Source organism: Henckelia pumila, chromosome 2 (assembly GCF_033568475.1).
Source record: "Henckelia pumila isolate YLH828 chromosome 2, ASM3356847v2, whole genome shotgun sequence".
NCBI lineage: Eukaryota > Viridiplantae > Streptophyta > Magnoliopsida > Lamiales > Gesneriaceae > Henckelia > Henckelia pumila.
Genome location: NC_133121.1, coordinates 97223204 through 97367382, shown reverse-complemented (window position 1 = coordinate 97367382; position 144179 = coordinate 97223204). Strand labels below are relative to the sequence as shown.

General features: G+C 36.1%; 11 protein-coding genes and 1 long non-coding RNA gene across 17 annotated transcripts; 2 read left to right on the top strand and 10 right to left on the bottom strand.

The window, feature by feature from the left end:
- The first annotated feature begins 72816 nt into the window (after positions 1 to 72816).
- Positions 72817 to 75788, top strand: LOC140882823 (3',5'-bisphosphate nucleotidase AHL-like). Its single transcript, XM_073289034.1, has 3 exons — positions 72817 to 73259; positions 74231 to 74918; positions 75254 to 75788. The coding sequence occupies exons 1-3, from the start codon at positions 72884 to 72886 to the stop codon at positions 75555 to 75557; spliced, it is 1368 nt and encodes a 455-aa protein (XP_073145135.1). The 5' UTR covers positions 72817 to 72883; the 3' UTR covers positions 75558 to 75788.
- A 646-nt stretch (positions 75789 to 76434) lies between these two features.
- On the bottom strand, positions 76435 to 81107 carry LOC140885496 (secretory carrier-associated membrane protein 1-like). The gene is made up of 13 exons (XM_073292481.1): positions 80839 to 81107; positions 79966 to 80031; positions 79613 to 79726; positions 79451 to 79513; positions 79095 to 79128; positions 78698 to 78820; positions 77898 to 77960; positions 77719 to 77812; positions 77371 to 77416; positions 77221 to 77288; positions 77075 to 77123; positions 76884 to 76949; positions 76435 to 76757 (listed from the first exon to the last, which is right to left on the bottom strand). Exons 1-13 carry the CDS (start codon positions 80893 to 80895, stop codon positions 76671 to 76673), a joined length of 930 nt encoding a protein of 309 aa, XP_073148582.1. The 5' UTR covers positions 80896 to 81107; the 3' UTR covers positions 76435 to 76670.
- A 1472-nt stretch (positions 81108 to 82579) lies between these two features.
- Positions 82580 to 88257, bottom strand: LOC140880359 (uncharacterized). Of its 2 annotated transcripts, none has more exons than XM_073284723.1 (16): positions 87933 to 88257; positions 87039 to 87127; positions 86740 to 86847; positions 86563 to 86598; positions 86363 to 86473; positions 86074 to 86157; positions 85854 to 85972; positions 85431 to 85532; positions 84844 to 84960; positions 84701 to 84766; positions 84398 to 84464; positions 84084 to 84137; positions 83496 to 83585; positions 83319 to 83345; positions 83159 to 83185; positions 82580 to 83008 (listed from the first exon to the last, which is right to left on the bottom strand). In XM_073284723.1, the coding sequence occupies exons 2-16, from the start codon at positions 87096 to 87098 to the stop codon at positions 82832 to 82834; spliced, it is 1245 nt and encodes a 414-aa protein (XP_073140824.1). In that variant the 5' UTR covers positions 87099 to 87127; positions 87933 to 88257; the 3' UTR covers positions 82580 to 82831. The 2 variants fall into 2 exon arrangements, with proteins under 2 accessions (XP_073140824.1, XP_073140825.1); XM_073284724.1 differs by having other exon boundaries at positions 84701 to 84763.
- Positions 86880 to 87713, top strand: LOC140880360 (uncharacterized). The gene is made up of 2 exons (XR_012149632.1): positions 86880 to 86968; positions 87004 to 87713. It is a non-coding gene; the product is annotated as an uncharacterized lncRNA (long non-coding RNA).
- A 2333-nt stretch (positions 88258 to 90590) lies between the features above and the next one.
- On the bottom strand, positions 90591 to 93365 carry LOC140883926 (uncharacterized). Its single transcript, XM_073290549.1, has 5 exons — positions 92890 to 93365; positions 92517 to 92566; positions 92300 to 92377; positions 91436 to 91988; positions 90591 to 91354 (listed from the first exon to the last, which is right to left on the bottom strand). The coding sequence occupies exons 1-5, from the start codon at positions 93049 to 93051 to the stop codon at positions 90818 to 90820; spliced, it is 1380 nt and encodes a 459-aa protein (XP_073146650.1). The 5' UTR covers positions 93052 to 93365; the 3' UTR covers positions 90591 to 90817.
- A 223-nt stretch (positions 93366 to 93588) lies between these two features.
- LOC140884642 (protein GID8 homolog) lies at positions 93589 to 95970 on the bottom strand. Of its 4 annotated transcripts, none has more exons than XM_073291460.1 (6): positions 95838 to 95970; positions 95114 to 95273; positions 94906 to 95015; positions 94575 to 94706; positions 94260 to 94413; positions 93589 to 93928 (listed from the first exon to the last, which is right to left on the bottom strand). In XM_073291460.1, the coding sequence occupies exons 1-6, from the start codon at positions 95838 to 95840 to the stop codon at positions 93759 to 93761; spliced, it is 729 nt and encodes a 242-aa protein (XP_073147561.1). In that variant the 5' UTR covers positions 95841 to 95970; the 3' UTR covers positions 93589 to 93758. The 4 variants fall into 4 exon arrangements, with proteins under 4 accessions (XP_073147561.1, XP_073147562.1, XP_073147563.1 ...); XM_073291461.1 differs by having other exon boundaries at positions 94906 to 95012; XM_073291462.1 differs by having other exon boundaries at positions 95114 to 95269; positions 95838 to 95911.
- A 1910-nt stretch (positions 95971 to 97880) lies between these two features.
- LOC140884133 (caffeoylshikimate esterase) lies at positions 97881 to 99139 on the bottom strand. Its single transcript, XM_073290806.1, has one exon. The coding sequence runs from the start codon at positions 99011 to 99013 to the stop codon at positions 98081 to 98083; it is 933 nt and encodes a 310-aa protein (XP_073146907.1). The 5' UTR covers positions 99014 to 99139; the 3' UTR covers positions 97881 to 98080.
- A 2408-nt stretch (positions 99140 to 101547) lies between these two features.
- LOC140884974 (uncharacterized) lies at positions 101548 to 102735 on the bottom strand. The gene has a single exon (XM_073291883.1). It carries the CDS (start codon positions 102564 to 102566, stop codon positions 101769 to 101771), a length of 798 nt encoding a protein of 265 aa, XP_073147984.1. The 5' UTR covers positions 102567 to 102735; the 3' UTR covers positions 101548 to 101768.
- A 3231-nt stretch (positions 102736 to 105966) lies between these two features.
- Positions 105967 to 113825, bottom strand: LOC140880983 (uncharacterized). The gene is made up of 18 exons (XM_073285911.1): positions 113505 to 113825; positions 113036 to 113155; positions 112793 to 112915; positions 112592 to 112654; positions 111429 to 111536; positions 110821 to 110898; positions 109696 to 109788; positions 109445 to 109531; positions 108407 to 108508; positions 108138 to 108257; positions 107981 to 108043; positions 107700 to 107845; positions 107461 to 107542; positions 107318 to 107376; positions 107187 to 107232; positions 106519 to 106610; positions 106353 to 106422; positions 105967 to 106273 (listed from the first exon to the last, which is right to left on the bottom strand). The coding sequence occupies exons 1-18, from the start codon at positions 113751 to 113753 to the stop codon at positions 106202 to 106204; spliced, it is 1773 nt and encodes a 590-aa protein (XP_073142012.1). The 5' UTR covers positions 113754 to 113825; the 3' UTR covers positions 105967 to 106201.
- A 1056-nt stretch (positions 113826 to 114881) lies between these two features.
- Positions 114882 to 116153, bottom strand: LOC140877981 (uncharacterized). The gene has a single exon (XM_073281584.1). It carries the CDS (start codon positions 116151 to 116153, stop codon positions 114882 to 114884), a length of 1272 nt encoding a protein of 423 aa, XP_073137685.1.
- A 1457-nt stretch (positions 116154 to 117610) lies between these two features.
- On the bottom strand, positions 117611 to 124844 carry LOC140881679 (wings apart-like protein 2). 2 transcript variants are annotated; one of them, XM_073287176.1, is made up of 13 exons: positions 124626 to 124844; positions 123597 to 124542; positions 123023 to 123122; positions 122542 to 122881; positions 121686 to 121798; positions 121293 to 121415; positions 121078 to 121171; positions 120270 to 120904; positions 119744 to 120021; positions 119111 to 119258; positions 118547 to 118644; positions 118356 to 118437; positions 117611 to 118025 (listed from the first exon to the last, which is right to left on the bottom strand). In XM_073287176.1, the coding sequence occupies exons 2-13, from the start codon at positions 124538 to 124540 to the stop codon at positions 117942 to 117944; spliced, it is 3039 nt and encodes a 1012-aa protein (XP_073143277.1). In that variant the 5' UTR covers positions 124541 to 124542; positions 124626 to 124844; the 3' UTR covers positions 117611 to 117941. The 2 variants fall into 2 exon arrangements, with proteins under 2 accessions (XP_073143277.1, XP_073143276.1); XM_073287175.1 differs by having other exon boundaries at positions 123597 to 124844.
- Positions 124845 to 141675: 16831 nt separating this feature from the next.
- LOC140877980 (uncharacterized) lies at positions 141676 to 142419 on the bottom strand. The gene has a single exon (XM_073281583.1). It carries the CDS (start codon positions 142417 to 142419, stop codon positions 141676 to 141678), a length of 744 nt encoding a protein of 247 aa, XP_073137684.1.
- Between the last annotated feature and the right edge of the window lie 1760 nt (positions 142420 to 144179).

The window sequence follows — 144179 nt, the reverse complement described above, 5'->3', positions numbered from 1 at the left end:
CAGCCCTCGCCGGCCAGCAGCTCTCCATATGCTCCATCATTGTGCCGACCTCTCCTCCACAAGCACAATCCCACGATGATGAATAGCTCACCATAACCCAGCATCAACCATCGCGTACCCACCCTACCGCAGCAGCTCCACACACAGCTACCATCAGCACCAAATTAAATTCCGCCTAAAACATATCGGGCCACCACAGCTCACCCGTTGCATGAATCTCCTCCTTAAATCTCACTCCAAGCTATACATGCAAAGTGAATGACAAAGGGCAAAAAAGAAAATAAAAAAATAAAACATTATCGGCCATTTAATCTCTTGGAACTTGATCCCCAGTGGGAGTGTTGCACGTTGAATGAAAGGAGGGAGCAAAGGAAAGAAGTTTACAATTAGCATTAAATAATTGGACAACATTGGACAATTGGAAGCAATTGGATGTAGACACAATCTTTGAGTGGAGCCAATAATCTTTGGTTAGTAGACTTTTAAGATGGAAACTTTAATTATAAGGACAAAAATAAAATAATATATATATATATATAGAATAATTTTCAGCTGCCCAACCATTCCTGCCCAACTCGTCCCCGACCACTAAAACCCACTACCGGGATTAATGTTGTTTTTTTTAAAAAAATTCGTATCACTAAAACCCACTACCGGGTTTTAGTTGTCGAGGAAGAGTTGGGCATCATTGGTTGGGCAGCTGAAAATTTCTATATATATATATATATATATATATATATATATATAATAAGTATAAAGCAAAATATCATTATTATGAAAAAAAATCTTCCGTATTTGAATATCGTATTCTCGATCATCTCCAATGAAATTGCAGATAATCGAGAGTAGGGGACCTATTATGGGTATAAGTATATTTTTAATATATTTAAAATATATAAATAAATTAAGTGGTTGAGATACAAAGCTTCATCTCCTCTGGGCTGTCATCTGCTTCACGAACAAACGTTAGAGGCGCCGGGTGGTCACCCGACGATAACTCTCTGACGCTCAAGTCAGTGACCTGCTCCACGATAACAAAAGTCGAGTTTGAGAATGAGAAATCAATTACCTCAAAATGGAGAGTTTCCCTTGTATTTATCAGTAAACATACGCTTATTTGCACATTAACCCCTTCAGGGTCTAAAAATGCCATTTAAACCCTTGTAGGGTTTAAAAATTAGAAATTGGTCCTTTTAAAATGCAAATCTTATGTGTGTTGTGTAACTGTTCTTTGCTTGTTTTGTTTCATACGATGGATGTATCCTTTTGGCAGGTGACCAGGTGGATTTGAAAAAACTACGCTCTCGAGAGAAAACCTTTGGTCGCCTTCTTCCCACTGGTCCGAAAAATAGAGGATATAGAGGTGATGATGCGGCCATAACATTTCTGGCATGTACAGGGGGTTCATTGTCTCATTCCGTGGAGAACCAAGATGCTGGACCGCAAGGCCGCCAAGTCATAATACCTCCTATTTGTGGGAAAGACAAGTAGAAGGTAGTGGAGATGTAGAGTACAGACAAAACGTTGGCAAGAGACCAGCTGATGATGGTCAAAAAGGAAACGAATTTCTTCATTTTGATTCATTGAAGAAATCTCGTGAGGGTTTCTCATTTTTGGTGAGGAAATCAAGTGATCACCCCTTACTGCTGGATGGAGTGAATCGAGATGATGCAGAGTCTTTTTGGGAATCGAGTGATTTTGAAATTGGCCTGAGGCGTGGGGCCAGGATTGTTAGTAATCATGATCTGGGTCACCTGGTCCCTCGTCCCTCCGCAATCTTGCATAAGTACATTGCCTTAAGCTCTTGCCAGGTATATATTTTTAGAATTTATTTGTTTTCCTTAATGCTGTAATGTTGTTCTTACGCACTCATCTTATTGGTTTTAGGTTTTGTCTGGTGTAAGGGCTCTTGAAGCTCGAGAGGAGAAAGCCCGATCTTACGAGGTCAAATTGCATAAAGAGTTGGATAGGTTGAAAGAGGGCATAACTCGGTTAGAGGCGTCTGATGCTAAGGCAAAGGAGGAGGTTCGTCGCCTGGAAGGGGATAACACTAAGCTAGAAGAAAAACTTGGCATTAAAACGAAAGAGTGTGAAGATCTGTGTTCTGAGCTTAGAAATTTAAATGAAAAGCATTATGCCGAGGTTCACACCGGTGTTGGGTATTTGGCTTCTTCTGCAGGTTTAGAGCTACAGAAGAGCTTAGCAGAAAGGGCGGTATACTCCTACCGCATGTCTTCAGCTTTTGAGGATGAAATTTATCAGCGTGCTTGTGGGATTCATGATGAGTTGGTATTGGAATGTTGGGACATCCTCCGAAAGAATCTTGTTCCTAAGGATGTAGTAAAGTTGATTGGCCTTGGGGTTTAGGACAGTGATGAATATGTGCTCGGTGTGCCAACTATTGATGGTCCCCTAAAATCCTAATGTTGCACTAGTGTCTGTTTTGATTTTGCAAGGGCGACCTAATTACAATTTGTACTTGATTTTCGGAAATCAGAGTCGATACATATATATATATATATATATATATATATATATATATATTTGTGTTTGATTCTATAGTCTTCAGAGTGTTGTTGGTACTTTGGAAGTGACCAAGTTCCCAAGGTTTCGTGTATTTGAGGAAGTCATGCACCTACCTCATGGGTGGTGGGTTTTGCTGGACCAATGGTCCTTCTGTCCCGACCCCTTATGGTGTCAAAGTACTTTAGCTATGCTGGCCAGGCCTCTTATGCTTTGGGTGACTTTTACTTTTGATGACCAGGTTCTAATTACGGATACATTCTTTCCTCTTCCAACCAATGATTTGCAACACACACATATTTATACGCTTAAAATATAGTGTCAAGCGTAATTAGACCTTGATCGTCAAAAGAAAAAGTCACCCAAAGCATAAAAGGCCTGACCAGCCCATCTAAGGTACGTTGACACCATAAGAGGTCGCGGCAAAAGAACCATTGAGTCCGGGAAAACCCACCACCCATGAGGTAGGTGCGTGACTTCCTCAAATACATGAAACCTTGTGAACTTGATCACTTCCCAAGTACCAACAACACTCTGAAGACTATAGAAGCAAACACAAATATATATAACTTGACTCTGATTTTCGAAAAGTAAGTACAAATTACAAAATTAGATCGCCCTTTCAAAATAAAAAAAACACTAGTTAGGGGACCATCAATAGCTGGCACACCAGGCACATCTTCATCATTGTCTAGAACCCCAGAGCCAATCAACTTTACTACATCATTAGGAACAATATTCTTTAGGAGGATGTCCCGACATTCCAACACCAACTCATCATGAATCCCATAAGCACGCTGAAAAATTTCATTCTCGAAAGCTGAAGACGTGTGGTAGGAGTTTACCACCTTTTCTGCTAAGCTCTTCTGTAGCTCTAAACCCGCAGAAGAATCAAAATACCCAACATCGGTGTGAACCCCGACATAATGCTTTTCATTTAAAGTTATAAGCTCATAACGCAGATCTTCACACTCTTTCGTTTTAACTCCAAGTTTTTCTGCCAGCTTATTGTTATCTCCTTCTAGGCGACAAACCTCCTCCTTTGCCTTAACATCAGACGTCTCTAATCGAGTTACGCCCTCTTTCAACCTAGCCAACTATTTATGCATGTCCTCGTCAGATCGAGCTTTCTCCTCTCGAGCTTCAAGAGCCCTTACGACAGACAAAATCCAAAACCAATAAGATGAGTGCGTAAGAATATTATTACAGCATCACGGAAAACAAATAAATTCTCAAAATATATACATGGCAAGATCTTAAGATAATGGACTGATGCAAGATTGCGGAGGTCCGAGGGACTAGGTGACCCAGATCATGATCAGCAACAATCCTGGCCCCACGCCTCAGGCCAATTTCAAAATCACCCGAGTCCCAAAAAAACTCTGCACCATATCGATTCACTCTATCCAGCAGTAAGGGGTGTGCACTTGATTTCCTCACCAAAAATGAGAAACCCTCACGAGATTTCTTCAATGAATCAGAATGAAGAAATTCATTTCCTTTTTGACAATCATCAACTGGTCTCTTGTCAACGTTTCGTCTGTACTCTACACCTCCACTACCCTCTACTTGTATTTCCCGCAAAGATGAGGTATTATGACTTTGACGTCCTCGCGGTCCAGCATCTCGGTTCTCCACAAAACGTGATAATGAACCCCCTGTACATGCCAGAAATGATATGGCCGCATCATCACCCCCATATCCTTTATTTTTTTACCAGTAGGAAAAGGGCGGCCAAAAGTTTTCTCTCGAGAGCATAGTTTTTCAAATCCAACCAGTCACCTGCCAAAAGGATACATCCATCGTATAAAACAAAACAAGCAAAGAACAGTTACACAACACGCATAATATTTGCATTTTAAAAGAACCAATTTCTAATTTTTAAACCCTAAAAGGGTTTAAATGGTATTTTTAGACCCCAAAGGGGTTAATGTACAAATAAGAATATGCTTGCCTATAAATACAAGGTAAACTCTCCATTTTGAGGTAATTGATTTCTAATTCTCAAACTCTCAACTTTTGTTATCACGGAGCAGGTCAATGACTTGAGCGTCGGAGGGTTATCGTCGGGTGATCACCCGGCGCTTCTAACGTTTGTTACTGAAGCAGATTACAACCCAGAGGAGATCAAGCATTGGATCTCAACCACTTAACTTATTTATGTATTGTAAGTATATTAAAAATATACTTATACTCATCATAAGATTTATTTATTTATTATACCTATCATAGGCCCCCCACTCTCGATTATCTGCAATTTCATTGAAGATGATCGAGAGTACAATATTCAAATACAGAAGATTTTTTTTCATTAATAATAAATTTTTTGCTTTATACATATTATATATATTTAGATTTTTTTATTTTATTTTTGTCCTTATAATTAAAGATTTCATCTTAAAAGTCTACCAACCAAAGACTATTGGCTCCACTCAAAGATTGTTTTTACGACCAATTGCTTCCAATTGTCCAATATTTCCAATTATTTAATGCTAATTGTAAACTTCTTTCCCTTGCTCCCTCCTTTCATTCAACGTGCAACACTCCCACTGGGGATCAAGTTCCAAGAAATTCAATGGCAGGTAATGTTTTATTTTTTTTATTTTATTTTTTTCCCTTTGTCATTCACTTTGCATGTATTGCTTGGAGTGAGATTTAAGGAGGAGATTCATGCGATGGGTGAGCTGTGGTGGCCCTATATGTTTTAGGTGGAGTTGAAATTCGGTGCCGGTGGAAGCTTTGTGTGGAGCTGATGCGGCAGGGTGGCTGCGCGATGGTTGATGCTGGGTGATGGTGAGCTATTGATCGCCGTGGGGCTGTGCTTGTGGATAGGGGTGGGCGTTTGGGGTCCGGTATCGGGTACCCGACCCGACCCGATCGGGTAAAAACCGATCGGGTCGGTTACTTTTAAAAAAAATCGGGTTCGGGTTATTGTGCTTTTCGGGTTGGTGTCGGGTAGTATAATTACTACCCGATCGGGTTCGGGTACCCGACAAAACCCGACAAATTTTTTTTTTTTTTTGAAAATTCAATATATATTAGTATGTATTATTCAAAAATATATCCTCTATGTTTTCATTATATTGCTCTCAACTAAAATGGTTGTTCATTTTTTTTGGATTGGGTATACATACATCTATTGAGAAATGATGATTTTTTAATTTGATTTTTCATAGATTTCGATTATTTAATTGTTTGATAGAGTTGAATTTTTTTTTTTCAAAACTTATGAAAAATAAGTAAATATATGAGGGTAGAAGTAGCTCACAATCATAAATATATGTATTGTTTTTAATTTTCACATTCATCAAATTTGCAAAAAAAAAAATAATAAAAAAAAATCCCGGGTACCCATTGCGGGTACCCGACCTTACCCAAAAAAATCGGGTACTCGATTGTCGGGTACCCGGTTTATTCGGATCGGGTTCGGGTAGTCAAAATGACTACCCGAAATGTCCGGTACCCGACATATCGGGTACCCGATCCGATGAAACCCGACCCGCGCCCACCCCTACTTGTGGAAGAGAGGTCAGCGCGATGATGGAGCATATGGAAAGCTGCTGGATGACGGGGGCTGTGCTCATGGAGGCCGAGGTAGCTGTAACGGGTGATGCAGCATCGGGAAAGCTGCGGATCGGAGCTTGGCGAGGCTGCCGCGATGGCTGGCTGTGCAAGGGGCGGCGACGGTGGTGCTGCAGCGGATATGGAAACTGTTAGAGTAGATGCCCTGGAAGCCAACTGTTGGCTAAGGATTTATTGACTCAAGTATAATAACAATCTTTATTTAAATATAATTAATCTTTTATTTGGCATATTTTTTATCTGTATACCCATGCAAGCTGCATAAAAAAATACCTTGAATATATTATAGTAAATAAATATGAGGTTGTACATGTGATGGCAATCATGAAACACATATCTTAATTACTGTATATTCTAAATCAAGTTCCTAGTCGATTGAGCCGTCCAAAGTAAGGATAAGGATCGCTCGAGCTCGAGACTAGAATCTGTGATGATGTGTACCACGTTTCATTGGTATGGACATAGAGATGTTCAATCATATAGATTGGTGATCATACAATGAGTTAACTGAACTACCCTCCCTCGGACTTCCCTAGTGGTTATCATTCATCGAGTGGAGAAGTCTGTGGTTACGGTTGTAAAATATTATTCCTTACGACCCGGGACAACATTGAGGCTCTACATGCTAGGACTGTGCTTTGATTCGTTTACCGACTCCATGAGTTATCAGGTGGCGAGGTTGGTTACAATTGCAACACATGTAGGAGCCAGAGCATTGTAGTCGAGGATTCACCGCTCACCTACGGGTGTGGATATCCTATGTGATCAAATGAGATAATAGTGCATGGAATCTCTGGCCAGAGTGTAAGATGTGTAGTAGAGTAAAGTGTTTACCAAGTTATACATGCGATGCCACTATGTATTCTCAAAGACATCACATAGTTATCGAAATTTAAATGTAACCCTAGATGAACCAATGGTTGCAGTTTTGATCAGGATATATAAGATGAAGGGACTGTACTGTACGTTAACCATAATCAACTGGTTCTTGCAGGCACTATCAGTGATACTTAGTGAATCATGGGGCGGTGCTACTTAACGCTCTTACCATGATTCGATGCGTTAAATCAAAAATAAGTTCTAACATTTTATGATCAAGGAGTTTATATATAAAATGGGGTTAATAAAGGTAAGCCCATATAAAGGAATATGTCTTGAATCACAAAGATTTGTGAACCCACAGTTAGCTGTATCCCTGAACCATTGAGGGTCACACAAGTACAGTTTTCTCTGTTCCGTAAAAGGAAAAGAAAGAGATCAGAGGACTTGAGAAAATTTTGTGTGGAAATTATTCTCTCGGTCGATTTGTTCTTATCTCTCTTATAATTCGTCCAACTAGAGGATTAATTGAAGAATTGACGCGATCAATTTTCATTTAATCTCAACGCAAAATCTCTTTTATTTCTTAAGTGCGTTTTAGAAGAGAAACGGAAAATCCAGTCGTGGACTTGATTTGAAGAAAGGAGAAAATCCAGTAGATCGTTCGTATGGATATACAACAAGAGTTATTTTTGAATTTTTAGAAATAGTTGGAGTCAAGTGAATTTATTAGCCCTATTTTATGTATCAACTTTTTGATCATAAAATGTCATAACTTATTTTTGATTAACTCATATAAAGGAATATGTCATGAGTCACAAAGAATTGTGAACCCACGTCTAGCTGTATCCCTGAGAATTGTGAATCACACAAGTACTGGTTTCTCTGTTTTCATTGAGATGATAAATTCAAATAGTTGAATTTATGATAAACAAGTTTTATTGGATCAAATGAATAAGCTTATAAATGGGTTTATAAAGCTTATAGACAATTTGAGAGAAAAGTAATGGGTGCATGATTAATATACTTATAAGGGTATAAGTATATCATGCAAAATTAATTAAAATGTTTAATTAATTTTTTCGAGTTGGACTTGGATTTAAAAGACCAATGAAATATACATATAAATATAATATATACATATAAATATAATATATATATATATAGATATATAAATATATTGATATATATTTAATAAAATATGGTAGGACCATATTTTTATTATATTATATATATTAAAATTTATTTAAAAAGGGTGTCGGCCATAATTTTCGACACCACCCATGACTACATTTTACTAAATTTCATACTTGGTTCGAATACATAGAGTCCATTTTGAACTGCATAGCTTCAAGCCATTTAGATGATTCAGTATCAGATATTGCTTTTTTGAAGTTTCGTGGATCGCATCCATCATTAGGCTCATCATGGCCTTGCTCATGAAGAAGTGTATATCTTGCAGGTGGTCTGATTATTCTTTCAGACCTTCTAGGTGTGTGTGATTCAACTACTGGTTGTTGGGGATTAGGTTCAACTTCTACATTCATGGGTGCATCTCGAATTTCCTCGTGCTCTACATTTCGCATTTTCTATCTAATAGAAACTCTTTCTCCAAGAAGGTTACATTTTTTTTTTGAAACAAACACCTTTGTTTCTTTTGGATGATAGAAATAATATCCAACAGAGTTCTTTGGATATCCCACAAAGTAGCACAAAATGGATCTACTATCAAATTTGTCTCTCATTGTCTGCTTCATGTAAGCCGAACATCCCCATATTCTCAGATCAGAATATTTGGGAACCTTTCCCATCCATATCTCATATGGTGTTTTATCCACTACCTTTGTATGCACATTGTTCAACAACATTGCCACAGTTTCAAGCGCAAAACCCCAAAATGACCTAGGCAATTCAGTGAATACCATCATAGATCGAACCATGTACATCAAAGTTCGATTTCGACGTTCAGAAACACCGTTTAATTGTTGCGTTCCTGGTGGAGTCCACTGTGAGAGAATCTCATTCTCTTTTAGATAGTCCAAAAATCATTACTTAAGTATTCTTCACCTCGATCAGATCGGAGTATTTTAATACTTTTTTCCAATTATTTTTCTACTTCAGATCTGAATTCTTTGAACTTTTTCAATGCTTCAGCCTTGTGTTTCATCAAATACTGTTAGAACCTAATTGGAGGATTTAGGTTCTATTGGCAACTTTAGAAATTTAAAGCGATTATGCAAATACGCAAGCGAAAGACTTAAATCAATCAAAAATAAATGTGGCAAATAAATGCGTAAAATAAATAAAGCGATAAATGAGATAAGATATGTTTATGGAAGTTCGACGATAAATCGTCTCCGTCTCCCATTTTTGGATAAGATCGATTAACCAAGGATCCACTAGGATTTCAAAGTCTTGGCCTTGATGGCTCCAAGGATAGCCGTACAACAACAACACTATCACTGCGCCGCTACAACTCGAAACACTTGGCCTTAAGGGCCCCAAGGATAGCCTCAACAATAGACAATATACTTGACTTCATACTCAAGTGTTTACAACGATAGCACAACCAACTCACATACTATTTTTACAAACAACTTTCGATTTTTGAATCTATCACACAAATATTGATTGAACACTTTGATAGAGAGAAGATTGATTGCAAAGGAGAGAAGAAATGAGTTGAGATTTTATCAAATAGCCTTGGAAAGGCTCTATTTATAGTTTGCAAACTCTATAGGGATCTGAATCTCCTTTTGGCGCATGAAGCGTCTGCTGGAAGACAATTTTCAGACAAAAAAGTGTTTGGCGCCTCTTGAGCTGCTTTCGGTCTGCTTCCAAACTACACTACGCGGAATATTTGAAAAAATCATATCTCACAGTCTAACCGTCAGATTGAGCTAAAATTTTTATCAAAGCTTTTAAACATCATAAAATGCATTTTGAACGGTGAAGATTGGATTTAGAGTATTTAACACGTCCATTAAGTTTCGAATGTTTCTTAATCATATTTTCGCTTCTTGTTCTGCGAGACACTTTTGAAAAAATCATATCTCACAATCTATCTATTGGATTGAGCTGAAATTTGGACAGAAGCTTTATAACATCCCAATATTAATTCAAATTGGTGGAGATTGGATTTCAATGTTTCAAACATTTCCAATTATTTTCTGAAGTTGATTCTTCATATTTTTGGTCCTTGCAAAAATAGGTACTGCGCGGCATACTTGAAAAAAAATCATAAATCACAATCTGATTTAGATGTATAAAAATGCCCAGCAATTTTCGGACGTTGCTGCTCAATACTTTTGCTTCTTCTTGTCCATATATCCATCGTCAAAGTGTTTCGTACCATCCACAAAACATTGCATCAATTATATGAGCAATACGAGACTTCATAAATACATATAAAACTTCAAAATAGCTTCCAAGAATTTAATTATCAATAAATATCTAATCTGCAAAATCTCACTTTAATCAGTTAGTAACAATTAACCGAGTTTTGTAATCATCAAAACATAATACTATGAGACTTGTTAATGCATTAGAAACATTAATCTCATAACTCGAGATTTGTATGTGTTTAAGGCGTAACAAATACACATACTCATACCTCGAGAAATCATCAGTAAAGATAATGAAGTAGGATTGCCCATATTTAGTGCTAACATTTAGCGGGCCACATACGTCTGTGTGGATCAAATCCAAAAGACCATGTGCACGTTTTACATTCCCTTTAAATGGAGTTTTGGTCATTTTTCCTCTCAAACAAGATTTGAAAGTAGTTAGAGAGTTTATATCTGACATGTCGAACATGCCCTCTCCCATTAGCTTGTGCATCCTTCTTTGGGAAATATGACCTAGTCTAGCGTGCCAAATATGTGCAGGGTTTTGACTATCTTGCTTTCTTTTGTTTTTTGTTGTTATTGTTTGAACATTGTTTAATGGAATATCTTTTAATTTTAAGTTTTAGAGATCGTTTTGTAATTCACCAGTTCCAATCAAACATTCATTCTTATATATATTGCAAACACCTTTTGCAAAAATACAAGAATAACCATCTATATCAAGCAAAGAAATAGAAATAATGTTTTTAACCAAATCAGGAACATACAAAATATCTCTTAAAAGTAACTTAAAATCATTTTTAATATTAAAATAATATCTCCTTTGGCCTTGACAGCAACCCTTGCTCAATTTTCAAGTCTTAGAAAAGTTTCACCTTATCTAAGTCTCTTGCTTCTTGTCATCAACTGCAAATCATTGCATATATGAGAACCACATCCAGTATCTAATACCCAAAAAGAAGAATTAACTAAGATATTAATTTCAATATAAAACATACCATGGCCAGAACGCTTATGGGCTAGATATTCAGTGCAATTACGCCTCCAATGTCCAGGCTTGTTGCAGTGGAAACAGACTTGTTCTGGTTTATTTGGCCTTTTGGGTCCTTGAGCATGTTTCTTGTATTGATTTTTATTTACCTTGTTCTTAATTGTAGGGGAAGAACATTTCTTTCCCTTGTTTTGCGTTCCCTTTTTCGTCCCAAACGAAGAGCCCACAAATAGAACTTGTTTTTTTTTTCTTGATTGTGGCCTCATAGTTAACAATCATATTGACCAACTCTTCAAGGATGACCTCTACCTTGTTAATAATAAAATTAACCACAAATCCATCAAATGAGGAAGGTAAAGATAGCAAGAGAATACCAGTCGAGAGATCATGAGGCATAACCACATCAAGTCCCGCTAATTTCTCAACCAGCCCAATCATCCTAACACCATGCTCATGGATCGAGGCCCCTTCTCGCAAGCGTGTATTCATGAGTTCTTTAACAGATGCATGTCTTTCTAATCAAGTTTGAACACCGTATAACTCTTTCAGCTAATAGTGAATCGCAGCAGCATTCACAGCATCCTCAAACCGCCTTCGCAGTTCATTTACATAGAAGCCAGGATGTAGCTCTTAGCTTGGAGATCATGGTCCCACCATTTCTCAAGCTTGGCTAACTCAATCGCACTGATGCTAGGAGCTGCTTCCTTCGGTGGCTTCTTTTCAAGCACATACACAATCCTCTCAGAGTTCAAAACAATCTTTAGATTTCTTAGTCATTCTTGATAATTAGGACCGATTATCTGTTTTCATTTTTCAGTATATTTAAGATGTTGACACGCAATCCACTTTCTGTTATTCTCAGTACTGTTCATGGAATAGTACCGACTGCCCGAATGTTTTGGGCTTCGGGTAATCCTCAGACTATGATCGGGCTGTCCAAAAGTGTTTCGGGCAGTCTCGATCGCTCGATGTGTTTTTCTTTAATTTTTAAATAAATTTGGGTAAAATTAAAATTTTGTGAAAAGTATATATATTTGCCCTTGAAATTAATTTTTTCGTAAAATTATAAAATTTTCTTATGAAATAAATAATTGGAATTTGATTCTAATTATTTATAGTATAAGGGTTTTACAAGAAATCAATTATTATTGAATTAATTAGAAAGTAAATAAAGGATTTTATTTAATTTATTAATTTATTTAATAATTGTGGCGGTTAGTGATAAAATTACAAGATACATGAAATTGATGAATTATATAATATGTGATATTATATGCATGAAGGATGATCGAGAGCCATGACCAATGTGCTAGGTGTATGTTATGATATTTTCATGTTTCAACTTGTATAATTTTATTTGATAAAATTAAAGAGGGCCTGGTTTATGGCTCGTTTCCACCCCGTGATATATATCCCTTATGTGCAATGGCTATTCAAATGTATTTATTTGAAATACTGGGAGATCAAGATTGGAAGATGGTGAGCCAGACGTAAAATATTGAAAGCTAATGTAATAAGTTGCATTTGAATCCCAGCTTTTACCTAGGATTTGGACCTTGATTCATGCTTGGCTCGCATGAATCAAATAGTATTGGCAATCGATCATCTTTATTTAATTGTCATATTATGATATATATGATATATAGTAATATGCATGTATGTATATTATTCGATAATATATTTGCATAAATCCGGCAAACGTACAAAATCATGACACGCGATTTTAAATAAAATGATGAGACAATTTCAAAATTAAAATCCCTCATTTTGAATATGATTCAAAATTTATATCAAGCCACAAAATTAAAAATTAAAAGAGTTTAATTTATTCTTGCCTTCCATCAACGGTGGTTGCATGACGAACGCTACCCGCGAACAGTGTCTGACTCATATTATTGGGAATACCTGGACGCCGGAAAGCTGTGACTTCCACTGACATAGGTTATGTGAATTGGGTGGAACTCCCATGACTTCGGCTCATATAATTGAGGGAACTCATGACGACCGTCTATTACGATTCAACATTGATGGGTCGGCTTGACACTCGAAGATAAACATCATCATATTATTGGGTCCTTATCAAGAGTGAGGCGAAACACGTAGAGGTTGCATGGTGATGCAATCGGGCTCTACATTTTAGAAGTTATGATTGGCTGATATTATTCAGAATCATAATTGTCTAGATTGGGATCTACGTTTTTCCTAAGGAAATACGATTTCTCATTTTCATCAAAGGGTGGTGAAAATGTCAAAATAGTGGGAGGAATATTTAAAAATTTAAAGTATATATTTTATATCTTATAATTATTTTAAAATAATCAGTAACGATTATTTGTTTTAATTTTTCAGTATATTTAAGATGTCGACACTCAATCCACTTTCTGTTATTCTCGATCAAAACAAGCTAACCAGACCTAATTATCAAGACTGGCTAAGAAATCTAAAGATTGTTCTGAACTCTGAGAGGATTGTGTATGTGCTTGAAAAGAAGCCATCGAAGAAAGCAGCTCCTAAAATCAATGCGATTGAGTTAGCCAATCTTGAGTAATGGTGGGACCATGATTTCCAAGCTAAGAGCTACATCCTGGCTTCTATGTCGAATGAACTGCAAAGGCGTTCGAGGATGCTGTGAATGCTGCTGAGATTCACTATCATTTTAAAGAGTAATACGGTGTTCAAACTCGATCAGAAAGACATGAAACTGTTAAAGAACTCATGACTACATGCTTGCGAGAAGAGGCCTCGGTCCATGAGCATGATGTTAAGATGATTGGGCTGGTTGAAAAATTAGTGGGACTTGATATGGTTATGCCTCATGAGCTCTTGAATAATATTCTCTTGCTGTCTTTATCTTCTTCATTCGACGAAATTGTGGTTAATTTTAATATTAACAAGATAGAGGCCACCCTTGAAGAGTTGGTCAATATACTTATTAACAATGAGGCCACAATCAAGAAAAAAAAACATGTTCTATTTGCGGGCTCTTCGTCTGGACTAAAAAGGGAACCCAAAACAAGGGAAAAAAATGTTTTGCCCCTACAATTAAGAACAAAGCAAATAAAAATCAATACAAGAAACCTGCTCAAGGGTCCAAAAGGCCAAATAAAATAGAACAAGTTTGTTTCCACTACAACAAGCCTGGACATTGGAGGCGTAATTGCACTGAATATCTAGCCCAGAAGCGTTTTGGCCATGGTATGTTTTATATTTAAATTAATATCTCAGTCAATTCTTCTTTTTGAGTATTAAATACTGTTACGCCTTAAACACATACAAATCTCTTAAATGAGATTAATGTTTTTAATGCAATAACTTATCTTGTTTTGATAATTACAAAACTAGGTTATTATTTCTAATCATTTAAAGTGAGACTTTGCAGATTAGATTTCTATCAAATTCATGTGCGGTATATTCTATCGATGGAATTGAACAAACCATGGAGTAGAAACATTGAGAAAAATACTGAGCATTTTCGATCATCCAATTCAATCTCCACCTGTCACATTAAATTTTAGGATGCTCAAAAGATACGGTTCAAATCTCAGATCAATCCAATGGCTAGATCATGAGAAATGAATTTTTCAAAAGTGCCGCTCAGAACAAGAAGCAAAAATACGACGAAGTAACTTCAGAAAAATACTGGAATCTTTTGAGGCATCCCAATCCGATCTCCACCGTTCACAATGAAATTCAAGATGTTTTAAAGCTACTGTCCAAATTTCAAGTCAATCCGACGGACGGATTGTTAGTTATGAATTTTTGAAGTTTGCCGCGCAGTCTGCATTGTGCTTAACGGACGCAACGAACCTAGGAACGGACGCAACGTTCCTTGTCAAAAACATGATCCAATTTTTAAGGAAGAAATTCGCCCGAACAAAGCCACAATGCGCCGAACGGACGCAACAAACCTAGGAACAAACGCAACGTTCGTCACCAACGTCGGAAGAATTAAATGTGACACAACGAAGGCCATAACGGACGCAACGAACCTGCCCGAATTTTCAGCTATAAATAGATGTATTCCAAGGCCATTTCAAACACAACTCAAGCAATCCTCACCTCTACTTCTCAAGTGTTCATTCAAGAGTTTCATACATATTTCTTTCAATTAGAGAGTTGATTGTAAAAATTGTTTGTGAGTTGTTGAGCTTTCGTTGTACTTTCGAGTGTGAAGCCCGAGTGTGTAATTGTTGTTGAGGCTATCCTTGGAGCCCTTAAGGCCAAGTGTTCGAGTTGAATCGGCGCGGTGATAGTTGTAAGAACCTAATTGGGGGGATTTAGGTTCTATTGGAAACTTTAAAAATTTAAAGAAATTATGCAAATACGCAAGCGAAAGACTTAATGCAATTAATGATAAGTGCGATAAATAAATGCGTAATATAAATAAAGCAGTAAAAGGGATAAGAGATGTTTATGAAAGTTCGATGATAAATCGTCTACGTCTCCCCTTCTTGGTTAAGATCGATTAACCAAGGATCCACTAGCACTTCGAACGTCTTCGCCTCGATGGCTTCAAGGATAGCCGTACAACTCAACACGATCACCGCGCCGATACAACTCGAACACTTGGTCTTAAGGGCTCCAAGGATAGCCACAACACTCGCTAAATACACTTGGCTTCACACACAAGTGTTTACAATAACCGAGCAACCAACTCACAAATGATTTAATACAAACAACCCTCGATTTTGAATAAATCGCACAACTATCACTTGAATACTTTGAAGGAGAGGATATTGCTTGAAATGAGAGATGAGAGTGAATTGGTGAGTTGAAATGGCTTCAAATGGTATGTATTTATAGCTGAAAATTCGGGCAGGTTCATTGCGTCCGTTCTGGCCTTCGTTGCATCCGTTCGGCGCACATTTAATTCTTCCGGCGTTGGTGAGGAACGTTGCGTCCGTTCCTAGTTTCGTTGCGTCCGTTCGGCGTATTGCGGCTTTGGTCGGGCGACTTTCTTCCTTAAAAATTGGATCGTGTTCTTGACAAGGAACGTTGCTTCCATTCGGGTTCGTTGCAGGCTGAGCGACAAACTTCAAAAATTCATATCTCACAATCCGTCCGTCGAATCGACTTGAAATTTGGACATAAGCTTTAAAAATCCTGAATTTCATTGTGAACGGTGGATATCGGATTTGGATGCCTAAAACGATTCCAGTATTTTTCTGAAGTTACTTCATCGTATTTTTGCTTCTTGTTTTGCGCGGCACTTTTGAAAAATTCATTTCTCATGATCTAGCCATTGGATTGAGCTGAGATTTGAACCGTAGCTTTTGAGCATCCTAAATTTAATATGATATGTGGAGATCGGAATTAGATGATTTGAAAAAGCTTAGTAAATTTTGCAATGTTCTTCACCATAATAATGTTTGTAATAATCTAATCTGCAAAGTCTCACTTTAAATGATTAGAAATAATAACCTAGTTTTGTAATTATCAAAACAAGATAAGTTATCGCATTAAAAACATTAATCTCGTTTAAGAGATTTGTATGCGTTTAAGGCGTAACAATCTCCCCCTTTTTGATAATCACAAAACTTGGTTAAACGGGAGATATAAAATGCAATTGAAATACATATAAAAAGTTCCCGCTTAATGTAACAATATATTAAACAAGTTGTTTATCACATAATCAATTTTTATGTAACCAATTTGAATATTTAATCAAATTTATTCTCCCCCTTTTTGTGATAATTAAAAAGGCAACAAATATGATAAATGAAAAACACAATAAAACATATTTTATTGATAGAGAAATTTACAAAATACAACAAAATATAAAACTAAGAGTCATCATCCGAAGCTTCTTTAAGAAGGTTTTCTTCCATCAAATTGAGTCGGTCGTGAACAATTTGAAAAGATCCTCGCATCTCCTCAGTCAAGTTCGTGATCGAGGTCTGAATAGACTGAATAGCGGAGTAGTTGCGATCCATATTGATCTCAAGACGCTGAAGATACTCAAAGAGTCGATCGAAAGATGGAGCCGGGGTAGGTGGAGGCTGAGGCATCATAGGAGGATAAAAAGGTAGATCGCCATAATCAAAAGTATGTGAAGAAGATGGAGGAACCGTAGAAGAGGAAGGAATATCGGTGTTAATGAAACCAACAGAAAATCCTTGCTCGATCATCACCAGCGTGAGGTGGTCGACCGAGAATGGCAGAAAGGGCCTCAAAACGGTTGAACTCGGGACTATCCTCAGGCCATTTAAATGCAAAGAACTCGCTAGGTCCATTTCTAGGAAGAGAGAACCATGCAGCGAGATCACCTGAAGAGAAACAAATGTACCGATTTTGAACAATTGTAACAGCATATATGTCATTGTTGTACAATTCGAGTTCAAAATTGGCATAGAACTCATGGATAAGGGAGGAATAAATAAAATATGGATCAGAAGGTTGGAAAAATGCGCCCCATTGTTGGAAATCAATAAGTTCCAACAAATGAAGATGAGAGGCAGCCAAATAAGAGCGATCAAGAATACGACCCGGAAGAATCTGCCTATCACTATAGTCGGCAGAAATAGGCCGTGAGATAGCGGGTTGGTTAAGGTTGTGGACAAAAGGTTGAGCACGAGCACGAGTGCGTCGCCTCGGATTGGCGGGATCAACTTGGCATCTAGAAGCTATTTTTGGAGAGATATTTCGTGCAAAAGGAAGAAATAAGTCTTGATTTTGGTGTGAAAAACTGAATGGGTTCGGCCATTATATATAGGCAATGAACAGAACGAAAGCAATGTTGGCGAATGTTGCGTCCGTTCGTTCTGGCGGGTAAATTTTGCGGGAAAATGAACCGGGTGTTTTAAAAGTGAGCGGGAATGAGGACTAACGGAAGCAACGTTGGTCCATCGGACGCAACGTTGGTGCTTTTGGCGGTAAAAGTTCGCGGTAAATATTTTAAACTGAGGCGGGAAAAGAAATGGAACGGAAGGAACGGTAGACGAACATACGCAACGTTCAGTCACCAAACGTACGCAACGTTGTACGGAACGGAAGCAACGTTCGGACACTTGAAGAATTTTCGGATTTTTCCTCTTAGAATTATATTTTAGAAAAAATTTATACCAAATAATACACATAAAATGTGAGCTTATAATTATGAATAAATACAATTAATTTGTATTATCCAACATTAATTTGCTCGAATTTTAATATTAGACTCCCCCTTAATATGACATTAATTTTAAACTTATGTCTACAAGCGATTACAACTCAATCATGTCAAGTTCATCACGCAAACGAATAAAAGTATTTTCATCTAGTGGTTTTGTAAAAATATCAGCAATTTGATTTGTCGTGTTAACATATTGAAGTTCAACTTCATTTCGTTCGATGTGGTCACAAATAAAATGATGACGAATGTCAATATGTTTGGTGCGCGAATGTTGAATCGGATTCTTTGTTAGACATATGGCGCTTGTGTTTTCACAAAAAATAGGGATTTTTGAAAAAGAGACGCCATAGTCGAGCAATTGATGCTTCATCCAAATAATTTGCGCACAACAACTACCGGCAGCCATATATTCAGCTTCGGTTGTTGACAACGCAACACAATTTTGTTTCTTTGAAAACCAAGAAACTAAACAATTTCCTAGAAAAAAACAAGTTACACTAGTGCTTTTTCTGTCCACCTTATATCCACCAAAGTCGGCATCACAGTAACCTTTTAAATTAAAGAAAGAATTTTTTGAATACCACAAGCCGAGATTTAGAGTATTTGTAAGATATTTGAAAATGCATTTTAAGACGAACAAATGTGATTCCTTTGGTCATGATTGAAATCGTGCACACAAGCAAACACTAAATATAATGTCCGGCCTACTAGCAGTAGCATATAATAAGGAGTCAATCATACTACGAAAGGAAGATTGATCTACAGATTTACCATTTTCATCCTTGTCGAGTCTGATTGCTGTGCTCATCGGTGTGGATGATGATTTTGTGTTCTCCATCCCAAACTTCTTCAGAATCTCCTTGATGTATTTGCTTTGGTTCACAAAAAACCCATCTTTACATTGTTTGATTTGCAATCCGAGGAAATAGTTAAGTTCCCCCATCATGCTCATCTCAAAGTGTTCCTGCATAAGGTTGGAGAAATCTTGACAGAGAGTTACGTTAGTAGATCCAAAAATTATGTCATCAACATAAATTTGCACAATCAATAAATCATCTTTGACATATTTGGTAAATAAAGTAATGTCAATCTTTCCTCTCGAAAAACCATTTGAGAGAAGGAAAGTTGATAGTTTTTTCATACCAAGCTCGAGGAGCTTGTTTTAAACCATACAAAGCTTTGTTAAGTCTAAACACATGATCAGGCAAAGAAAGATCAACAAAGCCATCAGGCTGTTTAATGTAAACTTCCTCTTTTAGTTCACCATTTAGGAATGCACTCTTAACATCCATTTGAAATAACTTGAAATTTCTAGAGCAGGCAAAAGCAAGCAACATGCGAATAGATTCAAGTCGGGCAACATGAGCATAAGTCTCATCATAATCAATGCCTTCTTCTTGACTATATCCTTTCGCTATAAGTCTAGCTTTATTTCTTGTGATAATACCATGCTCGTTAAGTTTATTCCTAAAAACCCATTTAGTACCAATAATAGATCTATCATGCGGCCTAGGAACAAGACACCAAACATCATTGCGCTTGAATTCATTTAATTCATCTTGCATAGCAATAATCCATGAATCATCTAATAAAGCATCATCAATGCACTTAGGTTCAACATGCGAAACAAAAGCAAAATGATTGCAAATATTATTAAGAGAAGATCGAGTGGTTACTCCCTTCGAAGGAATTCCAATGATAAGATCCATAGGATGATCTTTGTGAAGCGTCCAATCTTTCGGAAGTGGTGTTTCTTCAACAGAAAAAATCATTTAACCTTGAGGAGGTTATCTCTTTTTCAAGTAATTCTACATCATTGTTATTAGTAGTACGAGAAACTATAGACATAGATTCATCAAATATAACATGCATAGATTCTTCAACTAATAAAGTACGTTTATTAAATACTCTAAAAGCCTTACTTGAGGTAGAATATCCGAGAAAGATACCTTTGTCAGACTTGGCATCAAACTTACCGAGATTATCCTTACCATTATTATGAATGTAGAATTTTGATCCAAAAGCCCAAAAGTATGAAATGTTAGGCTTTCTCCCTCTACATAATTCATATGGAGGCTTCACAAAAAATTGTAAAACTCTCATTTTGAAATTCAGTTCCGTGGTCACTACAAATCTGTTTTATTGAAAGATTTTTCTCATTTTCAACACGTTTGACAAAAGTTTTGAAATAATAAAAGGCATCATTTTTGTGGGCTAAAAACAGTGTTCACGTGAAACGTGAAAAATCATCCACAATGACAAATGCATAAAGCTTCCCTCCTAGGCTAGCGTTCCTCGAGGGACCACATAGATCTAGGTGAAGAAGTTTAAGGGGAATAGAAGTTGATACAAAATTTTTGCTTTTAAAAGATTCCTTTGTGTGTTTGCCAAGTTGACACGCATCACAAACAAAATCTAATTTTAAATTGAGTTTTGGCATACCAACAACTAAATCAAGTTTAAAAAGTTTTTCTATGGTACTAGGACCAACATGACCTATTCGTCTATGCCAAAGAATGTTGTCATAAACATTCAAGGATACAAGGTTTTTAATATTTGATAAAGATAAATTATTTAAAGAAACCTTGTATACATTTTCACTTCTATATTCTTTGAAATTTATGGATTTGTCAGATGTGAGTGATATAGTGCAGTGTTGGGGAGTGAACGTGACTTCATAACCTCTATCGCACAATTGACTTATGCTTAGTAGGTTATGCTTAAGTCCTTTCACTAGGAGTATATCATCAATCAAGCAGGATTTAGAAATACCTATTGAGCCGATTCCTTCGATAACTCCTTTGTTGTTGACTCCAAAGGTGACAGTTCCTTTCTCCTTTGGTTTGACCGATTGGAGTAGTTCTTTGTTCCCCGTCATATGTCTAAAACATCCACTGTCTAGATATCATATGCTAGGGAGAACAGTTTTCCTATTTCCCTACAAGAGTTGATTTTGGTATCCTTTAGTTCTTTTGGGTCCACAGTGTTAGAAAAGAGAGATACAAAATGGACTTCTAAAAGTTCAGTCTCTCATAGCAACATCATTGCCACTTTCCAAGAGTGCTCCCAGTAGTAGGTAGAGTTATGGCCTCCTTAAAAACCTATTTCCTTGGACAAAACAGCGTTCATCAGGAAGATCAGTCGCAAGTCAAGGCAGTTTAAACCGGTCTATGATGAACTCCCTTAGATCATGATCTCATAATGTCGACTGATGATTTGTTAAGTACTCTTAGGCCTCCATTTCATATAGCTCTTTTGATCATATTGATATTTCAAAGATCTACATTTATGTCTAGCATGACCTATTTTACAACAGTAAGAGCATGTAGGGGTGATCTCATTTTAGCTTTAGCAATGAGGCGTAAAGTCTATAGATTTCTTACCATACCTATTCCACCCTTATCAAAACTACATTTCTGCATGCTTAGTAAATTATTCAATTTATTACTACTAACATTGAATTTATCAAATGATTTTTCTAAGTGAGCTATGACATCTTTAATCTTAGGTTTTCATGCTCCTTAGTTTCTAATTCATTTTTGAGGTTTCTACTTTCCTTTCTAAGTGATTTAGCCATATCAAACATATGTTTATATGCATGTAGTAATTCATCATAGGAAGGTACCTCGTCATCGTCGTCAGAGACGATGTCATCACTCCTAGCCATGAGGCAGATGTTATATTCCTCCTCGTCATTATCGTTGTCGCTCCAAGTCGCTATTAGGGCTTTCTTCTTACCTTTGTCAACCTTATTCTTGAGGGGGCACTCATTTGCATAGTGGCCTTATTGTTGACAGTTGTAGCATGTTACTTCCTTGTCCGTCTTCTTTTTGAAGTTGTTTCCTCGCATAAATCTTTTGAACTTTCTTGCGAAGAGTGTTATATCATCATCATCTTCTTCTTCTTCTTCGACTTGGGTGGATAAGGCAATCCCCTTTGCCTTGGTCTTTTCATCTTCCCTCTTTAATTCTTTCCTTGTAGATACTTCTAACTCATGGGTTTTAAGGGTCCCATGAAGTTGATCAAGATCATAAGATGCGGTGTCGCCTTTGTTGGATTCGATGATGGCCATCCTCTTTGCATCCCACTTCTTGGGTAGGGCGCGTAAAGCTCTCCTCCATACTTGCTTGGTTGGATATTGTTCTCCAAGTTGGGCTAACTCATTGATGATTTGAGAGAGCCTTCGAAACATTGTGTCTATATCTTCATTCGATTCCATCTCAAATGTCTCGTATTTGAGTTGTAGAAGATCTATCTTTGTCTCTTTGACTTGGTTGGTTCCTCGTGGCATATCTCCAATTTTTCCCAAATCTCTTTTGCGGAGGAGCACATAGAGATCTGATTGTACTCGTTCATATCTAGGGAACAATGCAAAATATTCATAGCTTTAGCATTTTGAGATATCAATTTCATATCCTCCTTTGAAAAGTCGTCCATTCCCTTAGGAATTTTGACTCCCTCAACCTCTTTCGTAGGTATGTAGGGACATTTCACAGTTACTTTCCAAAGTTCATAGTCTACGGATTGGATATATAGGGACATTCGATTTTTCCAATATCCGTAGTTTTTGTCGTTGAAAAGAGGAGGATGATTGGTTGATTGCCCTTGAGCATAATCGCTAGCTAGATTTGCCATAGAGCCTTTTTGAAAATATTTTGTAAAAAGGTGGCTCTGATACCACTTGTTAGAACCTAATGGGGGGGATTTAGGTTCTATTGAAAACTTTAGCAATTTAAAGCGATTATGCAAATACGCAAGCGGAAGAATTAAATCAATTAATGATAAGTGCAGTAAATAAATGCGTAATGTAAATAAAGCAGTAAAAGGGATAAGAAATGTTTATGGACGTTCGACGATAAATCGTCTACGTCTCCCCTTCTTAGTTAAGATCGATTAACCAAGGATCCACTAGCACTTCGAACGTCTTGGCCTCGATGGCTCCAAGGATAGCTGTACAACTCAACACGATCACCGCGCCGATACAACTCAAACACCTGGCCTTAAGGGCTCCAAGGATAGCCACAACACTCGCAAAATACACTTGGCTTTACACACAAGTGTTTACAATAACCGAGCAACCAACTCACAAATGATTTAATACAAACAATCCTTGATTTTGAATAAATCGCACAACTATCACTTGAATACTTTGAAGGAGAGGATATTGCTTGAAATGAGAGATAAGAGTGAATTGGTGAGTTGAAATGGCTTCAAATGGCATGTATTTATAGCTGAAAATTCGGGCAGGTTCGTTGCTTCCGTTCTGGCCTTTGTTGCGTCCGTTCGGCGCACATTTAATTCTTCCGGCATTGGTGAGGAACGTTGCGTCCATTCCTAGGTTTGTTGTGTCCGTTCGGCGTATTGCGGCTTTGGTCGGGCGACTTTCTTTCTTAAAAATTGGATCGTGTTCTTGACAAGGAACGTTGCTTCCGTTCGGGTTCGTTGCAGGCTGAGCGACAAACTTCAAAAATTCATATCTCACAATCCGTCCTTTGAATTGACTTGAAATTTGGACAGTAGCTTTAAAACATCCTTAATTTTATTGTGAACGGTGGAGGTCGGATTTGGATGCATCAAACGATTCCAGTATTTTTCTGAAGTTACTTTGTCTTATTTTTTCTTCTTGTTCTGCGCGGCACTTTTGAAAAATTCATTTCTCATGATCTAGCCATTGGATTGAGCTGAGATTTAAACCGTAGATTTTAGCATCGTAAACTTTAATATAACCGGTGGAGATCGGAATTGGATGACTCGAAAAAGCTCAGTAAATTTCGCAATGTTCTTCACCATAATAATGTTTGTAATAATCTAATCTGCAAAGTCTCACTTTAAACGATTAGAAATAATAACCTAGTTTTGTAATTATCAAAACAAGATAATTTATCGCATTAAAAACATTAATCTTGTTTAAGATATTTGTATGCGTTTAAGGCGTAACAATAGTGTTGAGTTGTACGGCTATCCTTGGAGCCCTTAAGGCCAAGTGTTCGAGTTGTATCGGCGCGGTGATCGTGTTGAGTTGTACGGCTATCCTTGGAGCCATCAAGGCCAAGACGTTGAAGTGCTAGTGGATCCTTAGTTAATCGATCTTAACCAAGAAGGAGACGTAGACGATTTATCGTCGAACTTCCATAAACATCTTTTATCTCTTTTACTGCTTTATTTACATTACGCATTTATTTACTGCATTTATTATTGATTGCTTTAAGTCTTTCTCTTGCGTATTTGCATAATCGCTTTAAATTGCTAAAGTTGTCAATAGAACCTAAATTCCCTCCCCCCCCCCCCCCCCCCCCCCATTAGGTTCTAACAAGTGGTATCAGAGCCACTTTTTTACAAAATATTTTCAAAAAAACTCTATGGCAAATCTAGCTAGCGATTATGCTCAAGGGCAATCAACCAATCGTCCTCCTCTTTTCAACGGCATAAACTACAGATATTGGATAAATCTAATGTCCCTATATATCCAATTCGTAGACTATGACCTTTGGAAAATAACTGTGAAAGGTCCCTACATACCTACGAAAGAGGTTGAGGGAGTCAAAATTCCTAAGGGAATGGACGACTTTTCAAAGGAGGATATGAAATTGATATCTCAAAATGCTAAAGCTATGAATATTTTGCATTGTTCCCTAGATATGAACGAGTAGAACTGGATCTCTATGTGCTCCTCCGCAAAAGAGATTTGGGACAATTTGATATATGTCACGAGGTAACCAACCAAGTCAAAGAGACAAAGATAGATCTTCTACAACTCAAATACGAGACATTTAAGATGGAATCCAATGAAGATATAGACACAATGTTCCGAAGACTCTCTCAAATAATCAATCAACTAGCCCAACTTGAAAAACAATATCTAACCAAGAAAGTGTGGAGGAGAGCTCTACGCGCCCTACCCAAGGAGTGGGATGCCAAGATAACGGCCATTATTGAATCCAACAAAGGCGACACCGCGTCGTATGATCTTGATCAACTTCATGGGACTCTTAAAACCCATGAGTTAGAAGTATCTACAAGGAATTAATCAAAGAGGGAGGATGAAAAGACCAAGGCAAAGGGGATTGCCTTATCCACCCAATTCGAAGATGATGATGATGATGATGATATGGCACTCTTCGCAAGAAAGTTCAAAAGATTTATGCGAGGAAACAACTTCAAGAAGAAGACGGACAAGGAAGTAACATGCTACAACTGTCAACAACAAGACCACTATGCAAATGAGTGCCCCCTCAAGAATAAGGTTGACAAAGGTAAGAAGAAAGCCCTAATAGCTACTTGGAGCGACAACGATAATAACGAGGAGGAAGCTAACATCTGCCTCATGGCTAGGAGTGATGACATCGTCTCTAACAACGATGATGAGGTACCTTCCTGTGATGAATTACTACATGCATATAAACATATGTTTGATATGGCTAAATCACTTAGAAAGGAAAATAAAAACCTCAAAAATGAATTAGAAACTGAGCATGAAAACCTAAGATTAAATGATGGCATAGCTCACTTAGAAAAATCATTTGATAAATTCAATGTTAGTAGTAATAAATTGAATAATTTACTAAGCATGCAAAAATGTAGTTTTGATAAGGGTGGAATAGGGTATGGTAAGAAATCTATAGACTTTACTAGCCTCATTGCTAAAGCTAAAATGAGATCACCCCCTACATGCTCTTACTGTTGTAAAATAGGTCATGCTAGACATAAATGTAGATCTTTGAAATATCAATATGATCAAAAGAGCTATATGAAATGGAGGCCTAAGAGTACTTAACAACTCATCAGTCGACATTATGAGATCATGATCTAAGGAGTTTATCATAGACCGGTTTAAACTGCCTTGACTTGCGACTGATCTTCCTGATGAACGCTGCTCTTTCCAAGGAAATAGGTTTTTAAAGAGGCCATAGCCCTACCTACTACTGGGAGCACTCTTGGAAAGTGGCGATGATGTTTCTATGAGAAACTGAACTCTTAGAAGTTCATTTTGTATCTCTCTTTTCTAATACTGTGGACCCAAAAGAACTAAAGGGTACCAAAATCAATTCTTGTAGGGAAATAGGAAAACTATTCTTCCTAGCATATGGTATCTAGACAGTGGATGTTCTAGACATATGACGGGGAACAAATAATTACTCCAATCGGTCAAACCAAAGGAGAAAGGAACTGTCACCTTTGGAGACAACAGCAAAGGAGTTATCGAAGGAATCGGCTCAATAGATATTTCTAAATCTTGCTTGATTGATGATGTACTCCTAGTGAAAGGACTTAAGCATAACTTACTAAGTATAAGTCAATTGTGCGATAGAGATTATGAAGTCACGTTCACTCCCCAACACTGCACTATATCACTCACATCTGACAAATCCATAAATTTCAAAGGATATAGAAGTGAAAATTTATACAAGATTTCTTTAAATAATTTATCTTTATCAAATATTAAAAGCTTTTTATCCTTGAATGTTGATGACAACATTCTTTGTCATAGACGACTAGGTCATGCTGGTCCTAGTACCATTGAAAAACTTTTTAAACTTGATTTAGTTGTTGGTATGTCAAAACTCAATTTAAAATTAGATTCTGTTTGTGATGCGTGTCAACTTGGCAAACACACAAAGGAATCTTTTAAAAGCAAAAATTTTGTATCAACTTCTATGCCCCTTGAACTTCTTCACCTAGATTTATGTGGTCCCTCGAGGAACGCTAGCCTAGGAGGGAAGCTTTATTCATTTGTCATTGTGGATGAATTTTCACGTTTCACGTGGGCACTATTTTTAGCCCACAAAAATGATGCCTTTGATTATTTCAAAACTTTTGTCAAACGTGTTGAGAATGAGAAAAATCTTTCAATAAAACAGATCCGTAGTGACCACGAAACTGAATTTCAAAATGAGAGTTTTACAAATTTTTGTGAAGAGAAAGGCATCGGTCACAACTTTTCTTGTTCTAGGACTCCTCAACAAAACGGGGTCATTGAGAGGAAAAATAGGACACTTGTAGAGATTGCAAGGACCATGATATGTGAGCATTCTCTACCAAAATATTTTTGGGCTGAAGCAATGAACACTTCCTGTTACATTATCAATCGTGTATCAATAAATTCAATTCTCAAGAAAACACCATATGAATTATAGAGAGGGAGAAAGCCTAATATTTCATAATTTTAGGTTTTTGGATCAAAATGCTACATTCTTAATAATGGTAAGGATAATGTCGGTAAGTTTGATGCCAAGTCTGACAAATGTATCTTTCTCGGATATTCTACTACGAGTAAGGCTTTTAGAGTATTTAATAAACGTACTTTATTAGTTGAAGAATCTATGCATGTTATATTTGATGAATCTATGTCTATAGTTTCTCGTACTACTAATAACAATGATGTAGAATTACTTGAAGAAGAGATGACCTCCTCAAGGTTAAATGATATTAGATGTTTCTGTTGAAGAAACACCACTTCCGAAGGATTGGACGCTTCACAAAGATCATCCTATGGATCTTATCATTGGAAGTCCTTCGAAGGGAGTAACCACTCGATCTTCTCTTAATAATATTTGCAATCATCTTGCTTTTGTTTCGCATGTTGAACTTTGTTGGAAAACTGGCGAGTTCCCAGACCAATTACGATTGATACCCGGTGCAGCGGAAGTTTAAAAATTTTTCATGGAACGTTTCCATGGTATGGGTATCAACCATTCATCGATTGAATTACGTGTGTGTAAAATTTAAATAACAATTTAAATAAATTTTACCTCAAATCTCGCAACGAGATTAATGGACACCAACAGAACAATTCTGCTCTTGTTGTCTCTCCCTGGAACCGATGAACGCCTTCAATCAGGTCCACGAACAGAGGTTTAATCCCTCTGATAGATTGCACTAGAAAATCTATCAGAAGTTTTCTGCGAAGAGAATACACGAATTTGATTCGTTATTCCTTACTGCGATTCAAAATCACAGACCGGAATTTTCTCGGGCAGAGCAAGGGGGCGGCCGAAAACGTTTTTGAGAGGGGCTAGGGTTTCGAAAATCCTGTCTCAAAAATTATGACCTTTTGTGTGTAATTTCTGTACTGAAATAACTTATTTATAATGCAGGCCACTAACACCTTAGGGCCCATTAGTCATAAGCTGGGGCCCGACAAGCAAAGCCCGCTCGTTCAGAAATTAATATAAAATTCATCGTGACTCCGATTGATGAAACGATTTCACCAATGTGCACAGAAACCATTTCTGCACGTTTTAAAGTCAAAATAAATTTTCCTGAATCCGAATTCAGTGGTTTCCAAAAATGTCCATCCCTATGTCATTTTAGGAAATCCTACTCCCTTACTCTTATTTAAGAAGTCCAACTCCTTAGTTCATTAAATTTAACTCTTTAAATTTAACTATCTCAACGGGGATTAAAACTCCATTACACTGTGTGACCCTCAATGGTTCAGGGATACAGCTAGCCGTGGGCTCACAACTCCTTGTGACTCGGAACAACACTTTCCGACTTGCCCAACGAATCATGGTAAAGCGCCTAGCAACATCGCCCCATGATTCCCTAGGTATCACTGATAGTGCCTACAAGAACCAGTAGATTTTGGTTAACGTACAGTACGGTCCCTTCATCCATATATCCCGATCGAATCAACAACCATTGGTATATCGAGAGTCGCTCAAGATTCGATAACTATGCAATGCATCTTGAAGATCAAATTAGTGACATCGCATGTGCTACTAAGAAACCATTTCTTAAATCACATCAAGTACTCTGGCCAGAGATTTGTCACACTAATATCTCCTCAGATCGCATAGGATATCCACACTCGCAAGTATGTGGTGAATCCTTGACAACAATGCATTGACTCCTATATGTGTCGTAACTGTACCCAATCTCGACACCTGATGACCCCCTCAGAGTCGGTAAACGAGTCAAAGCACAGTACTAGCATATAGAGTCTCCATGATGTTTCAAGTCGTAAGGACTAATGGTGTACAACCAAAACCGCGGACTTTATCCACTCGATAAGTGATAACCACTTGGAAAGTCCGGATAGGGTAGTTCGACTATTCATCCTATGAATATCCATTTGCATGCTTCGAACATCTCCATGTTCCCTACCAATGAAACGTGGTACTCCGCATCGCAAATGCTAGTCTCAAACTCGAGCGATCCTTATCCTTATTATCGGACGGCTCAATCGACTAGGAACGGTTTTAGAATATACAGTGACTATAAGATGTATTTCATGATAGACATCTCCATGTTCTACCACATCTTACATACACTATAGTATATTCAAGGTCTTTATCAAAACAACAATAGTATATCACAATATAACAATATGAAGTAATATAAAGTCATTGCCATAAAAGTGTAAATAATATTAAACAAAAGATTGTTTATACAAAGAGTCAACAAAGCCCATAGCCACACAGTTGGCTCACTGGGCACCCACTCTTACAATCTCCCACTTGCCCTATAGCCAACTAGTCATACTACGTAGACCCATTGCTTCGCGATGTTTGTCAAACAATGGTCCTGGCAAAGGCTTAGTAAGTGGATCAGCGATATTGTCTGCAGAGGCCACTCGTTCGACACTGATGTCTCCTCTTTCCACAATCTCCCGGATTATGTGGTATTTCCTCAGTACGTGTTTGGATCTTTGATGAGACCTTGGTTCCTTTGCTTGAGCAACGGCACCCGTGTTGTCGCAGTACACCGGGACTGGACCAACAAATTCAGGAATGACGCCCAACTCTTGGACGAAATTCCTCATCCAAACGGCCTCTTTAGCAGCAGCTGATGCTGCAATGTATTCAGCCTCAGTGGTGGAATCCGCTGTGGTGTCCTGCTTGGAACTCTTCCAAGAGACAGCACCGCCATTGAGCATGAACACAAATCCAGAGGTTGACTTCGAGTCATCCACATCACTTTGGAAGCTAGAGTCGGTATAGCCTTCCAGTTTGAGTTCTCGTCCTCCATAAACCATGAACATATTCTTAGTCCTTCGCAAGTACTTAAGAATGTCCTTCACGGCTTTCCAATGCATCTGACCAGGATTAGACTGATATCTGCTCGTGACACTCAGAGCAAATGCTACATCCGGTCTGGTAGATATCATCCCATACATGATACTACCTATAGCTGACGCATATGGTACATGTGTCATATTCTCTATCTCTGCATCAGTCTTGGGACACATAGACTTGGATAGAGAAACTCCATGACACATGGGTAGATGTCCTCTCTTGGACCCATCCATTGAAAACCGTTTCAATATGGTATCGATGTAGGTTGATTGAGTGAGTCCTATCATTCTCTTAGATCTATCCCTATAGATCTGTATCCCAAGAATGTAGGATGCCTCACCCAAATCCTTCATCGAAAATCTACCTGATAACCATATCTTTGTTGACTGCAACATCCCTACATCATTCCCAATGAGTAGGATGTCATCAACATAAAGTACTAAGAATGTTACCGCATCCTTAACTACTTTCTTGTACACGCAAGGTTCCTCCGGGTTCTTGATGAAACCAAAATCTTTTATTGTTTCATCAAATTTCTGGTTCCAACTTCTTGATGCTTGTTTTAGACCATAAATTGATCTCTGAAGCTTGCATACCTTATGCTCGCTTCCCATGGATGTGAACCCCTCAGGCTGCTTCATATAGATTTCTTCCTTAATGTCTCCATTAAGAAAAGCAGTCTTCACATCCATCTGCCATATCTCATAGTCATACCATGCAGCTATGGCAATTAGGATTCTTATGGACTTGAACATTGCGACTGGTGAAAAGGTTTCATCATAGTCAACTCCTTGCCTTTGAGTATAACCTTTCGCCACCAATCGCGCCTTGTAAGTCAATATCTTACCATCAGGCCCAAGCTTTCTTTTGTAGATCCATTTACACCCTATTGGAACAATTCCATCGGGAGGATCCACTAAAGACCAGACTTGGTTAGTATGCATCGAATCCAATTCAGACTGCATAGCTTCAAGCCATAAATTCGAATCCGCATCAGAAATTGCTTCCTTGAAGCTTCTTGGATCACATCCAATGTCGGGTTCATCTTGACCCTCTTCAAGAAGAAGACCATATCGAACTGGAGGTCTAGAAGTCCTCTCGGATCTTCTAGGTGCAGGCGTGTTCAGCAATGGTTCCTGAGGTGTGGGATCGTTATTTTGTATTTCGGGTTCTTCTCGAACTTCTTCGAGTTCCATCATCTCGCCTTTCTTATCCAATAAGAACTCCTTCTCCAAGAAGGTGGCATTCCGTGAAACAAACACCTTTGTTTCAGCAGGATAATAGAAATAATATCCGATTGAATTCTTCGGATACCCCACAAAATAACACAAGCTGGATCGACTATCCAACTTATCTCCCACTGTCCGCTTCACGTAAGCAGGACATCCCCAAATCCTCAAGTACGAATACTTAGGAGCTTTGCCATTCCATAACTCGTATGGTGTTTTGTCCACTGCTTTAGTGTGGACGTTATTCAACAACAATACCGCCGTTTCAAGCGCATAGCCCCAAAATGAAGGTGGAAGCTCAGTGAAGCTCATCATGGATCGAACCATGTCCAACAAAGTTCGATTACGACGCTCCGATACACCATTAAGCTGTGGTGTCATAGGAGGAGTCCACTGAGAGAGAATCCCATTCTCTTTTAGATAGTCCAAAAACTCGGTACTCAAGTATTCTCCACCTCGATCCGATCGAAGTGCTTTAATACTTTTACCTAGCTTGTTTTCTACTTCAGCCTTGAATTCTTTGAACTTTTCAAATGCTTCAGACTTATATTTCATTAAATATAAATACACATACCTAGAATAATCATCAGTAAAGGTAATGAAGTAGGTGTGGCCATGTTGAGTCCCTACTCTAAATGGACCACAAACATCTGTATGGATCAAATCCAACAGATTTTGACTACGCTCAGGCTTCCCCTTAAAAGGAGATTTAGTCATTTTCCCTTTTAGGCAGGATTCACAAGTAGGTAGAGAGTTAATATCAGACATATCAAACATGCCCTCTCCCACTAGCTTGTTCATCCTCCTTGAGAAAATATGACCTAGTCTAGCGTGCCAAAGGTTTGCCGGGTTTTGACTATCGATTTTCCTTTTGTTTGTTGTCGCCGGTTTGTCAATACAATTTACTGGAACGTCTTTTAGTTTTAAATTGTATAGATCGTTTTCAAGTTGTCCATTTCCAATTAAACATTCATTCTTGTAAATATTGCAAATCCCATTCACAAAATTACAAGAATAACCATCTCTATCAAGCATAGAAATAGAAATAATGTTTTTAATTAAATCTGGCACAAATAAAACATCTCTCAACAATAATTTAAAACCATTCTGCAAAATCAAACAAACATCTCCAATGGCCGTAGCTTCAACTCTGGAACCATTCCCGAGCCTCAGCTGGGTCTCACCCATTCTAAGCCTGCGACTTCTTGTCATCACCTGCAAATCATTGCAAATGTGAGATCCACATCCGGTATCCAATACCCAAGAAGTTGTATTAAATGACATGTTTATTTCGATATAGAACATACCCTTTGCAGTTCCTAACTGCTCAAGATACTCCTTGCAGTTGCGCTTCCAATGACCCGGCTTCTTGCAGTAATGGCAAACATCCTTGGATTTTCCATTGTTTGAAGCCTTTGTCTTTTGCTTCTTCTCGGGTTCCACTTTCTTGGGTGGGGCAGAACGTTTCTTGCCCTTCATACTTGGCCCCTTCTTAGCAGAAGATGAGGAGCCCACCAAGAAAGCTGGCTTATCCTTCTTAAGTGTGGATTCATATGTAACGAGCATATTGACCATCTCTTCAAGGGTGGCCTCTATCTTGTTCATATTAAAATTTATCACGAATCCATCAAATGAAGAAGGAAGAGATAGAAGCAGCAAGTCCACATTGAGTTCATGCTCCAACACCAAATCAAGGGTCGCTAACTTCTGTATGAGCCAAATCACTCGTACCCCATGATCACGGACCGAAGTCCCTTCACGCATGCGGCACGTCATCAACTCCTTAACAGTAGAGAACCTTTCAGCCCTCGACTGAGCCCCAAAAAGTTCCTTGAGTTGCGCGTGAATGTCAGCAGCATTCACCGTGTCCTCAAATCGCCTCTGGAGTTCATCAGACATCGAGGCTTGCATATAGCATTTGGTCTTGATGTCATGGTCACACCATGCATCAAGTTTGGCCAATTCCTCCGGACTTATGTCAGCTGGTGCTTCCTTCGGAGGTGCTTTCTCTAACACGTAGAGCATTTTCTCCGAAGTTAAGACAATCTTCAACTTCCGGAACCATTCCGTATAGTTGGCGCCAGTCAGCTTGTTTTGTTCGAGGATCGAGAATAAAGGATTTCGCGAATTCATTGTATGAAATACTGAAAAAGAAAACAGACATATATCAATGATTGTTTAACATTTTACTAAGACATAAAATAGGCGAATTTAATTTTATGAATCTCACTCCCACTATTTTAACGATTTCACCACCCTCTAGTGAAAACGGGAAACTTTTTCCTTAGTGAGAACATGGAGTCCAATTGACAAACTTATGGTCCCGAATAATATCAGCCAACCATAATTCTCAAAAGGTAGAGCCCAATTGCTTCCAAAGCAACCCCCATGTGTTTACCTCATGTCCAATAAGGGCCCAATAATATGACGCCGTTTAAAGTGACATGTCAAGATGACCCATCAATATTAAGTTGTGATGGACGGTCGCCATGTGGATCCCCCAATAATATGAGCCGATCCCATGGGAGTTCCACCCAACTTACAACATTTGTCGATCCAATGTACAGCTTTCCGACGGACGGGCCCCCCCAATAATATGAGCCGGACCGTATCCGCGGGTAGCATCACATACATTGACCGTTGATGGAAGGTAGGAACATTTAAACAATATTTAAATTTCCTTTATTTATCTTGATATAAATTTTAAATCATATTTAAAATGAGGGATTTTATTTATAAAAATATTTGTCTCATCATATTTAATTTATTGCATGCATTGCCGGATTCACGCAATTTATGTCTAAACATGCATACAATCATAATATCACATATTATATAGGATGATCGATTCCATTTCTAATTGACCCGTGGTTGCCAATCACGGGTCTTAGTCCAATCCTAGGTAATATGCAGTATGCAAATGCAATCCTATTACATATGCTTCCAATTTACATTTCTTCAGTCTTCATTGTCTGCTGGGCCCACCATCTTCAAATCTTGATCTCCCACTAAATCTAATGTATTTACAATAAATAACAATGACAAGTAGGGGATACATTTTTAGGGGGTGGGAACGGGCTATAAACCAAGCCCACTTTTATTACATATGACATTCATATCGGGCCATAAACCAGGCCCATTAATAAAACCAACAACAATAAAGACAAAATGTAAATTCCTAACATACACCTACAAAATTGGTCATGGCAATCGATCATCCTTATCCAATAACATTTAATTCAAAATTAATTTATTGGATAACATGCTGTGGCAATTCAAATTTAAACAAGATAAAATCATATTTTATATATAAAATCACATTTCATATATAAAATCATATTTTATCTCCATATCAAATAAAATCATATTTTATCTATAAAATCCAATTTTACAAATAAAATCATATTTTACTTAATATATCATAAGATCATATCTTATCATCAATTGTACCAAAATAATTGATTTCAAAATTCAATTTACGGATAAAATATTAAAATTTTCCAAAAATTCAAATTTATCCAAAATCAATTTTAAAATTTACGGACTCGAACAATTCGATCCGAAATCTCGTGAACCAATCAAAAACAATTTTTGACCGGACAAAAAAATAAAAATTTTAAATATTAAAATTAATAAAAATATAATTTTTCCCGCGGGCCACCCGGGACACTCCCGGGTTGGCCCGCACCCGGGGCGCGGGCCGGGGGCAGCCCGGCTGCCCCCTTAGGGCAGCGTCTGGCGCCGCCCCTGGGCGGCGCCGAGCGCCGCCCTGCGCAGTGCCCAGCGCTGCGCCGCTGCCCGGGTTTTGCCCCGAAAAAAAATTTTTTTTTTTTATTTAAAAATATTTATTTTGTTTCATAAACCGAGACTCAAAAATTTTTGTACAATTGATTAATTCAATCGATTGATCTGAGCAACCTGGCTCTGATACCACTGTTGGAAAACTGGCGAGTTCCCAGACCAATTACGATTGATACCCGGTGCAGCGGAAGTTTAAAAATTTTTCATGGAACGTTTCCATGGTATGGGTATCAACCATTCATCGATTGAATTACGTGTGTGTAAAATTTAAATAACAATTTAAATAAATTTTACCTCAAATCTCGCAACGAATGGACACCAACAGAACAATTCTGCTCTTGTTGTCTCTCCCTGGAACCGATGAACGCCTTCAATCAGGTCCACGAACAGAGGTTTAATCCCTCTGATAGATTGCACTAGAAAATCTATCAGAAGTTTTCTGCGAAGAGAATACACGAATTTGATTCGTTATTCCTTACTGCGATTCAAAATCACAGACCGGAATTTTCTCGGGCAGAGCAAGGGGGCGGCCGAAAACGTTTTTGAGAGGGGCTAGGGTTTCGAAAATCCTGTCTCAAAAATTATGACCTTTTGTGTGTAATTTCTGTACTGAAATAACTTATTTATAATGCAGGCCACTAACACCTTAGGGCCCATTAGTCATAAGCTGGGGCCCGACAAGCAAAGCCCGCTCGTTCAGAAATTAATATAAAATTCATCGTGACTCCGATTGATGAAACGATTTCACCAATGTGCACAGAAACCATTTCTGCACGTTTTAAAGTCAAAATAAATTTTCCTGAATCCGAATTCAGTGGTTTCCAAAAATGTCCATCCCTATGTCATTTTAGGAAATCCTACTCCCTTACTCTTATTTAAGAAGTCCAACTCCTTAGTTCATTAAATTTAACTCTTTAAATTTAACTATCTCAACGGGGATTAAAACTCCATTACACTGTGTGACCCTCAATGGTTCAGGGATACAGCTAGCCGTGGGCTCACAACTCCTTGTGACTCGGAACAACACTTTCCGACTTGCCCAACGAATCATGGTAAAGCGCCTAGCAACATCGCCCCATGATTCCCTAGGTATCACTGATAGTGCCTACAAGAACCAGTAGATTTTGGTTAACGTACAGTACGGTCCCTTCATCCATATATCCCGATCGAATCAACAACCATTGGTATATCGAGAGTCGCTCAAGATTCGATAACTATGCAATGCATCTTGAAGATCAAATTAGTGACATCGCATGTGCTACTAAGAAACCATTTCTTAAATCACATCAAGTACTCTGGCCAGAGATTTGTCACACTAATATCTCCTCAGATCGCATAGGATATCCACACTCGCAAGTATGTGGTGAATCCTTGACAACAATGCATTGACTCCTATATGTGTCGTAACTGTACCCAATCTCGACACCTGATGACCCCCTCAGAGTCGGTAAACGAGTCAAAGCACAGTACTAGCATATAGAGTCTCCATGATGTTTCAAGTCGTAAGGACTAATGGTGTACAACCAAAACCGCGGACTTTATCCACTCGATAAGTGATAACCACTTGGAAAGTCCGGATAGGGTAGTTCGACTATTCATCCTATGAATATCCATTTGCATGCTTCGAACATCTCCATGTTCCCTACCAATGAAACGTGGTACTCCGCATCGCAAATGCTAGTCTCAAACTCGAGCGATCCTTATCCTTATTATCGGACGGCTCAATCGACTAGGAACGGTTTTAGAATATACAGTGACTATAAGATGTATTTCATGATAGACATCTCCATGTTCTACCACATCTTACATACACTATAGTATATTCAAGGTCTTTATCAAAACAACAATAGTATATCACAATATAACAATATGAAGTAATATAAAGTCATTGCCATAAAAGTGTAAATAATATTAAACAAAAGATTGTTTATACAAAGAGTCAACAAAGCCCATAGCCACACAGTTGGCTCACTGGGCACCCACTCTTACAAACTTAAGTGCATTGATGATGCTTTAATTAGATGATTCATGGATTATTGTTATGCAAGATGAATTAAATGAATTCAAGCGCAATGATGTTTGGTGTCTTGTTCCTAGGCCGCATGATAGATCTATTATTGGTACTAAATGGGTTTTTAGGAATAAACTTGACGAGCATGGTACTATCACAAGAAATAAAGCTAGACTTGTAGCGAAAGGATATATAGTCAAGAAGTAGGCATTGATTATGATGAGACTTATGCTCCTGTTGCCCGACTTGAATCTATCAGCATGTTGCTTGTTTTTGCATGCTCTAGAAATTTCAAGTTATTTCAAATGGATGTTAAGAGTGCAATCCTAAATGGTGAACTAAAAGAGGAAGTTTACATTGAACAACCTGATGGCTTTGTTGATGCATTATTGTCTGTTCATGTGTTTAGACTTAACAAAGCTTTGTATGGTTTAAAACAAGCTCCTCGAGCTTGGTATGAAAAAACTATCAACTTTCCTTCTCTCAAATGGTTTTTCGAGAGGAAAGATTGACATTACTTTATTTACCAAATATGTCAAAGATGATTTATTGATTGTGCAAATTTATGTTGATAACATAATTTTTGGATCTACTAACGTAACTCTCTGTCAAGATTTCTCCAACCTTATGCAGGAACACTTTGAGATGAGCATGATGGGGGAACTTAACTATTTCCTCGGATTGCAAATCAAACAATGCAAAGATGGGTTTTTTGTGAACCAAAGCAAATACATCAAGGAGATTTTGAAGAAGTTTGTGATGGAGAACACAAAATCATCTTCCACACCGATGAGCACAGCAATCAGACTCGACAAGGATGAAAATGGTAAATCTGTAGATCAATCTTCCTTTCGTAGTATGATAGGCTCCTTACTTTATGCTACTGCTAGTAGATCTGACATTATGTTTAGCGTTTGCTTGTGTGCACGATTTCAATCATGTCCAAAGGAATCACATTTGTTCGCCTTAAAACGCATTTTCAAATATCTTTCAAATACTCCAAACCTCGGCTTGTGGTATTCAAAAAATTCTTTCTTTGATTTAAAAGATTACTGTGATGCCGACTTTTGTGGATATAAGGTGAACAGAAAAAAGCACTAGTTGAACTTGTTTCTTTCTAGAAAATTGTTTAGTTTCTTGGTTTTCAAAGAAACAAAATTGTGTTGCGTTGTCAAAGACCGAAGCCGAATATATGGCTGCCGGTAGTTGTTGCGCGCAAATTCTTTGGATGAAGCATCAATTGCTCGACTATGACGTTTATTTTTCAAAAATCCCTATTTTCTGTGACAACACAAGCGCCATATGTCTAACAAAGAATCCGATTCAATATTCACGCACCAAACATATTGACATTCGCCATCATTTTATTCGTAACCATATCGAACGAAATGAAGTTGAACTTCAATATGTTGACACGACAAATCAAATTGCTGATATTTTTACAAAACCACTAGATGAAAATACTTTTATTCGTTTTCGTGGTGAACTTGGCATGATTGAGTTGTAATCACTTGTAGACATAAATTAAAATTTAATTTCATATTAAGTGGGAGCTTAATATTAAATTCGAGCAATTTAATGTTGGATAATACAAATTAATTGTATTTATTCATAATTATAAGCTCACATTTTATGTGTATTATTTGGTATAAATTTTTCAAAAAATATATTTCTAAGAGGAAAAATCCAAAATTTGCTTGTCCTGCCCGAATGTTGCATCCGTTACATGGAACGTTGCATCCGTTCGATGCACCATCGTTGCAAACTGTCGTCTAACGTTGCTTCCGTCCCTTCATTTTTCCCTCCTTTTGTTTAAAATTTTAACCGCGAACATTTACCGCCAATAGCACCAACGTTGCGTCCGTTGGCAGCTTTCCCGCCTCAGTTTCAAAATTTATCGCGAACTTTTAACGCCAAAAGACCAAACGTTGCTTCCGATGGTAGAACGTTGCATCTGTTCGTACCTTTCACCGCCTCTTTTAAAAATTTCATTTCAAAAATTCCCGCACATTTTACCCGCCAGGACGAACGTTGCGTTCGTTGAGCAACGTTGCGTCCGTTCCGTCCGAGGCCTATATATAGAGGCCGAAAGTTTCAGAATTTTGCACACCAAAATCCATCTTCTTTCTTCCTTTTGCTCGAAATTCTCCAAAAATGGCTTCTAGACGCCAAGTTGATCCCACCAATCCGAGGCGACGCACTCGTGCTCGTACTCAACCTTTTGTCTACAACCTTAACCAACCCGCTATCTCACGACCTATTCCTGCCGACTATAGTGATAGGCAGATTCTTTTGGGTCGTATTCTTGATCGCTCTTATTTGGAGACTTCTCATCTTCGTTTGTTGGAACTTATTGATTTCCAACAATGGGGAGCATTTTTCCAACCTTCTGATCCAGATTTTATTTATTCCTCCCTTATCCATGAGTTCTATGCCAATTTTGAACTCGAATTGTACAGCAATGACATATATGCTGTTACAATTGTTCAAAATCGGTACATTCGTTTCTCTTCAGGTGATCTTGCTGCATGGTTCTCTCTTCCTAAAAATGGACCCAGTGAGTTATTTTCATTTAAATGGCCTAAGGATAGTCCCGAGTTTAACCATTTCGAGGCCCTTTCTGCCATTCTCGGTCGACCACCTCACGCTGGAGATGATCGACCATCTCTTAAGATGCTATGTCCTTATTTCCAAATTATCCAAAAGCTTATCACTTCTTCGATCATTCCGCGCGCTGGAGACCACTCCAAGTGCAAATATTTGGATCTTTATGTCCTTTTTCACATTGTTGCTCAGAAACCTTTTAACCTACCTAGGTTTCTCATTCAGGTCATGCATCACACTGCCAAAAATTCAAAGAAAGTCATTCTCCCTTTTTCTCGGTTTATTAACCGAATTCTGACTCACTTTGATATTGTCTTCAATGATTTGGAGAAGATACCTATCACTGAGACTTATACTCTTGACCATGCCTCCATCACTAAAATGGAGTTGTCATGGAATCCTGTATTATCTCGATGGGTGCATGATCCAGCTCATATTTTCACCCGCTATCATCCAGTAACCAACTTTCACATTCCTTTTTCTCTTATTTCTCCTTCCATTCAAGAGCAAGGATTTCCTGTTGGTGTCACTGACACCGATATTCCTTCCTCTTCTACGGTTACTCAATCTTCTTCACATACGTTTGATTATGGCGATCTACCTTTTTTCTCCTCCTATGATGCCTCAGCCTCCACCTACTCCGGCTCCATCTTCCGATCGACTCTTTGAGTATATTCAGAGGCTTGAGATCAATATGGATCGCAACTACTCCGCTATTCAGTCTATTCAGACCTCGATCACGAACTTGACTGAGGAGATGCGAGGATCTTTTCAAATTGTCCATGACCGACTAAATTTGATGGAAGAAAACCTTTTTAAAGAAGCTTCGGATGATGACTCTTAGTTTTATATTTTGTTGTATTTTTGTAAATTTCTCTATCAATAAAATATATTTTTATTTTATTGTGTTATTCATTTATCATATTTGTTGCCTTTTAATTATCACAAAAATGGGGAGAATAAATTTGGTTAAATATTCAAATGGGTTAAATAAAAATTGATTATGTGATAAACAACTTGTTTAATATATTGTTACATTAAGGGGGAGCTTTTTATATGTATTTCAATTGCACTTTATATCTCCTGTTTAACCAAATTTTGTGATTATTAAAAAGGGGGAAATTGTTACGCCTTAAACGAATACAAATCTCTTAAACAAGATTAATGTTTTTAATGCGATAACTTATCTTGTTTTGATAATTAAAAAACTAGGTTATTATTTCTAATCGTTTAAAGTGAGACTTTGCAGATTAGATTTCTATCAAATTCATGTGCTGTATATTCTATCGATGGAATTGAACAAACCATGGAGTAGAAACATTGCGAAAAATACTGAGCATTTTCGAGTCATCCAATTCATATCTCCACCAGTCATATTAAATTTTAGGATGCTCAAAAGCTACGGTTCAAATCTCAGCTCAATCCAATGGCTAGATCATGAGAAATGAATTTTTCAAAAGTGCCGCTCAGAACAAGAAGCAAAAATACGATGAAGTAATTTCAGAAAAATACTGGAATCGTTTGATGCATCCAAATCCGATCTCTACCATTCACAATGAAATTCAGGATGTTTTAAAGCTACTGTCCAAATTTCAAGTCAATCAGACGGACGGATTGTGAATTATGAATTTTTGAAGTTTTCCGCGCAGTCTGCATTGTGCCTAACGGACGCAACGAACCTAGGAACGGATGCAACGTTCCTTGTCAAAAACATGATCCAATTTTTAAGGAAGAAATTCGCCTGACCAAAGCCGTAATGCGCCGAACGGACGCAACGAACCTAGGAACTGATGCAACGTTCATCACCAACACCGGAAGAATTAAATGTGCGCCGAACGGAAGCAACGAAGGCCAGAACGAACGCAATGAACCTGCCCGAATTTTCAGCTATAAATAGATGCATTCCAAGGTCATTTCAAACACAACTCAAGCAATCCTCTCCTCTACTTCTCAAGTGTTCATTCAAGAGTTTCATACATATTTCTTTCAATTAGAGAGTTGATTGTAAAAATTATTTGTGAGTTGTGGAGCTTTCGTTGTACTCTCGAGTGTGAAGCCCGAGTGTGTAATTGTTGTTGAGGCTATTCTTGGAGCCCTTAAGGCCAAGTGTTCGAGTTGTATCCGCGCGGTGATAGTGTTGAGTTGTACGGCTATCCTTGGAGCCCTTAAGGCCAAGTGTTCGAGTTGTATCGGCGCGGTGATCGTGTTGAGTTGTACGGCTATCCTTGGAGCCATCAAGGCCAAGACGTTGAAGTGCTAGTGGATCCTTGGTTAATCGATCTTAACCAAGAAGGGGAGACGTAGACGATTTATCGTCGAACTTCCATAAACATCTCTTATCCCTTTTACTGCTTTATTTAAATTACGCATTTATTTACTGCATTTATTATTGATTGTTTTAAGTCTCCCGCTTGCGTATTTGCATAATCGCTTTAAATTGCTAAAGTTGTCAATAGAACCTAAATCCCCCCCCCCCCCCCATTAGGTTCTAACCAAATACCGGATGTGGTTCTCATCTATGCAATGATTTGCAGTTGATGACAAGAAGCAAGAGACTTAGAGAAGGTGAAACTTTTCTAAGACTTGTAAATGGAAGGGTTGCTGCCAAGGCCAAAGGAGATATTATTTTAATAATAAACAATGATTTTAAGTTACTTTTAAGAGATGTTTTGTATGTTTCTGATTTGGTTAAATAAATTATTTATATTTCTATGCTTGATAGAGATGGTTATTCTTGTATTTTTGCAAAAGGTGTTTGCAATATATATAAAATGAATGTTTGATTGAAACTGGTGAATTACAAAACGATCTCTGCAACTTAAAATTAAAAGATATTCCATTAAACAATATTCAAACAATAATAACAAACAAAAGAAAACAAGATAGTCAAAACCCTGCACATATTTGGCACGCTAGACTAGGTCATATTTCCTTAAGAATGATGCAAAAGCTAGTGGGATAGGGCATGTTTGATACATCAGATATAAACTCTCTAGCTGCTTGTGAATCTTTTCTGAAAGAAAAAATTATCAAAAACCCCTTTAAAGGAAATGTAGAACGTGCACATGGTCTTTTGGATTTGATCCACACAGACGTATGTGGCCCGCTAAATGTTAGCACTAAATATGGGAAATCCAACTTCATTATTTTTACTGATGATTTCTCGAGGTATGGTGTTAGAACCTAATGGGGGGATTTAGGTTCTATTGGAAACTTTAGCAATTTAAAATGATTATGCAAATACGCAAGCGGAAGACTTAAAGCAATCAAAAATAAATGAGGTAAATAAATGCGTTAAATAAATAAATGCGTAAAATAAATAAAGCGATAAATGATATAGAATATGTTTATGAAAGTTCGACGATAAATCGTCTACGTCTCCCCTTTTTGATTAAGATCGATTAACCAAGGATCCACTAGCACCTCGAAATCATCGAACAACAACACGATCTCCGCGTCCTTTGGCTTTGATGGCTCCAAGGATAGCCGATACAACTCAACAAACTTGGCCTTAAGGGCTCCAAGGATAGCCTCAAAAATCGCACAACACACTCGGTTTCACACTCGAGTATTTACAACGATAGCACAACAAACTCACAAACTATTTTTACGAACAACTCTCAAATATTGATTGAACACTTTGATAGAGAGAAGATTTCTTGCAAAGGAGAGAAGAAATGAGTTGGATTTCTTCAAATGGCCTTGGAAAGGCTCTATTTATAGTTGGAAAGGATTTGAAGCTCCTTTTGGTGTGTGGAGCGTATGTTGGAAATAATTTTTTTTAGACAAAAAGGTGTTTGGCGCCGCGGTCTGCTTCCAACCGGCACTGTGCAGAATTTGTGGAAAAATCATATCTCACAATCTAACCGTTGAATTGAGCTGAAATTTTTACAGGAGCTTTAAAACATCATAATATTTATTGTGAACGGTGGAGAATGGATTTGGATATATCAAACACGTCCACGAAATTTTGGAATTCGTTTCATCATATTTTTGCTTCTTGTTCTGCACGACACTTTTAAAAAAATCATATCTCACAATCTATCCATTGGATTGAGCTGAAATTTAGACATAAGCTTTATAGCATCCTAATATTAATTCTGATTGGTGAAGATTGGATTTGGATATCTGAAACATTCCCAGTTATTTTCTGAATTTGATTCTTTATGGTTTCGTTCCTTGCAAAAGTAGGTAGTGTGCGGCATATTTGAAAAAATCGTATCTCCCATTATAGCCGTTGGATTGATCTGAAATTTGGACAACATCCTCATCTTGATTATGATTGGTGGAGATCTGATTTGGATATATCAAAATTGACAGTTATTTTCGGACGTTGCTGCTCCATACTTTTGCTTCTTCTTGTTCTCATATCCATCGTCAAAGTGTTCCGTACCATCTACAGAACATTGCATCCATTATATGAGCAATACGAGACTTCATGAATACATTTACAACTTCAAAATATCTTTCAAGAATTTAATAGTCAATAAATATCTAATCTGCAAAATCTCACTTTAAATGGTTAGTAACAATTAATCGAGTTTTGTAATAATCAAAACATAATAGTATGAGACTTGTTAATGCATTAGAAACATTTATCTCATAACTTGAGATTTGTATGCGTTTAAGGCGTAACATATGGGTATGTGTATTTGATGAAACACAAGTCTGAAGCATTTGAAAAGTTCAAAGAATTCAGATCTAAAATAGAAAAACAATTGAGAAAAAGTATTAAAACACTCCGATTTGATCGAGGTGGAGAATAATTAAGTACTGATTTTTTGGACTATCTAAAAGAGAATAGAATTCTCTCACATTGGACTCCACCAGTATCCCCACAATTAAATGGTGTTTCTGAATGTCAAAATCGAACTTTGATGGACATGGTTCGATCTATGATGGGATTAACTGAATTGCCTAGATTGTTTTGGGGATTTGCGCTTGAAACTGCGGCAATGTTGTTGAACAATGTTCATACAAAGACAGTGGATAAAACACCATATGAGATATGGATGGGAAAGGTTCCCAAATATTCTTGTCTGAGAATATGGGGATGTCCTGCTTACGTGAAGCAGACAGTGGGAGACAAATTGGATAGTAGATCTATTTTGTGCTACTTCGTGGGATATGTAAAGAACTCTGTTGGATATTATTTTGTTACGTTTTAAACGCATACAAATCTCGAGTTATGATATTAATGTTTCTAATGCATTAACAAGTCTCATACAATTATGTTTTGATGATTATAAAACTCGGTTATTTGCTACTAACTGTTTAAAGTGAGATTTTGCAGATTAGATATTTATTGACTATTAAATTCTTGGAAGCTATTTTTAAGTCGCAAATGTATTCATGAAATCTCGTTTTGCTCATATAATGGATGCAATGTTCTGTGGATGGTACGGAACACCTTGACGATGGATATGAGAACAAGAAGAAGCAAAAGTATGTATCAGCAACGTCCGAAAATTACTGGGCATTTTTTATACATCCAAATCGGATCTTCACAAATCAAATCAAAATGAGGATGTTATAAACCTGCTGTCCAAATTTCAGATCAATCCAACGGCTATATTGGGAGATACATTTTTTTTCAAATATGCCGCACAGTACCTACTTCTGCAAGGAACAAAACCATGAAAAATCAACTTCAGAAAATAACTGGGAATGTTTCAGATATCCAAATCCAATCTCCACCATTCAGAATCAATATTAGGATGTTATAAAACTTCTGTCCAAATTTCGTCTCAATCCAATTGATAGATTGTGAGATATGATTTTTCAAATGTGTCGCGCAGAACAAGAAGCGAAAATATGATGAAGCGACTTCCAAAAATTACTGGATTTGTTTGAGTCCTCGATATCCAATCTCCACCATTTACAATAAAGATTATGATGTTTTAAAGATTTTTTTCAAAATATCAGCTCAATCCAACGGTTAGATTGTGAGATATGATTTTTCCACAAATTCCGCACAGTGTTGGTTGGAAGCAGATCGCGGCGCCAAACACTTTTTTGTCTAAAAAAAGTCTTCCCAACATACACTCCATGCACCAAAATGAGCTTCAAATCCTTGATAACTATAAATAGAGTCTTTCCAAGGCCATTTGGGTCCCAACTCATTTCTTCTCTCCTTTGCAAGAAATTTTCTCTCTATCAAAGTGTTCAATCAATATTTGAGTGCTATTTGTAAAAATAGTTTGTGAGTTGGCTGTGCTATCGTTGTAAACATTCGAGTGTGAAGTCGAGTATGTTGTGCGATTGTTGAGGCTATCCTTGGAGCCCTTAAGGCCAAGTGTGTTCAGTTGTATCGGCTATCCTTGGAGCCATCAAGGCCAAGAGACGCGCTGATCGTGTTGTTGTTCGAAGCTTTCGAAGTGCTAGTGGATCCTTGGTTAATCGATCTTAATCAAGAAGGGGAGTCGTAGACGATTTATCGTCGAACTTCCATAAACATATCCTATATCATTTATCGCTTTATTTACTTTACGCATTTATTTATCGCATTTATTTTTTATTATTTTAAGTCTTCCTTTTGCGTATTTGCATAATCGTTTTCAATTGCTAAAGTTGCCAATAGAACCTAAACCCCCCTCCCCCCCCCCCCCTAAGGTTCTAACATATTTCTATCATCCAAAACATAGGTGTTTGTTTCAAGAAATGCCACATTCTTGGAGAAAGAGTTTCTATTAGATAGAAAAGGAAAAATGATAGAACTCGAGGAAATTCGAGATGCGCCCATGAATGTAAAAGTTGAACCTAATCCCCAACAGCCAGTATTTGAATCACAGACACCTATAAGGTTTGAAAGAATAATCAGATCGTCTGCAAGATATACGCTTCTTCGTGAACAAGTTCATGATGAAACTAGTGATGGATGCGATCAACAAAACTTCAAAGAAATAATATCTGATGCTGAATCATCTAAATGGCTTGAAGCTATGCAGTCAGAAATGGAATCCATGTATTCGAATCAAGTATGGACTTTAGTAAATCCACTTGAGTGAATTGTTCCCATAGGATGCAAATGAATTTTCAAGAGAAAACTTGGGGCGGATGGGAATGTATTGACCTTCAAAGCAAGACTAGTGGCTAAAGGCTATAATAAAAGACAAGGAGTTGACTATGAGGAAACATTTTCACCAGTCGCTATGTTTAAGTCAATTAGAATATTGCTAGTCATAGCTGCATGGTATGACTATGAAATATGACAGATGGATGTGAAAACATCATTTCTCAATAGAGACATTAAAGAAGAGATCTATATGTCTCAACCTAAGGGTTTCACATCAGTAGGAAGTGAGCATAAGGTATGCAAACTTCAGAGATCTATTTACGGTCTCAAGCAGGCATCTAGGAATTGAAACCTCGGATTTGACAGCACTATCAAAGAGTTTGGTTTTGTTAAAAATCCTGAGAAACCATGTGTTTACAAGAAAGTTAGTGAGAGTGCAGTGACATTCCTAGTACTTTATGTTGATGATATCATCCTCATTGGGAATGATGTAGGATTATTGCAAACAACTAAAGTATGGTTAGCAAGTAAATTCTCCATGAAAGACATGGGTGAAGCATCCTATATATGTATTGGGAATACAAATCAATAGAGATAGATCTAAAAGGATGTTGGGGCTCACCCAAGCCACATATATTGATATCATACTAAATAGATTCTCTATGAAAGAGTCCAAGAGAGGATACTTACCAATGTGTCATGATGTTACTCTATCTAAATCAATGTGCCCCAAGAATGATGAAGAGATAGAGATGAAGGCACGTATTCCCTATGCGTCAGCTATTGGAAGTATCATGTATGGTATGATATCAATACGATCTGATATAACATATGCTCTGAGTGTTGCAAGAAGATATCAGGCTAACCTTGGTCCATTGCATTGGAAAGCCGTAAAAGATATTCTTAAGTACTTGAGAATGACTAAGAATTTGTTCATGGTTTATTAGGATGGAGAATTAAAATTGGAAGGCTATACTGATTCTAGCTTCCAATGTGACGTGGATGATTCGAAATCGACTTCTGGTTTTGTATTCATGCTTAATGGTGTTGTTGTCTCTTGGAAGAGCTCCAAGCAAGATACACTTGCGGATTCCACCACCGAAGCTGAATACATTTCAGCATGCATTTCATGATTAAAAATCATATTTTCATATTGAACATAATTTCATGAATACATAATATCATAAAATGCAACACATAAATGAAATTGATCCACGTAAATCGTTTTCTTCGTTCTTGACATTAAAATTTTAATCTTAATATTTAGGAAATTCCTAAAATATTAAAAAGACCGAAATATTATAACATTTCTAGATCGCTCATCTACTATACATCACCATCCTTGCATCCTACTATTTATCATCTTCCTCGTCGGGCAAAATATATATTATTTTTCTCAAAATCTTAACTTTAAAAATCATCAATAATGCTCAAATATTTGATATAAACATAATTATATATTAAATCAAAACATTACAATCTTGACATTTTTACTCTAAAAATTTAAGCTCAAAATAAAAACCCGGATCAAACCGTCGTCTAGAAAATTTCATTTAAAACTTTCATTAGCATCATAAATATTCAAATGCTTATCCTTTCAACTCATCTATCAAGAAATTGTCAAGAACGATTACGTTTCAAAAAATTCATAACTCATACGATCTATATATTCAACCACAATCCATGCTTCTTCAACATCGTAAAATCATCAAAACATAGTCATCATCATGCATTTTCATATTCAAAACCTTAAAAAGTTTATTTGAAAAACTTGCCTTGAACGCCAGGTTGAAGATCTAAGACACGGACTAATATTTTGCACACGAACGGAGACTGAAACTTAATTTCTGCTTGATTTGAGCAGAAAATGATGGTATAAAGAGGATCGGATTGTAGTAGCCAAGGGAAAGAGGAAGAAAGAACCGAAGGAAATAGAGGAGAAGAGGAATTAAAAAATGAAGAAGAAGGAATCAGGGCCGCATGTGAGGAAGATGACAAACATGAGTGGTGTAGGTGTATGGAACGTGGGATGGGAATCAAATGTAGTGGGGAGCAAAAATAATAATATGGTGGGGCATGCCGTAATGCATTTTATTTGTAAAGCTATCTACAGGCTGTTATACATATACCGGTCTAAGTTTAATAAAATTTCTACTTTTCGAAAACTAAAATAAAATCATAGCAATATTATACTTAAATAATTATAAAAATATTCTTTATGATATCGTATGTAGATTAGTCTCGTTTTTTGGGTCCAGAATCAATCTCGTCCAAAAATCATTAACTTGCTCGAAGTATTAAAAATATAATAATCATAAATATGAAAATTATATTAATAAATTATGACTATAAATAACTAATAAATATAACATCTGGAAATTATTTTAAAAATTATCGTGAATTAATTTAATGAATTAAATAAACATATGTTTTAACACATAAAATTTTATAATTATTTAATTGAGAATAAGCTTTAATCGTAATTAATAAAATATAATAACTAAAAATCTATTTAAATTATTTCAAAAATATCGCGAGTGAATTTAAATAAATAAACGTATATTTTAACACATGAAGTATTCAATTAAATCGTTTAAATAACGTTTAAATCATAAAAATAAAAAAAAATAATTTGAAATCATTTAAAATTCATTTTAATAAATCATGAGTGGATTTATGAATTTTCGGATATTACAAATGTACTGTACGTTAACCATAATTGATTGGTTCTTGCAGGCAATATCAGTGATACCTAGCTAAAAAATCATGGGGCGGTGCTACTTAACGCTCTTAACATGATTCGATGGGTTAAATCAGAAATAAGTTCTGACATTTTATGATCAAGAAGTTGATACATAAAATAAGGCTAATAAGGGTAAGCCCATATAAAGAAATATGTCCTGAATCACAAAGAGTTGTGAACTCACGACTAGCTGTATTCCTGAACCATTGAGGGTCACACAGGTACTGGTTTCCTTGTTCCCGTTGAGATAATAAATTCAAATAGTTGAATTTATGATAAACAAGTTTTATTGGATCAAATGGATAAGATTATAAATGGGTTTATAAAGCTTATAGAAAATTTGAGAGAAAAGTAATGGATGCATGATTAATATACTTATAAGGGTATAAGTATATCATGCAAAATTAATTAAAATATTTAATTAATTTTTTCGAGTTGGACTTGGATTTAAAATATCCATGAAATATACATATAAATATATATATATATATATATATATACATTATGGTATATAAGATCATATATACATATATATATATATATATATATATATATATCATATTGATATATATATATTTAATAAATTATGGTATATAAGATCATATTTTTATTTTATTATATATATTTATATTTATTTAAAAAAAACAGAAAATGGGGTGTCGGCTATAATTGCCGACACCACCCATGACTACACTTAATTATTGTATCATGAACAATAATTAAGTAAAAATTCATGATTAAACAATATTATATGTATTGATTAGTTAGTGCTCTCAAATTTAATATACAAGTGTTGGCCATTTCATGAAGAGAGTTTTAAAAAAAGAAATTTTCTAGCTTCTCCCTCGGAATAGGAATTCGAAAGGGCAGAAGTTCTCATCTTCCTTGGCCAACTTCCAAAAGAAATAGTTTAAGATTGATATGATCAATTTTCATTTTATTCTCAACGCAAAATCTATTCTATTTCTTAAGTGCGTTTTAGAAGAGGAATAGGAAATTCAGTCGTGGACTTGAATTGAAGAAAGGAGGAGAAATTCAGTTGATTGTTCGTAGTGATACACAACAAGAGCTATTTCTGAATTTTTCAAAATAATTGGAGCGAAGTAAATTTATTCACCGAAGGTATATTTCTAATACCCTACGAATTTTATTTAAATCATACGAGTGTCCAATCATATTTTGATTGTCAAAATAACTTTTTAAAAAAAACTTTCGCTGCGTCTTGAGCACGATAGAGATCCGAGATCCGACAGAAACAGCTTTGGCGACTGGGAGCGGTGTTGCTGCGGGGTAAAGGCTAGGAACTTGGATGCAAAATAAGTTCGAGCCGCTCGTCATGGAAGATGATGGCGCTTCGACATATAGATGGTGCAGGGTGTGGTCTCCTGCTTCTCGGGTCACCTGATGAAGTTAAAAGATCTCCTGATCTCCTGCTTTTTGGGTCACCAGATGAATTTGAGATCCAAATCTTGATCTTCTCTGGGCTGTCACTTGCTTCACGAACAAACGTTAGAGGCCAGTGTCGAGTGACCCTCCGACACTCAAGTCAGTGACATGCTCCGCGCTAACAAAAGCTGAAAGTGTAAGGTCCTGAAATATTAAATTATTAATTACGGAATTTGATATTTAAATTTCGAATTTTGGGAAATATCAATTGGATAATTTATTAAAATTGGAGATTTAATTTCCGAGCTGGAAATATTTAATTTGAGAATTGACGGATTTTGAGATTTAAATTTCGGGATTCTTAAATTAAAATATGGAAATATTTGAATTGAATATTTATGAAATTTAAGAATTAAATTCCGAGTTCCGAGAATGAAAGAGGATTTAATTCGACGATGGAACTCGAGTAGGGACTGATTTGCAAATATCAAGGTTTTAAGGGCAAAAATGCAATTTTCATTTTTAATTTAATCCAAGAGTATTGAATTTGAGAATTTTTAAGTTTAGAATTAAATTCTAATATTCTTAAATTATTTTGGATTGAAATTGCATTAAAAGAAGGTCGGGGATGAAATTGAAATTATCGAAACTTTCAGGGACCAAAGTGCAATTTTCCCTTGAAAGTGGGAAATCACACGTGTGATATGATATGAATATTTGGGAATTGAATATCAGAATTTTACAGAAGGAAACGAGATAAGCAAGAAAGAAGAATAAAAAGCCATGGTCGTTTCGTCCAAACTCCGATATCTTTTGATCCGGTTATTCGATTCAATTCCGAAAATAGCGATGAGATCCTTGCGACGAGAGCTTCGATTAGATGTAAGTATTTTTATATTTCCAGCATGTTTTGAAGGTTGGAAGTTGGGAGAATTCAGAAACGATTGTGGATATGTGTTCTTGCGATTATATGAATTGTTATATCGCAACCGGATCGAAGAATGGATGTTGTATGCATGTCTTATGATTTTTCAGCCATGAGTTCGAACCCTTGCACTTTTATATGCTGAGATTTTGATGATATCTTGTTGATATATGTTGGTTATGAGCTATATATGATGTTGGTTATGAGTTCGATATAGTTTTGATTACCGATTTTATATCGTTATACTGTTGGTTCAAGACTTTGATCAAGTTTTAATTTATAGTGTTTGAGCTGAAGTAGATAGGAGTTGATTTCTGATTTATGCAGCATGTTTACACTTCATTTCAGATTTTATTTGAATATTTCGAGCTCGAGAATCTAAATTTCGAATCGGCCAAGAATTGAGAAAAGTTTGCAACTAGTTTTGCCTTGAAGTTTGATATGTGATTGAGCAGATTTTTTATGTGAGTTCTTAGCTTATATAAATAGCTTGATATTTCAGATTTGTAAAGAAGCGATTCGGACTCGAGACTTTAGTGTTGGAAACGAGATCGAATAGCTCAAGATTGAAGTTATTCTACCTTGAAGATTAGATGATGAACTTGAGAATAAGTTGTGATATGTACAGATTTGGAACACTTTCAGAATTCAGAATGAAAATTATAAGATGACATCGAGATTCAGGGATTTGAAACTCGAGAATGATGCTTCTTGAGTTATTCCAAACAAATCACATACTTGTTTATTTGATTGTTCTTGATTAGAACTTGTGATATTGTTGATCCATATCAGGTAGTGGATCTTTGATTTTGATTTTGATATGATTTGATATATTGAATTGATTCTAGTGCCAAGGTCAGATGTACCTTATTTTCGAGTCAGATATGACTACGATAGATGGATATCCATGTCAAGATCGGATACGAATCTTGATGGCAGTGATTTGATATGAATCAATTCTTGATAGCGCGCTATATAAATCTTTTGATTTGAAGTATGATTTGAAGTATTGATGTGAAGTCTTGATTGAGTTAAAATGGTTAGAGTTTATATGTTTATATTTTAACACATGTTTATGTCTTTTATACTGGGAATTATATTCTCACCGGAGTTTATCCAGTTGTTGTCTTGTTTTGTATGTGTGCATGACAACAGGTGGTGCAGGAGCTAGTCGAAGACGACATTGATAGCTCGGGAGAGTGTTTTAGCACGTGGTGTCTCGGGTTTGTAGCAGAAACGTTGAGTTTAGATCTTGTCAAATATACTAGAAGGCTTATGACTTGATTTAGTGAAGAACACTTGTTACTTATTGCTTTTTGTAGTATTTTTTATGTACTTTAAGTTACATATTAGTTGTAACAGATGTTTGTAAACATGATTAGACTTTGATATATAGATAAAAGTATGTTTGAGAATTGATAGAACTTGGATTGGAATGAATTGGAAGGATCAAATTTGATGCTGAAAAACAGAGCAAAAGACTGCCCAGAGCTGATCCCGATCTGCTCTTTTTGGTAGACCGAGCGCAGCCCCGAATCTGGCCTACTGTTTTGAGAAAAAAACAGGGGCGCTCGGTCGACGGTTTTTTACCGACCGACCGAGCGCACCCCTTGTTGAAAAAAAATTGTTGTTCTTTTTATATTTGATCCTTTGTTAATTAATCATGTTTAGTGATTAATTGCTCAAGATTTGATTAGCAACCCGAGGCCCCACAGAAAGTTTGAGAATTAGAAATCAATTACCTCAAAATGGAGGGTTTCCTTTGTATTTATAGGCAAACATATGCTTATTTGCACATTAACCCCTTTAAGATCTAAAAATGTCATTTAAACCCTTTTAAGGTTTAAAAATTAGAAATTAGTCATTTTAAAATGAAAATCTTATAAATTGACACACTTAATTTATTTATATATTTTAAGTATATTAAAAATATATGTATACCCATCATAAGATTTATTTATTCTTATACCTATCATATCGTAATGTCATGCACATACAGGTAAAAAATATAAGACATGCAACCACATAATACATGCATACTCAGTTTGGATATCTCGAACAGTACTTTCGTACCTTAAACCGAATTCGCTACTGATTTCACTGACCGAGCCGAGTTACCCGTATAGACTCTCGGATCGCTCTAGGCTTTCAAAACGTGATTTAAATTTGAAAATATACTTTTCACCCTAGTTAAACCTTCTGGTCAGCCCCCTTAATGGTGATGAACAACATGCAAAATTACAATTAACCACACTTAGCCATGCATGACATCATATCAAGGACTCAAACTTGAGCAAAAATAAAACATATTTAACTTTTGTCTTAAATCATCTTATTCCACTTAATCATGCAAAACGATGCCCATTCTTCAAGACCTCATCTTATGTGTTTTTAAACACAGCAATCCATGAGATTTGATGTTAACAAGTTCTAGGGTTCACAAGTATCCAATACAAGTTGAAAACACACCATGGTTGACCCCTTAACCCCATGGCCGAACCTATGGCTCCTCTAAGGGAGGGGGGCCGACCCCATAGTGGGTTAAATCAAGTGTGTTTCAATTTTTTTAATCATATTACATGATGATGTGAGCTTGATCCCAAGTTTGATAGTTTTAAGTTAAGCAAACACCTTCAAATCATGAGTTTACCAAGTTAACTATGATAATTATTTAACCTCATTTCTTTATGTATACTCATACATGTTTAGAGGTAAAATTTGTCCTTCCCAAGGCAACACACTGCCCTAGAATATATGTTGATAGTCGTGTACTCCTAGGATCCAAATAAGGCCAAATCCAAATTCAACTCCACTTGTAAACTAACCTGCATCAAAACCAACTTTAGTGAGTTAGCTTGTATATATCTTCAAGCATATATTAATCAAGTAATAAAACATCAGCTAGCTCATTTCCTTACCTTGTTCAAGTACCAAATAACTTGATTTATAAAGATCTACAGTGGTTGAAGATAGTGGAGGCCGATTCACTCTAGCTCCAACAATAGTATGTTTATTTCAAACACAAGTTGGATAGCTACAAACCTTTGTTTCCCTTTGATCAAGGCTACAAAATCATCATGACCATGTCTCTGGTCATTCATGATAAGCTCAAGAAACAACAAGACAACGAAGAAGATACAATTTACTCAAAGCTAGCCAAGCTATCCTTGCTTTAGAGCTCTCTTTAGTGGCTTGTTTGAATTACTTACTTCAAGAACCAAACTTAGCCCTTCCTAAATATTAAATTAATCTAAAATATGAGTGGAATGAAGTGATCAAACCAATATTTGGGATAGGGAAAGCTCAAGGCCGAAAGGTTCTATAAAAGTTGCTCCAAGTGATGCCTTGTGATGTGTTTGTTTCTTTGGTTGATGTTTTGATCATCAACCCCTATGGCCGACCTTTCCAGCTAACAAGAACGCTTAGAATAGATGGAAATGAAGTGAAAAATGTTGGTTTGGTCATTGTAATCAGTAGTGCCAAATGTGTTCTCTTAAGAGCTCAAGAACATGGTATGTGAAGTTGGGAATATGAATGAGTGTATGGAATATGCAAATGGCCGATCCACGTGTTTCTCTTTCCTTCAAATTATTTGATTCATATACAATATAATACTAATGGTAGGAGACCCTTAAGTGATCAGAGTAGGTAATGCAAGACAAGAGCACATGCAAATGTTTTGGAACTTAATAAGTAATCATTGAATCAAAACTCCCAAAGCCATCGGTTTTGTGCAAGAATTATCACTCAATCATGCATTCCCTTGTATGTGCATGTCAAATTTGCATTTGAGTTTATATGACATTTGCATGGCATTTTGCATTTGTATTTATATGCCACTTAAATGCATATCACCATGTATATTTAAATACTTCAAGCCCCACACCAATGTTTAATTAAGAATCTTGTCTTCCATTATTGATGGTTCACGTGTAGGCTTGATATATTATTGTACAAATGTCAACTCCACTTGCATGCATTGAGATTATTTAAATGTATGCCTTTAATCAATCCATCTCTTTCATGACTCATATTCCACTTCAAAGCATCTTAATTTCATGTCCCTTTCTTTGCACTTCATTTGCATGGCATTTGTAAGTCATTTGCATGATACATTGTAACATTTGCATGCATGGTATTCAAGTTGAAATATTATCAACTTGCATGATTTTATACTTTGCATGACACACTTCATGCATTAATGTTAATGATTTGTAATTACGGCATCTTGTTCTTTAAATACCCTTTAATCATTATAAATAAATGATTAAAATCTAGGGTCATTACATTCTCCCCCTATTTATGATATTTCCTTCTTGAAATACTTCTTAAATATGAAAACGTAAATTTGAAATAACATATTTTATTCCAACTGAAAGTTTACAAGATACAACAAAGATACAAGTACATTCAGAATAATTTTGGATAATCAGTACGCATGCGACTCTCGAGTTCAAAAGTGGCCTTCTCAGTGCCTCGACGTTGCCATTGAACTAGAACAAGAGGAAACACCTTAGTGCGCAACATTTTCTCTTTCCTATCCAGAATCTACAAAGGTCTCTCCACATATGTAAAATATGTATCCAACTGTATTTCAGACAGTTGTAAAATATGAGACTCATGAGCCACATGTCGTTGCAGCATCGATACATGGAACACATCGTGGATGTCAGACAATTTCGTCGATAAAGCCAACCTATAAGCTAAATTTCCAGCAGTCTCCAAAATCTTGAATGGACCAATAAATTGAAGGGATAACTTACCCTTGAGACCAAATCTCAAGATCCTGCGGAATGGTGAAACCTTCAGAAATACCTTTTCACCAACCTCAAACTGCAAAGGTCTGCGATGAGTGTTCGCATAACTAGTCTGTCTATCCTGTGCAGTTTTAATTCATTTCTTGATATCTTCAACAACATCAGAAGCCTTCTGGACTAACTCTGGCCCCTCTGGTTGTCGCTCCCCCACTTCTTCCCAAAACAGTGGAGTGCGACAACATCGTCCGTAAAACGCCTCAAAAGGTTCCATGCCAATACTGCTATGATAGTTGTTGTTGTACGCTAACTCGATCAAAGGCAGCTTATCTTTCCAAGCTGAACCAAAATCCATAGAACAAGACCGAAGCATTTCTTTAAGTGTACGGATAGTTCGCTCTGTCTGTTCATCAGTCTCTGGATTATATGTTGTGCTCAAACTGAGAGAAGTGCCCATAGAACTCTGCAAACTCCCCCAGAATTGAGAAGTAACCCTGGGGTCTCGATCATTGACAATACTCACAAGTACTCCATGTAACCGAACAATCTCCTGAATGTACAAACGGTACATCCGATCGAAATTGTAGTCTCGGCTATAGGAAATAAAGTGCGCTGACTTGGTGAGGCGGTCCACCACAACCCAGATAGCATCACGCTTCCTAAAAGTCAAGGGCAAATGAGTCACGAAGTCCATCGTGATATGCTCTCATTTCCACTCGAGAACAGGCAAGCTATGAAGCAATCCACCCGGTCGTCGGTGTTCTGCCTTAACCTGTTGACAAACCAGAAATCTGGAAACATAATGGTAAACACTGCGCTTCATTCTCTTCCACTAAAATCGATAATGGAGATCCATGTGCATCTTATTCACCGTCTTGGAGCACATACTTGTTTCATATAGTTACAACGGTCTAAACTAATCACAATTTTTCTGGTCCAATGAGACATGAACAACTGAGTTCTTAACCTTCACTATCCAAGTGAATTCTCATACTGATGAATCCAAGTTGTAACCTAGTAAGCTCATGTCATCTTTCAAGCCACTAACTAGATCTATCCATCTAGTAATTCCCAAAACCTCTCGGTACAGAATGCTCATAGTTAGGAAACACTTATTCCAACATAGTTATGTCCACTGAGAATAAAATCAAGCATATTTTACAAGAGAATCAAAGTGGCACCAAGTTATTTATTAACGTAACGGATGCAATGATCTCCAGACTAGGATAACCTTACCATAACCCTTTGAAGTACAAAATACTTCTAGAGAAACACTGAGAACACACACCCCACGTCTAATCCTGATCACAGTCCACGTATCTCAGTATAATTCATCTCTGTGTCCTGATGAAAATTGTCATTACTTGAAAACCATAAAATCATATCTCAATTCTCATAGGGAAATTTACCTAAATAAGTCTTACATTCACTTAGTAAGAATTCCAAATCTTCATTCTGATCAAGCCCCTGATCACTAGTTGTGGGGACCTCGGGTTGCTAATCTAATCTTATAGGGCGATTAATAACAAAAAAATATTCAATCAGAATATTAGTCTGCTTATAAATCAAATAAATCATACAGGATATTTGGCGACGCAAAACCATACATTTGGGGACGCGAAAACACGTCGTGAAAAAAATAAATTTTTTTCTTTTTTTTTATCACCCACACGGACCTAGGTCCGGACCAAGGCACGGGGTCCGTGCCTCTTCTGGACCTGGGTCCGTGCCCAAGGTAGAATTCGAAAATGAAGAAGTTGCAAAACAGTGGGCTACACGGACCTTGGCACATGGCATGCACAGGGTCCGTGCCTTCTTTATTCTAAACATGTTCAGAAACAGTAGGGTACACGGACCCTTATCCACAATCTGCACGGGGTCCGTGGCTATAAAAATTCAGAATATTAAACATTTCAAGGTTTATAGCAAAGCATAAAACTCTTGTTCACATCTCAAACCTCATAAACATGCATTTAAACTGTTCTAGTCATCTGAAATACATGCAATCATAAACATAAACGAGTATTCTACAAGTTTCACATATACAAAGGTTCTTGTTTGAATTCTAACATGTTTAACAACTCAAAAGACATGTTCTCTTGCTTAAAACCCGAGTCCTCACAGGCTAAAACTCTCTCTCGAGCTATCCACGTCGAGTCTGACCAGCTCCTGCCCCACCTATTTCCATGCACACATACAAAACACAGCAATAGCCGGATAACTCCGGTGAGAATAAAATCCCAGTATAAACAACAAAACATGCAATATAATAAAAATGAATGCAATGCATGTTTCAAATGAAGGCTATCAAATCTGATATCAATCGAATATTGGTTCTTGGGATCCCGAGAAAATAAAATCTTCAACAAACACCAACTCACCCAATCGAGGTGAAGTCAAATACTTTATTTCCTCTGACTTTGGTGCAACTATAGTGAGTCTTCTGGCTCTGGAAGTAAGTCTACATTCCGTGCCACTCAACTACAGTCCTTCAAACGTCATATTGCACTCTAGGTCTTTCAACCCTCTGTGCTTTTCAGGCTGGAGTTCAAGATGAATGCAACATAATCTGTATGCATTAAAGACTGTAAAACATCTTGAACATATAAGCACATAAGCAAGGAAATCATCAAATCATCTAATCACATAAAAACACAAAATCAAACACGTATGTGATTAACAAGGGAATACTCGAGAATAATAGCTATTTCGAGCGTTCTATCCCCTCTGGATTAGCTGTCATTTATACCTTTCGATGTCGAGTCTGAAAGAACGTCAAATCTGAAAATACAACATCAAAAGCATCTATCAAAATGTGCTCCATTCATAGCAACTTGCTCAATCTAAACAAACTTCAAACCTTCTTCAATTCTTTCTTGGTTCGAAGGCTAATTTCTCGAGTCGGCAAACTTCGATATACAACTGAAATGAAGTGTTTGGAACTATTAAAAGAAGCTTCGACTCAATACAATATATCATTCATTCAACAAGTTCAAACTTGTACAAATTCTGAAACCGGCGGCGTAACGGCTAAAAACCGGCAATCCAAACGATATCAAATCAATCCAACAATCAATATAACTCATAATCTCCAACATATCAGCTCACATAACTCAAAAATCAGCATAGACAAAAATGATAGGGTTCCAATTTTGCTTCAATAAATCATATCAAATTCAAACGACAGTCTTTTTCCGAACCGTCTGCGACTACATAATCGGTACAGCTCATATATGCATATATCTTAAAATCATGAATTTCCATCTTCAACATAAAAATAAAATCTGAGAAAATTGAATGAAACTTGTACCAAAACGTAGCTATGGGAGCGGTGATCGCAGATATTTATTTCTTTCGAATTTCTGAAGGCCGGATTGCAAGTTAACGGAGCTTGAACCGGATGAAAATGGTGTTGAAAACAAAGCTGAACGTTTTCTCCCTTTTCTTCTGCTGAAGACGTTGGTAAGTGTAAAGAAACAAGTGGGTTATTTGATATATATAAGCCAAATTGCATTTTAGTCCCTGAACTTTTGGCTATTTGAAATTCAGTCCCCGAAAAAGCGATTTAATTCAATTTCAATCCTTATTCATTTAAGAATATTAGAATTTAATTCTAAACTCTAAATATTCCCAAATTAAATATTTTCGGATTAAAATTAAATAATCTCGGGTCTTACACTAGTTGTATCTCTGATTGGGCCAGACGATACTGATCAAATCTACTGGTTTTCCCCCAGTATCACTATCCGTCCAAAATGTTCTCTCGTCAAGGAATCCTTTCCATGACTATTATGTCAACGAAAATCAAAATATGTATCTCTAACGAAGTCAGACGATAACTCATCACACTCATTGATACTAACCCAGATCAAGAATAAACTTTAGAGGACTCAACTATTGTTGAACTTCCTCCTGGTTGCTATACCCTTATGCTATTATTGTACACATCGAGATTGAGGCAAGCCTACCCTGTAATGCCAAACTGGAACATAACAATCCTCCCAGAGTACATCGGCATAAGATCGCTCTTACTATATCATCTCAAAACCCGATAGTTTACATCACTTGGTATAACTCACCCCTGAGTCACCGATGAATTCCATCATTATTGGTAACAACCACACAAGGTCAAGAGCTGATTTAAGAAAGACCAATCCCAACGGATCCTATGATTCTGACTAACTCGTGTCCCTGCTGAAAGCACATCGGCCTTGACAACCAGTCTTTACACTAGGATAACAAGTTCATGGATAAGAATACATTATCCCTTACACTAGCCTCACGTTTCTAACCAACCACTACACGTACGTAAGTTGAGTGCCCTACTATAGGATATCTCAACAGATACGGGATCAATATGCTCGTGAATGCGACATACCGTAATGTCATGCATATACAGGTAAAACATATAGGACATGCAACCACATAATACATGCATACTCAATCCAGATATCTTGAACAATACTTTCGTACCTTAAACCGAATTCGCTATCAACTTCACCGACCGAGCCGATTTACTCGTTTAGACTCCTGGATCGCTCTAGGATTTAAAAACGTGATTTAAATTTGAAAAGATACTTTTCACCCTAGTTACACCTTATGGTAATCCCCCTTAATGGTGAGGAACAACATGCAAAATTAAAATTAACCACACTTTCGGATCGCTCTAAGCCATATTTTAACTTTTACCTTAAATCATCTTATTCCACATAATCATGCAAAACCAGTAGGATGCCCATTCATAAAGACCTCATCATATGTGTTTTTAAACACAAAAATCCATGATATTTGATGTTAATAAGTTCTAGGAGTCACAACTATCCAATAAAAGTTGAAAACACACCATGGTTCACCTATTAACCCCATGGCCGAACACATGGCTCCTCTAGGGGAGGGTGGCCGACCCCTTAGTGGGTTAAATCAAGTGTGTTTTACTTTTTTTTAATCATATTACATGATGGTGTGAGCTTGATCCCAAACTTGATAGTGTTAAGTTAAGCAAACACCTTCAAATCATGAGTTTACCGAGTTAAATTTTATAAATACTTAACCTCGTTTACCTATGTATATTTATACATAATTAGATGTGTTTTAATATCTTTACCAAAAAAAATATTCCTCTTGGTGTAGTGGTGCTGGCCGTGCACTTTAATGTCCAAGGAAGACCAAATCCAAGCTCAACTCAACTTGTATTCTAGCTTGCATCAAAACCAACTTTAGTGAGTTAGCTTGTCTAGATCTTCAAGCATATTTAAGTCAAGATCATAAGAATAACTTAGCTTGGTTTTTTTTACCTTGAATAAGCTCCAACTTTCTGGTTTTGAAGGTGGTGATGAAGTTGATGGTAAAAGAAATGATGAAGATCTATTCTAGCTTGCTCTTAGCTAGTCTTGTTGCATCAACTTGTCCAAAATCTTGTTACTTCAAGTTATGCTTCAAGATAATCTTGTTCAAGCCATTGATCCCTTAAACAAGGCTAAATAATCAGCATGACCAAGTCTCTGGTCATCCATTATAAGCTCAAGAAACCACAAGAAAAGGAAGAAGATACAACTTACCCAAAGCTAGCCAAGCTCTAGAGCTCTGTTTAGTGGATTCTTTGAATTGCTTCATTCAAGAAACAGACTTAGCCCTTACTCACTCTTAAATTAATCTAAAATATGATTGGAATGAAGTGATCAAACCAATTTTTGGGGTAGGGGAAGCTCAAGGCCAAAAGGTTCTATAAAGGTTTCTCCAAGTGATGCCTTGTGATGTGTTTGTTTCTTTGCTTGATGTTTTGATCATCAACCCCTATGGACGACCTTTCCAGCTAACAAGAACACTTAGAATAGATGTAAATGAAGTGAAAAAATTTTGGTTTGGTCGTTGTAATCAGTAGGGCCAAATGTATTCTCTTAAGAGCTCAAGAACATGGTATGTGAAGTTGGGAATATGATTGACTGTATGGAATATGCAAATGGCCGATCCATGTGTTTCTCTTGCCTTCAAATTATTTGATTCATATAAAATATAATACTCATGGTAGTAGACCCTTAATTCATCAGATTAGGTAATGCAAGATAAGAGCACATACAAATGTTTTGGAACTTAATAAGTCAATCATTGAATCAAAACTCCCAAAGCCATCGGTTTTGTGCTAGAATTATCACTCAATAATGCATTCTCTTGCATGTGCATGTACATTTCCTATGAATTTAATTAGCTTTGCATTTGCATCAAATTTTCATTTGAGTTTATATGACATTTGCATGTCATTTTGCATGGCCTCTTGCATTTGTATTTACATGCCACTTAAATGCATATCTCCATGTATATTTAAATACTTCAACCCCACACCAATGTTTATTTAAGAATTTTGTCTACCATTATTGATGGTTCATGTGTAGGCTAGATATATTATTGTTCAAATGCCAACTCCACTTGCATGCATTTGTATTATTTAAATTTATGCCTCTAATAAATCCATCCCTTTCATGACTTATATTCCATTACAAAGCATCTTAAATGCATGTCCCTTTCTTTGAATTTCATTTGCATGGCATTTATAAGTCATTTTGCATGCATTTGCATGATACATTGTCACCTTTGCATGCATGGTATTCAAGTTAAAATATTATCAACTTGCATGACTTTTACTTTGCATGACACACTTCATGAATTAATGTTAATGATTTGTAATTAGTGTATTTTGTTCTTTAAATACCCTTTAATCATTATTATAAATAAATGATTAAAATCTATGATCACTCATTCTCCCCCTACTTAAGATATTTTCTTCTTGAAATACTTCTTAAGTATGAAAACGTAAATTTGAAATAAAATCTTTTATTTCAACTGAAAGTTTACAAGATACAACAAAGATACAAGTACATTCAGAATAATTCTAGATAATCAGTACGCATGCGACTCTTGAGTTCCTAAGTGGCCTCCTCAGTGCCTCGGCGCTGCCACTGAACTAGAACAAGAGGAATCACCTTAGTGCACAACATTTTCTCTTTCCTATCCAGAATATGCAAAGGTCTCTCCACATATGTAAAATATGTATCCAACTGTACTTCAGACAGTTGTAAAATATGAGACTCAGCAGCCACATGCCATCGCAGCATCGATACATGGAACACATCATGGATGTCAGACAACTCCGATGGTAAAGCCAACCTATAAGCTAAATTTCCAACAGTCTCCAAAATCTCAAATGGACCAATAAATTGAGGAAATAGGTTACCCTTGAGACCAAATCTCAAGATCATGCGGAATGGTGAAACCTTCATAAATACCTTTTTTACCAACCCCAAACTGCAAAGGTCTCTGATGAGTGTTTGCATAACTAGCATGTCGATCTTGTGCAGTCTTAATTCGTTTTTTGATTTGTTCAACAACATCAGCAGCCTGCTGGACTAACTCTGACCCATCTGTCTGTCTTTCCCCCACTTCTTCCCAAAACAGTGGAGTGCGACAACGTCATCCGTACAACGCCTCAAATGTGTCATGACAATACTGCTATGGTAGCTATTGTTGTACGCGAACTCGATCAAAGGCAGATGATCTTGCCAAGCTGAACCAAAATCCATAGAATAATCCCAAAGAAAGTGTTCAAGTTTACGGATAGTGCGCTCTGTATGTCCATCAGTCTCTGGATTATACGTTGTGCTCAAACTGAGAGTAGTGGCCATAGCACTCTGCAAACTCCCCCAGAATCAAGAAGTAAACCTGGGGTCCTCGATCACTGATAATACTCACAGGTACTTCGTGAAGTCGAACAATCTCCTGGATGTACAGACGAGCCATCATATCGAAACTGCAGTCTCGTCTATACGGAATGAAGTGAGCTGAGTTGGTGAGGCGATCCACCACAACCAGATATAATCACACATCCTGGAGGTCAAGGGCAATTGGGTCACGAAGTTCATCGTGATATTCTCTCATTTCCACTTGGGAATAGGCAAGCTATGAAGCAATATGCCCAGTCGTCGGTGCTCTACCTTAACCTGCTGACATATCAGACATTTGGAAACATACTGGTAAACATTGCGCTTCATCCCCTTCCACCAGAATCGAGTGCGGAGATCTCTGTGCATTTTATTACTCCTTGGATGAACACTCATCTGTGTGCGAGTGCCTGAGATGGAATCTTCTGTCTGAGAGCATCATACTCCGATATCACAATACGGCCTGATAAGCACAGAAAACCATCCGGCTGATAGTGGAATCCAGACGTACTACCCTCCTTGGCTAGACGAGCCAAACGCTTAGTCTTCGGATCAAATATCTGAGCATCACAAATACGAAAATACAAATTTGGCTCAGATAGAATAGCAAACATCTGAATGCTTTTAATACCATCATCATGCTGGAAAGTATAGCCTGAAGAAGAGAAATCCTGCACTGTACTGGAGAAATGACATGTCTGAATTGCAGATATTCGCACCTTGCGGCTCAAGGCATCAGCAGTAAGATTAGCAGCCCCCGGATGATACTTGATCTCGCAATCATAGTCCTTCAGCAAATCCATCCAACGATCATGCACTGGATAATTATCTTCGTGCTTCTTCAATTGTCTAGAGGCGTACACAATAACATGCCCATGTTGAGTCAGAACGCAACCTAACCCATGTAGAGAAGCATAAGTATACACGACATAACCTCCAGATCCAGATGGTAATGTCAACATTGACGCTGAAGTCAAATGCCGGTGAAGCTCACAGAAGTTCTCCTCACACTCTGAGGACCACTCAAATGTTACACCCTTCCGAGTAAGCTGTGTAAGAGGTCGAGCCAACTGTGAGAAGTTTGCAATAAAGCGACGATAATGTCCTGCCAAACCTAAAAATCTACGGATCTCGGCAACTAACATCGGGCGTGACCAATTCAGAATGGCTTCAACTTTGCCCTGATCTCCTGCTTCTTGGGTCACCGGATGAAGTTGAGATCCAAAGCTTGATCTCCTTTGGACTGTCACCTGCTTTACGAACAAACATTAAAGGCCACCCGGCGATAACCCTCCGACGCTCAAGTCAATGACCTGCTCCGCGATAACAAAAGCTGAGAGTTTGAGAATGAGAAATCAATTACCTCAAAATGAAGAGTTTTCCTTGTATTTATAGGCAAACATATGCTTATTTGCACATTAACCCCTTTAGGGTCTAAAAATGTCATTGAAACCCTTTTAGAGTTTAAAAATTAGAAATTGGTCCTTTTAAAATGCAAATTTTATAAATTGACCCACTTAATTAATTTATTTATTTTAAGTATATTAAAAATATACTTATTTACACCCATCAAAAGATGCTCAAGTCAGTGACATGCTCTGCGATAACAAAAGTTGAGAGTTTGAGAATGAGAAATCAAGCACCTCAAAATGAAGAGTTTCTCTTGTATTTATAGGCAAACATATGCTTATTTGCACATTAACCCCTTTCAGGTCTAAAAATGTCATTTAAATCCTTTTAGGATTTAAAAATTAAAAATTGATCTTTTTAAAATATAAATCTTATAAATTGACCCACTTAATTTAATTATATATTTTAAGTATATTAAAAATAGACTTATATTTTGAAAAATATATTATTATTATTATTATTATTATTATTATTATTATTATTATTATTATGTTGAATATTGAATATTGAGTTGTAAAATGTTGAAATTTAGTGTGTGATGATGTAGATGATGATGTTTTAATTTTTGAACTAATCTCAAATGTGGATCTATAAATAGGTCTCCATTTGTGATGAAAAATACAATTGAGTTGAGAGAAAAATATTATAAAGTGTAGAGTTTGATATATTTTGAGTTTTGGAGTTTTTACTTTTTACCATAATTTTTTATTTTTTCACAACACGTTATCATCACGATCGCTCGAAAGTTCTCTATAATTTCTGACGCTCCAAAATACAAGAAGAAGGCAAAAATATTCAACAAGTAAGAATTTTTATTTTACTGTTTAGATATTTTTATTGTGTATATATTAATATATAATTTCATGTTATTATATAAAAGGCTATCTATGACACCGACCTTATAATAACGTGATATGATATATATTTATTATATATATACTAACTATATTAATATATAATTTCATGTTATTATATAAAAGGTTGTATATGATACCGACCTTATAATAACGTGATATGATATATATTTATTGTATATATACTAACTATATTTGTATAATTTCACAATATTATATAAAAGGCTGTCTATGACACCGATCTTATAATAATGTGATATGATATATTATACCTGACTGTATACTAAACATATTCGTATAATCTCATATTATTATATAAAAGGATGTCTATGAAACCGGCCTTATAATAATGTGATATTATATACATAATTATTTAATTATGATTATCATTATATGCATTGCATCATTATCACAAATTTTTATTCAACACATACTTGATTTTTTCTTACCCCCAACGGTCACAAACGGTAACAAAATGGCTAGTTTTTTGCCTATAAATATGTTCACTCAAACTCATTTTCAATCACACCAAAATTCAATCTTTCTCTCAAAATAATTTCTCCTCGATTTTTTGAAGATGAAGATGATGATATTTATAAGCCTATTTTTCATAACGACTATGATCATCATGCTCACGAGTCTTGTACTCATCGGCGATTATCCACCGCGCACTTTTTACCTATTTTTAAACATACTTGTACTCGTCGTTTATCCATTATTTTGTATTGTCATATTAATGGAAATTAACTAATAAAATGCATTGTTATTTTTCTAGTACCACCATGTCAAATTTGGCAAAGATTGAATTCGTTGCACTCGATATCACTGGAAAGAATTATATGTCATGGACTCTCGATGTAGAGATGCATCTTGAGTCATTGGGTCTAAGTGATACCATCAAAGAAAATAATATATCATCCTCACAAGAAAAGGCAAAGTTTATGATTTTCTTACGTAGACATCTTGATGAAGGATTGAAATGTGAGTATCTCACAGAAAAAGATCCAATGATTTTATGGAAAGGGTTGAAAGAAAGATTTGAGCGTATAAGAAAAGTTATACTCCCGACCGTCCGTGATGAATGGAATACGTTGAGATTCCAAGATTTTAAAAAATTCAGTGATTACAATTCTGCGATGTATCGAATATTCTCGCAATTGAAATTTTGTGGGCATGTTGTTTCTGAAATGGAAATACTTGAAAAAATATTTTTCAATTTCCACGCATCGAATATAACTCTACAACAACAGTATAGAGTGCGTGGATTTTCGAGATATTCTGAACTCATCGCATGTCTTCTTGTGGCGGAAAAGAACAAAGAATTGTTAATGAGAAATCATCAATCCCGACCCAATGTATCTACGGCATTTTCAGAAGCAAATGTCGTAAGTAAAAATTAAAACCAAAATCAAAGGCATAAACTAGATTTTGGTCGAGGTCGAGGGTGTGGTCATGAACGTGGACGTAGAAATGATCGCGGTCGTGGTCACGGCCGTGGATATGAAAATAATCGAGATAGTTACTTTAATAACTAATCTCAAAAGAACGTCACGAACCACCCAAAAAGGCAGCATGAAAATATGAGTGAAAATAAAAATCACTCAAAAATATATGAGAGTGCTTGTTATAAATGTGGTACTCCAAGACATTGGTCACGTACCCCTGAGCACTTATGTAAGCTCTTTAAAGTATCGGTAAAAGGGAAAGAAAAAAAAGACCAATTTTATTGAAAACAGTAACCATTTAAGTGGTTCAACTTATTTCAATGTTGCCGATTTTTCAAATGATTTCGAGAACATTGATTAATATATTGGTGGGACTGAAATGTAACATGCTATATTTTTCATGCATTCTTATGAAACATGCTATATTTTGCACATATATATATATATATATATATATATATATATTATCCTTGATTTTTTATATTGCATAATTTCTTTTGAAGTTCAAAATAGAAAACGGTATGAGCAAAGCTAAACAAGAAAATAATCTCATGGAAGTTTGCATACCCGATAGTGGTACAACGTACACTATTCTCTGAGATAAAAGATATTTCTTGGAATTAAAACCAACAAAAAAATGGTGAATACAATATCAGGTCCTGTAGACTTGATTGAAGGTTGTGGAAAAGCACATTTTTTGTTACCTAATGGTACAAAATTTTTGATACATGATGCTTTATATTCACCAGGATCAAAAAGAAATTTGTTGAGTTTTAATGACATATATTTTCATGGGTATGATACGGAGACGATAACTTATGGAAATCAGAAATATATGTGTCTTACCACATATAAATCAGGAAAGAAATATGTGGTTGAAAAATTATCAATGCTCCCTACTGGATTGCATTATACACATATAAGACCAATCGAATTAAATATGGTGGTTAATAGTTCTTCAATATTAACCAATTGGCATGATAGATTGGGACATCCTGGTTCAATAATGATGCGAATAATTATTTAAAATACAGATGGTCATCCATTGAAAGACCAAAAGATCTTTCAAAATAATAAATTTCAATGTAAAACATGTTCTCTTGAAAAACTTATTATAAGGTCATTGCCAGCTAAAATCCAAACATAATCACCCATATTTCTTGAACGTATTCAGGGTGATATTCGTGGGCCAATTCATCTACCATGTGGACCCATTTCGATATTTTATGGTATTGATCGATGCCTCTAGCAGATGGTCACATGTATGCTTATTGTCAACTCGAAATGTGGCATTTGCAAGATTAATGGCTCAAATAATAAAATTGCGGAATCAATTTCCTGATTATACAATCAAGAAAATAAGACTTGATAATGCTGGAGAATTTACTTCCCAAACTTTCAATGACTATTGTATGTCAATGGAAATTACTGTTGAACATCATGTTGCTCATATTCATACACAGAATGGATTAGCTGAATCATTGATTAAACGTCTACAATTGATTGCTACACCAATGATTATGAGAACAAAACTCCCTATTTCTATATGGGGACATGCAATTTTACATGTTGCGATATTAATTCGCATCAGACCAAGTGCATATCATAAATTCTTCCCATTGCAGTTTGCATTTGGTAAAGAACCAAATATTTCTCATCTGAAAATTTTTGGATGTATGGTGTATGTGCCTATTGCACCACCTCAACGATCAAAAATGGGTCCTCAAAGAAAAATCGGTATTTATATCGGTTATGATAGCCCATCAATCATTCGATATCTTGAGTCTCAGACAGGCGATATGTTTACAGCACGTTTTGCTGATTGTCATTTTAATGAAGAAATCTTTCCAATGTTAGGGGGAGAAAAGAAACACATCGAAAAAGAAATCACATGGTATGTGTCATCATTGTTACATTTGGATCCTAGGACCAAACAATGTGAGAAAGATATACAACAAATTGTGCACTTGCAAAGAATTGCAAATCAAATGCCAGATGCATTTGCAGACACAAAAGGGGTAACAAAATCATATATACATGTTATAAATGTCCCTTCTCGAATTGAAATCCCAAAGAAACAAATTGAAGACACTCATGATGTCATAAAACGCTTGAAGCTTGGAAGGCCAGTCGGTTCCAAGGATAAAAATCCTCGGAAAATAAAAGGCATAGAGAAACACGATGATCATAAAATAGAAAATGGTGTGCAAGAAGAAACACCTGATGATGAAAATATTCTGTCAGAACCACAAACTGACGAGAATCATAAAATCTTTATCAATTATATTAATACTGAAAAAATATGGAACCGAAAAGATATAGAAGATATTGATGAGATATTTTCTTATAATGTGGCATGTGACATCATAAATGAGAATGAAGATCATGAACCAAAATTTTTTGGTGAATGTAAAACTCGGCATGATTGTGCAAAATGAAAAGATGACATCCATGTTGAATTATATTCGCTAAATAAACGTAATGTTTTTGGACCTATAGTCCTCACACCTGAAGGTGTAAAACCTGTTGGATACAAATGGGTTTTTATTCGAAAACGAAATAAGAAAAATGAAATAGTCAGATATAAAGCTAGACTTGTTGCACAAGGTTTTCTCAAAGACCTGGAATTGATTATAAAGAAATGTATTCTCCTGTTATGGATGGAATTACGTTTCGATATTTGATTAGTTTGGTAGTGTCTGAAAATTTGGAAATGTGTCTTATGGATGTTGTTACAGCTTACTTATACGGATCACTTGATAGTGATATATACATGAAAATCCCTGAAGGATTTAAGATGCCTGAAGCACAAAGTTCAAAACCCAGAAAATTTTATTCTGTGAAATTGCAAAGATCATTATATGGGTTGAAGCAATCCGGCCGAATGTGGTATAATCAGTTAAGTGAGCACTTGATGAAAAAGGAATATGTAAATGATTCAATATACCCTTGTGTTTTCATCAAGAAAACAACATCCGGATGTGTAATTATTGTTGTATATGTTGATGATTTAAACATCATTGAAACGAATAAGGAAATTCAAGAAGTTATGTTGTACTTGAAGAAAGAATTCGAAATGAAGGATCTTGGACAAACCAAGTACTATCTGGGTTTGCAAATCGAACAAAATGAATGTGAAATTTTTTTTTTCACCAGGAAAATTATACAGAAAAGGTCCTTAAACGTTTTAATATGGATAAATCAAATCCATTAAGTACTCCAATGGTTGTAAGATCATTAAACATAGAAAAGGATCCATTTCGTCCATGTGAAGATGATGAAATTATTCTTGGTCCAGAAGTATCATATCTAAGTGTCATTGGTGCCCTTATGTATCTTGCAAATTGTTCTAGACCTGATATATCTTTTGCTGTAAATTTATTGGCAAGATTCAACTCATATCCAACAAAAAGGCACTGGAACGGAATTAAACATATATTTCGTTATCTACGAGGAACGACAGATTTGGGACTTTTGTACTCAAAAGAAACCAATCAAAGTATCATTGGTTATGCTGATGCTGGATTTATCTGATCCACATAAGACACGTTCCCAAACCGGATATGTATTTACTCGTGGAGGCACCGCGATTTTTTGGCGTTCACAGAAACAAACACTCGTAACAATTTTATCAAATCACGCTGAGATTATTGCGCTATATGAAGCAAGCCGTGAATGTGTTTGGCTAAAATAAATGACACAACATATCCAAATTTCTTGTGGATTATCAGTGGACAAGAAGTATGTGACGCTGTATGAAGATAATGATGCATGTATTGCTCAAATGAAAGAAGGATACATCAAAAGTGACAGAACCAAACATATCTCCCCAAAGTTCTTTGCCTACACTCAAGAACTTGAGAAGAACAAAGTTATTGATATCTTTTACATTCAATCAAGTGAGAACTCATCAGATCTCTTCACAAAGGCACTTCCGACGACAATATTCAGAAAGCATATATATAACATTGGAATGTGCAATCTACGGAATATGTGAAGAATCACTTGTGTTAACATGAGGGGGAGTTTACGTGGCTGCACTCTTTTTTTCTTGCTATGATTTTTATCCCACTGAGTTTTTTCTAGTAAGGTTTTTAACGAGGTAGTATAAAACACGTAATGAAGACAGTCATCATATCACGATCATCATCACAAGGGGAAGTGTTGAAAAATATATTATTATTATTATTATTATTATTATTATTATTATTATTATTATTATTATTATTATTATTATGTTGAATATTGAATATTGAATATTGAGTTGTAAAATGTTGAAAATTAGTGTGTGATGATGTAAATGATGATGTTTTAATTTTTGGACTAATATCAAATGTGAATCTATAAATAGGTCTTCATTTGTGATGAAAAATACAATTGAGTTGAAAAAAAAATATTATAAAATATAGAGTTTGATATATTTTAAATTTTAAAATTTTTACTTTTTACCATAAATTTTTACTTTTTCACGACGTTGTATTCATTATAAGATTTATTTATTTTTATACACATCGCCAAATCAAAGCATCGTCCGCACTCCGCAGGCGGCGCACAGAATAGAAAGTCAAGAAAATCCTTCCACTGCTGGCGCAAATTCTTTCATTATGACTGCCCCTTTCAATTCCCACGCCGGTCTCCCAATTGCTTTAAAAAACACTTCCACTCCCACAAAGATTGGATTTTTTCACTCATACTTACACGCAAACCCTCGCCAGAGTTCAACCAACTACCGGTGGGCCAGCATTCCTCGTATTAACTGTAGCCCGCAAGCCATTTTCCCTTCAACAACGGAAGGACATTACGCTGAGACATTGAGGTTTGATTCAATGGACGCGGACGAATACGCCGTCGAATTGGAGGTAGCAGTGAAGGCTGTGCACATGGCATGCTTGCTCTGTCAGAAAGTTCAAGAAAGCTTGCTTTCTAAGAACAAAGATGTTGTTCAATCCAAAGATGACAACTCTCCGGTTACAGTGGCTGGTACTTATTTACATTCCTGAAAAGGGTTTGTTTTTGTTTTTCTATTTGATTGTCTTGTGATCGTATTTTGTGAGAATTTCATGTAAATGGGTTGTTTTGATTTTTTATTTTTTTTTTGTGATTCGTAATATTTGGCTTGTTTGTTTGTTGTTTTACTTGTTTTTAATTCTTACTTCCAGTTTCTTAGCGCTGACGGCACCTCATTTTATTGACTTCTTCTTTCTTTCCTTTTTTTCCTTTTTTTTTCTCAATTCGTCAACTCTGTTCAGGTTTGTTTTTAATATTTTGTTGAATTGGAATTCAAATGGTTTACACATGCCGTAGACCGTAGTTATATTATTTCTTTATTTGGAAATTGTGAACAAGTTAGCAAGAAATCTCAAAACACAATCTACGAAATTGAATAACAATTATTTAGTGTCATATATAATGATAAAATATTGTGTCGAAACACAGGATCATGTAAATATGGAGTAATTTACAGAAGTCGCATGAAATTGTCAGAGAACTACTTACTAGTTATTCCCACATTCAATTTTCTATGGTAAGGACTACCGTGGGGCACCTTTTGAAAATCAGAAAATGTATGGAAACTTGCTAGAAAATGGTTGAGTTGATTTATTCTTTGCTTCTATTGGGAGAAGAGAATTTTTTACATAACCAAATATTGTGCAATCCGCAGAAGATTATGATATAAACTTGTTATTGATTGGCTATCTCCGTGGTGAGGACTACTTTTGTCCATCTTACTTGCCTACTTCCCTTCATTTGGTAAGAAGCATAATCATGATCCTATATGCTGCTTTTGAAAGAAAAGATGCTGACTCAAGTGCATTTGCTAATCTGTACGAGTCGCAGCCTTGTAATCATCAACTATCTTTTTCTCGGCTGATGTTAGAAGATGCGACAATGTTTTTCTTATCAACCATGATTTTGGATTGGCTATTACCACGATTACTACTTGTGAGCAGATTGGAGTGTTCAAGCAACTGTAAGCTGGGTGTTGTCCAAGGCTTTTGGCCGTGAAAATGTATCAATTGTTGCCGAAGAAGACATTCGAGCACTGTCCAAGGCCAGTGCAACTGGTCTACTAGAAGCTGTAGTGAGGACAGTTAACACGTGTCTGGCTGAAGCACCACGTTTTGGACTTGGAGCACCAGCTTTAGTTTTGAGTAGTTCAGAGGTCTTAGAAGCCATAAGTAGATGCAACTCTACTGGGGGACCAAGCCGAAGGTTTTGGGTACTGGATCCAGTTGATGGTACATTAGGATTTGTACGTGGAGATCAATACGCGGTTGCTCTGGCTTTGATAGAGGATGGAGAGCCAGTTCTTGGAGTTCTTGGATGCCCAAATTATCCGATGAAGAAGGAATGGTTAAATTACCATAATGGCTACCTTAGTACTTTATCTAATGAGACCTCAAAGACATCAGGATCTCGGAATAGAGGGTGCGTGATTTATGCAAAGAAAGGCAGCTGTAGAACATGGATGCAGCCATTGCTTCATGAAGAAAAGCCATTAATTTGGCCAAACTCCGCTAAGCAAATTCGAGTTTCCACTATTGATGATCCCGCATTGGCTACTTTCTGTGAACCGGTGGAGAAGTCTAATTCAAGCCATGCCTTCACTGCTGGACTAGCTCATAGCGTTGGACTAAGGTGAATGCTTTTCTTAACTCAAGAAGGAAAAAAAAAAAAAAAAAAAAGGGTGCTCATTCTGGCTGGGTTCTTTCTTAGTTTAGTGCAATCTTCACCTCCTTATAGGTGAAATTAGTTTACAATAGTAGGAAATCTTTCCATGACTAGATCAGGATCAAATCTGCTCATAGATTCATATATAATATGATTTTAGAATTCTTTGATTTCTAATCAACCTTTAGAATCTAGGAAACCCTTTCAGTATTCAGACATCTAAGAACCAATATCATATAGCTGCCATTGTTTGTACCATACTTTAGTTTGCGTGGAAACCTCACTGTTCGCATCAACTGCAGGAACCAACCATTACGCTTGTATTCGATGGTGAAATATGCAGCCATAGCGAGAGGAGACGCCGAAATATTCATGAAGTTTGCTCGATCAGGTTACAAGGAAAAGATATGGGATCATGCAGCTGGTGTTGTTATTATTCAAGAAGCTGGTGGTGTCGTAACTGATGCCGGAGGTCATCCACTCTGTTTTTCAAAAGGTGTGTACTTAGAAGGACTTGATCGAGGTATAGTTGCCTGTTCTGGATCTCGCTTACACGAGAAGATAATCGGGTCCGTTGATGCCAGCTGGAATTCTTCTAGCCTTTAATTTATGAATCCTGTATAATTGTAAGTTTGTTCCTACACTATCAGGAGCATTCACATAATTCAGAAGCATGGATTTGAGACTAAGTGATCATGTATATTAACTGTGGTCTTGAATACGTCCTTTACAGAGTTTCCAACCTCCACACTAATGGTTGGATACTTGGATGAAGGGGCGATTTTAATGTGTATACTAAGAAATATTCATAAAATTTATAATAGATGAAATCTTATACGTTGATGTAAGCAATCTTTGTCGATGTTGATCTAAATCAATGACTTCATATGTATTAATAAATCGTCGTTACATATACATTTGGGAATGGGATTAAGACCTTGAAATAGTGTCTCCGCATATTGCATCAAATTTTCCGTTCATCAATACAACCATCATTGTTATTTCAATTTTTCATCATTCCTCGAGTCAATTCTATTATCACATCGTTTCTGATTCAAAATATAGTATAGTTTCAAAGATTACAACTCACAACGTATTATTATATATATAAAAAATTATATAACGTCTATACATTCAATGATTTCTCCTTCAGTTGAACAATATCATATATGCATCACAACAGTTAATTTATATAACTATTTTTCAGATATCACCACAAATAATTAAGAGAAACCCCTTGTTTTCAGAGTTCATGAGATCCTAAGTTTAAAGTATCGTCTAAATCATGAATCTAATGATTTATATTTTAACACATAAACATAATTAATGTTGAAGAGGTAACATGACAAATCATTGAACCATTAAATTGACAATTAAGATAATACTCTTAAGTAAATTGATTAAAACAAAAATGAAAAAAACGCGAATAAATATCAAACTAGGATGGTACAAACAATAATAATTTAACAAAGCGACAACTATATGACTCCAAAATCCAGTAGGGTATATAAAAACTTCGTATTCCTAGTCATTTCACAAAATAAAAAAAAATTAAATTAAATTAAATTAAAATCACAATCGCAACAAGTGAAGAACACTCATTATACATCATTGAGCTTTACACAGACAAATTTCCTCTTCAGAACCTCTTCCCTCACGAAATTGCACAGAAAACTATCCCAAATCAACGGAGTGGAAAAGATTTTCTCGGATGACACGTTAGAATGCTGCCCTAAGGGCACCCCTTGCAGCTTCGCGTTTCATCTCAGCGGCTTTACCACTGCCTCGGAAATACATGTATACTTGCTGAAAAACAAGAAAGCAACAACAGTTATACATATTCTATCATGCCATGGTGTTCTCTCGATAATTTTAAGAAAATCGATACAACAATACGAAAGAATTAAAAAAAAAAAAGAGGACATGTTAGACCTGAATAACCCAAATGCTGAGAACAGACTCGAGGCAAAATAATCCGAACCCAATGAAGTAGAAAATCTAAAACCAAAGAATAAAAAAGTTAGTACCAAGGAAACATATTTTGTAAAATCGTGAAACTAGGATAGTGCTACAAATAGAGTCGCATCCATAAACAGCAAGCATCTACTGGAGATTGAACTTACCCCAACCAAAATATGCTTTCCTACGAGGTCAACAGCCGGAAGAATACCTCTGAACAGACGCAATTAAAACGTGAAGGTAATAAATTGAAAAGGCTAAAAAGTGAACTTACAAATTAAATGAAAAATATAATAGAAACTGAACTCACGCCAGAGATTTTCCTCTAAAAACTACAGGAGGGGCAACAGCAGCAAAGATACAGAAGCCAATGTGAAGCTATAGATGGATTAAACAAAAGGTTGTCATTTAGTTGGTAGCGAAAGATAGAATGTCATGACAAGAAATCGAGAAAACTTACCATGTAAAACATGAAAAACCATCCAAACTTCATAGCGCTTTCATTTCTGCAATATACACAGATGGTATGTTAAACTACAGAGATCAGTGATTTTTCATCCATTCTTGATACCAACTGTAATTCCTTGAGCTATAATTTCAAAGATTATTCATGATTGAATGAGATGCTAGTCATTGCACCATTAATTCTTGCCAAATACTAAGAAAATGTTAAAATAATACCATTTAAGTCGCACAACGAGTATTTTTGCACCTATAACCTTCTGTTTTTCCCATGTTAAATACAAAAGGAAATTATGCAAATTCAAAATAGTACATGCTGGTTTTGCAAAAGAACGGATGAACGCACCTAAAAGCACGGTAGAGTGGACGATACCATAACACATAAGCTCCAGGAACCCCAGATATGAAGTAGATAATGGCAAGAAACCATATCTTCGCATCTAGAAGCCAGGAACTGAAGTTAGGAACATTGAATCCAAAAACCTGCTACAAAATAATTAATAATAATAATACTTGAATACAAACCTCCCTGTTTAATCCACGCAGTAGTCACAGCTATCAAATTCCATAGAAGACAAAAGGAGAGTCCTATCACCACAGATACAACATCATTACCAGCTACCATTAATATAAGTCATATCGGAAAGATAAAGGAGGAATCTTAAAGTTCTAACATCTAAAGACACTTAAAATCTTTTGAAACAGAAGGAAATTGCACATTATAAAATTTGACATAGGTAACCAGTACAAAGTAAACCAAAATCTCCCGAACAATCCTCTATCAAAAAGTATTTACGGCAAAAGAAAAATGAAAAGTAAAACATGGGAGAAAAGCAGTCACCCTTGAGATTGCACCAAAATTTATGCGTACACTACTTTTATCTCTATCAATGTTTTTGACAGGCTTTGATAAGCAAGCTAAGAACGAATCTAAGCAGAGGTATTTAATCGATTCTGAAAGTAACTCCCGAATGAGTCAATTTTCTGCTTAAACTGTGTCGGCAACATAAAGAACATAAACCTTGTCAAGCACAACTGATTGCAATCTTAAATATTTCAAAAACTTTGTTGTGAAAAATAATCTGACACTTCAAGTTGAGAAAGTAAAAGGTCACCCAATCAATGCTGGCAATATCTTTAGCATTTCCTTACACACGCACATTAACAGACAAGAAGCTTTCGGTTCAGTAAAAACAAACCAACTTTCTATCCTCACAAAGTTCTATAATAGATTTTATTGAGAGAGAACAATCACGAAACCAAAATAGCATAGTTGCATTGCATAACAAGAAAACAAGAAAGCTTCAGCTCGCAATTTGACATACCCAAAAAGGTTGTGAAGGCGACATATTGCAGCTTCTGCAGATGAATTGGTATTTCATTTGCGATATCATGGTGGATAATAGGAAAAAATGGAGGCCAGTTTTTCTCCTCAATAACTATACCAGCTGTAAAGAAACCAGAAATTACTTGAGACATCCAGAAAATTGCTGTCACTCGTAAAAGAAAAAAACATGACTGTTATCCCATTTTGAGGGGTAAATTCAGACACGCATCCTGCAATTTATGTACCTTACACAATTTTGCTATGATGGTAAAAAAAAGAAAGGGTTTATTAAGTCTATCTTCCTAATTAAACAAGGTAAATAGTGTTTAGTGGTTGATAAAGTGCAACGGGAGAGGAAATAAGAAATAACCAGAACACTAGAGCAGAGATATTACCCCGTGCAGCAGCCTCTTCTTTCCGTTTTACTTCCTACTCGAGAAAACAAAAACAAATTTCTTACTCTTCTTCCAGACAGAAGTAGGAAATCTGGATTCTTTAATAAAATATGCAAAATATAAAAATCGCCGCGATTTGATTTTCTGTAGCATACAGAAACATGGCACTACCAATTGAATGGTTACAAGAAAGCAGTAAACTCATAAAATTCTCAAATGGAAATGTCATAATCGTCTGCATTTGGAAACGTCTTTTTCATAAAATTTGGAGGCAATGTTATAATTGCCTCATTTTGGAAACATTGTTGAGAACCAGTGAGTAAGATGAAATGTATTGAAATCAATGTCTTACAGACCTGTTCCCTCCTTTTCAGTTCAGCTTCCTTCGCCTGCAGCTCTCTCTCTTTCTTCTTCAAATCCTGCAATTGAAATTTACTTTGATTAGAAGATGAAGTTCAAGTATCAAGAACCACAAAAGAAACAGTGAGATAGCATGTTCAACAAGTAAAAAGTTGCACCGCAGCACTATCAAGAGGAATATCAACGGGGGCAGTAGGATTGTAGAAATCAGCAGGTTCTGGAGGAAGGGGTGAAAGCCTTGAGTTTGTCACCGGAGGAACACTACCGGAACTCTGAAAACAAAGAAAAACCACATTCAGTGTAAAAAGAAAACGTCTTTAAAGATATATGATGTGTGACAATTCATCAGACAAACATTAGTAAAAGATTGCAAGAGAAGAGAACACAGCAAGCACTAGATAGACAAGTGATCTAATACACTGAATCTCGTTCCAAGTCATGAATTAAGTATCTATAGTCACCAAACTTGTGTGAGACCCTTAAGCAACAAGTGATATAAAGATGAACCAACCGTCGTGTAAAATGCACCACCGCTGAAATTCGATTGACCAGTTCCTTTTCCTCTAGCCCCTCCATCCTAATTTCAGAAAACAGAAATATCAAATGAATACTTGCTACCAACATAATAAAGGCTTTTCAATTCTATCCCATTAATAAAACTAACCTACACATATCAAAGCGATTATAGTAAGAACTAAATAAGCTCAGACCAGAATCATAAAGCTGCTTGCTCACATTAACATCAATATCTTTAGGACAGTTCTCTCTTCTGACAAAGTTTGACATAAAATTTTGGATGTAACTTGTTAAAAGTAGATTAACTAAAAATTCAACTAGCAAACTGTTCAGTCGCGTAGAATCATGAAATGCTTGCAGATGTCTGCAGTTTCCCGACCCAGTCCTCTACTAGTTTTTCCACTTTTCAAAGCTCCCAGTAGAAGCCAAATTTCGAAACTGCAGCAACTGAATACACCCAAGCCACTCAAGCTACCACTTCCATCAACACATCATTAGCCGCTACCTTAGTGAAAGCTATCAAGAACCACCCAAATCATGGTAGTAACACAACTAAAACCCTAATGGCACTGGCCACTTCCAAATTTAATTCTAGCATAAATCTCATGTTGGAGAACCAACTACAGGCTTCAACTTGTAATCTTTTCCAATCTCACACGGAAACTCATTCATTCCAACCATTAAGTCAACCAAACTAGTACCTCCGATAGCCGGGACCAAACCCACCAAAACAATAGTCAACTCACCACAAGGACTCAACTTTATCAAAAACCCTCGTCCAATTCAAACTCCCCAGTCCCTCAATTAAAGAGGGAAGCCTTTTCGTCCACCAAAAAATACAGTGCAAGTGTTTATACAGAGAACTTACAGAGAATGGATTGACTTCTTCCTCATCAAAAGGATTGGGATCGTAACGGCCGGCCATCCGATTGACTGAGGTGAACTAAAATTTGATTGCGGAGACTATAGTCTATAAACAAAGATTTGACGGTTTTTTTTTTCAACACTAAATGTAAGATTCGAGGGTTTCCAGATCTACGAGAAATGAGAAGACAAACAGTTGAAAAACATGGGAAAGAGAGCTATGAGGCTGAAAAGATTTCAAGACACAACAAATTCCTGGCCGATGCAGATAGATCCTCTTTTTATTAATATTTATTTTATTTTATTGAAAATGATTAAAGAAATATTTTGCAAAAATAATTTGGAGACAAAAACATTTGAACGCGTGATCTTATGTTGAGAAGGTTGTCTATGGTTTATTGCTATAATAAGTATAAGGTAGATTTCAACCTAATGTATGTGTATTATCTCAATGATAGATCTAATGTTTTATGATTTGTCATGTCAACAATATTAATTACGTCTATGTGTATAAATAAGAACCATTTGATGCATGGTTTGGGTATTATATATACAAAAATATTTGTATAATGCAATAATTACAAAATCACGATAGAAGAAACTCCAATATTGTGAATGATGTATACTCTGTAATTTGTGAACCATAATACCATATACCGTCTTAGAAATTTTGACTCCAGTTGTCACGCATGTACCAAGAGGATTAGTATAAATTAAAAATGTACTATTCTAAAAAAATTTAGAATTATTTTGAAAAAAAAATTATAACATTATACTTCGAGTAAAAAATTTTTAAAAAAAGAGTTGTAATATTTATTTTTATTTTTAAAATAAAAATTCGCTTTGGGACTTTGGGGAAAAGAAAGCTGCGCACTAATGTTTGAAAAATGAAGAAAAAAAAGTGACAAATTTTGTTAACTGTCGGAGAAAAAGTGTTCATTCTCTTCTAATCAATTAAAATGACTATCATATTAAGAATATCATTTAACACAAAAATATGTTTGGATCTTTTGCGACTTAGATTGGAAGAGAAAATATTAGGAAGTTGGAAGAAAATACAATAGAAGAAAATGTAGAAGAAAATGTAGAAGAAAATTTTTACCTTTTTCTTTTCTTCTATTTCCACGGCTTTTCTTTTTTCTTTTTTTCTTTTTTTCTTTTTTTTTTTTTTTCATTTCCAGTTTCCACCATATTTTGAAGGAAAATTTTACTCTACACTTGGAGTGCGAGTATTACAACATAGGTTTAGTTGGATAAATACTTTAAAAATATTTTTTGTGTTTTATAAATTTTAAAAACTTAAAATACGTGTTTAGACAAAAAATTTGTAAAAAAAATGTTTTTTAAAAAATGTTTTTCAAATATAGTTTTTTAAGATTAATTAATATATGTGTTTATGATGTTTTTAGCAATCATAGAAAACAAAACATTCTACTTGTAATTGTAAAATATTTATATAAAATAATTGTCCAAACACACATTTATTCTTAAAACAACTTTTAAACAGTTTATAAAAGTTATTATAAAAGCTTAACCAAACGAAACCATAGATGTTGGAATATTATGAAAGGGTGATCGATTCATTCTCATAAAGATGAAAATTCCTTATTTAAAAAGGGATAATATAGAACTCCGAACCATTACTTTCAATTCATACCAACTAAATCCTCAAACAGACACAATAGCATGAATAAACCCCGTGTACATCTTTGGTTGCAGAAAATTGTAAGAACTGATCAAACCAATTGGCCTTCCAATCCAATCAAACATAGCAAAATTTGAAAATCAGGATGGCACACTCCACATGAATAGAATAATTAATTAAACACAAGATGACCATTAAAAGAATAAAATAATTACGTGGGATTTATTCTATATTTGCCTAACAAAACACAAAAATCATGAGGTTTAAACTTACTTAATTGTTGCCCACCATGACAAATGAGAATCTAATTTCTAAGTTAAATCTTGGGCCACATTAGGAATCCTATCACATGTCAAACCTTTGATTTTTCAAGAGAATTTTCTGGTTTCGCCCCTGTTTGAAAAGTTTTATGCATTCGACTACGTCTCCAGGTAGAAGCAAATGGATCCACCCATTTCTTGTCCTCCTTCACAGCTTCTTCCCATCTCTCCTCAAATTTTTGAAGTTCTATAGTCGACTGTCTCCGAATCTGCACGACGCGAATTTGAAGCTGTAAGTTTATATTTAAAGCATGTATTATCAAAGAACCAGTTTGTAGTTAATTCCCACAAAAACTAGCTAAATTTCCAATAAACCAGTACAATTCAAAGCAGAAACAGGGTCGTCTTTCGCATCTCACCTCTGATCTAACGTCCACGACGTGCCTCTGAATGTAGGACAGGGAGAAAAAGTAAATGAAACAAAAAAACCACTTAGTATGGAGGATGAAAGAAACCTGAATGGGGGCGAAGTGTGGAAACAGAACAGAATAGTAATTAGAGGCATTGGAAAAGCTATACCTTCGTGTTCATTTCCTGATTTGAACCCTGCACAGATGCAAAAAAATATAAAAAATTGAACTCGGGAGACTGGAAAATGGAGATGCAATGAAAAGCAACTAATACTACTACTGATAAATAAATAGAGGCCCCTTGATCGCGCCAAGAAATTGAAAAGTTGATGCTTAAAGAAATCACCTTCCTTGCTGGAACTCCTCCTAATGTTTGTATACTCTGATGCACTATATATTCACTATCAACTACTCCCACCTTCCTTGTTCGATCTCCCTGCATGTATCCAAGTCCATACAATAAAGGACGTTAAATAAAGTCTGATGAACATTTTTTAAGATAATTTCAAAATGACATCATCGAATATCAAAGATAAATTATTCGCACAATTGCGCAAAATTGATTCCCTAGAATGTAGTTTATGATGTCCTGCCTTGCTTTCTTATTGAAATTTAGGACCCAGGGCATGCCACCATAGCAACAACCATATTGAAATTTAAATAATTAAATTATAAACTAACCCAAGTTCATGTTTTGATGACCAAACCACAAGGTAATCATGGAAAAGTGGGGACAATCGATACCAACCAACACCACCCTTAAAAATTGGTCCAACTAAAAAATTATAGGAATCAAACACATGACATTAGATCTTTTTATCAATTATACAGACGAGCACCGATAATTTACCATAAAAATAATTAATGGTAATAATGCGGTTCATATACTCTAGCACAAAGAGAGTATGTGGAAGAAATAGAAAAAAAGGTTTACCTGCGCACAATAGCCAAGTTTCATGTCAAGCCCCCATCCATGGACAAGATCGTTCTGGCACCAAGTTAAAACTCAGTCTTAGATTATGGAAATGCAATAGAAATATCATATCTTTGTATGTTGGAAACTCGAATAGTACATGCAATTACAATCACTGTTCAATAATGCAAAAGTCCACAAGAGGGACTGCAATCGTGAGAGGCAGCAGGTGGCCACAAGATTGTAAAATAGTTGCCTTTGCTATGGATATTGAAGGAAATACAAGCAGCTACAGAGTTTTCTATAGTTGTTCAGAGAAAAGCATAAAAATGAACCTGTATCAAATGCCAGGCACAATGCCACGCTGTTCTTGAAAACACGGGAGCCATTCCTTCAACAAATCTGAAATTTGAGATTATTAGCATACATCTAAGATCTGCAATAGCAACAGCTCTGCTTTTTCTCATGGGATTTTTTGTGCTCAAGTTACATGTTTGACAACATTATATTGGATATTTTTTAAGCGCGCATTCCAAAAAAAATCACTGAGCATTTATACATAGTGCTACGGGGGGTAAGCATGAAGGATAAATAAAGTCAATTCTATTGAGGATTGTGTACAAAAAGATGGTGCCTACCCAGTACAAGGCGGCCCCTCACTATCATCTGAACACTTGTGACTGCGTCGATTAAAATATATTCTTCTGCCATATTGAAATACATAAGTATTAAAAAATCTACAGCCAAATTCCAAATCACATGAATACTGAACCAAACTCACCGGTGAAATTTTTTCATCATTTTCCTTACTGTAATCCTATGATGTATGCCTGTAGAATTTGGGTCCAAAGCTGGCTGCGATATCTCCAGTCCTACAGATTTCACAATTTCCAGGTACCTAAATAGAAGGAAGTTAAAAAATAAAGGGTAAAAAAGAACACTAATATAAGGTTTAAGCACAGTAAAAATGCAAAAAGCCTCCTTATCTGGAAGTTGAATCTAAGACTCTATGATATGACCACCAAGATGGAAGTTGGTGCATGTGATGAACATCATGCTGGTTCAAAAGGAAAAGCGCACGACTTGCTTTTATTAAAGAAGAATAGATAATATCTTTAGTTAGTACAGTTCTCATTTTGACAGAGACAATGTACTTTAAATTTGATGTCAATAGTTTCAAAATGAATTATGAATGAAAGTTTTAACCCGCAAGGAAAAGTAGTACATATGCCATTAGGCAACCTCAACCCCTCGGAAAAATAGATTATTCACAAGTTGGGTTGGGATCTTTAACTGAGGAAAAATTACTTAATCCAAAATTTTGGATAAAATAAATTACATAAGAAGTTAAACTTGTGATGCATATACCTTCCAGGGTCAAAATTCTCTACTCCCAAATCTTCATCCCAGAGAAATATGTAATCATAAATATACACTACATCCGGGTGTAAAAAGCGTTTCGCAAACCACCTGTCCATGAAAAGATCACCAATATTAACATAACATAACAAAATTCGATTAAGATGTAGTAAAGAAACTATCAGCGTCAATAAAACAAACCGAGACTCTGTGAGTCAAGAGACAACTTAGTGGTGAAATCCTTATCAACATCCAATTCAATCTATCCTGGTATTCAATTCATTCAATCATTGTCAACTTAAATGGCACATTTATTATACAATCCCTGATATGATGGCAAATTCCATAGGCCACGACCATATATCCTTCTTGAGTCATGTACTTAAATCCTATGAAGAATTTCCATTCAGAACAGCAAATGGAAAGAATTACCATTTTGTTTGGTTATGAGCGACTATATGTACAGCTTCCCTACTCCATTCCAGGTCCCACCACCCGTCCAGGTTGCCATCGTAATGGAACAAAATAATTGTAAAATTCTTCGAAAGAAACTGAATACAAAATAGAATAGGAAACAAAAGAAGTAAAATCATATAGATGTAAGAGATCAAATTTATTATACACAAACATGCATTGGGTATTGTACTAGTACCTTTTGAACAATTGTATTGACGTTTTGTTTTTGTCTGACTCCCACTGCCATTGCCAGCAAATTATGATAGTTTGTAAAATTGACCTGAAGATTAAGAGGACATGCTCATTAGAGTTTATATTCACCTTTGTCAGAACCACCTAATCCATCTGAGTATGTCTGTCAAACTTCATTTCAAATGCCATCAAATAATCAGATGAATCAAAATATGGCCATTGAATAATAGATCCCCAAGCAAATATCATAAAATTGGCCTAGAGATGATACAGAAATCCATGTAACATTTTACCTTAGATTTGGAACTTCTTGTTCTCCATAGAGGCTTTAACTCTAGGTCTGACCTTGATTCAATGATACCTCGAGGTAAATTATTCAAACTTTCGGTAGCCACATCAATGTCCTACATCAAAGTATTAACACCAACTCAGTGCGGCAACGGTAAATAAACGCCTTATCAAAGAATGAAAGAATATAAATGTGGATAATTACCTTTAACGTAGAGAAAAGATGTAATTTGGACTCCATCTGACAAAAACAAAAGTAAGAAGATATTTGGTGAAGGACTTCCAATAAAAATTTCAATTGAATCAAGTTTTGTATTTATAGTACTCACTATGATTCATATTCATACATGACAACTAAAAACAAGAAAACTACGCAACACACCTGCATCTGTTGATACTGATAATTTGTGGCCCTATAAAGTACAAACAGCATTACTAAACAGAAAGCTACAACGAATGGTAGCTGTTTCATCTTCGTGGCACTCCCTCGCTGCAGTTCCATTTACGAGTAATGGGTTATTATTTCAACAAATGATACTGATTTTAAAAAACTGTAGATATTAGTTGCTCAAAATTAAAAAGCAGAAGAAATAAATTCAGATCACTTATCAGTTTTTTTTTTTTTTTTTGATGGGGGGGTGGGGAGGTTGTGGGGTGGTGTGGAAAAATCCAGGCTACTACCATGTCAAACAAGAAATGCCATTTCTTCAATTGCCAACTTCGTAGCTCGGATGCCTTCATAAGAAACTATGGATCTTGTCTCATCACAACTGAAATTGGTGAACAGATATATATCATGCCAACCAGTTGCATACAACTCCGAAAAAGGACAACTACAAGCCACTGAAATTCTAAAAAATTCGCATTTTTAATTCTAACCATATCAGGGCTCAAATTCATATGGATATTTGACAAAAGTCGTTAGGGACACATTAAAAGCTTCGACATCCTAGTTCAAATACACAGAAAAAAATTGGAAACGCATCGCAATTCGCGAAAAATCAACTTGACACATCTATATCATCCTACCTGGCAAACTCCATATTTTTTTCAAAATGCAATTCAAAAGTTATGATTAAATGGGACTTGAAATTGTGGCATGCAGGTCTTGTGAGCCGTGAGGAGCTCCTAGAGCTTTTTTGTTTTCTTCACGTATGTACACACGCGGACTAATGACGCACAAAATAAGTAATAGATATCACAGACAGTGCACAGGATATTCATGAATGATTTAAAGCAAGTAAATTGTGCATCATATTTTCACCATCACCCGAAACCCAGATAAAAAAACAATTTTAGATGAAACTAAAAAGTTCAGATGTGAAGAGCATGGTCTCCAAGAATTAAACGAGAAAACCTGAACCAGTAAGCATTTTTAATCAGATTTGAGGGAGACAATTCTTGTTTATTTTATTTGATCTTTGAGTTTTAATTAAATGAAATCACCACAAATTTACCATTAAAGAACCGTTTCATTCCCTGAACTTATTATCTTTAAATGAACTCCCAAAGTCATTAATCACACAGACAGTTTCAAGAAATACAGAACAAGAAAAAAGAACAGAAAACGCGTACCTTCAACCCACAGATTCGACTATTACTATTATAATTAATCCAAAAACAACAAGTGGTCAAATCCCAGATGAAAATACAACTCCATTCAAGTATCACTCATATTGTTTCTGAATTGAACGAACACCAAACGTAATAGTTCAATATCTTCTCAAGAGAAGTATATATACAGATAATTTCTTTAGTATATTAACAGCGAATTTCTGCGTGTTAAAAAAAGAAAAAAAAAAAAAAAAAAGACTCGACGAAGGCGAGCTGGGACGGAATCGCCACGTACAAAGCGGAGAGAATATAATAATACTGAGCGGAAAAAAGTGAATATTGTCTGTGCAACGAATTTGCAAAGATGAGAAAGAAGGCACCAAAACTTAAAACTAATAATAATAATAATAATAATAATAATAAATTAAAAAATAATTAAAATAAATTATTTTAAAATTGCAAAAAAATAATAGTAGTGCTCTAAAAAGTTAATAATTAGTAACAAAGTTTTGGCCATAATTAGGTATTGCATGGGAATATAGAAGAACTAACCATAAGGATCTCACCTTCAAGTGGTATATATGTAATAAATGCGATGTAATTAATATAATTTTTTTACTTTTGCATTCAACAATATGTCAAGAAACAACAATAGTTGTCGCCTTACTTTTGTAAACTAATCCATATTTGTTATTTCAATAAACATCGAGCATTGCGATGTATCACAAATTTTTGTTTGTTTTCGTTTTATTATAATGCTTGCAATAAAAGAGTGTAGAAATTTAATGAAAAAACTATTAGATATAAAAAGTTGAGAATATAAAAGTTTGGATTTTATATTAAATTTTTTTTAAAAAAAACTGTATATATAATTTGATGATTTGGTTAGGAGAGAGTAAGTGAACCCACTCGACCTAATTGAGGAAAAATCTTTGTGAATTTGGTTAATTTTAGTGACATGATTGCTAGCTTTGTGTGATGCATAATTAACTTAACTAGGAAGACTAATAATTGAGGACCTAATTTGAAGGTTTGTCAAAGGTTCGGATGATTTGGAAGCACTTTACGGCAATTTTAAATCTTGGTCCTAATTTTCATTGGATTTTGAGATGGACAAATACATAATTAATGTATATTTTCAGTTTGGTGTTTTGAATGATCTCTTATTTTTTTCTCGAGATATACATTAAATAACATAATAATATGAGTTGAACATCTTTAATATAAAAATAATATTTTTAAAATTAAAAATACTCCATATTTTAGTGAATAAGGTCAAATGAAAAAATTCGGCTCACGTGAAAGTTTTTGTTTAGTTCGGAAGTGGTGATAGTGATTTGGTGATGTTGGTTGCTAGGGAAGGCTTGAAGTCGGTACAATTTCGACTTGGACTATTGTAAGAGAGTCCAAAAGTTACAGTCTCCGAGGAATATCATATATGTTACTGGTATTGGTAATTAATGTTTATTCTTAAAAAAAAATATTTTTGTAATAATAATACAATAATAATGTGGTGACCTAGGTCTTGTTTTAGACACGTTCCCACCATGCAAGATGGTTTTATTATTATTTTGCAGCCAATTTTATTTTTTGTCCCCAAACAAATAAAAAATAAAAAATAATAATAATTTGATGCAACTACTACTCATTAATAAATAATTAGTCAAACTCTCATCCAACTACTACTAGCAATTATAATAACGATAATTGCGAGCATTACTGTATAGCCATTTTTTTTCCTGAGTATAATTGAAAAAAAAAAACGTGTGACCGAGCAAAAGCGATAAAAATGATCGCATTCTTTCGTTAACGAGTTTTAAAATTTCGAGTGTAATATTTTCAAATATCAGTTAGAATACAAATTCTTAATTTTGGTGTTTTTTTTAATACCAAATATGTTGATTTGACTAATAGTTTTTCCAGCACTATTTATATAATATTAGCTAGAGCAGCATACGCTGTGTGTGCATGATAAAATTGTTTTTTTTTTTAAATACAAAAAATATTGATAAATCACTCTATCATTTAGTTACTTTTGATAGAAAAGATAACAATGAGAAATTTTTAATTTAAAATTTAGTCATATCAGTTATTATATCTTCTCCTTCTTAGATCAGAAGAGGTTTGAATTTTATAAAAAAAATTTGAAAAAAAAAAAAGGAACCATCCATCTTAAATTTACTTGATGTATAAATAATTTGTATTGAAAGTTACGAGGTCTTGCCCATTGATGTAGTAAATAGGATCCGAACTAGTTATGAAGAGCACAACTTATTATTATATATTTTTCATAAATCGAATGAACTCCAAGAAAATCTATATATCCATTGCACATTTGACTCATTCCCCTTTAATTGAACTAATCGACAGTAATTGACTAATCTTTATTTTTAATTATTATTACTTTTTATTTTAAAAAACTTTTTACTTTATCAATTTTACATTAAAATTTGATAATTGATAATTTGATATTTGATGTGATGCGAGTTAGTGACAAAGAATAAGAATAATTTATCTTTTACCCACAATATAAACAAACTCTTTTGAACAACATATTATGGAAAATAATATGACATGGTGATGCCAATACAATTCAATAACACGACAATAAAAATACGAACTTTACCTTCCCCAACATATAATCAAGTAACCATTTATGTTCGGATAGGGTCCGCCTAACTCCGCCCAGAAGACTTTTGGAAAAAAAAAAAAAAACCATTTATGTTCATTTGTAATTTTGCTGAAAAATATATTTAATTTACCTTATAAAAAAAATACACGAACCCGACCCATTTCATCAAAATTGTCGGGTAACCCATACCCACATTACCAAAAACAGAATGTGTACAGATAGAATTAGGTGGTTTTATGATCAAAAGTTACCATTAACGGCTACAAAAACAGTGTCACCTTCGCTTTCGTCTTTTTTGGTTTACAAGAGAAGTTTCAGCTAGTGTGTCAGCTGATCCAGGTTTAACTTTCCCCGGCCGCTTCGCTACCTTCTTATCCTTCAAGAAAGTTTGAAGCAATATATTGGTGTCGCCGTCGTTTGGTTTTTCGATCGTCTTTGTACTGGAAAGAGTAGCATTCTTGGCTTTGGACAACTTCCCTGATAGAGCCAGCACCCTATCTTTACACATTGGAGGTCGAGGGCGAGCACTACGTGGCTTCACGGGAGGATGACACGCTAGAAAACAGGATACAGATTCTTGGCTAGATCCCACACAATGCTTCCTATACTCTCTCTTGACCAAGTCCCTCAAGGAGCATGCTGATTTGTACTCTCGTGTCCTTCTCGAGTAGAACACAAGGGCATTGTTCGCCAGCAACAGCAAGTCGGAGAATAGTTCTTTAACTGATCTGATTGAACGTTTAAGGATTCTTGACCTTATCGTGTTGATATCCACGTGCTGCCTGATTATTTTCCGGTATCTAGCTCGTTTCTGTTATTTTGATAGCAAATAAGCAAGTTCAGTAAGCTTGCATAAAAGGCTTTTTGGTGATAAAAGTTTGTTCTCAATTACCTGGCTGTCCATCCGATGTCTAAACACTGATGCAGGGTCGGTTTGAGCAATGGAGTCGAATATCTCAATTAAGTTCTCCTCCATAGCCGAATTTGAAGCTTTGCTGGGACTATCGATTTTACTCGATTCTTTGATTATCCCACCATTGTCATTGATGGGCGCTTCTTTTTGTGAAGTAGAGACAATATCAGAAGAACCCAAATTTTCACTTTCTCCAATACTCGTCTCTTTGGCAGCTTGGCTGCAATCCTTCCTCTTTCTCTGGCCTCGTCTCTTTCTCACAGTTATTCCTTGTCCATAACTGGTTTTAGTTATCTTATTAAAGAGCACATCTCTATCCTGCTTAGAAGAAACTGAGGTGTCGGGATTTGTTCGGGTATCTCTCGTGAAACTGCCAGCTGAGAATCCATCCTTTGATGCTTCCTTTCCCGTAGATTCAGTGCCATTTGAATTCAAAGAACGAAGAGCTGATTCGGTCTGGCTTGAACTATACTCAGGTTGATTGCAATGCTGTTTCTCTGCTTTTAAACTTTTGATTTTCGACTCGAGAGACCTGGAGACCCCAAATTTTCCTCAGGTTACTTGAGATAAATTTGTTCAGAGATGTGCACTTTTAAGATTTTACACAAGAATCGATTGGTTGCATAGTTATTAGAGGTATGAACCTCAGAGTCCCTTCATTTATAAAGATGAAGGATTATCCTTTCGGCATAACATAGGTAAGCAGCAACCCGAATTTCAAGCAAACAAGAGTTTGGCAATAAAAACAGAAACAATAGTTACTTTGTTTGTGGTAAACAAGCATGTGATTAAGCCACACATATTTGAACAAATAAAAAGATGTTTTGTTATATGCACTTATACCCGATTGAATCCTCAGATCTTGCAAGTTCTAGCTTCAACTCCGCCACTCGTTGCTTTCTCAGTTCTTCAAACCAAACCCTGAGGCATCCTCATCACATTTACAGTAAATGTGACAGCAATATAAGATACACACATTTTACCAAAAAACACTGAAGATTCGATGTAGCAAGTATTGACCACAAATAATGGTGAGATAGGAGATGAATATTTAACTCACCTGGACCCAGAATAACGCCGTTGCAGGTCCTCGTACCTGCTTTTACAAGCCTGCAATTTAAGCAACAATGATTTTGCAAATAATGATTGCGATCTACCCGTAAACTACTTAAATTCAAAAACTTGATTGTAATTCATTGAAAAAACATTATGGTAAACTTGATTACCATTTTTTTCTTTTGACAAAAAAAAAGCAACTGATTACAAAGAAAAATCTAATCTGCTGCTAATCGATTTTGATTTCCATGGAACCCCTAATGTAATCACAAAAACTCAGGAATTTATGAAATACTATTTAACTTCAGAGTAATTCATTGAAAAAAAAAACAGCACAGACGAAGTTAAGAACAAAGGGCGGGCGGAAAAATGTGGACCTCGGGGGTGAAGGTGAAGGGGCAAATGGAGCGGGACCGGAGCTCCGATGCGACGACGTTCCAGTCTTGCGTGCCGTGGCGGAGGACGGCGCCTCCCAGGATAAGCTCCTCCCACGTACCCCACCCCCTAACGGGCCCCACGGCCACTGCTTCGACCCCCATCGTTTCCGCCTTCCACGTGTACGGCTACGATTAAACAACACCAACTTTCAAAAAATTTTGAAACCGACTACAGTTTCACCCTCTGGCGCGCAAACATCCCCCGTCGAAGAAAAGTAATGGAACTAAACAAAATTGGTGAATATCTCCAAGAAAAATCCGTTGATTTGCACGTAAAATTGGTGAATTTCAGGGGGTGTTTTTGTTTGGGGTGGTGGTGAATAATCAATCAATCACTGGATTGATGGAAAATGAGAGAAAAATGGAGGAAAGGAAGAATCATTGGTGGACATGTGACGATCATGGAGAAAAACATGGAAGGCTTCGCTTGTGTGTGGAAATTATTTACAGATGACATGAAATTTGTTTCCTGGAATCTCTCTGTCCAGGACCAAAATATTATATTTTCTAACAATTTTTTCGAAAAATAAAATATCTCAACATTTATATTTTTTTTAATGGTAATATCCCAACAATTGAATTATAAGTCTTTCTCATTTTAAGAATTTTCCATTGTCATGTAAAAAAAAAAAAAAAAAGAAAAGTAATTGCTTTGTTTTTTGGTTTCTCATCTATTCTTAAAGAATCAACGTACTACAAACTTTTTCCACTTCTGCTTCCTCAAATTTTCAACAATTATAGTGTTTGGAATCATTAACAGACAGGACATGCAACCATGTTCCAAGTGAAAAGTCTTGTTCTTTCAAGCTTCATATATTCGGGTGGCTCGATGAGAAGCTAAAGGTATGGCAACCTGAAATCATGTCGCTTGCTTCAAGTTCGCAGGTAGAAAAATCTTGCAATCTTGGATATGTAACTTTCTTGTCAAGCTCTTTGTCCACCCATGCCAGCATTTTCAGTAAGCTATATAGTTTTGCCTCTGTTAACATCACAAGTAAGGGAAAGATAAATGTGTTGGGTACTTCAAAAATGAAATAGATTGTTACTACTTTTCTTTTCGCGCCAACGTATAGAACTCAGAAAATGTCAATTGAAAATCATCATACAAAATTCTGCATGAAATATCCAATAAAGTGATGCGGGGACATACAATATTAAAGTGAGAAGCAATTTAGAAAAGCTTTGATTTTCCAAGATATCATCTGTCTCAAAAGAAACACTCGAAAAGTTTTAACTGGAAAGTTGATTTCTTCATGAAATCACATTCACTCGAAACTCCCAACAATTTTGTCAGGCAGGCAAGTGCTAACCTTTTTCATTGGTTTGGCTGATAAGGATGGCTTCATTCACAACCCTAGCAGTCTCATTGCGCCGTGACATTTTTAGCAGGTCACTAACAGGATTGTTAGCGACATCGTAAAAAACAAGCAGCGAAAATGTCCTCTCGAACTCCTCTAGAAAGCCCTGCTAATATTACAGATATTTGTCATGAAAGACAAAATCACGAAATAACATATATTTCAAAAAGGAGAATTCTTTCAACACAGCACTAAGGTCTGGCAAATAAGATTGTGAAGGCATGAATGACAACATAATAAAGTTAATAACTATTATAAGAAGATTACATTTTGCTCTGCCATTGGAGCAAGTGCCCCAAGAGCAAAAATCATGGCCTCCTCTATTCTCCTATACCGTATCAGTTCTATGAAAAATTGTTGTTCGAGACTGAAGAGGGCTTTGGGATATTTGTATAAAATCTGCATCATAAGTTAAAGCACCAATAACAATCACAAATAAATTAAAGCACCGGGCAAGAAAATAGGGGAAGTGCTACCAGTATGGTAAAATTTTCTATGTTCAACATATATGATGCCAAACATGTCTACTACCTAAATCACCAAACACGCTAAACAAAATACTTGATATCTTAGTCAAAATTAAAGGAAATAGTCATACCGCCGGGTCCAAATTATGAATTTTTTCAATAGCATCTAGCACGTGCCCGTTTTGCACCGCCTTCTTAACTACCATGCGACCAGCTTTGACAGTTGCAAGATCTATATCTGCTGTATTTAGATAAGGAAAACCAAAGATATCCATCAAAATAGGAGAGCACTAGAAACACAAAGATTGATTATAACAAGAAAAAACATGAAAAAGATACGCTTAGTCCCAGATTCGAATCCAAATGTTTTAGCTGCATCTGCAAAACCCTCGGTCACCAGAAAGTTCATCACCAATTTATTCATATCCTCCTTCCTAACTGTAACTTCCTGGAATTCTCTGTTCCATACATCCATACCGATAGCTTTCTTTGATTCTGCCTATAAGTATGAATCAATCACAAAGCAAGTACTTCAACATCATCAAATCATTGCTCAAAAGATACAGTAATTGATCAAATAGTAAACGATTAGCCATTTGATTAGTCAATTGTGAACCCTACAACGCTAACTAAAATCCACCATTTTTTCACACGAATCAAGAGATACAAGCCCTTAATTTGACTCCCGAAAAATAATTTCAAGAAACGAACATATTGCACAATCGACATTCATTTGCACATCAAATCACCGAAAAGAACAATAAAACAACAAATCTTGGTTTACCCACATCGCGATCATGAACTCCACTTAAAAAACATATCACAAATCCGTCAGAAAAGCGCGCAGGACATTCATTCTTCGGGATGAAAAAGAAACTGCAAGAAATGCTCTCTTCGTGTATACAATCTTAATTTATTCATTCCCGTATCAAATCACCCCGAAAAGAATCAACAATGGCACAATGAAACAACAAATCACGAATAATTTTCATATATTAATCGTCAATTTCACTTCAAAAACACTTGATATATATCCATCATTTTCGAATTCAGAGTGGATTACCATGGGTTCCAATGAGAAGGCGGCTTCGCAGTTACATGTAGAGATTAAATATCTCGCTCTCTTCGTGATTTTGCCTCTGCAACAATCAAGATTCTTCACTGTTATATTTGCTTGGTTTTACTAGAGCGTGAAGCCAGAAGCATAACAAAACTATATTTTTGGCGGTTCATAACAGCAAATTTTTTTATATATATATTTATATATATTCCCATTTTAATATGTTTTCACTATTTCCCGAGCTCCTTAATTAATAATTTATATATATATGTATTAATAATGATCATTTTTAAGCAAATTTTATATTTTTAAGATACAAAACATATTTTGATAAATAAAAAAAGATACATAACATATTTTTTTGGAAAAAAATATATGTTTTTTTTTAGAAAGAAAAAATTATTTGTTTTTTTAAGACTTTGGTCCATTTTTTTTAAAGATTTTAGTTGTAGTATGTTATCTTTGTTTTTCACAAAATTTTACCATTTCACTCTTTTTTCCAATTTGACATTGGAATGTCATCAATGCAATGTTGATGTGTTGCTGACGTGTATGAAGCCACATTAACATTTCCAACGAAAAAACTAAAATTGTAAAAAAAAATAGGGCTAAAAGTTAAAACCGACAAAATTATATGACCAAAAATAGAGTTTTTCCTAAAATAATAATCGTATCAATCTATCAAACACCTAAAATATTTTTTGTTATTTTTTTTCCCTCATAAGTTAATTAGACGTCATGAGATGATTATGGAGAGAAATGAGGTTCCTTCCTTGCAAAAAGTGACTGATATGATCATCCCACAATAAAACGGAGGAACATATTTTCACGTTTCAAAATCTTATAACCTGTCATATATCATAAGATCAAATCTAAAGTTATTCACAATCATACGTGAGATATAAAAAATAGTAAGGCATGAAGCACGATATTTCATTTTTTTCATGATAATGACACATCAACAATGTTCGTACGCCAACATCGACAATGTCTAGGTATTTACTAGGAAAAAAAACATTTAACATCAATAAATACGTCAAGTATGTCGTATGTCAAGGAAAAACGATAAAACCCTTTAACATAATTATTTCTTGGACAGACACTATCGAAACTCGAGAGCAACTTCATGATTGATGCGAATATCATAAAATGAGTTTTCGGGTACTGCGTGGGTGAGAGCTCGGGTAATCCAGATGAAGGAATTTCTCGCCTCTACAAGTGATGTCTACACACAAGAAACAAGGAAACCCGTTAGTGGAGCGCCGGAGGGTCCTCCGACGTCGCCACTCTGATGATTAAGTCAGATTAAGATGTATGGAGTGAGCTTAGGAATTTGAGAAATTGAGTGTGTTTAAATGAAGAGAAATGGACATAATAATGTACCTCAACCAGGCCCCCGGGGACCTGGTATTTATAGAAAGTCCCTGAACAAGAGTAATGATTGCATGATATGGGACGTCCGACAGTATTTAATGTGAAGTGATGGATTTCGTAATTTCGGGAGACGGCCATACAGTCAAAGCATGGTTCCTGACAAACATGATTCTTGTGGACAATGGCATCCCACGACAGTTCGGCGTGTCCTCTTTATAACCACTAGAAATAGGTAAACCCGGTTATCCCATCATCGGGGCTTCTCGCCTAACTCCTCCTAGGTGTGTGATACCACTTCGGGCACTCTCTGCTCGGGCCGTATTTCCGGGCTTATACCCCGTTACCTCAGGCCCTTCTTCTTGACTCGGGTTTGGTGATATCCCGGGATATCACCAATGATCAAGGCGGGTTTTCTTTCTCAGTCGATAATGAGATGTTATCATGCTTTTATGATAGACTCAATTGTTCATAATTATTTTATGTGTAACTTCATATATCTTTTGTTGGCGAACCTCGTACAACACAACAATTATGAGCCACTCTATGCCTTGTGAATTATGATGTGGCGAAATAATACCTCGTACGTAGCTTCATTGGAATCTTGTTTCGTTCGTGGTTTAGTTAATTATTTGGGGAAAAACTACCTGGTAGCCACTCACATATGATGTATAATATAATATAATGACGATGAATATACTTGAATAACATAATTGTACACAATATTAATCATTTGAATTTGAGTTAAATATTTTCTAAGCAAAGATGAATAATCAATGTATAGTCGTTCGCAACAAATCGATGCCTTTGAATACCCACGCGAGACCGACTCGAAGAACCCACAAACAAGTTTGCGGAATCCAACAAACCTGGACTCAGCATCTATCATTCAGCCACTTCAAGATATCCCCACGAACAATCGCCACATTTTCATCGGTTTCTCCGAACAACAAAGAATGCATCATCCCCTCGTAAATCTTGATCGTTTTATCCTCACTTTTAGCCAATTCATACAACTCTCTGCTCACCTCTGGATCCGTAACCACATCCGCACTTCCATGAATCACAATAAACGGAATCTCCACATCACTCAGCCTACCATGGATTAAATCTGTAATCCTTATGAGTTCCATCACCGTACCCAATCTCGGCCTCCCCTGATACCTCGTGGGATTCTTCATCCCGATGATCTTCTTCTCCGGGACTTTGACGGATTTGTCCAACAAATCGGCAGTGGGAACGACGGCCAAAGTGGGCGCAAATCTCGCGACGGCGGTCAAGATCTGCGGGATCGGCCATCTGGGCTTCACTTTGTCGGAGATTTTACACATGGGAGCGAGCAAGATGGCGCCTTTGAAGAAAAGGGGTTTCTTGAAATGGATCAGCAGACAGATTGCGCCGCCCATGGATTCCCCGTACAAGAACACCGGGAGGTTCTCGAAATTGGGGTTCTGGGTAATCACCGATTCGAAGAAGGAGAGGCAATCGTCCACAACAAGGTCCACGTTGGGGACATAGGCCTTGAGGCCTTGCGAGTGGCCGTGGCCTTCGATGTCGAGGGCGAAAGAGGAGAATCCATTCTGGGCGAGGAAGATGGCGGTGGCCTGGAAAGTCCAGCTGATGGAGTTGCCGTAGCCGTGAATCATGCAGATGATGCCACGTGGAGGGGCGGACGGTGGCGGCTGCCAAGATTTGGTGAAGAGGGTGAGGCCTCTGGGGGAGGTGTAGTAGGATTGGGTGGATTTGATGCCATGTTGGGCGTAGAATTCTTCTTCTGGTGTGTCTCCCCAGTAATGGGATTGCTCCATCTTTTGGGGTTTGGGGATTTTGTTTCGGGGTTGAGGTTGGGGGTGTTAAGTTTATATTATTCATTATTATTTTATTGTGTTTTATATAATATTAACCGATTTTTTCTAACAATCGAACACATGATGTTTGAGACGATGGTGCAATGCGATTAGAGTCCAATGGACTCTACCAGTAGGCAAATTTAAGGTTGATGTTGATGATAAAGACCAAAGATATTTTATTCAACACAATGAACAAAAGCCAGGTTGAGTGTGGAAAACTGAAGTTCAACATACACACGCTAAAGAGATCGTTGTTGATATCCAAACTTGGAAATTGAGTGGAGGAACTGCAAAATTTGAACCCGAGACTGGACGTATGCGTCCATTGTCTGAATGATAGTTTAATTACGTGCAATGAAAACTATATATCTTTTAGTTTGTTTGTGTTTCGATTATTTAGGTAATATTTTTTTGTTTTTCTCAAATATATAAGCTTATATCCTTTCAAAAAAATATATAATTTGTTTATAAATGTGATTATAGGCTTATGTTGATAAGATTGTGAAAATATAATTTATAAATGTGATTATTAAACTAATTAGATATGATATAGAGTGTTATTAAAAAATAATAATTTGTTTAGTGTGATTTATTAAAATTGTAATTATAATTGTTATTAAACAAAAATTCACAATTTTGCACTTTAAATATGATTAAAAAAATTAGAAAGAAGGGTATATTAAGAGTTTTCTATTTTTCTTTCCATTTATTATCCTTAATGAAATTAAGAATTAAAAATCATGCTCAAATCTAATTATTAACGGGCCCTTGAGTTTAGGAATTTTTGTAAATTTTTAATTAAACATGGGATGAATTATTATTAATAGTCTTATGATATGATAATCACTCCAAGTAAACGCAGCCTTAGTAATCTTGTTTCTACTCTTTTATTAATATGCTCTTATTAAATAAGCTTTGAAAAAAGTGTAACCATTTTTGGAATGAATCAAGTAGAAATAAAATATGAATTTTGTGTGTAAATTTATTTTTTCAATGATTTTTCTTAATTTATGAGTTTAAAGAAAATAACAAGTTTATATAATTGAAACAGATAAATTTTTCTTTTTTTTTATCTTTGGTTTTTTGTCATCCATGGACAAGATTTTTGGATCTGCTTCTGGAACTAGGTGCATCGGAAGGAAGAACAACTTCAAGTATACCATTGTCCACTCGCGGCACACCAGCTTCATTATTTAGGTGTCACTGTTTACTCATTATCTGTATTCTTATTTTATATTAAATAAATAATACTTAATTTTATTTACAACTTAATACTTGTTCAAAAAATTAAATAATATTATTAATTTTAAATATATATTACTTAAAATCGGATTTATGATTTTTTTTATTTAGAATATATTTGTTTTTTAAAATAATTAACTGGATTAAAAAAACTGAAAATTATGGGGAGGCTGTGTGCGGTCATACATCCATACAATGTTCTAAAAAGCGGTTCTAACAAGCGGTAGGCGGACGGTCGCCCACCGTTAGGCGATTGCCTATGCAGTTTTTTTTAGCATAAATATCTAATTATTCTAGTAAAATTCATCTTAATATTTCTCCAATAATTCCTCTTTATCTAATTTACCTGCCTAAGTGGTGTTTTTTCAAGTCTAAATATCTAATTATTCTTGTTCATCTTAATGTTTATCCAATAATTTCTGTTATCGAATTCAACTCGAAATAAATGACATATTTTTCGTTTCATCCGATACAAATTGATAGACAAATATGTCAAATAATCTTTTTTAAAAGACTAAAAAATATTATAAGTTAATAAGGCAGATTTTGCGGCGTCTAGACGGTGATTAGGCGGCATAAATGGTCAATTAATGTAATAACTCCCAGAAGCTTCAACTGTCTAAAAATCGAGGAAGTGGACAACCGCCTATCACTTAGACGCCGCCTAGACGGTCTTAGTGATCAGAAAGACATACATAGAAATTAAAGTAACAACTAACTAACAAATAAATAAAACATAGTAGGCCTTAAATATCTCATACATTATTACAAGTTGCAAATTGGTGTATGACAGACAGAGCACGACGCACGACTCCTCCAACGAATCAGAACAAATCAGGACAGAAACTGTTCAACGTATATCCATACACAATATCCACAACAATTTTCCATCACATATTCACTCACCCCACCCAGCTTACAGTACTGGTCCCATACCCATTTCCCTCTCACATCGCCAACTTCATAAATCTCCACATAAATTTTCATAATGTTTTTTTATTACATTCCTCGTCTAACACCATGTTAGGCAAGTATACAACGAAATCGGATATCTCCACAATGTATGATATTGTCTAGTTTGAGCATAAATTCTCATGATTTTGCTTTTAAAATCACCCAAAAAAATGCCATATCAATTGAGATATCGTTCTATTTATTAACTCCTACCCAACACCTCAAAATACCAAATTTAAAACTTAGCTATAATAAAATTCTTTGTGGAACTCCATACTATGAAACCCTTGGCCGTCTTTTACAACACAAAAGAAATTAAGCAACCAACAATTAGGAAACAAACACACATGACTAAACCGAAGCTGGTACAAAAATGACAGCTTCAAACTTTAAGCTAAATCACACTACCCATCATCATAATATATAATTAAATACCAACTTCAAACATACATATACAACAATATATACATGACTCATACATTAATATATATCTTGAATCTTGTTTAGAATTGGAGCATCATCCCATTATGTATTTGAACTGATCAGGTGAAACTAACTCGTCGATTTCATGATTCCAATTCCAGTCGTCATTGGCCAAGTCCATTGTATCACTGCAGCTTTCCACAGTCACCCACTGCTGCACACTACTTGTGGCAGGGTTATTTACAGAGGTGATATTATTGGTGGATTCCACTGCAGAATCAAGATTCCACATGTAGTCTTGGTACACATTTAAACAAGAATTCAGATCAAATATGCCTAAACTCGAGAATGGACACTGATCTGTACTCTCGATTTGAGATGCTGACACATGAGAATTTCTTGTATTGTTTGTGCCATTTTCGTCCGCCATATTGGAAGTCTTCTGGATATCTCGTAGCATGGGAGAGGGAGAACGGGAAAGGTTGTGATAGGGAGTAGTGGAGTACATGGTTTTCTGATCATTTGGGCAATCTTGTGCGGCGGCGGCGGCGGAGGAGGAGATGGGGATGGCGGGGGTGGACTTCTTGGGCCGTTTGCTTTTCCGGCCACCGCCAACCGGAACATTTCGAAGGGTGCCACCTTTAGTCCAATGCCTCTTACAAGATTTGCAAAAATAGCGTGGCTGAGACTTGTTGTAATTATTGTAGTAACAAAACTTTGTGTTTGTTGAACCACACCTGGGACACTTCAAGAACTCCGGCTGCTGTGACGTCTGTTGCCGCCGCATCGACGGCGGTTTTTCCAGCTCCGCCGCCGATCCTTGCCGGAGCAAAATCTGGCTCCAATCAACTCCGCCGTTAATAGAAACGTCCTGTTTAATGCTCCAACCCATGTATTGTCTTTATATCTTTCGAGAATTCAGCTCAAGAAAACCAGAATCAACAAATTCAAGATTGATTTTTTTTTTTTAGAAAAAAAAAAAGAATGTGTGTTTTGAAGGAAGATTGTAGGAGAATTTGTTGAAGAAAGAAACTGAGCTTGGAGGGTGAGGGAATGTGGAAGTGCTTCTTTGAGATCCTTATATCACTAATTCTATATACTTTGTTTTTCCAATAATATATATTTGTTAAATGGGAAATAATTCTTTTTTAAAAAAAATTGAAATAATTATAAGGAAACTATGGCCCAACGAAGGGTCTAAATTAGGACATCAACTCATCATCGAGCAACCATGATATCCATGTTTCAAACTTTCAATGTTAGGTTCTTAATTTTTATTTTAATTTTTTTAAAATTATAAGTTATACTATTCTTAATAAATTTTAAAATTGCAACATTTATATATATATATATATATAGCAAGAGCACCTTAGTGATCTCTTGATATGCTCATTCTATTTTATATTTTTTTTAAAAAAAACCCACAAAATTATCAAATTGAAAAAAAAATTAAAATCAAATACTTGAAAAAAATAAATTTATACTATATACACACGGAACATAATATTGTATATAACGTTACACACGCAATACATGTACAATGCAGCTAGTAGTCTTCCGCTTATTTACGATGTAATTGTAACTTATTTGACATATTGATGTTATAAATATTTTACACAAAAGAAAATTTTTGTTAACACACACAAATATACGTATATGTGTGTATACTAGAAATTATTATATATGATTTTCACGTGCTCACAAAATTAATTAATTGACAAAAAAATATAAAAGGGAAAAAATGTGAACTTTAAATAAAACAGAGCTGAAAAAATTATGAAAAAGATAGATAGGTGTATGAAAAATACTATTAATAAATTACACCGTAAAAGTTATATAACAAATATTATGTAAGATTAAAAAGAAATCAAACTTTGACAAATTGAGGCGACTCAAATATTATAAATGAAATTTGTCAAAGTTTTATATTCATATATGAAATTAAAATTGTCTATGTTCGAAAGAGTGCATGAGTGAGCATGCATGTAATAATTGGAGGATGTGGGGTGCAAACTATGCACAGTCGCAACATTCTGGTTCCCCCAATCCCTCACTCTTTAACCCCACACTCCCACATCTACATCATAATTCACACATAGTGGTACACGGGGTACAATATATAAATAGGTATAAATGTTTAATTTCAAATGAAAAAATAAATTAGCACATATTTTTCAAGAAATCATATAAAATATTGATCGTATCTCATTATTAAAGCTCTAAGAAGCTAGATGCATTACACCATGTAATTACTTCAAGATAATTCTACAAAATTACAATATATAAAATAATTAAGAGGTACAATATGAATCCAATTCATTCATTTATTCAATCGAACACATTTTAATTTACAATGAAGTAAATAACTAATACAATTCTATACTTAATTAAATTAAACCAAAATTAGAATACGCACTATCTTGATTCTTGTCCGGATCCTCCCCTATTGCTGAGAAAAGTAGAGGTGCTAAAATTTTCAAATAAAGCAAAATAAATTATATATATATATATATATATATATATATAATAATAATAGATATATATATAATAATAGATATATAAGTAGGTAGGGTGGCCAAGTACAGTTGTCACCACGTGGTTCGACTCATTATTGATTGGGGATCATGCCATGGCCCAATTCTTTGCATATAATTCATGACATCACATGTACTGGTTTTAAGGTGGGGTTCATGCAAATTCACTCACTTTACACATTTATTATCATGTTTATCCCATCTACTGGCTAGTCTAGTCTTTGAAGAGTTAACTTATTATAAGTTCCTATGTAATTCAAGCTAGTCTTTGAAGAGTTAACTTATTATAAGTTCCTATGTAATTGTGCCTGAATTCTTTAACTTGTATATATTTGAGCATATCAAATTTTGTAAATGTACTATAGGCTCAGTTTGGTTTGAATGATAGTATAAATAATATATAGATAAGTAATGTAATGTAATAAAAAATAAATAAAAAATGATAGTAAATATAGTAATTGATTTGATTGATATATTATAGTTTATTTGATTTGATTGGTTGAATTTTATATAAAAATACAAAATTACCATTTTGTCTTTTTTAATAATAAATAAAATATGAATATATTATTAATAAGGGGTAATATAGTAATTTAAATTCGATAATTTGATTGATGTAAGATAAATAATTAATGATTTGATTGATGTAAAATAAATACTTAATAGAAGGATAAATAATATGACGAAAAAAACGTAGGATTATATGTGTATGATGTGTGTTACCCCTATCCTTACAAAATAAAAAACATATATATATATAATATATATCTATGATATACTAACAAATGAGTGTGACCAACACACAAACACCCAAATGAGATTAATAATTAATATAGAGAGAGACATATTCACTATTTCAAATATTTTGTAGGGTAAAAAGTATCTACTTTGTTGAGGTGAAATCCGTGCAATTTAAACCATTGGATTATATAATATCTAATCGCAAGTAAATTTTCGGGAACCCGTATAATATTATATATATATATAAATATATATATATATGTATATATTATTTTTAAAAAATGTAAACATCCCACATGGATAGCATTATAAGTGGGGAAATTAGTCGGATCGCAGGAAAAAAATTTGTGTCGAGTAAAATATGGATTCGGGCTTAAAGTAAATGGATAGAGCATCGACCTTAAAACTTTTCCGGAAATGTGCAGAGCCATGTGAAATGATAGCCACTTCGAAGATGTCTGGCCCTGTGATGAATCGCATCATATGTTATATTTTAATGGACATCTCGAAATATCATTATATATATCCAACACAAATTGACGCACAATTACTTGTCAATTGTCATGTCTCGAAAACGCATGAACCTCATTTGCCATGTAGGGTGTAGGTACCACACTAGGGTCGGCAGCAAAATCACCAATATAATGATGATCATTCGTGAAATAAAGATACATTAAAGCATTTAGGACGACGTATATACATTCAGAGGAGAACAAGACCAAATTATCTTGGATTATCTTAGATATTTTTTTTAAAAAAAAAACATGAATTTCTTAAACATCTTTAAGAAAAGCCATGAATTTAATGCCCAAAAACTTCAGCTTGATCTTTCTTCTCAAGTCGCATAGCTCCACCTCGATATCCAAGCAGACGAAGTTCTTCATGAACTCTTGGAGCTAATTTATGTGAAGTTTTAACATGTTTGGTCATGAAAAGAATGGCCAAGCACTGAAAGTCAAGGCAGAAAAGATGGGAGTTTCTTGATAATTCAAATCTTTGAATTATGAATTGACTTAGCTTTGATCATAATATGAAGCAAAGTAACGTATGGTAAATTTCCTGAAGTTATGTTTGGATTTAAACATTCCTGCAGACGAAAAATCATCGTCAAAACTCAGAAATATAGAACAGAAAATAAAAGACCCAACACATAGTGCAAAAGGTGGATATCATTGTTACACTGCGATAATGCACTAATACAAACATACGGTTCGTAAGCCATACAAAAAAAGGTACGTTTAAAAAACCCCACTTAGAACTTGAAGTCTTTCTTCTTTGATTTGTTCTCCTTCTCCTGCATCTTTCGTTTACGCTTCTTCTCATTCTGTCAATTTTACCAAGTTAGAAAATAAATTGATATGGCCATAAGAGGATAAGATTCGGTTGCAAGATTAAGTGTGTACCTCAGCAACCATGTCACTGAAATCCTCCCGTTGAGTTCGCAGCTTCTCTTCTTCTCTCGCCTCCTCGTATCTGAGGATAAGTGGCATAACAATAAGCCACATCTTATATGAAACAATCGATAATGTGATTCAATGAATCAAGGAGAGCGAATGCTGTTGAACTTACTTGGCTGGCAAAACATTGTCCATGAGTTCCAACTCTTCAGGTGCCAATGTGACATCAACTTTATCTGCTTTCTGACCTCTAAGCAAATCAACCTGACCAGAGTGAACAGTATAATAGATGTCAAAGTCTCGAGATTTACATATCAAAATTCATCGATAGCAATTTTTACTAACAACATATTATATTTGTAGAGATCCTTCACTTCCCAATATATATTGTCCCGATTGAACTTTAATTAAAAAATGAAACATGGGAACCACGGGTTTGTCCTTCTGCACATCATAATATGCAGTTACAAACTTACAGAAAACAAGTCTTCCAAGCTAATCAGCTGCGGGATTAAAAATTTATTTTGTAGAGTAAGGAAGTTTTCACAAGATGTGTAGATTCTACAAAGCACAGGATGTGTAATCAAATTAAATTTGTTGAAAAAATTATATTATATTAATGTATCAGACAACCAAACACTTAATAAAAAAGACTCTAGCCTTTCATCCTTTCACTCAGGATAACATGGAAGCACTAACCAGATTAAATCACGAGGGATATCAGCAGCAATTGTGGAAAAGAGAAACTAGCATAATTACCCAATGTGATCGATACCAATTTAGAGTTAAGCTCTCACAGAGGTAGAGAGGGAAAAATAATCTAAATTATATATTGCTTACCCTTTTAGCACCGGTTTTGTCCTGTGTGCCAGTGTTAATCACATACCTGACAGCAAATGTAATTTAAAATTCCGAAGTGAAAATATATTATCCAGAAAACTTAAAGATGCAAAGAGAAGCAGATTGCATACGTATGGCTTGTTCCAAGTAAAGTTCCTGGTGCTATCTTCTCTTCTTTTTCTTCAAGGACCTTCACCAAGCATGAAATGAAAATTATTCCTCCAGAAAAATTTAAAAAAAAAGGCTCGTTAACAGTGCAGAACGGTGCTCCTACTTGATAGAGAGGCCTCTCAGGTTCTTTCCTCTGTTGCTTACGAAGGTCAATGACATCAGGAGTTTCCACACCAGTAGGAGTACTAAAACCCACAAGCAAGAAACAAAACTAAGAAACTTATACCATTAAAAAGGGAACACGAGATTTCCTAACATCAACCATGAAACTATCATCAGCTATTCAAAAATATTCATATCCGAGGGAAAACATGGAACAAAGGGCAAAAGCAAAGATCTCACCTTGAAAGGCTGTCAACAGATTGAATGCCACCTTCCAGTTCCTCTTCCTCCATCTGTTCTTCCTCTTCCTCCTCCTCCTCCTCTTCTTCTTCTTCCTCCTCCTCCTCCAAATCCCCCCAATGTTTGGTCTTATCTACGGGTTCCTCCTGAAATACAATCGGTGAGAGTGAGATAGAATGAGAGGAGACAGATGACATGCAAGGGAGGAAAAGGGGAGGGAAGGAGAGTAATAAAGATTTAAACTAAGCATGGAATAATGTTAATATATTTTCATATTTTACCTCATAATTGGGCATATCTTGTTGCAAAACACCAAAAACATCTCCATATAGAGGCCGCCCGTACTAATTTAGAAAAGAGGACAATGTGAGGAAAAAAATTACTTAAAAATTAGTACAGATTGCATCAAAACACGAAGGGAAGAAGGCTCAACCATACTTCATCAACAGGAGGTTTACCCCAGTCTCCATGACCGTAACCAAATTTAGCTCCAGCTGGAATAGGAGCATTGAGGCCCGGAATTTTTAGCTGAGGGTAAGAAGGTGGAGGACCATATCTCTGCCATGGAAAAAGAAACAGTCCGTTGGAATTCAGTTCAGCCCGTTCCAAGGAAATTGAGCAAGACGCCAAGAATACCAAACAGAAAAGTAAAGAGAAGAGAAGAAACTGAAACTGAAACTGTAAAAGAAAGTGACGAATTGTCCAACCTGCATATTAATAAGCCAAGGAGGAGGGGCACCTTCAGGAATGCCGAGAGCCTCTTTTAAATCTTGAGACAATGTCCCTGGCTTCATTTCTCTAAGTTTCACCTGTGTACAATCCAAATGAAGTCAATAACCAACACTTCACAGTAGAAGAAAAATCAAAAGTTTTGAAACTGTCAGGTAATCTCAAATAAAAATGAATGTAACAAAATCATCAATTTGGAGCTCCCATATCCTGTAAACACCTCTTAGGGCATGCTTGGTTACAATTTATTATAATATATATCAATAAACTATTATATAATTGTTTTATTATTATATAATGAATAATAATTATTTAAAATTAATTATCAATATTTTGATTTATTTATTTATTATTATTTATGAAAGTATTGATAAAAATATTATTATTGTTATTTATTATAAAAATATTATTATAATTATTTATAATTATTATTATAAAAATATTAATATAGTTATTTCTTATTATTATTATAATAAAATAATAGTATTAATCATATATTTTTTAGATTAGTTAAACTAAACAATAAAACTTTTACAATAATTAATACATCAACAATATTTATTATTTTAATAATAATAAAGCGTTTAAATAGCTATTATTTTGTATTTGGAGTTAAAAAATGATTAAAAATGATTAGATTATTAAAAATAATTTCATTCCATTCTTTTTCATTTTTTGTAGAACCAATCATTGGAATGAAATATAACTATCATTTCATTCTCATTTCATTCCAAATTCATTGTTTCCATTCCTACCTTATTCCTTTTCAATGTACCAATCATGCCCTTAAAGTCAAAATGCAAAAACCACTAAACAAAAATTAAACAGCAATATTGATCTGCAACCACAATCAACAAAATCATGAATAAATCATTGGTTCATGATTACAAATTAATTTATGCATTACGCAAGTAAGAATTACATCTTTGAAAATCAGTAACAGCTGCAATTGTATAGCATTAAAGAACGGCCAGTGTCTCATATATATAATATGACACGTGCACTGAGTTGCATACCTCAAATTCCTTTCCCTCGTAATACAAATCACCATGCGATGTCAACTTAGGTTTAGTCTGATGCTTGAAGAAGGCATCATGCAAGACCTACACAAGTTGAAATAGAAAGCATGTGCAAAAATCTTCAATAGGAAATTATTACAGAAGATCTTATACAGAAAGAACCCTACACAAATTATTATAAACTCAAAATTACTACGACAAGAGACTTTGTTCGGTAAAACAATTTCAAAATTGGGACTTCAAAATACCTGATAATCAATGTCCATTTTTCCCATTTTAGGCTGCATCCGTTCACGCTGTTTCTGTTTCAATTTCTTACTATCCTCCTTCTCAATGTACGCCTGGCACGTAAAACAAAAATGCATCAATAAGTACAGATAAAATGTTGATTATAAATTAGTAAATAAAAAACGTAACAATAAGAACAAGATGCAAGGTATCCTTTCCCAAACATCAAGAGAAGAAAAACAGATGGGGAAAACCCTTAAATCGAAAGAACATAATGCGGCAACTAGTACCCCAGGATCAATCACTATATAGACCCATTCTCCCAATATTTTTAATGCCAATGGCCAGAATGTGTGCCACATAGAAGTATCTTCTGGGGTTTTACGTCTTACAACAATACATAATGCCAACAGGCAACAACTGGTAATGATTATTGATTTCCATCATCAGCCTGAAAGAGCAGAAAAATTGCATGCTATCCGCTGACCAGAAAATTATTTAAAGATGGCACTTGTAGTTTTAAAGTGCCTAGGGCATTTGTTCCTCATACTAACTAATTAAATATTTGAACTTCGCAAGTGTGAGATGGCAATAGATTAAGCGCGAAACCATGGGGATGGCAGCTTAAGCATCCAAGTAAACTATCTGTAATTGACACGATCAACACAAAACTGGCCAAAAGAAACATGAAAAAATGCAAAAAGGGAAGGTCAAACTCCAAATGCACAAAGATTACATCAAACTGACTTCTAACAGTTTCACCACCAAATGTTTTTCTACAGCAAAATGCAAGGAAAAACGACACCAAGACCAAACCTCTTTAATTGCAATGCTTAACCTAATTGCTATGCTAGTAAAGGAACAAAACTACCCAAAATCCCTCTCACATTCTAAAACTTCTCTTTTGTTCCTTTAAAATAAGATAAGGAGATAAAATCAATTTTTTTTACTTGCAATGGACCCACTTCATGTTTTAGGCTGCAATTGCATTACTTTACGGTGTCATTGTGATGCTACTCAGTAAATCCATGGCCAAGGTCATTCCCAAATCCCAAGCAATAATATATAATATAATGACCAAAACCACTAATTAAAATGCATGAACTTGCATTGAAGTTAATATGACTACAAAGAGGAAGTCTCACTTGTCTTATTTTCTCAATTCCTGTGGCAGCAATAAAGTCAGGAAGCTGAAAGGGGAGTTTTTCTATACCTCGTTTTCCCTGCAAAACAAAAATAAAAAGATGAGTTAGAACTCATACATCATAAAAATTGTACATGCAAATCAAATGGGTTTAACAACCTCTATGAAAGCCAGTACAGAAATTATAGTAGTTTAAGCTATCAAAAACCCATGCAAATTCCTTGGCATTGTGCTATCAAGAGTTACAGGTTCGGCTCCCAGAAAAAGTACTTAGTGAGGCATTTTTTAAAAAATATATGACAGCTTTATAAATGATCTACACCCCATCCCACACTACCAAACAGATTAAAGGGAAATTCATGCAAGATTCCCCTTTCCAAACACCTACATGTTGAGGCTCCACAATTGCCAGTGCTGCTGTCCTGCAAGAAGCATATATATGTATAAGACAAACATCATTGACTTTGCCATCTATCACACTCCTCCCCAAACCCATCATTTAATCAAAACCACTTTTTTCCCTTTCAGATGAGTGTTTTAGACATTAAAAATTGTAGTGACACAAACATATATTATGACACACTGTGCATATCAGCCGCAATAATTCACCTGCAAAAATTTCCTTTTCTGGCACCAGTGTCGTGGTACTGCAACAGTATTGCGATATGATTTCAGATACACTAGCAGCTTGGGATCTGATGAAGTGGCATCCCACACCTAGGGAGACAAAACAACAAGTGTCAAACAAGTGCCGAAAAAATCATCTCAGTCAATCAATGGCATACCACTATTGAATCATGGTCAAGGGAAAACAATGACTCCTTCACTTAACATCACTAATGCCAACTACAGAAAACATCGCTTCACTATGAAGCAGGTGAAATTCCCTTATACTAAAGAAAATGGAAGAAGAATTACTGTGCCACAATGCGCTTAGCAAATGTTAATTGTAAGCCTTTTAACATTGGGTAAAAAGTGAGATCTCTCCACCTTGACAGCGTAACATATGCACAAAATATCATATCAAAGAAATAAATTCAAGAGTATTTAAAATCTAACAAGCCTAGAATAGGTACTCTTATATCATCAGTTTGAAAACTTTGCAATTTTTTTTTATTATTCCCCAAACCCCCAGTTCCAGCTCTCCAAATATAAAATCAAATATCATAACCTCATCATCAATCATTTTACTAAAAATATAGTTTTATAAATCTCTACCCTTCTCGTAATAATCATAATATTTAATTCAAACAAATCCCTACAGGTGGCCATATAAAGATAACCAAACAGGTTGGAGCATATGCAAACTATGTCAGACACGTCAACAGAGCAAACTTCCAAGTCTACTTAAACAATATTTCCTGATGCAGACTTGTAGCATCCACAATTTCTATTCAAGTTATCTGATATGAAAATAATGTTATACTTCCTAATAACTTTGGTAGCATGATACATTTCACAAATTGGGCATTCCTCATAAAACGTTAGCAAGATCCTGAACTCATTTGCTGGCTAAGAGCAGTTGAATAACAAATATGCAAATGAAGCTCGGAATCCACTTCAAAAGTAATATGCTTAATAGCTGATTCAAAGGTAACACAAGGTTTCTACGGAAATAGCAATTAAAGTACTGACAAGATTAATCAGAAAAGACTTGGTTCAAACACCAAAGAAATTACTGAATCTTGAAAATCACCAACAGTCACAAATTAAAGATGTGGTCCACAAAACAAATAACAACAAAGCCGGCATAAGATATTAATGAACCATACCTCGACTACATCAGGCCTAGAGGACAATTGTTTCAGTTCAGCGATCTTCATTCGACGTTGTAGCTACAAGACAACAAAATCAGTTTAGGGACAGAAATGTCACTGAAAATTTTGATAAATGCAAGAAAATCTGTCCAACCATGCTTCTTAAGTTCAAACATGATATTGTCAACTGTATAATTGTTGCTGTCAAAGAGTTACCTTTTTCTTCTTATTAGAGATCCCTTTCTCCTTTAGTTGTGTATCTTCTTCCTCTTCTGAATCAGAGTCATCCTTCTTCTTCAAAGCTGCATCAGGTGCAGAATCATCTTTTTTTAAATTTTCCTACAAAATAGAAAATTACAGTACAGCAGAAGAGAGAAAAAGAAGATCCAAGGAGAAAAGGAATCAAAAACTAAAGCAAAATTGGCATATCAAGCGAACAATATATATGAACATTCTTACCTCAGAAACAGCACTCTCCTTGAAGTTGAATTTCTCGAAAACCTTTCTAAATTCCTCACTCAACTCACCATCTAATCCTGCTATCTCCGGCACATATTCAACCTCTACTAGCGGTAAAAACTGTCAATTAAAGAAAATAAAAAGAAAACAAAGATAATTCACATGATTGCCAGAGAAAAAATGATAAAGAATCCAACAGCATTTGCACAACGTAAGCATGACTGAATAAGATATCAATATCAACTACAATCAAAAGATTAATTAGATCGGATCTTTCGCATGGATACTTAAATGAACAGAGCATCAACCACGAGAGACTACTCTGAAGTCAAGACAACACGATAACATGCCAGCTCAAATCCATCATAAGCACTAAATTGAGTGGAGCAGTAAATAAACTAAATTGGTGCATCCGGAACTCACATTCACAGTAACTGAAGTCTAGAAAATTAGGGTTACGAGCAACAACCTTCAGAGGATCGGAGTTCTCTTTGGAGTCTTCAGGAGCATTTCCATTGGCGTCCTCTGCGTCGGTTCCGCTTTCGTCTCCTCCCGCGGCACTCTGTGAAGCTTTGCTGTTCTTCTTCTGCTTCCTCCGCCTCCGGCGTCGGTCGCTCTCTCGCGATTTCTTAGCGGCGTTGCTAGGGTTACCAGATTTAGAATCTCCATTCTGGTAAGCTACTGCCTCTACAATACCGTTAGCTACTTCCGCGGGCATCTTCTCGGCTCTCTCAAGTTGTTCCCCAGGTCTGAGAGATTGAACTGCGAGCGAGGGGGGAAGGAAATTGGAATTTAGCAGAAACCGGGCTGATTAATGATTTGGGCTTGATATAAATAATCTTAAATTCGGGCTTTTCATTCACTTCATTTAGGTGTTTTGATTTGGGCTTAAATTGGAAGCCCATAGGACTCAGTTGGGTCACCTTCTTTCCTCCGTCAGAGTCATGGTTAAAACGACTATTTTTCAGCATGTACCCAATGAATTTATTATGTGAATGGTGTTGTGCAAGTTGCAACATTAGTGCAACCAAGCCAACATGAAGAACATTTTTTTTAATTTAGGAGGAAAATTAACACACATATATATAGTGTATATGCCACTCTACCAATATTTTATAGGGACGATGTGCTACTAAAGTAGTGTTAGAGAAATTTTTTAAAGAAATAACTGAGAAATACTTGCTAGAAACATTTACGAACAATGTCTACCAATCCTGTTCATGACAAAAAAATTGAACATGTTCCAAATGTCTTATCTATCTATGAGAAAGAAAACTTATTTTTTTTCTCGTGGTATCGTAATTGGACAGCTGCCTATGTAGGCGAAATTCTCGTGTATCAACCAATTAAAAGTAATAACATCGATTTTGCATTTGTATGACCAAACTTCCACCACATCCATGCATGCTCATATAATTAAATAATAATTAATGCGTGTAGCTACAGTTAAGTTTCCACTCTTCAAAGTTCTATTATTATTACTCAAATGTACATTTCCATTATAAGCTGAACCCAAATTGATTGAATATCATTTGAGAATAACATATTTTTTTTGTATTAATTGATTAAATTAATGCTAAAAGTCTGCATTAACAAGTCCTTGTTTGTATGAATGTATTTGAAAATTAGGTGAACAAAGGGAACGGAAACAAAACTATGACACGTGATTTTATTTCAGAACATAGGAAAGCAAGCTGAAAACAGTTTCATGTCCAAACCCAAACTATAAGATAAAACCATGGAAAATAAACTGAATTGGTCCAAAACTACACATGAAAAATCCTATAATATTACTGTCAAATGATGGAAGAAACTTAAATTTTTTCAGAAAATTTATACGTTTTCGTTACATATTCTGTACTGCCAACGAAGATGAATTGCACAACACACAAGAACTGGACATCATGTGTTGTATGATACTTCCTTCTTCAACCTTAAACCCTTTGCTCTGCTTATTCCAAAGATGAACTGCGAAGCTTTGGCCATAAATCTGCCTCAGTTTTCCTAGCAACCATCTCGAGTGAACCGCGTTTCTAGGCCCGCGAAACAGGCCACCGATCCTACTCCAATCCACCGGATAAAACGCCATGGGAGGCAAAACTGTGACGTTGTATTCGATGCTCCCACGCAGCCTCGAGACCACCCGCGAAACTAAATAAGGTCCATTGTGACCCCATTTGTTCCCATTGAATGTGAGCGCGAATTCTTCGATGAATTCGTAGAGAAGATGATGGCCTTTGTCGAATATCATCACGGCATTGTTCAGTCTGCTCCATTGGCCTGTTTCAAGATCCAAAGTCTGTGCTCCGATTGCATTTTTCAACTCCCTGAAACTCTTCAAAACTATGATGTCTGTGTCCAAATAAATCCCGCCAAATCTGTACAATAATCCCAGTCTCAGCAAATTCGAGAGGTTTTGGCCTAGAGAAACTCCTCCGGTCCTAACACCTCCTCCTCCTCGGACTAGCCTGTTGTACCAGGACTCTGCAGCAGTGTTGTTGAACAAAAAGTCGAAATCTGGAGAAATTGCTGTTACTTTTAGCCCCCTGTCTAAAAAGGGCTTCAACATGAGCGTCCCTTTTCTTGAATCCATGGAATTCGACACGACGATTAAGCAGCCACTTGGATGTGCTTTGAATACACTCTGAATGGCTAACAACTCCCTATCTCCAAATGACTCGATTGAAGAGATCCAAGTCATGAAAAACTGAAACTCGCAGTGGGAACTAGTGTTAAAGAACTGCATCACTCTATCTTCAAACCGCATTCCATTAACATTGGAACTTAGAACTTTCAGCACACGCCTGTGTCTTTTTCTTCTTCTTGGATGATACAAAATGGCATTTTTATGCATAAACGGCGAATGGGTTCGCAGTTTTCCATCTGAAGACGACAGTTTTGTTGACAATGAGAAGAATCTTCTAGAGTTTCCGGTGGCATTTCCCGGCAGAAAAGTCTCCGGCTCGGATGGATGATTGAGCATGAAGGGGACATGTGTGGAGAATATAACGCCACTATTATAAGCTAAAAGGCTAAGCAAGAACAGAGATATCAAAGCATAGAAAGATATCTTAGTTCTCTGCCAATTAAGAAGGAGACGGGCCAAGAAAATATTCATCTTCTCCACTGGAGAATGATAGATACAGGGAATGCAAGATAAAGTTAAAGATTAACACGAATTTTTATTGCGAAAAAGGGCTAAAATGGTGGCTTCTTCTTGAGTATAGAATTATATATTATTCAGAAACGAAGCAGTGCTCATCTTTTTTGTTTGGCTTCCACTTATTTGCTGCAAAAAAAGGGGGATTGCATGAGTGTTAACTGGCATCAGTTATATTAATGTAAAACATAAATTCTTAGATCAATTTTTTAAGATAGTATTGTTATCGTAGCTTGAACTCTACTAGATAATGAAAATAATGTGAAACCACGCAAGTTTGATCGGTGATGAATGTTTATGCTTGATTGTGTTCTTAAATTTTACCAATATATAACTTTCATTTATAGAGGCAAATATCAATTTCAGAAGTACAAGAAAAGAATGAAACCCTCTCCTTCACCGATTAATTAGCATTATCGAAAAATTAACTTTTTTTTTTTATTGGCATAGAATTCTTATGCAAATTGGATATTTCTTTGGTAAAATTATATAAGAATTACATTGATCCGTAATTTAATCAATTTGTTAGGAATCCTCAAGATTTTTTATACCTGCAACTTGCAACTGTCAAGTCATAATGTAAATAAATAAATAAATCCATGCAAATAATTATGATGGTTGTGTAAAGAATTCGATTATTTGAGTGATCGAATAGTCTGTAGCATCTCTATTTTCTAGACCAACCATGCATCACGACCTTGAATTGTGGCTTTGAATAGTTGAAAAAGTAGGCATCCATGTGACATTATCCAACTTCCATTAATACACGCATATATTTATAATTCTAAATAAATAAATTGTAGCACGAATCTCATTGACTAATTATTTTTTTTAGTAATCAATATCATAAAATCGTCATCTCAGAATGTTACACTTCACAGAAAGACTTAGAAACATGAGACATTTGACCAAAATCGATATAATCTATGCACGCTTCAACCGAAAAATCAATAAAAACTCATACATGAGCAGTGTGATTAACCGAACGTTTAGAAGAGGCACTGGAGCTTCCATAGTCAATCTCCTTGACTAATTATAGAACAATACGATTAATTATAGTCAAAATTTTGTTAATGAAAAGCCGAAAAATGATTTCTAGAAATTCTCTCAAACACAACCTAAATTAATAGAAACATTAATAAATTCACTCTATATTATTGTAGTCCTTACTATTTTTCTCTATTTTATTCTCATTGATTATTTTTAACAACGATGACTATTATTATTAAAAGTTAAAACTACTAAGAATAGTAAATCAGAAGTAAAAAAATTCAGCATGTGACCGTTTGTGTCTTCGTGATCTAGGAGACTAACGCTTCATATTGTTCACTATTAAATTAATACTTTTTTTTTCAAAATCCATGTAGAAATTAAATTAAAACTAAAAAAACCAAAAAAAAATTATAACACTCGCTTGTAAATGTCTACATATTTCAGCATTCATAACTATCACAATCACAAAGAAATGCATAACTATTACAAACAGCTTTAGACAGAAATGGTTAACATTTTGCCAATTGTTCGTATACAATCATATCAGTCTCCATCAACATGTAAAATAGCTAACTGCCGGATCAAGAAAATATATAAAATTACCACAAGAGAGCCCAAAAAAATATACAAAACAGAACCAACAAAGAACTATGATACTCCCTGTGGTAAGATTCGTAACCCGCTGCAACAGCGGAACCAAGAGAGGGAATTCTATGGTGACGCTGTTCATAGTCTTGGCAAATTTGAGAGCTCTCAATGAATCCTGCACGATTCAATAACTTCTAGCACAGCAGTGTGTGTTTCCGGTGATATCATGTTCAAAGATAGATGAAATTCCTGGGCAAAGTTAAAAGATTCAGATTCAAATTGTTATCCATCAATTCAAAATATAATTCGCTTCAGTATCTCGATAACAGGTAGAACAACCTATGTTGTTTCCCAGCCATGGACACGGATACCGCAAACAACTTAAAACAACACGGCAAAGAACAACAGCTATACATACACACACACACGTGAAGATAATACATACAGACATTTAAAGTTGAAATTCAAACCAAGAAAATCAATTATGTCCGGTGAAATGAGTATACTTGCGGGGAAAAAATATATATTGGTGCATGCACAATGCTTTACCCAAGGCGAGCTACATAAGAAATGCCTTACCACAAATCTCTCTAACACTGGAACAAGTATTGCCAGGTTCTGCTTGGGGAGACATTTAGCAATGGAGTTCCGTGTGCCCTTACTGGAAGTCAAGATTAAATCAATGATGAGAAACCGGCCCATTACACATTCACACACAAACAGCTATACACATATTATACGTAACATAAGGGCTGTGACCGCAACCTAACCTTTCTTTTGAAAGGAATGCAAGAAGAAGAGCAGCATAAGCTTCTACAATCATCTTTTCAGCTTCCCTTTCTCCCTGTAATATGGAATCTTCATCCTCCTGTATCAAACAAACTTATTTATTATTCAGTTTCTAAAATCATTAGAGTACATTAAAACAACTCCATTGGCATCTCCCTAAAAGTCAGACTAGCTAAGGAGAGTAGTTATAAGGTTATATTTGTTGCAAGGATGATCAGAAGCAACATGGTGTTCGTGCAATTAGAAATCAGGGAGTTGTCAACCTAATTTAACCAAAAATTTAATCGACATCAACATGTATTCAGATTCATGAACTTAATACAGGCATATTTTCTCTTGAGAAAGACACCACACCTAGCTCGCACATAAGTTATCTGTTAAGTTCAATAAGTACTAACAAAGTTGTGAGATTTCAACTTTCAGTTTTCTTGAAATCTCTTTCCTCAGAGCAAACAACAATATAGCAAACAATTCCACAACGCAAATTTATGATCCATAATATCCCATTAGGTATTAAGAAAGCATAACAAAAATGGTTTCCGCACCAAGGACAAACATTTTCCCTCTCCAGCAGCTTCACCATCCCCTTGATTAGCCAAAAAAATTGAGCACAGGAGCGAGATCAAATCCCTTCTATCCTCTCCATTGCCTTCCAGGTGGGGTAATGAAACACTGGACGCTGCAAGCCGAGCTCTGAAACCAAATAGAGTAGTTTAATTATTTCCGAAGTGTACAACTGTACACAAACAAAATTTACAGGGTAACAGCCAAAATAGTACTGCCACTTGATAAAGGTCAACGCTGAGAACTGACTGGTGACAAAACTATTTTCAGATTTTGTTTCATAGATCTGCTAGATGTGAGGAAAAAATCTTCAATGGAGAAATTCGCATTACGCTTTCTAATCATCTCTAACGATTTAAAGATAGAGGAACCTCAACACTGTTGGTTACCAATCTACCCTTTTGAACAATAATTAGACAGAGGAAAATTTGCCCTGTTTCCATGTACACCTGACATATTCTTGCCCTTGTAAATACAACTGTGGACACTACCAACTGCTGTATAATCAGGTTTCAAGAAACTTTTCAGCAGATACTGAGACTTAATTATGTGCTCTCTGTGTGCTTAATATCTGAAAATAATCTGTTCTATGAGCAAAAACAGAAATAATTTACCTATTGCAGCTATCCTTCTCTACCAAATTCACAAGCAAACCTAAAATAGCCACAAGAAAGTCCAACTGTTGATCAGATAAACTTGGGTCACTCAGGAGATCAATTTTCGGAATTGATCTAGGTGACAAACTGCTCCCTCTCAGATCATCACTCTGTGGCGAAAATAACGTGAATGATGAGAAATGATCAGCAATCAGCGAAGATAATATTTCCAGTCCCCCGGAGTTCGCAATTTGTTGACAACCCTCGGGGTTATCATTGGTCAAATTCATTAGAACCTGGAAAAGTCAACAATACCATTTAACCTCAATAGTTTCCCCAAAGATGATGCAAACACGGAACAAAAAAATCCAGAAGGATAATATAATGGTGATCAATAACAACAGAACAATTTATAGATGTTCCTGTCATTTCATGCGAAATTGTCATTGTAAGCTATATAAGAAGCCATGGAAGTGACCTTGACAAGAGATGAGGTCAAGGGATTTCACAAACGTCGCATATTGAAACTTAGCTGGTAAATTACCTTGACAGCAGTGAGAAGACAATCTGCTAGAAGGATGGACTGCTCTTCGTAAACCATTGAAGAACAAGAGGCCTCCTGATTATGACGATTTTCAGTGTTGCTAGACTCTTGCTGGCTCAACACCAATAAAGAGCGACTCCCATCTTTAAATGGTCTCATGGTTGGCCTACTTTCTTGTGAGTGAGGTTTGATTAACCTTCCGGATAGCAAATCCCACTTTGAGGGTTCAAAGTCATCATCATCAAATGCAAAAGGATCTTGGCTGTCATCCATAGCTCCAATATTGGTACCCTTGAGTTGGGTCTTTCCACTGCCAAATTCAATTTCTGAATCAAAACATCTCACGCTAGGAACAGTGTTTGAATTTCCGCATGATCCACTGCATGACCCTGCTTTTGAAGATTCTACTCTCATCTTGAGCATTAGAGGATCAGATGAAACTTGACTAGGTTCCAGACAAGACTTAAAAGATTCTGGCTGACCAGAAATCAGGAATTGATTGGGTTGTGATGCATTGAAACTTTTCTGTGAAACAGTCAATTCCATGCCACAACCAGATTGACTGCTCCCATTAGAAGTATCGGACAACTTTTTATCATAAGAACTGCCAGGGAAACTTCTGAATAAGGAAATGCCTGGGGAACAAAGCACCATTGCCAGATATCAGAAACAAAATCAAGCCTTGAGCTTTGACAAAAACAAGAACAGACCAAGGTAGTCAACAAACTAAAGTCGGTGAGAATTAAAAACTACAAGGTAGATAAGATACAAATCACAGGTCAGCTATATACAAAAAATACATAAATACCTGAGAGAATCTTAATGAAACTCAGAATGAGCTTTGTGAAAGAATTTGGAGCCTGTTGACCATCATATTTTCCTTTCATCCCAAGCAAGTGGCACTAAATGTAAAAATATATCCCAAGATGGAAAATTGCTGATTAGTAATTTAACATAACAAGGTAATAAACAGTTCGAGTAAAATATAAAGGCATGCGGAGTGTGTGACACAAAATGTAGAACCTGATTATCCTTGCTAAGGAATGTAGCATTTTCCATGATTTTTAGACATTTCAAAAGCAATACTAAACTTTCTGGCCCCGTAGTATCCTTTGAATCAGGTACATGAGTTTGCTCCAGCCATTCCTGCAATTAATGAGCATTAAGTAACATATCCCAAAAATATCTCTGAAAACTACAAATATATCAAATTGCTAATAAGAATCTAAAATATACACAGAGACTAGCCAGAAATGGCAAGTGACAGTTCATGGTAAAAATTAATATAGGTGGTAAATAATTTTCACGCTATCAAGGAGACATCTTTTCAGCTGTCAAGACTGAGCAGCATGTATCAGTCAGCGTGTGTTGTCCACCATATATTAAACCAAAAAAAAACACCATACAGGCTCATACCTCCATAACAAAATGACTTTTCCTTGCCTCTTCAAACACAGCATCAAGTCCTCCATATTCTCTCAATTTTTCCTTGAAGTTGCCACCAGTTTTTCTTACTGCACCAGAGCTGTCTAACAATTTGAAAAAGCACAGAGAAATTGTATGAGACTAAAGTACAAAAACCAAAATTTCAGGGTGGGTGGAAATAACACCAATGAGAACTATACATTTTCTCAGGAATCAAGAACGTGCATCAATTGTATAACAAGCAAATAAGAAGAAAAACTACAAAGAAACCAGGTGCGGTTTGAGAAAATATTATGCAACCAAAATTAAAAAGCAATGTACGAGATAATCTGCAACTAAAAGATAAAAGAAAACCGAGCGAGACTGTTGCAATATGCACTATTCTCGCTAATTAAGGTTTTTCACAGTGAAATCAGAACCCTTTGTTTGGCATCAGGTAAGTAAATTAGAGAACAGAAGGTTGGGATGAAAAACTAGCCGACAACATCAGAAAAAATGTTATCGGAGGTCAAGAATAAAAGGCGAAAACTCCAAGTATATGTGGGCTTAGGATGAAGATGTATGTAAAGAACAAATAAAATATTTTCCAAATACACTGATTAACGGATGTCTGAGAGATTGTTCGGAAGGAGAGATGTACATTCCTCATGATCTGAATATATAATAAAAAAGGCAATTAAAACTCTAACGAGGTTATTTGTGGCATAATCAAGCTAATCCAATTAAAATTGAAAGTTGAAACTGTTGATAGCCATTGTTCATCCTATAGACAAAATAAAACCTTGAAAGTAGATAAATAAAAATCTAGCATCACTTATATAAAATTGCAGCAGCAAGTGATTCAAACCTTCAATGGAGATAGCAGATAAGCAAGCTTTCTCCATTGTAAGTAAACTAATCCACTTGGGATTCAACTCGGGCTTTTCTTTTACATTATCACAATCATCTCTTGGCTTTATTTCCTTGCAATTGATAAGCAGCTCATGAACTTTGAGTGATATTGCAGCAACACTGGAATCCGTTCCCTTGGCTGAATTTTGTAAGAAACCAGAATTCTTGCACATGCCTAAAAGCTTGCTACCAATGCTCGGTGCATTTTCTTTACCAGCATTAGATGAAAGTGGTTTCAACAATCTTAATAGAAAGCGGATGCAATTTGGTGAATCCAGTAGATTATCATCTTGACCCTGACATAGCATGCATTTTACTTTAAATTTGAAAAGTATCAATTTTAGAGGTTACAAGGAAAGTAATGTTTACATGGTAACTAATTAAAATGCGACAAACAAAGTAAGTCCAGGCTATGACATAAAATCGAAATTACTCACATCACTACTCAGAATGTAAAATAATGCAGCAGCAGCAAGGTTGCTGGGAGGGTCGTCAAAGCTGAGTCCCAATACAGCATCCATGATTGTTTTGGCCATTCTAAGAAAGATGACAAAAGTAACAGGTTGGTCAGCGAGCCAGGAAAAAATCCCCAAAATGAGCAAATTACCAGAACTCTCACTACACACACACACACACACACACACACACTATAAATGCAGCAAAAAGATTCAAAGAAATACTGAAATAGCATATGATATCGCTTCCTATTGCAATGAAAGACAAGTTTCGTGATTTGGTTCTACATTTCTTTCAGTTACTTGAACTTTTCCCAATATCATAGAGGCCCACAGGTTTAGACTTGCATCATGAGTACTGCAGTTAGAAAAACCAGTGATACGAAAAATCCATAAACTTTCCTTTTCTATTTTTCATAAACTTTCCTTTTCTACACGTTCTTTTCCTTTGACACACACGTACCATATGAATAAATGAGACAAAAAGTTTAAAATATATAGCAATTGAATATGCATGTCAATATACTGATGGTTTTTCCAAATCGCAGGAAAATACCCATGAACCCTTAAAAGCCTCCGTTGTTGTGATGTTCCACAGACGGATAACAATGACAGAAGACTTGCCCTCCTAACTGTCACCTGCTGTACCTTCTTCAATCCATCCAATGCAAAATTCACCTCATCCATGTGTTCCATCATTTCCCCGAACTCCTGAGTCTCCATCAATGTACTGGTGAGACATACATCGCCTGATACCAACTCCTTGATTTTCATCTTGTTCTTGTTCTTTTTCTTCTGCAAGCACACATTTTCCTTCTTCCTCTTCTTGTCCGGTTTCCCAGAAACCTCTTCAAATTTCCAGGGATCACTGTCACCTTTGCCCTTTCTTGGCAGTGAAATCCCCAATTCACTCAATTCCTGAGAGGAATTTAACCCATATGAATCATAATCAATGTTCTTGAACTTCTCCGATTCCCAAAACTCACCGTCTGAAAACTCAAAAACCTTATTCTCCCCACCCTTTCTCTGGGGTATCTCCAGCAATGAATCAACACCATATGGATCCGAATCGACTTTCTTGACCTTCTTGGATTTCAGGAAACCCCCATCTGAAAACCCCAAAATCCCATCTTCGGCCCCATACCCAGAGCTCGGAATTGCAAATTCTCTCGAATCCTGAGACGAACTTGAACCGTATGTCTCCAAATCAACGTCAAACATCTTCACTTTCTTGGGTTTCCACAGCCCCCCATCAAAATCCCCAGTATCCCCGTCCTTTACTGAGGGCAAAATCGTCAATTTCCTATCCTGGGACGAATTGAAACCGTAGGGATCTGACCAGTTGCAGCGAGCGGAGTCTTGGGACGACAAAGTGAAATTGTAAACATCTTGGGAGAATTCTTGATTAGGAGAATCGGCAACGACGTCTGATAGGCTATTGTCCCCGGAATAGCTCCTTGTCAAGTCTCTACCCCGGCGACCGTACTTTCTAACGATCATACCTATACTTATTGAAACCAATAGTAACAATTCAACGACTGCATATAGAATCAACAAGATAGCACGTGGTTTTACTGGGCAAAACCTGGTAGAAAATTAGGGATTCTCCTCTCGTTCAGATTTGGGCTTCCTCTTGGTTTTGCATCAAACTCCGGTCAAAAGATTTGAAATTACAACCGGGGTTGTTTGATAAGTCCGAAGCAGAAGAAGGATTCGAACAATGCAAGCGTCGAATTTGATTTTAAAAGATTTAACGATCACTGGAAAACCCAATTGAGATCCTAGCCGTGCCTGTAATCTTACTCGAATGTGATTGGTTCTTGTCCGTTGATTCATCCACCCATCTTTTTCAAATACAAACTGTTATTATTTATTTATTTATTATTATATTATTATTATTATTATTATTATTTTATTATTATTTAATAGTTACTCTTTTTTTATATATATTTATACTAGCAGTAGGGACACACGCATTGCATGTGTAAGTTGTAACGAACAAACGTCATTTTTTTTCTCAAAAATGGAAAATGTTGGAAAGTGAAAAAGTTAAAATGACATAAAAGTTAGCATAGTGGATTTTGAGATAGTCAAAGACTCAAAATTATGGTAGGAATTCTGTAAGAGAAAGTACTTGAAAAAGAATGTGGGTGTAAAGTGTATTTTTTGGCATTTGAAAAATAAACCAAAATATCAACACACAGTTTCTATAAGGTACACAAACTTAATTAATAGTAATAAAAGATAAAAGATATATATAATAATATAATATAATATATATATAAGATTTATTTTAAATGTCCGCTTTTCTTTTTGGTCTCAACAAAGATGCTCCCATGATCCAATCTATCCATAACCCCGGCCCGAATGCTTCCTCAAATTATTGTCTTTAACGAGGTTTACGTATGAGCAAAATCACATGAAAATCATTTGAAACATTTATTCTAACTTTTTTGTTGTATTGATGCCGATAATTAATTGTTATAAGGATTTAAACTATTTTTCTAATTACATAATCATGATTATAAATTTGTCACATCAATAAAAACTTCACGCGTAACGATATTATACTAAATGTTGTAGATGACATTTTTCTGAATGAGAACTCGTCGACAATCAATAACGAATCCATAAATTTTGTTTAAGGGGCACGATCAAGGCAGAGCCATGTGTTGTTCCGCTTAGGCAGAGGTGAGCCAGTTCTTTTTCGTATTTTTTATGCATATTTTGTACAATTTATCAATATACCGATGATTTTATTTTAAAAATAAAAAAATACATCTTTCATTGGGCATAATTCATATGAAATTGTTGAAATATGTCCAACATCGATTTGATAGAGTTTTTTGAAGTTCAATACATGACCTTGGACAACTCTACTCTCTTGAGTTAGTTTTTTATGTTGAGTTAGGTCCAACACATACAACCGGCCTGAGCTTTGATATCGCGTTAAGAAATGGAATTGGACCTAAGTACCTAACTCAACCTCAAAATCTAGCCCAAGGAGAGGGTTATCCAAGACAGGTCCAAGAACTGTATCCAACCAATGTGGGACATATCTTAACCCACATCCCACACGCCCTCTAATTAACATCTAGAGCATGAAGCATATCTTAACACACACATCAAACGCCCATGAATGAACATCTGAAATGTAGAGATATTAACGGAAAACTCAATCATAGGCAGCCCAATTAGGTAGACATATATTTAACACACCTATCAAATGCTCATGAATGAACATCTAGAGCGTGGAGATATTAACGAATGACACAACTATAGACATGATCGGCTCCAAGGGGAGGCGGCTGCCTAAGGCCTCCCCTTGGCATGGGCCTCAATTTTTTTTTTTTTTAAAAAATTAAGTATTATTTTTTATATTTAAAATATTATGTGAGCCTATTTATTTTGTTTAAAATCTGAAATCGTGGTCAATTTTTTGTACTTTTTTCCTATTATTTTTTTAGTAAAAAAAATATCTCTTTATATTTAAACAAAAATCTCTTTTTTCGTTAAATTGATCAACTCAAATGAGTATGATTATTCAAATTGGGTCAATCATATTTCGTTTATTTATTGAATGAGATTTACTTTTGTACTGTGGTTGATTTTTTTTAATTGATTTAATTTTTTGTCTCGATATCCAAAAATCTTGTAATTTACTTATTCGATAATGAGAATGATTTTTACTTAATTATATTATAATTATTCCTTGTTTATGTTACTATTTAATTATAATATATACTAGCGACCGAGACACAAGCGATGCGTGTGCGATGTTTGTACATGAATATTAAATAAGAGCGTTACAAATTAAAATAATGTTAAGAGTGGATGTCTAAAATAATAATTTTATCTTACCACAGTTGAAACTTGAAAAATGTGGATAACATATAATTGAATTTGTAAAAAGATATAATTTGTTCTGTTTAAGATATGTTCAAACAAATTTAATTTCTTAAAACAAATTTCTTACTGAAATATGTTGAATTTGTAAACAGATATAATTTGTTATGTTTAATATATGTTACAAATTACATATTTGTTTAATATATGCTCAAAAAAATTCAATTTCTTAAACAAATTTCTTTTAGGATTAAATATATTCGTAAAGGATAGAGATAATGTAAACAGAACAAATTTATATGTAACAAATTGAATAATAGATACTCAGTGGTGCAATTGCAGTGAAATATGTTGAATTTGTTCTGTTTCTATCCTTGAAGACATTTTATTTGTTTAACATGTTTACGCACGCAACGCTTAATATATTCACAGATTCATGCACTGGACAATGAAACATGAAAATATTTAACATGTTTTATTTGATTATCCAGTTACGCAACGCTTGAAATTATCCCCTAAAAGAAATTTGTTCTTTTTACATTATATCTGAAACATCTACTACTAATAAATGCGGAATTTTTTTTTTAAATAATACTAAATAAAATAGATGTACATATATGCCCATACATATATGCACAAAATAAACAAATTTAAAAATAACATAAATAAAATGCAACATTCTTACTTAAATAACTGAGTCAAACTTAAATAGAATACTGTCAAACAATCCACTTAAAAGTTTGCATGCAATAAAAATTATTTAATAAAAATAGTACTAAAATTCACCACTGACAAACATAAAAGAAACAGAGTTTTTAAAAATTCTTAAAAATATCCATAAAAACTCAGCCGGCGGTCACGGGGGATCACTGCATGTCCGCTCATACGTCCTCACCACCGGTAGGAACTACATCTTCCTCTACGTACTCACCTGCACCATATAAGTGTAGTGAGCCTAGAGACCCAACATGCTAACATAACAAGGGTTTAAAATAATTTAAATCACTGGAATACTAATACATAACATATACATGAATGAGCATGCTTAAAAATCATGAATCATGATTGAAAATCTTGCTTAAACTTGATCTTATATATAATCATATATTACATACATAAACATTGTTGAGCATAACATTTTCTAACATCGCATGGTCATATCCGTAGTGTAACCTTAAACTTAAAAGTTCGACTGATCAGTCTCTTAGAACCAACGTACGCGGCGGTGACGAATCACCTCTCACTGGTAGTAAACTACCCTTAAATTGACAGTTAACTGTCCTTAACATGTGGGGACTGATCCCCCTTAAATTGTCACACTACTTCAATTTCCAACATAAAATTATTTTCTAGCTCAACCTTAAACATTAAATCATGCCATAAAATTATTTCATGAATGCATGCACTGAAAATATGTCCGTAATATATATTTAATTAATTTTTCATAATATAATATACTTATACTTAAAATAGACTTTATGCATAAAAATAATTAAATATATATCCCGGACTTATTTATTTTTCATGGGTTGGTCCAGACTGCTGGTCACTCACTCTAAGCCCATTAAACTTAAATAAAAGCCCAATAATCATATCTTAGCCCAAATAACTTAATTAAACTTAATTGGGCCTAAATAAAAATATTTAAGCCCATTAACTTAATTAAGCCCAATAAAATTCTAGACTGGCCCAAAAATTCTCATGGGCTCCCAAGCCCATAAAATCATTGGGATAACTTAAATAAATTATTTAAAGCCCAAATAAAATTATTTGGAGGCCCAAATAATTTTCTAACTAATTAATAAAAGCCCAAAACCACTTAATCTCTTAATTAATTAAAAATTAAAATACTCGAGCCCGGCCCACCTAACCCGGACCCGGACTCACTTGACCCGACCCTAAACTCTACTGACCCGACCCTGACCCCAAGACCCGACCCAGCACCCAGCCCCAGCCCAAAACCCATACCCCCCCTCCATACTCCCTTCGGCTGCGCGAGCAGCAGCCCTTTCAGGGCTGCTGCCGCCTTGCTCCGGCCATGGCCGGCCGGAGCACCACTGGCAGGACCTTCCCAAGGTCCTGCCGGTCCTAACCTACCATGGCTCGGTCCCAGCCATGCCCCATACAGCAGGACCGAGCCCCTCTTCCAACAACCCTAAACTGTGCACCCCAAGATAACCAGCTGAGATGGCTTCGTTCCTAGCCCTTCCTGGTTCGATCCCACTGAGCCAAATGACTCCTAGGACCCTCACTCACACCCTTACATGACCAGCAGCAGTCTGGTCCCTGCCAGGCGGCACCCCGGGCACCAAGCCCGGCACTCAGGAAACAACACCACGACGAAACGGCCCCACAAAAGCGAGTCTTGTTAGCAGGTAGAAGCAAGCATCTCGAGTCGATAGCCCGGAGGAGAAAAATCTAACTATTGCCTTTCAAGGCTGAAAAACGTGGCTATGTCCAAGCAAACAAGCAAAAACATGAATAAAAACATGACTAAACATGCATGCTTCAAATTTTCAGATTTTCTAACGTAAAAATCGTGGTGATTCTGATGAAAAGAGATTTAATAGCTTATATAGTGTAGAAGAAAATGAATCAAACATGCCTTTATAATTGTTTGAAGTAGGTTGATGCGTATAAGGGCTCCGGGACGACGAACGGACCAAAAACTCGATAAATCTTCAAAGAACGAGTTGATCGGCTATGGAGGACTATTTTTCTGAGATGGAGGCGTGAAGAGGGTTTGGAAGAAGGTGGGAGTCGGCTGATTAGGGTTGAGAGATAGGGTAGGTTTGTTTTAAATTTGATAAATAGAATTAAAATAGGATATTAACTAATTTAGAAATAAAATCATACCTAATTAAATATTTAAAACTTCATAATAACTTAATAATTATGATAACACAACCCAAATCCCGAAATATAAATTTAAGGGATTTTTAAAATTTAATAAAAGTCATTAAAATGACTTATTTTGGCTAAAAATAAACCCTTAAATAAATATATAACTAAATACTAAATTTTTCTTGACAAAATATCTTAAAATATTATTTTAAGCCTCATAAAACTCATAAAATATTTTTGGATAAATATTTTGGTATCTCGTCCGTCCACGGTCCCGTCTACGCGATCAAAACAATTAATTTTCATAAATCATGAAAAATCACTAATTATGGGTTAAATGCTTAAAAATAACTTAAAACATGCACACATAATTTCACATAATTATTTAACCCATAATCTAAAATTCTAAATAAATAAAATCCCTAATTATGCATGCGAATTTACGTATTAAAAATACTGGATGTTACAATTCTCCCCCCCTTAATTTGAATTTCGTCCTCGAAATTAAAGTACTTACCCGAACAACTCCGGGTAGCGAGTCCTCATGTCTGCCTCGGTCTCCCAAGTAGCTTCCTCCTCTGAGTGATTCAGCCACTGAACTCTGACCATTGGTATGACACGCGTCCTAAGTCTTCGCTCCTCCCTAGCCAAGATCCGTACTGGCCTCTCCTCATAAAATAGATCAGGTGGCAACTGCAAGGGCTCGTAATTCAACACATGCGACGGGTTAGAGACATATCTCCGAAGCATGGATACATGGAAGACATTGTGCACTGCTGCAAGCCCTGGCGGTAGTGCTAATCGGTATGCCAAAGTGTCAACTCTATCCACGATCTCAAATGGCCCAATATATCTCGGATTCAACTTGCCTCTGCGTCCAAATCTCATCACCCCTTTCATAGGTGACACTCTCAGAAACACGTGATCACCTACTGCGAACTCCAAATCTCGTCGTCGAGTATCTGCATAACTCTTCCGACGACTCTGAGCAGTCCTCATACGATCCTGAGTCTGAGTCACAATGTCAGCTGTCTGCTGTACGATCTCAGGACCAAGTAAGATCCTCTCGCCGACCTCATCCCAATGCATAGGAGATCTGCATCTCCTCCCATACAATGCTGCATAAGGAGCCATACCTATAGACGACTGAAAACTGTTGTTATAGGTAAACTTCACTAATGACAGTCTAGTCTCCCACGAGCCCTGAAAATCGATGACACAGGCTCTCAGTAAGTCCTCAAGAATCTGTATCACCCTCTCTAACTGACCATCTGTCTGGGGATGAAAAGTTGTGCTGAACAGAAGTCTAGTCCCCAATGCTGTGTGCAAACTCTTCCAAAACGCAGACGTAAATCTCGGATCTCTGTCTGATACTATCGACACTGGTATGCCATGCAGTCTAACAATCTCCTTGATGTAAAGCTCTGCATACTATGTCAACGAGTAAGTAGTCCTCACCGGCAAGAAATGAGCTGACTTGGTGAGTCTATCCACGATCACCCAAATAGTTGTGCTCCCTCTGTTACTCCTCGGAAGGCCAACTACGAAATCCATCGTGATGTTCTCCCACTTCCATACCGGAATGGGTAGAGGATTAAGCAATCCTGCTGGACGCTGATGCTCTGCCTTGACCTGCTGACAAGTCAAGCACTCTGATACGAATCGTGCGATATCACTCTTCATGCCGGGCCACCAATACAAAGTCTGCAAATCCTTATACATCTTCGTACTTCCTGGATGAATGGAATACGGAGATGTGTGAGCCTCTGTCAGGATCTCAGTCCTTAACTTCGGGACACACAATCGACCACTGTACTGAATAATGCCATCACTGACAGTAAAAAGAAGATTGCCCTTAGCCTCATCCCTCTGCACCAACCGCTGTAACTCCTCATCTGTAGGCTGTCCATCTCTGATCCGATATCGTAGAACTGGCTGCACCGTCAACACTGACAAGCTCGGTGCATGACCACTTGAGTAAATCTCCAAACCAAACTTCTGAATCTCGCTCTGCAGTGGTAACTGCACTGTTAAACACGATACCACTGTCGACTTCCGACTCAAAGCATCGGCCACTACATTAGCCTTACCTGGATGGTAGCTAATGTCGCAGTCGTAATCCTTCACTAACTCCAAATCATGTGTCGGGTAGTTCTGCTCGTGAATCTTCAACTGCCTCGACGCATAAGCAATAACCTTACCACACTGCATAAGTACTGCGCCTAAACCTAGCTTAGACGCGTCGGTGTACACCACTAACTCCTCGTGTGGTACTGCCATCGCCAACACCGGTGCGGTAGTGAGTGCTTCCTTTAGCTGATCGAAGCTCTTCTGACAGTTTGGACTCCAAATAAACTTCGCATTCTTCTTGGTTAAGGAAGTCAAGGGTACTGCAATAGAGGAAAAACCCTTGATATACTTCCTATAGTATCCTGCCAAACCCAAGAAACTGCGAATCTCCGAAGCATTCCTCGGAATACCCCATTTCTGCACTGCCTCAACCTTCGACTGATCCACTGCAATCTCATCTCTAGAAATAATGTGGCCAAAAAATGCCACCTTCTCAAGCCAAAACTCGTACTTGCTGAACTTGGCAAACAAACGATGCTCCCTCAAAGTCTGCAAGGCTGTCTGTAGATGTTGTCTATGCTCCTCAACGCTCCTAGAGTAGATCAAGATATCATCAATGAAGACTATGATGAACTGATCAAGATACGGCTGAAATACCCGGTTCATGAAATCCATGAAAACCGCTGGAGCATTGATCATCCCAAATGGCATCACTAAGAACTCGTAATGCCCATAACGTGTTCGGAAAGCAGTCTTGGACACGTCTGCATCTCTAACTCGCAGCTGATGATAACCAGATCGCAGATCGATCTTGGAGAACACTGAAGTTCCCTGCAACTGATCAAATAAGTCCTCTATCCTCGGCAGTGGGTACTTATTCTTCACGGTGACTCTGTTGAGCTCTCGATAATCGATGCACAGTCTCATACTGCCATCTTTCTTCTTCACAAATAACACTGGAGCTCCCCATGGAGAAAATCTAGGACGAACAAAGCCTTTCTCTAATAACTCCTGAATCTGCTCCTTCAACTCTTTCATCTCGGTAGGAGCGAGTCTGTACGGTGCCTTTGAGATAGGCACAGTGTCTGGCAATAAGTCGATACTGAACTCCACCTCTCTCACTGGTGGAATCCCTGCAACATCCTCCGGAAAGACGTCCGAAAAGTCACGAACTACCTCTATCTCTGATAATGATCTACTGGCTGGTTCTGAGGCCGTGACAATACTCGCTAGGAAACCTCGGCAACCCCGTTTCAACAGCTTCCTTGCCTGAATAAGAGATATCACCTGAGTAATATCACTGCTCTGAGATGCATGAAAAGTAAACGGGTCGCCTTCCGGTGGTTTCACTGACACTGTCCTCCGACGAAAATCAATCGAAGCTCCATTGACTGTCAACCAGTCCATACCCAATATCAAATCAAAACCGCTCAACGGCAAAACCACTACATCTGCGCGAATGGAGTGCCCCTGCAGCTCCAACTCCAGCTCTCGAATGACACTAGAGGTAGAAATAATCTGTCCTGACGGCATAGTGACATCATAACCACTGTCGGCAATCTCAGGTGTGATGCCTATCCGTCTGATAAACTCTAGGAAGATAAACGAATGCGTAGCCCCTGAATCTAGCAACGCAAACGTGGAGTTGCCTCCAACTAGAATTCTTTCTGCACGCAGAAGAATCCCAACAACTTCATACCACTACTAAACTTTTCCCCCAAAGATGAGTCACTAATAACCCTTAATTCTAATCACAAGTAAAACATGATTTCTATTCTAACATGCAGATATAAAAAATCCCAAATAACAAATTATTCCACAAAGAAAAATCAAAATTCTTAACTAAAAGAAGAAATTATAAAATACTAGGGGTAAGATATACCGGTGATCAAGGAGGTATCTAGGTCTGCCTCCTCAGCCTGCATCACAAACACTCTTCCTGTAGTGTTCTTCTTCCTCGGGCAATTGGCCATCTGGTGTCCTGGCTCCTTACAATGAAAACAGACGCCCGCTCCTAGAAGACATGGTCCTGGATGCATCTTCTGGCACTTCGGGCAAGTAGGATATCCTTCGGCATTAGGGGCCCCGCCCCTAGGCTGCTGTCTCTGCTGCTGTGGCTTCTGCTGGTTCGGGCCCTTAGACGGCCCAGTATACTGCTTCTTCGCAGGAGGCTGCGAAGATGGTCGCTGATATCCAGACTGAAACTTCCTCTTACCCTGCTGCTCCCTGTGGATCTCTCTCCTACCATCCTCCGAACGCAAGGCTCTACTGACTGCCGTCTCATAAATAAGGACGTCCGCCATACGAACGTCATGCTTGATCTCTGCCCTGAGTCCCTCGATAAACTGTCTCATCTTCTCAGGTGCACTGTCAGCAATCAATGGCACCAAGTGACAGCCCCTCTCGAACTGACGGATGTACTCCCCAACTGTGTTGTCTCCCTGCCGAAGACTCATGAAATCTCGAATCATCCTACTGCGCACGTTTTCAGTGAAATACTTGGAGAAAAACATCCTCCGGAAGTCTGCCCATAGCATAGTAGTCAGATTCACTCCCTGTGATGCACTCTCCCACCATAAGTCTGCATCACCCTTCAGCATGTACACTGCGCATCTCACCTTGTCCGCATCAGTCAACCCCATGTAAGCAAAGATGCTCTCCAAAGAACGGATCCACCCCTCAGCAACGAGTGGATCTGTGGCACCTGAGAACTCCTTAATTCGGTCCCTTCTTCTGGAACCTCTTAGCCACGTCCTCATCATGGGAAAGTCTCGGACATGCCACCTGCTGCTCCAACAGAGCAGTAATCCCAGCCATCATGTTTGCATTGGCCTGCTCCAATGCCGAAAGCGGATTCTGCGGAGGTGGAGGTCCCCCGCGTCTGTTAACTGGTCTCGGAGGCATTCTGCACCACCACATATTTCTTTACGTAAATCGTCATGCATAACTAAGTACTTAAAAATTTTCTGCTAACATAAATGCTTAAGTCTTAAACATGCTACTACTAAATCATACTAAAAGCAATTAAAACTTACAGACCGGTAGCGTGGATTTCTGAGCTCGCACAGCAGTGATGACCCCTCCAAGAACGCGGCTCTGATACCAATTGAAACATCTACTACTAATAAATGCGGAAATTTTTTTTTAAAAATAATACTAAGTAAAATAGATGTACATACATGCCCATATATATATGCACAAAATAAATAGATTTAAAAATAACATAAATAAAATGCAACATTCTTACTTAAATAACTGAGTCAAACTTAAATAGAATACTGTCAAACAATCCACTTAAAAGTTTGCATGCAATAAAAATTATTTAATAAAAATAGTACTAAAATTCACCACTGACAAACATAAAAGAAACAGAGTTTTTAAAAATTCTTAAAAATATCCATAAAGACTCAGCCGGCGGTCACGGGGGATCACTGCATGTCCGCTCATACGTCCTCACCACCGGTAGGAACTACATCTTCCTCTACGTACTCACCTGCACCATATAAGTGTAGTGAGCCTAGAGACCCAACATGCTAACATAACAAGGGTTTAAAATAATTTAAATCACTGGAATACTAATACATAACATATACATGAATGAGCATGCTTAAAAATCATGAATCATGACTGAAAATCTTGCTTAAACTTGATCTTATATATAATCATATATTACATACATAAACATTGTTGAGCATAACATTTTCTAACATCGCATGGTCATATCCGTAGTGTAACCTTAAACTTAAAAGTTCGACTGATCAGTCTCTTAGAACCAACGTACGCGGCGGTGACGAATCACCTCTTACTGGTAGTAAACTACCCTTAAATTGACAGTAAACTGCCCTTAACATGTGGGGACTGGTCCCCCTTAAATTGTCACACTACTTCAACTTCCAACATAAAATTATTTTCTAGCTCAACCTTAAACATTAAATCATGCCATAAAATTATTTCATAATTGCATGCACTGAAAATATGTTCGTAATATATATTTAATTAATTTTTCATAATATAATATACTTATACTTAAAATAGACTTTATGCATAATATAATTAAATATATATCCCGGACTTATTTATTTTTCATGGGTTGGTCCAGACTGCTGGTCACTCACTCTAAGCCCATTAAACTTAAATAAAAGCCCAATAATCATATCTTAGCCCAAATAACTTAATTAAACTTAATTGGGCCTAAATAAAAATATTTAAGCCCATTAACTTAATTAAGCCCAATAAAATTCTAGACTGGCCCAAAAATTCTCATGGGCTCCCAAGCCCATAAAATCATTGGGCTAACTTAAATAAATTATTTAAAGCTCAAATCAAATTATTTGGAGGCCCAAATAATTTTTTAACTAATTAATAAAAGCCCAAAACCACTTAACCTCTTAATTAATTAAAAATTAAATACTCGAGCCCGGCCCACCTAACCCGGACCCGAACTCACTTGACCCGACCCTAAACTCTACTGACCCGACCCTGACCCCAAGACCCAACCCAGCACCCAGCCCCAGCCCAAAACCCGTACCCCCTCCCTACTCCCTTTGGTTGCGCGAGCAGCAGCCCTTTCAGGGCTGCTGTCGCCTTGCTCCGGCCATGACCGGCCGGAGCGCCGCCGGCAGAACCTTCCCAAGGTCCTGCCGGTCCTAACCTACCATGGCTCGGTCCCAGCCATGCCCCATACAGCAGGACCGAGCCCCTCTTCCAACAACCCTAAACTGTGCACCCCAAGATAACCAGCTGAGATGGCTTCGTTCCTAGCCCTTCCTGGTTCGATCCCACTGAGCCAAATGACTCCTAGGACCCTCACTCACACCCTTACACGACCAGCAGCAGTCTGGTCCCTCCCATGGCTGAAAAACATGGCTATGTCCAAGCAAACAATCAAAAACATGAATAAAAACATGACTAAACATGCATGCTTCAAATTTTCAGATTTTCTAACGTAAAAATCGTGGTGATTCTGATAAAAAGAGATTTAATAGCTTATATAGTGTAGAAGAAAAGGAATCAAACATGCCTTTATAATTGTTTGAAGTAGGTTGATGCGTATAAGGGCTCCGGGACGACGAACGGACCAAAAACTCGATAAATCTTCAAAGAACGAGTTGATCGGCTATGGAGGACTATTTTTCTGAGATGGAGGCATGAAGAGGGTTTGGAAGAAGGTGGGAGTCGGCTGATTAGGGTTGAAAGATAGGGTAGGTTTGTTTTAAATTTGATAAATAGAATTAAAATAGGATATTAACTAATTTAAAAATAAAATCATACCTAATTAAATATTTAAAACTCCATAATAACTTAATAATTCTGATAACACAACCCAAATCCCGAAATATAAATTTAAGGGATTTTTAAAATTTAATAAAAGTCATTAAAATGACTTATTTGGCTAAAAATAAACCCTTAAATAAATATATAACTAAATACTAAATTTTTCTTGACAAAATACCTTAAAATATTATTTTAAGGCTCATAAAACTCATAAAATATTTTTGGCTAAATATTTTGGTATCTCGTCCGTCCACGGTCCCGTCTACGCGATCAAAACAATTAATTTCCATAAATCATGAAAAATCACTAATTATGGGTTAAATGCTTAAAAATAACTTAAAACATGCACACATAATTTCACATAATTATTTAACCCATAATCTAAAATTCTAAATAAATAAAATCCCTAATTATGCATGCGAATTTACGTATTAAAAATACTGGATGTTACAATATCTATCCTTCACGAATAAATTATTTGTTCTGTTTACATTATCTCTATTCTTCGCGAATAAATTATTTGTTGTTAGTAAATTGTATTCTGAATTCTGAAAACTTCAATGTCGGAAGCAATCAACAGCAACAAAAATGATCAACACAGTCGAGGCGAGAGAAACTCTCTATCCGCAAGACGAAATTGTCCGTTCCAAGTGCTAAACGTTAGCGGCAATCGTCTCTAAGATACAACGACTTTCGATCGTGATATAGCAGCACATCAAATATCATGAACTTCAACGAACGAAAATATTCTTTAACTTTTCTTTGAGAAAGTGAGGGAGAGATTTTGAGAAATCAGAAATCTGAAATGTATGTTATCAGATGTTTCTATATATGTTTTATGTGTTATAACCACCATATATATAGTCTTATACACGAAACAACACGTTTGAAGGCGTAAGCATGCAACCCATGATAGAAAAATGCCAGAAACAGTCGTGACTGTTCATTCTGTAGAAGGTGCGCTCGGGCGGTAATTTTCTACCGCGCGAGCGCCCAACTTTAAGCCAACACACTGCCTCGCCATTTTGGTACCGCGCTCGCGCGGTAATTTTTAACCGCGCGGGCGCACTTCGCTTTGAACTCACTGTCTTGCATGTGCGGTGCTGCGCCCGCGCGGTAATATTTTACCGCTCGGGCCTACTCCATAAAATAATAAAATATTATTTTAAATAAATTTTATTCAAAAAGAATAATCGGATCAGAAGACCACACCACACCACACCATACCACCCCACACCGAGCCGAGCCGGCCAGCCGCGAGTATCCTGCATTACTCCACCTTATAAGTATAGGAATCATTAAAAAAAAAACTTAACCTCACCACATTTTGCAGGTTATGTCAACTTGGATGTTCCAGGAATGAGTAAGTAATTTTTTCAAGTACTCAAACTGATATTTATAAATTAGTTGTCCCATTGAACCAAGGTTTTGGGATCTCCAATTCTCAAGGTTGGGTTACCGTTCCTCCAAGTAGTTTGTACATTTGATCTCTATTTATACTTTTTGTAAGCGGATCCGCAAGGTTTTCCTTTGACTTCACATAGTAAACCGAAATAACCCCATTCGAGATCAATTGTCTTATGGTATTATGTCTCCGACGAATATGTCGAGATTTACCATTGTACATACTACTTTGTGCTCTTCCTATTGCTGGCTCACTGTCACAATGAATCGTAATGGAAGACACTGGTTTATTCCAACATGGAATATCTTCGAGAAAGTTTCGAAGCCACTCGGCTTCTTCTCCAGCTTTATCTAGAGCAATAAACTCGGACTCCATAGTCGACCGAGCTATACAAGTTTGTTTAGAGGATCTCCATGACACCGCTCCTCCACCGATAGTGAACACATATCCACTCGTAGACTTGGAGTCTTTTGTGTCAGAAATCCAATTTGCATCACAATATCCTTCTAGGACCGCAGGATATTTTGTATACACGAGTCCATAACTCAAAGTGTATTTCAAATATCCAAGCACTCTCATTAGTGCTTTCCAATGATCCTTACTTGGATTACTTGTGAATCGACTTAGCTTATTTACGGTATATGCAAGATCAAGACGTGTACAATTAGTTAAATACATCAAACTTCCTATCACCCTTGCATATTCCACTTGTGAAACAGGTTCTCCTCTATTTTTGGCTAAATGTGTACCCAATTCCATAGGTGTTCTAGCCGTAGGATGATTTGTGGCATTAAACGTTCAAGAACCTTTTCTACATAATGAGTTTGGGATAACATAATTCCAACAGGAAGTCTAGAAGCTTTAATCCCTAGAATTATATCACACAATCCCAAATCCTTCATATCAAAATGTTGTCTCAACATTTTCTTGGTTTTCGCAATCAATTCATGGTTGCTACCCATGATTAACATGTCATCTACATAAAGACAAACAATTACATATGCATTTGTAGTACCTTTAATGTAGACACATTTATCATATTCATTTATTGTGAAACCATTTGACAACATTGCAGTGTCAAACTTTTGATGCCACTGTTTAGGTGCTTGTTTAAGTCCATACAATGACTTGACAAGTTTACACACCTTTTGTTCTTTTTCGGGTACAACAAACCCTTCTGGTTGTTTTATATATATTTCTTCATCCAATTCTCTGTTCAAAAACGCAGTTTTAACATCCATTTGATGAATCTCAAGATCATGCAATGCTGCAATAGCTATGAGAACACGAATGGATGTTATTCTAGAAACCGGAGAGTAGGTATCGAAGAAATCATATCCCTCTTTTTGTCTAAAACCTTGAACCACGAGTCGAGCTTTATATTTATCTATAGATCCATCTTCTTTGTATTTCCTTTTAAGAATCCACTTGGATCCTAAAGGTTTACATCCCGGAGGGAGATCAACCAACTCCCATGTATGATTATGCATTATGGAATCTATTTCATTTTGTATGGCTTCCTTCCAAAAAGGAGCCTCAGGATTTGATAAAGCCTCTTTAAGAGTTTTTGGTTCATTATCTAATATGTATGTTAGAAAATCAGGACCAAACGATTTTTCAACTCTTGCACGCTTGCTGCGTCGTGGTTCCACGTTGTTTTGTGAAGTTTCAATTGTGTTTTCATGAGTTCGCTTGTTCGAACTTATTTCTTTCTTGTCTTTACATGGAAAGATATTTTCAAAGAATACAGCATTCCTTGACTCCATAATTGTGCCTTCATGTATATCAGGATTCGTTGACTTATGCACTAAGAATCGGTATGCAATACTATTGTATGCATAACCAATAAATATGTAGTCAACCGTTTTAGACCCAATTTTTATTTGTTTTGGCTTAGGTACTTCTACTTTTGCCAAACACCCCCACACTTTGAGGTATTGGTAAGAAGGTTTACGACCTTTTCACTGTTCATATGGTGTTTTGTCTTTTCCTTTGATTGGAATCCGGTTTAGAATGTGTGTTGCTGAGAGAATCGCTTCACCCCACATATTTTGAGGTAAGCCAAAATTTATTAGCAATGCGTTCATCATTTCCTTTAATGTTCGATTTTTTGCGTTCTGCAACGCCATTGGATTGAGGTGAGTAAGGGGCCGTCGTTTGATGAATGATGCCCAAAGTTGAGCAAAATTCTTCAAAAGGAGCCACATACTCTCCACCTCGATCACTTCGAATCATTTTAATTTTCGAACTTCGTTGATTTTCAATCTCAGTTTTATATTTCTTGAAAGCGTCGATCGCTTCATCTTTGCTTTTCAATAAATATACATAACAAAATCTGGTGCAATCATCAATGAATGTTATAAAGTACTTATTTCCACCTCGTGTTTGTACCATTTTTAAATCACATACATCAGTATGTATTAATTCAAGTGGCGTAGTACTTCTCGTGACATTATGAAATGGATCTTTAACCATTTTCGCTTCAACACATATCTCACACTTGTTTTGTGGATTTCTTTTAAATATAGGTATTACATTTAAATTTGCAAGTCTTTGCAACATGTTGAAGTTAACATGTCCTAATCGTTCATGCCATATATCATTACTTTCAGTCAAGTAAGCAGAACCAATAACTTTATTCTTCGCCTCAAGGCGGGAAACATTCATTACATTTAACTTAAAAAGACCACTATCTTGGTACCCTTTCCCAACAAATACACCAGATTTAGTTAACACAAATTTATCAGATTCAAATACCATTCTAAATCCAGCCTTGCTCAAGAGTGAACCAGAAACTAAGTTCTTCCGAATGTCTGGCACATGCAGCACATTTTTGAGCGTCACCTCTTTACCAGAGGTCATCTTCAACACCACATTTCTCACTCCCACAACTTCAGACATTGCGGAGTTTCCCATTAACAACTTTCGATCTCCAAAGGTGGCATAGGTGGAATACATGTCTTTCTCGGCATACAAGTGACTCGTAGAGCCGGTATCGATCCACCATCCTCTTGGATCATCCACCATGTTGGTCTCACATATAACAGCACTAAGATCAATATCAGAAAGTGCTAAAAGGTACATACCTTTCTTGAACCATGTTCACTTGCCTTGGTTTCTGATTTTTGTTATTTTTCTTTGGAAGTCGGCAGTCCCTTGCCATATGATTCGGTTTGCCACAGTTGTAGCAACTTCCTTAAAATTTCTTTGCTTTCCCCTTTTGCTTTTCATCGTGGGGGCGCTTCCTCTTTTGACTCGTACTAGACTCCGCCAGATTTTCTTTGGCCTCGGTTTCCATCAGCTTTTTATGTGACTTGGCCTCGGTATTTCTGTTGTCCTCCTCGATGCAAAGCCTCACAATAAGATCTTCAAGTTTCAACTCCTTACGTTTGTGCTTAAGGTAGTTTTTGAAGTCTTTCCACAGTGGAGGCAATTTCTCAACGATAGACGCGACTTGGAATGGTTCATTGATTTCCATTCCTTCGGCCAATAAGTCATGCAAGATGATTTGTATCTCTTGCACTTGACTCATTACAGTTTTTGAGTCTACCATCTTGAAGTCCAGAAATTTGCCAACTACAAACTTCTTTATGCCGGCATCTTCAGTTTTGTACTTCTTTTCCAAAGAATCCCATAATTCCTTGGCCGTCTTCACAGAGGAGTAGACACTATAGAGAGTGTCGTCGAGGCCATTCAGAATATAATTCCTGCAGAGAAAATCGTTGTGGTTCCATGCATCTATTGTTGTCCTTCTTTGTGTGTTAGAATCGCCTTCAACGACGACGGGGGGATCCTCCTTGAGAAATCTAGACAGATTAAGGGTGGTCAGATAGAACAGCATCTTCTGCTGCCAACGTTTGAAGTCGGCACCAGAAAACTTTGGCGGCTTTTCTCCATGAGCGGGGGCGGAAGCGAGCGGAGTGAATGAAACGATAGACATCTTCAGAATCCGGAAAATACAAAGAATTTAGTCTTGCGATTGTTAGTAAGTTGTATTCTGAATTCTGAAAACTTCAATGTCGGAAGCAATCAACAGCAACAAAAATGATCAACACAGTCGAGGCGAGAGAAACTCTCTATCCGCAAGACGAAATTGCCCGTTCCAAGTGCTAAACGTTAGCGGCAATCGTCTCTAAGATACAAAGACTTTCGATCGTGATATAGCAGCACAGCAAATATCACGAACTTCAACGAACAAAAATATGCTTTAACTTTTCTTTGAGAAAGTGAGGGAGAGATTTTGAGAAATCAGAAATAAAAAATGTATGTTATCAGATGTTTCTATATATGTTTTCTGTGTTATAACCACCATATATATAGTCTTATACACGAAACAACACGTTTGAAGGCGTAAGGATGCAACCCATGACAGAAAAATGCCAGAAACAGTCGTGACTGTTCATTCTGCAGAAGGTGCGCTCGGGCCTACTCCATAAAATAATAAAATATTATTTTAAATAAATTTTATCCAAGCCAAGCCGGCCGGCCGCGCGTGTTTGTTGCATCGACTAGCGTCTTGCCCCTTTACAAAACATCCGGTGCCCTAAGGGCCCAATCCCATAGTCCAATGTTGGACTAATTAAGGTGAACAACAAATTGGAGTTGTTCCAATGTGGAACTACCATTTTTCCATTTTCCTCCAATTTATTTCACCAAAATTTTGAATTTTGTAATACTTTGGACAAGGCTTTTACAAACAATTTGGATTAATCAATTCAAACCATTTCAAGCCCATTTCAATTGTAATTCATTCAATAATATAATTTCCAACATTTGTTAGCTAGAAACAATTGAAATTTGTTCTGTTTACATTGGAATTTGTTTTGTTTAATTGTTTTTTTTTTTTTATCGCGAAGTATATATTATTTCACCATAAAAGATCATGTTTTATTAGCGAAAGATCATGTTCTTTTTTAAGAGCATATTTAGAATTTGTTTTGCTCGCCCCTATCCTACATAATGTATTACATATGCACTGATCTTTTTGTGAAATTGCACCATAGGAATCATTCGTAAGCACCAAAATATTTAACCCTTCGTCGACAATTAAATGATTCCTTAATATGTACGAATGATGAGTTCACAAATATAATTAAATGATTCCTTAAATATTTTCAAAATATGTACCGCCGCGAATAAACATGTTAAATATTTTCAAATTGAAATACATAATTTCATGCTTAATATATTCACAGATTCGAGCAAAACAAGTTCTATATATTTCATTGCAATTGCACCACTGAGTACATATTATTTCGCCTCATACATAAGTTTTTATGTACCATCATAACTTGAAATTCCCAAATTAGATCAAATCCATACATGTAGCACTACTAAAAACACATTTTCTTTTAGTAAATCATTACCCTTATTGAAAATATTCAAAAGCATCAATCATGAAAACAATTATTCAATTAATTATTCGGCCACAATTTTAAACACTGGATTTATTTTCATATAACAAACATATCTCATACTGAATCTAGTTAAAAATAGAAAATAAATTATCTAAGCACCTTGGTTATCACCAGCCACCAGTCACATAATATTAACCTAACAATCCTTCATGAACTTCTCTTCCATAAAAAATTTCTTTAGCTTCAATTTCTCTCGATAAACTGTTTTCATGACCTTTTTGCCTAACAGAATATTTCAAATCCGATCCAAGCCATGCATCATTGAATCATATCATGATCTTTT

Bases quoted from the DNA above. Each gene is read 5' to 3' on its own strand.
- LOC140882823 (XM_073289034.1), top strand. From the start codon at position 72,884: ATGACTGCCCCTTTCAATTCCCACGCCGGTCTCCCAATTGCTTTAAAA. The intron at 73,260-74,230 runs GTACTTATTTAC...ACTTGTGAGCAG, and splicing joins CTCTCCGGTTACAGTGGCTG to ATTGGAGTGTTCAAGCAACT. The intron at 74,919-75,253 runs GTGAATGCTTTT...CATCAACTGCAG, and splicing joins GCTCATAGCGTTGGACTAAG to GAACCAACCATTACGCTTGT.
- LOC140885496 (XM_073292481.1), bottom strand. From the start codon at position 80,895: ATGGCCGGCCGTTACGATCCCAATCCTTTTGATGAGGAAGAAGTCAAT. The intron at 77,813-77,897 runs GTTTGTATTCAA...CCTGGCTTCTAG, and splicing joins TGCGTGGATTAAACAGGGAG to ATGCGAAGATATGGTTTCTT. The intron at 77,124-77,220 runs GTGAGTTCAGTT...GCGTCTGTTCAG, and splicing joins TTTAGAGGAAAATCTCTGGC to AGGTATTCTTCCGGCTGTTG.
- LOC140880359 (XM_073284723.1), bottom strand. From the start codon at position 87,098: ATGAAGGCATCCGAGCTACGAAGTTGGCAATTGAAGAAATGGCATTTC. The intron at 84,961-85,430 runs GTATATGCATCA...CCTTCTATTTAG, and splicing joins GAGAATTTTGACCCTGGAAG to GTACCTGGAAATTGTGAAAT. The intron at 84,138-84,397 runs GTTCATTTTTAT...ACTTGGTGCCAG, and splicing joins GTGCCTGGCATTTGATACAG to AACGATCTTGTCCATGGATG.
- LOC140883926 (XM_073290549.1), bottom strand. From the start codon at position 93,051: ATGGGGGTCGAAGCAGTGGCCGTGGGGCCCGTTAGGGGGTGGGGTACG. The intron at 92,567-92,889 runs GTCCACATTTTT...CTTAAATTGCAG, and splicing joins CCTTCACCTTCACCCCCGAG to GCTTGTAAAAGCAGGTACGA. The intron at 92,378-92,516 runs GTGAGTTAAATA...AGGATGCCTCAG, and splicing joins CGGCGTTATTCTGGGTCCAG to GGTTTGGTTTGAAGAACTGA.
- LOC140884642 (XM_073291460.1), bottom strand. The intron at 94,707-94,905 runs GTATGACTATTT...CTTATGATGCAG, and splicing joins TTCATAATTTGGACCCGGCG to ATTTTATACAAATATCCCAA. The intron at 94,414-94,574 runs GTAATCTTCTTA...TAATATTAGCAG, and splicing joins CTCCAATGGCAGAGCAAAAT to GGCTTTCTAGAGGAGTTCGA.
- LOC140884133 (XM_073290806.1), bottom strand. From the start codon at position 99,013: ATGGAGCAATCCCATTACTGGGGAGACACACCAGAAGAAGAATTCTAC.
- LOC140884974 (XM_073291883.1), bottom strand. From the start codon at position 102,566: ATGGGTTGGAGCATTAAACAGGACGTTTCTATTAACGGCGGAGTTGAT.
- LOC140880983 (XM_073285911.1), bottom strand. From the start codon at position 113,753: ATGCCCGCGGAAGTAGCTAACGGTATTGTAGAGGCAGTAGCTTACCAG. The intron at 108,258-108,406 runs GTTGGACAATTC...TTTCCATGGCAG, and splicing joins CTTGGCTTATTAATATGCAG to AGATATGGTCCTCCACCTTC. The intron at 106,423-106,518 runs GTAAGTTCAACA...ACTTATCCTCAG, and splicing joins GACAATGTTTTGCCAGCCAA to ATACGAGGAGGCGAGAGAAG.
- LOC140877981 (XM_073281584.1), bottom strand. From the start codon at position 116,153: ATGAATATTTTCTTGGCCCGTCTCCTTCTTAATTGGCAGAGAACTAAG.
- LOC140881679 (XM_073287175.1), bottom strand. From the start codon at position 124,540: ATGATCGTTAGAAAGTACGGTCGCCGGGGTAGAGACTTGACAAGGAGC. The intron at 121,172-121,292 runs GTTCTACATTTT...TTTTACATTTAG, and splicing joins TCCTTAGCAAGGATAATCAG to TGCCACTTGCTTGGGATGAA. The intron at 118,438-118,546 runs GTTAGGTTGCGG...CTTGACTTCCAG, and splicing joins GCATTCCTTTCAAAAGAAAG to TAAGGGCACACGGAACTCCA.
- LOC140877980 (XM_073281583.1), bottom strand. From the start codon at position 142,419: ATGTCTATCGTTTCATTCACTCCGCTCGCTTCCGCCCCCGCTCATGGA.